General features: G+C 39.0%; 7 protein-coding genes and 3 long non-coding RNA genes across 16 annotated transcripts; 7 read left to right on the top strand and 3 right to left on the bottom strand.

Annotated features, from left to right (window-relative positions):
* The first annotated feature begins 9,534 nt into the window (after positions 1-9,534).
* LOC144630272 (uncharacterized) lies at positions 9,535-22,738 on the top strand. The gene is made up of 7 exons (XM_078488610.1): positions 9,535-9,603; positions 9,879-10,314; positions 11,755-11,892; positions 12,829-13,272; positions 13,945-13,947; positions 20,365-20,502; positions 21,951-22,738. Exons 2-7 carry the CDS (start codon positions 9,999-10,001, stop codon positions 22,412-22,414), a joined length of 1,503 nt encoding a protein of 500 aa, XP_078344736.1. The 5' UTR covers positions 9,535-9,603; positions 9,879-9,998; the 3' UTR covers positions 22,415-22,738.
* Positions 22,739-25,907: 3,169 nt separating this feature from the next.
* LOC144630244 (uncharacterized) lies at positions 25,908-47,286 on the top strand. Of its 5 annotated transcripts, XM_078488583.1 has the most exons (6): positions 25,908-26,213; positions 26,315-26,375; positions 27,624-27,675; positions 31,705-32,047; positions 32,929-33,066; positions 34,932-35,857. In XM_078488583.1, exons 4-6 carry the CDS (start codon positions 31,735-31,737, stop codon positions 35,393-35,395), a joined length of 915 nt encoding a protein of 304 aa, XP_078344709.1. In that variant the 5' UTR covers positions 25,908-26,213; positions 26,315-26,375; positions 27,624-27,675; positions 31,705-31,734; the 3' UTR covers positions 35,396-35,857. The 5 variants fall into 5 exon arrangements, with proteins under 5 accessions (XP_078344709.1, XP_078344708.1, XP_078344710.1 ...); XM_078488581.1 differs by lacking the exons at positions 25,908-26,213; positions 26,315-26,375; positions 27,624-27,675; ... (1 more) ...; positions 32,929-33,066; positions 34,932-35,857 and adding exons at positions 43,138-43,207; positions 44,500-44,837; positions 45,302-45,439; positions 46,017-47,286; XM_078488582.1 differs by lacking the exons at positions 25,908-26,213; positions 26,315-26,375; positions 27,624-27,675; positions 32,929-33,066; positions 34,932-35,857 and adding exons at positions 45,302-45,439; positions 46,017-47,286 and having other exon boundaries at positions 30,380-32,047.
* A 3,141-nt stretch (positions 47,287-50,427) lies between these two features.
* On the top strand, positions 50,428-54,264 carry LOC144630281 (uncharacterized). Its single transcript, XR_013566497.1, has 3 exons — positions 50,428-50,518; positions 50,626-50,686; positions 53,862-54,264. It is a non-coding gene; the product is annotated as an uncharacterized LOC144630281 (long non-coding RNA).
* A 1,099-nt stretch (positions 54,265-55,363) lies between these two features.
* On the top strand, positions 55,364-124,965 carry LOC144630230 (uncharacterized). 2 transcript variants are annotated; one of them, XM_078488560.1, is made up of 2 exons: positions 55,364-55,374; positions 123,365-124,965. In XM_078488560.1, exon 2 carries the CDS (start codon positions 123,642-123,644, stop codon positions 124,809-124,811), a length of 1,170 nt encoding a protein of 389 aa, XP_078344686.1. In that variant the 5' UTR covers positions 55,364-55,374; positions 123,365-123,641; the 3' UTR covers positions 124,812-124,965. The 2 variants fall into 2 exon arrangements, with proteins under 2 accessions (XP_078344686.1, XP_078344685.1); XM_078488559.1 differs by lacking the exon at positions 55,364-55,374 and adding an exon at positions 121,849-122,862.
* LOC144630828 (uncharacterized) lies at positions 57,633-83,149 on the top strand. Its single transcript, XM_078489190.1, has 4 exons — positions 57,633-57,801; positions 80,166-80,303; positions 81,713-81,760; positions 81,920-83,149. Exons 1-4 carry the CDS (start codon positions 57,633-57,635, stop codon positions 82,351-82,353), a joined length of 789 nt encoding a protein of 262 aa, XP_078345316.1. The 3' UTR covers positions 82,354-83,149.
* Positions 84,311-99,346, top strand: LOC144631145 (roquin-1-like). Its single transcript, XM_078489531.1, has 7 exons — positions 84,311-84,586; positions 86,629-87,470; positions 87,654-87,701; positions 88,216-88,368; positions 90,657-90,789; positions 91,492-91,581; positions 98,133-99,346. Exons 2-5 carry the CDS (start codon positions 86,682-86,684, stop codon positions 90,741-90,743), a joined length of 1,077 nt encoding a protein of 358 aa, XP_078345657.1. The 5' UTR covers positions 84,311-84,586; positions 86,629-86,681; the 3' UTR covers positions 90,744-90,789; positions 91,492-91,581; positions 98,133-99,346.
* Positions 87,340-91,245, bottom strand: LOC144631147 (uncharacterized). Its single transcript, XR_013566682.1, has 3 exons — positions 91,124-91,245; positions 90,633-90,743; positions 87,340-87,460 (listed from the first exon to the last, which is right to left on the bottom strand). It is a non-coding gene; the product is annotated as an uncharacterized LOC144631147 (long non-coding RNA).
* Positions 91,452-98,077, bottom strand: LOC144631146 (uncharacterized). Its single transcript, XR_013566681.1, has 3 exons — positions 97,559-98,077; positions 91,798-91,986; positions 91,452-91,649 (listed from the first exon to the last, which is right to left on the bottom strand). It is a non-coding gene; the product is annotated as an uncharacterized LOC144631146 (long non-coding RNA).
* Positions 101,902-111,536, bottom strand: LOC144630220 (arylsulfatase B-like). Of its 2 annotated transcripts, XM_078488551.1 has the most exons (8): positions 111,448-111,504; positions 111,240-111,340; positions 107,230-107,316; positions 106,541-106,752; positions 106,207-106,418; positions 105,690-105,910; positions 103,301-103,566; positions 101,902-102,807 (listed from the first exon to the last, which is right to left on the bottom strand). In XM_078488551.1, exons 2-8 carry the CDS (start codon positions 111,265-111,267, stop codon positions 102,583-102,585), a joined length of 1,251 nt encoding a protein of 416 aa, XP_078344677.1. In that variant the 5' UTR covers positions 111,268-111,340; positions 111,448-111,504; the 3' UTR covers positions 101,902-102,582. The 2 variants fall into 2 exon arrangements, with proteins under 2 accessions (XP_078344677.1, XP_078344676.1); XM_078488550.1 differs by having other exon boundaries at positions 111,240-111,536.
* On the top strand, positions 111,718-121,652 carry LOC144630217 (arylsulfatase B-like). The gene is made up of 7 exons (XM_078488548.1): positions 111,718-112,026; positions 113,455-113,541; positions 114,247-114,458; positions 116,033-116,244; positions 118,510-118,730; positions 119,364-119,626; positions 120,625-121,652. The coding sequence occupies exons 1-7, from the start codon at positions 111,762-111,764 to the stop codon at positions 120,847-120,849; spliced, it is 1,485 nt and encodes a 494-aa protein (XP_078344674.1). The 5' UTR covers positions 111,718-111,761; the 3' UTR covers positions 120,850-121,652.
* Positions 124,966-130,411: the final 5,446 nt, after the last annotated feature.

Genomic DNA, 130,411 nt, shown 5'->3' with positions numbered 1-130,411 from the left:
AGACCAGTTGGCTATATACAAAGCGTGGTCGAGGATTTGAACTCGGGACAACCGAGAAACAAATCCAGCTAGTGGCAAGGGCAGGCCTCGAACCGGTGACCTCCGGATTACAACACCAGCGCCCTAAACCACTCGGCCACGCTTGCCTCCTACAAAGGCATTTGATGCTGAGAAGGAGGAAGACGGTGATGGAAGCTAAGAAATACAATAAAAGTGGACAATCAGAATGCAAAGGCCGGTTTTTCTTCAAAATTGTCCGGATTCCATTACCCGGCGCGTGCAACCTCCGTACATTTATCCAACAGCGTTTTCACAAAGTTATTTTTAGCTTAGCATTTCCCCGCAAAAATTACTGCTTCCGAATACGTCAGCTACCGTAATGATTCGATTTAGCGCCCGGGGCGCTTATTTACTTTTGGCACCTCGAGGGAGGGCGCTTATTCGAGACAGGGCGCTTATTCGGGACAGGGCGCTTATTTAATTTTTTGAGAAACAACCAAATGCATATAACAATAACAGAAACTGTAACAGTTAGAAATTGTAAAAAGGGCAGTTACTTTTAAAATAATTGTTCATTTAAGCAGTAAATATATACATGAACTGTACGGTGAACGGTCAGGAGTTTATCTAGCTGACGTCAATGACTTCAGTAGGGCCAGTTATCCACAATAGGGGCACTTATTAGAATAGCGGTGCCTATAAGAATGGGAACGCTTATTAGAATGGGGGCGCTAATTAGAATGGGGGCGCTAATTAGAAATGGGGGCGCTTATTGGAATAGGGGCGCTTATTTACAAAAACACATTCGAAGGGGGCGCTTATTGGAAGGAGGGCGCTAAATCGAATCATTACGGTATTACATTGCGAGGAAATACTGAAATCAACGCTTGAAACGCTGTCAGAACACTCCGAAAAGGTTTCCTCCCATGTATTCGCTATGTTATAGCTTTCCAGGTGGACGAGGAACTGTAGTTACGTATCAACAGTCTATTTCAAAATCGCCTGTGATAGGCCATCCGAAATCAATAATTATTTTTTTCCAAGAGGGCACGGTAACGAATCCTGCAATCTGATTGGTTATTAGCGCGGGCAAGATTCTCCTATCTCTGCCCACGGGCCACGGTAACGCTTTCGTGAGTTTCATTTCGCGGCGAGACGAACGAACCCATGACAGTTTTGCTCTCCAAAATGATTTAAATCGATGTAGTTGCTCACCAACCGTTGTAAATTTGAAAGGGAAAATTAGCAGTGGAATTAAAGACCTTGAAGTTCTCCAAAAGGCGAGTATTTATTCTCTTTAGTGACAAAATGAAGTTATAGTTTTATGGCCCTGGTTTGCCGATCGTTGTTTGTGCATTCGCACTGATTTTCACGCCATTGCGGTTAACTGCAAGTCGCCGGTTTACAGACTCGATTTATCCTTTCAAACACCTTGCTTCTCTGCTACTTTTCTCCAAAACCGAATACTGCTAATCGCCATTCAAGAAAATGAGATGCTTTATTAAAAAAACAGTCAAATTAATTCTCGCAATATTGTGCCGTCACTGTGCAGGCGACCAAACTACACATTTCAGCTTCATTCAGTTTCACATTCGCAAACTTTTTGTCAAAACAGAATACTGTGGGAATCAACACAGAGGTTTTTGACTCGTTAAATACAAATGTAAATAGCTAAGTGCTTTCCAGTCCGAAAAGTAAGTTTAATTAACTAAAGAACTCACAAGCCGAAATGAAGTTAAAAGTGTTTCGCAACTCGCTGATTGCTCTGTTCTACATTGTGCTTTTCTATTATTTCAGATGCTTTTTTTCTTTTTTTTTTTTTCAGATGAAATTTTCCTTGAGTACTGTTCATTTTAGTGAATTTATTTTGTTTGGCAGTAAGCTCTTATAGCAAACAGATCATTATTTACTCTTGCCGTAGCTTATGGCGATCGACTCAACATTGGATGCGCGCGTATATAAATACAAACACATTTGGCAAGAAAGTCTTTGTAGGTTTTTTAGGTGTTTTTTAATCAAACACATTAAAGTAGGAAAAAAATAAATAAGTTATTTACCGGCTTAGGGTCGGTCCGTATAGTGAAAAACTGTGACCTCGGCCTTGAAAATGCTGCCCTCGGCCTGCGGCCTCGGGCAGCATTTTCAAGACCTCGGTCACAGTTTTTCACTATACGGACCTCCCAGCCGGCAAATAACATATATATCTTATCCAAAATAACTTTACTTGTGAGTTGCATTTTCTGGGAAATGGGCTCCTGAAATGGTATACCTTATTGTTACTTATTTTCGCGGGAACTTAATTTCGCGAAAATGGAACGGGCATATTTCGCGGGGCTTAATTTTTGCGATTTTGCCAAAAATACGTAATTAACATAAAAAATGCAATAGAAAACGTTTGAAATAAATTTTCGCGGGTCTTTAATTTCGAAAAAATCGAAAATCGCGGAAATTAAGTCCCAAGAAAATAAGTAACAATAAGGTATTAATTATACATTCATTATCTAATACATGATTGAACATGTAAACATTTCAAGCATTATGGCAATCTGTTTCTTTCTTAAAAATAGAGTAAATTTCACACGATTAGAATTATTGCGACTACTTGTGAAAACGCCGTTACAAAAATTAATGGAAATACGCGCTACGGGTAATGGGCTCCTGTTAACATCTCAAAAATTCAGAAACATGCTATCTAAGATGTAAAACGGCTTTTTAACTACAAAAAGAAACATTTTAAATGCAAAAAAAAAAAAAAACACGGGGCTCCAATATATCAGTACTGGGGAATACTTAAATGGTATGTTTTTGGTACCACTGAGCTAAAATTAGCCTGCGAACACGCACGAAACAAAAGCCAGAAATACCTCTGTGTTGCCAGGCTAACGACCATTTTACGGAATTGAAAAGGGTATTCGACGGTAAATTCCGGGATCTTTTAGCTAGTGGTTCCTTCTAAAGTTTCTGACAATCAATCCTATCACTTTTATTTGGGAGTACCCCAGGGATTACAATCAGGCGTCAGTCACTTACAATAAAATTCTCTACAATGAGCTTGTTTTAATTATCAACGTCAAAAACTTTTGTTGCTACAAATATATACCCTTTGGCCTTGTTGCCTTATTGTTGATGAACGCTGGAGTGTCGCGACGAAAAAAGCCGGGGCTTGCATCATCTCTAGAGAGGAATTCCTGCAAACGAAAAGTCGGAGATGCTTTATAGTACAAACAAAGGTAACATTTGAACGTAAACAATTTCCTTTTACCTCCATTTCAAATCGGGTCATTCGGAGTAATGATATAAGACTTATTTCCCCGAGACCCGACAAAATGGCACACTTAAGTTTTCCTACGGTTGCCTAAAATCTAAAACCGGCATGAATTTATTCTTTGAAATTTTTTAACACTGTTCGACGCTTTGAGCGTTTGAAATCTACCGTGAGATATCATATCCATTTTGCATTTCAAGTGTTGATTCCCTAAAGACGTACACAACAAAAAACAAAAACTCACGTCTTGATCACGTCCAAGTCCAAAGTTCAAGCAGTTGTTGCCCGTGGGAGACAAACAGTTTAGAGGCGCATCACGTGTCACTTTCTCGTCCAATAGAAAACTTCATTTCAGTGGAGGGAAATAACTTGCTCATATTTTAATATCCGTGGCCCAGACCCCTGACCCATCTTCTCCTTTGATTGGACTTTTGAAGCGTAGAAACGGAACGTAGCCGATCCATAACCTCGCGCTTTTTCCTTCAAATCGCGCTTCTCTTCTTGAAGGTCACATGGAGGGATCGAGGAATGAAATTGGACCACCTTGAAATCTATCTGTTATACATTTTGTTTTTTTGCCCCTGTGGACGTTTTCGCTTTTACAAACTCGTGTTTTTGTGCTCTAGAAATACTTATGACTATCCTCTAAACCAAAGTCCCTACTACCGCATACTACTACCACGTACGTCAATTCCTTCCACGCGAGAGCACTGCAACTTACACCTTAAATACTTCTTCTTGCTAAATCACATTCAAGCGAAAAATATTCAAACAAAAAAGATTACTTAAGCTTGCTACTTGAGACGAAACAGTCTAAAGGATATTTTTATACTATACTTTTACCTCGTATTTCGGTTCTAGACAAGCAGGCCTCCTTTCACGGTTTGCTGCTCTACGGTGCACAGTAAGTTTTGCAGGCTCAGTCTCTTCTGGCATCTCGTCTAAACCCTCGCTGATTGTGAGTTCAGCAAATGTGCTTCTTATGTATCCTGGAGATGGAAATATAATGAATCAATATCCTTTCTTACATGAATTTATTTACTTCATTTCGATAAATTTGAACCTTTGTAGCTTGATAGCCAGACACACCCCTCTGTAACCTGATGCGTGTTTTCCCCTTCCTAGTGAAATAGACTTTTTCTTCTCTGGTCGGTTACGCCGTCCACTTAAAATACCCTACCATTATTTTAAATTTATTTCACTATCACTGCAAATTAGCCTGATTTCAGAGGGATTTTTTTATTTGTTTCATTGGAAGACGTTATTTTTTTTGCTGCCAAATTTTTCAGGGTCTTGAAACAGCTGGGGTTTTCGCAACACCAATATTTCACTCGCAGTGATTTCAATTATTTATAAAGTTAAGTCCGATCCCTTCTAATTCTTCTTTGCTTTTTGACTTCCGGTGTACTGTTCCGCCTCGAAAATCCCGTCAAAAGCGGGAACGGACCCTGGGAACAAAGATGAAAGAGCCTCTCCATCATTCTCGTCTCTATAGTCCTTTCGTTTCTCTTAGCCGGCTGGGCCTTGGCACGAGAAGACGAAGGGCTCTGGGGACACAGGATTTTTGAATTAATTCGACTTTTTTGGTTGGCTGTTTGGAACAAAGAATTCCTAAACGGAAGTCAACAACGTAACGACTCTCTCATACATTGTTTTGAAACATCATGACTGCATACATGAAGACCGGAAGTCCTAGAATCTAGGACTGGAAATTCTGTGTCCCCAGAGCTCTTCGTTTTCTCGTGCCAAGGCTCAGCCGGCTACGAGAAACGAAAGGGCTTTGGTGACGAGAATGCCTGTCGATTTACCTGACCATTCTGAAGATGACGTCATAGGAACATGCCGCGGAGTGTCTCTTCGGTGATGGAAAGAACTCTCCATTGACAAACGATTATTTTGTGACGTTTGGTTACAGATAATTTAAATCTAGAAGGAAAAATAAAAATAAAGAAATTAATTGAATGAGAAATACGTCAGGGTCCCTTTACTTTATGTGTTCAAAAAGGCAACAACTTCAATCAGCTAGGCATATCTCGTGTTAACAGTAAATACAACATTATAATTCGTTATGGTAGTTTCCCATGCCTTTCGACAGTCTAATTGAAAAACCTCCCCGATTTCATGAGGGTAAATGCGCGTTTTCTGCACAAGCTTTTGTGGGCGCACAATCACGCACACAGCCCTATCGTTAAGCGAGAAGTAAGTGCAAGTAACTCAACCGAAAAAAGAATACTGTACAAACGCCTTACTCCCAAATAAGTAAAAAAAAAAACAATCCAAAGCACTTTAAAGTTCTTACGTAACGACTCTCATTACTTGCAAATTTAGCAGCTTTTCCTATCGCTGCTACTTCAGGAGGCTCGCAACGTTCGAGTGCTGACTACATTCGGGAGTAGGTAGTAATTAAAACTTGCCACATATTATTTCAATTTATAGAGGAGAGAAAAGGATAGATATCACCGGGAAAAGTAAATATTTCTTCAAGCAGAAAAGTTTATTGCTTTTGTAATAAGGGTAATCTAAAAAAATTTTCATATCATTTTGGTTTAGCTAATTGTATTTGTTTTTCCGCCGTTTCTAAAATCAAGTTGCGTTCGAGTAACCAATTATTTTCATGAATTGCTCACAACCACGAAACTTTAAGCAAAGGGCATCAGAGAAATTTTAACTTATAAATGTATCTTTTTCTACATCGTTTTAATTTACTTATTTTGTGCAGTACTGTCTCGAAAAAATATTAATAGCGAGTAGAACTCTTTGAAATCTGCTACGTAATAAAAATGGAAAATATTTTCTTCACTGGAGTGTTTAAATTCGCTAGCATACCAATAACATTAAACTCTACTGAGAAAATTAAAGTACACATTTACGCAGTTAGGAAAAATCTAGTTTACATTCTATTTTCTTTTGTAGTTTAAGCTTTGAAATGTTCAGGAATGTTTTTGGCCAAAACACTTAAAAAACCAGCGCGAATCTAGTACCTAAAAATATATTAACGGCAAAGCAGAGAAGTGTACACACCTTAAATATTGTTCAGTGCGAGGATTTCAGGGTCAAACAGGTACAGTTCACGGCAAAGAAAATCCGATCTGCACTCGAATAAAATTAGTTTTTCAAGTACGTAGTGAAGAAGTGTTGCGAAATATATCGTTTTCTTTAATAATAATAATTAATTGTCTTTACATGTTTGACGTCATTCGTTAAGTAACTTCTTTAATTTCAATCTGAAAACAATTAGTTAAATTAGCTTATTACTAACGAGAGTGGAAACCGGCCCGCTTGAAACAGGTTTTCAAGGCAAAACACGAGGAAAAGTACGACTTTTTTTCTGAATATACCTATAGCTCGAGCACAACGCAATTTTTCAGCGATCATCACGGTTGCTACGCAACGTGACGTCATTATGATGGTGACAAGCTGAAAAGGACTAGTCTGAAATGTCAGTGGTATTGTCATTTTTATCTTTAGTATGTTTAAAATGTAACCGTAAAGCGCCAACTGCCAGTGGTTCGATGATATACCTGTCAAGTTTTAGTAGAAAAGATTCCCTAAAAATGGAGATTAAAAGCAAATTGCGCTTGAATGTCGAAAGTAATTTGCATTTGGTTTTGTATTACTACGCTTAGCGATTGGTTTAAAAATTGCGCGCCACTATCTCGACCAATCAGAAGTACAGCCAAAACCAATTGTGACTCGCTCACACACGTTTTGCCGCCTCGAGTTTCGATTAGCTTACTGGATTGTCTGTCTGATAACCAATTAGAACATGTTTTTTCATGACATGTTCACGCTTGGATGCAACGGGCGATATGATTGACGGAAATCTTGGAAACGTTTCCGGTGGCCGTGTGATTGGATTTCTGAAGGTAACTCGGTAAGCCGGGGCACCCGCCTTCCATGTAAACAGGCCCTAACAAAGTTTCGAATGAAACAGACATCAAATTATAGGACGGACCATTATTTTTCTGAAGGCAGGGGGGGGGGGGGGGGTTAAAAATTTTCCTCTGCAAACTTCTTTTTAATTTATGCACTTCTACAAACAATTTTTGTTCGAACAACGCCTTCCTGGAAACGATTTTTTTCCGATCTTCTATAGCCACGTTCGTTATCCACCAATCACTGCCCACAAACGTTACCTTTTCGCCACACTTCTGACTCATCTTTTTTGTTTTCTGAGACTGGCGTACACTACTATGATTGACACCAGTGTAAAGCGGAACCGTTGCTTGAATTTTATATGTCCAGTCCTTGCAGGCTTGCAAATGAATGTTTACTTTTTTTCTGTATGTAAAGAATATACATTTACCTTGGGTTTATTTCTAAAACAGATAAACATACTTTACCTCCCACTTTCAAACTACAGACGCGAACGTCAGATCTGATTAAATTATATCTGTCTTGATTTAATAAAAGGTGTCTAAAGATTTTGACACAGCTCTAGTTCATATTTTATGACAGACATATTTTTGCAAGAAGCTTTGCATGAATCGACTAGTTGTAGCTCATGTTCAACGTAAATTACTCTAATAAATCTCTTTATGAACCAAAAAGACTGCATTTACGGCATTTTGTTCAAATCAGGAATTCTACCAATTTAATTAACTTGTTTACAACATGAAATAACATCAAATGAAAACAAATTTTTAAAGCGCCGGAGCGAGAGATAGACTAAAGCTTTCTAAATCCATGCATGGTCTAAAATGAATGATCAGAAAGTATTTTACATCGACGATCGCTTCATTTTCAACGAATTCGGGATTAAAATAACTAAATAATTCATGACTCAGCGAGACCATTCGGTCATAGTTCATGTCAATTCACGGCCGGAAACCCCGCATATCGAATTGCTGCTGACTATCGAATCACAGGCCGCTCTGATTGCTAGCTTAGCCAAACGGCAAAATAATCATCAAATGAAGAGAATTCTACTCACATAAGGGTTTGAAGTGATTTCCTTTCGACCATCAGCTGCGCTCTTTGCAACCTTTCCATCTTATTCACAATGTAATACCCCGGATGTGGAAAAAATCGTTATAAAGGGAACCAATACCCCCGGACATTACAACAGAATTTTTCTAAGTCTCCAGCCAAGGAAGAGTTCAAGCCCAATATCGCCATGACCGCCTTCAAATCAGCCCTAAAGTCTAGTTCCGAGTCCTAGTTGATGTGGCTGAAGACCTTTGCCGTCTAAAGCAAGCACAACGCTATTTGTACCTAGCAAAACTGTCCCGAGTCAAGAGTTCAACCCGTTAAAGCTTTGTTCTAAGGTACAATAACAGCCGACGCAAAACTTGCAAATCGTTAGACTTCCACCTTCATAGGACTTAATGATGTCCTCCGGCAAACTTCCTTTAGACAGCAAAATGAAAAACTAGATCACCTCTGTTCTACAAGTCAGCGCGCGCCATTAGAATTCAAAGTTCGGTAGATATGGCGAGTTGGAGCCTGGGTAAACTAACCATAAGTAAATGGAAGGGGGGAGGGGGGTAGGTAGGTAGGTAGAAGGGATAAAAGCCATGAGTATAAAATTGAAAGCACTTCATTTCCACTGAAAGTAAGCCAAATAATCTCCCATGTCCTTAAAAGAGAAAAAAAAAAAAAAAAATCTCAACCCCATTCAATTTTCTTGACAGCCAGACTGTAGCCACCTTTTATTAAATCAAGACAGATATACAAACTGAAAATTCGGTTCGTTATAAATTTAATCCAATCAACGTTTCTGTTTTGATTTCTTTTTTTTTCTCGAGAGTTAAATATTCGCGACATATGCTTGCAAGATGTTATAAATAATGATAATAGGACTCAGTGAGGTACTATTCGGTCTTTATGATACGATCGAGAGATTAACAAAATCGGACGACCGCTTGGCGTGAGTCCGATCTGTTTAATCACGAGTGACGTTAATTTCAGACCGTGAGAATTAGACGACGCAAAGTCCTAAGTAAATGTAAAAAAAAATTCAGACGAAGCGAAACCTGATAACAGTTTATTATCATTGTGCAAAAAGGCATTTTAAAATTGATTTTTTTTATCAATATCAAACAGTATGATGATTCAGTCACAATAGGGAACCAAATAAACATCTCTCGCCTGTTTGTCAAATAATGGCAGTATTGCTTACAAAAAGACCAAACCAACTCTTTGTCAACCTAATTAATACATTAATAACTTATGAGCTAACAGCAAGAAGAGATCGGGAAGTTAATTGGAAATTTCGTTTGTTAACTTAAATAAAATAATAAATCAATATTTCTATTGCGCCTATCCAGGCCTGCTCTAGGCGCAAAACACGGAGGACATCTGCATCGCGTTCTTCAAGTCCCTGTGTCGTTAATAAGGTACGAAATTGTAGAGTTAGTTAGAGTGCTACAAACGGTTGGCTTATTTTTAGTTAAGATTTATCTTCCTTCCTGTTTTGTTATTTATTTGTTATTATTTGTGGGCTTCCTGTAATGTAGTTTTTCTTAAGTGGAGTTCCACTAAAAAAAAAAACTAATATCGATCGATCTATTATAGCCAAGCATCTTTTACTAACTTATGCTAAGGAGACCAAGCTAAGAAAAATGGACCCCCCAAATGGATGTTATAACCATAGCTACTGTTTACGTCTTAGGGAGTTAGTTGATTTCGACAGAGGGAAGCAATGGCTGAGAGGCTTCAACATTAACATACCATTACAAACTCTGTTGTTATTAAGTCTTTTCATTTCGCGTGGATCGAGTCTTTATCCAATATGAATACAAAGTGTTGGCTTTCATTTGCGTTCCTGATGTCCCGGATTGGTATATTTCAAACCTCTGGCCAATGCGGTGATTCAGCGACATATTCCGTAAGAGGAATGTTCCTCAGAGGTCACACGTTTAAAACGTACAAAATTGGATGGCACGAAGGTTGCTATTTCAAGTGCGTTGAAGAAGTTACGTGTCAAAGCTACAACGTCGTCATTGGTCAAAACGTCTGCGAACTGAATAATCGAACTAAGGAAGCAAGACCAGAAGAATTTTTGCCGGATCGGACAAGGTACTACGTGAAACGGGCAAATGACAGAGGTAAAATTTTTACTTCTAGTTTGTTTCTCTTTACCAGCGCAACAACGCAGCATTTTGAAGGCCACAGCTTGGCTTCTTATGTAAGTTTATGTGTTTTATGATCTTTTATCAAATGTAGTTTCGAGTCTATGCTACAAATATTGCTGAATGTGCTAACAGTACTGACCACGGTGTATACAAACATTTGAATAAAATGCATGCATCCCACAAATAAGTAAATTATTCCAACAAGGTGGTAATATGTTGGGTAAACAATTATTTCCTTGTCATTAAAGATGTGAACATTATTCATCGTAGTGTAAGATAGGAATGAACGTTTATTCGTTTGTCTCACGATGGAATCGCTTTGAGTTGTTGATCGCGACGTTTCGACTACTGCTAATCTTCATCAGGCGATCAGGTCGATTGTTTGCGCGTCGCTATTTATGCACGTTGGTTCGCTGCCATTGGTGCATTTCGATCCTCATTATTATTCCGACTAACAGATGTTGTTCCCTCACAGGTCCGATTTGCAGTCAAATGGGTGTTGTATTTTCTGATCGTAGGTATCCATGCTTCAGGAATTTCAATTCCGCTGTGTCTATTGATGACATTGCAGTGGAAACATAGGCCGCCTCAAGATAACTTCTTTCTTTTCTCACCCTTACATTGGGTCAAGCACTTCAAATATAAACAGGCTTTTCCTATCACGGACAGTCGCATCACGGTGCATACTGCCGCAATAATTTTAGTGGAGTGTGTGTTGTTTTTCGGTGCAATCCGGGTCAAACACAATAGCCAATCAACAACGTATTGCTATCTGACATTACAGGGCGCACGGGAATGCGGATTGTCATAAATTGTCCTGCCTGGAGACAGGACAACGGCACCTTTGAAGTTTCGTTCGTTTCGAAAAAATTTGTCCCAGTCAAAACAAGTTGTCCGTTTTAAAAAAAAATTGTCCCAGTCCAAACAAGTTATAAGCACTTGTTATTGTGATTGTTTTCACTTAAAATGACAAAATGTATCGCGCGTACAACGTACAATGTATCGCGCGTACAATCATAAGACAACTGCTTCTTTCTTGTTATGTATTGTTGGACAAGTTTTGCGTCTCAAAAAAAAACGTATTCCCACTTGTTTCTGCAGCAATTGACACAAGACTGAAAAGTTTTGTTATCACGCTTGTTGAATTGCTTGAGGCAAAACGTAACGCGTCCTACTCTTATAAGATCGCGATTTACAACCTCGTACTCATGTCCATGTCTGCAGTAACAAAGTAACACGCGAGAATTGGAGCCCTGCAAAAACCTAAATTAACACGATTCTAAGGAAGTAGTAACTGTTCCCTGAACTACAAAGTATATCCGATATAAATTTTATCTCTACTTCTACTTTTAGCATTTCAATCCAGCATGATTCATTTTTTAATTTATCTATCTTTACTTTTTTATCACACAGTCCCTCTTGGTTCTATTCCGGAGCTTCCTGCCGAATCTTGCAGTGAGATCAAGGCCAGTGAAGGAAGTGAGATGGTTAACGGGGATTACTGGATATACTCTGATGGGAATGGTCAGACAATCCTGGCTCGCTGTGAGGGTGTGGCATCTTACTTAATTGAGAGAGAGCATATTTACATTTTTTTTATAAATTTCTACCGCCTATATAACTTATTTATAATTGAATTGCATCATTACTTAATTTCTCCTCGCCCGTGACTCGCCCGTGATTTCAAAGAGAGTATGCGTGACGTCAAAGAGCTCAGCCTGAAGTTTGGCGGGGAAATTTTATTAGTCGAAACTCCTTGTTTTTTGTATTTCTTGGAGCTCTGTTTGGGCAAAATGGAGATGAACAAACAGACATTTTGACAAACAAAAGCCACTACGAAGAAACAAGGAGTTTCGAGTATTTAAATTTTCCCGCCCAAAACATGCTCCAAGATGGCGGCATTCAGTGGTCGAGTTTTGGGAAAGATTTCGTAGGGTTATAGCGCACTTTGGAGGCTGAAATTGTGGTGAATAACATATCTTTGTATAAACTTTTTATTGGCGTAAAGAAAACAAATGGCCATTCTGGAGTGAACTTCTCCTTTAACTATCAAGATACAGTAGCACGGGTCATCGATTTTTGCATGTAACTGGCTTCCTTATCATGTGCTCTTAAACAATCAAATCATTTATTGTCTTTAACATCCCTCGAGTCATATTATAAGTCATTGACCAGGCTTATTCGGTCAAGATGGCGGGAAATTGGCATCATTTATGGACATCGACAACGTCTCGGTCCATTAACATGCAATGAAAGAACTTAGCTAACTCCCTCCATCTTGCCATCACGCTTGGTCAATAACCCATATGTAATATTGTGTAACCCAAGTTTCATTACTCTTTACTAAACATATAATTCTGTAGCCTTTAACCAGCTAGCTCTTTGTTTTCAATTGTTTCAAATAATACTGATTTGGACTGACCTTTAAACTAGTGATCACAAGTTTCTACTGAGGTAATGTAATGTTTTCGTTTGGATACATTTTAGGAAACTGGCAGAAGATAAACAAAGAACCTGTTTGCTTTGGAGCACGGGAAGACCAGTATGGTGCCTTCAACATCACAAAGAGTGGACGTCTTAAGACAATGAAGCTCATCCACAAGTCGGGGTCGATCAAATGCAACCCACTTTATCCTGCATCCTACTGGGGTTGCAGCAATCCCAATTATGGCAATGATTTCCTAATGACTATCATCGCAAATTCTAACAAAGAATCCATTCTGCCACCCACTGGAGACTTGAGAGAATTCGACGCACAAAGTAGTATTGAGTGTCAGAAGAAAAAGCACTTTTACAGTCTTGATGGAACTAGCCACACATCTCCTGAGCTCGTTTTCCGCGACCTGTCAAATCAATTGTCCGTTTCCCGCAACCAGGAATTGCAGATATGGTACGGACAGGATTGGATTGACTGTTGGGACGATGGCAACAGTGGAGCAGCATGTGTTGATGTGTATGCGTGGTATGCTTAAAGTCACACACAAGTCCCTGGCTTATCTGGAACTTTTTGGAGTTAATAATCAATTTACGTTCAATTTAAACAAAGACAGTGAAATCGATGTATACGTTCCTAAAATTAGTCTTATTCGGTAATTCAGTTGTGGGGTAACAGAAAATGCAAAAAGGAAGCAACTTACTGAAATGTTAAGAATAGTTTAAACAAGTTGCACCGAACGTTTATCAAGGCGAATAAACGTGTTATTTGCTGTCATTCGTCAGTTCATACATTTGCTTCAGTGGTATTAAAATACTTGTATCGCTTTTATCCTGTGTAACGTATTTTAATCCATTTTTAAAATGGCTAATGTATGCAATTTGCAGTTTCTGTGTTATGCTGCCCTGATCTGTAATTTACGGGTAAGGTTAATTGACATAAGTATGTATAAACATTATACGTGCACTTCTACTTTATAAAAGGTTAATCAAAAACACTCTTAGTTTCTTCAATACTGTCTTCACTCAACATGAATAGCCAAGGCAGAAAGTTCAATCCATCCAGGGTTTTACCATCTTCAGGTCTAACGGAAAGGAGTCGAGAGTACAGGGAGTTGTCTATTAATAAGAAGTGGTGAAGGTGCGCGCGGGAGACGGTGGTCTGGCTAGGTGGTGTGGGGGGGGGGGGTGGGGTGGGGGTTGGGGGTAGGGAAGTCCTAGATCACGTAGCGAGAACTTAAACGGATTAATTGGGTGATTTTACACTTCACGAAAAACGAGTCAAAAAAAGTGGGGCGATGAGACAAAAAGGAGAGGGGTGGGGGGTGGGATTTATGTTTCCACTTTCCTTACCTGTCCCTTCCAGATCTCGTCCTTTCTTCAGCAGCTCCCCTTTTTTGTGCATTTTCATTTATTTTTTTTACTTATTTCGCTCGGTTCCCGACTTCTTAAAACTCACGCTTCTCACTATCTTACCTCCCTGGTATCCCTTCCGCCCTACATTCGCCCACAGCCTTAAATCTTTTGTAAGTGCCTACAAATAATAATAAAAAAAACTTATTTGAAAGTCATTACAAGATATGTTCTCTCCTACCGTTCTACAGATATAAAAGTTTTGTACGACCGTGACACAAAATACAACGTTAAATTAAAAATGAACTTAACTCGTAGCGATTAACGATCTATTCAGTGCGTAGGCTTATTTCCCCTTTCTCTAAAGCTGACTGTATATAAATTAATTTTACTGCTACGCGGGGACGGGGGTGGAGAGGGGGGGGGGGGGTGGTAAATGTCTATATTGACACTGCACCCTTGAAGATCATGGAGGCAGCGTGGATGAATGTGTTGTAATTCTGAGGTCCTTGGTTCCAGCCCTCCCCACTGCCACTTCACTGGGATCGTCCCCATTTTCTAAATAGCCAACTAGTCTGCCCCTTGCCAGTTGTGATTTTTAACTGATTTTTGAACCATGTTATAGTCATTTAAAAGTCTTGTTTCTTGTTTCAGTGGCGTGCCTGGAAACTACAGTAGCTAACTCGACACTAAGTGCATAACCACTAGACACGACATTTACATTGACATGTTTTATATTTACTGCGTCTAAGTCCAGATGTATCTGTGTAAAAATATTAAAACCAAATTGCAGCAGCAAAGGTGACAAAAATACATGTAATGTTTTCCACTTCTTCTACTTCTTTCCTATAACACAAAAATCACTCAAACGTCAATTATCGAAAAAGCACAGTTATCTTGTACAGTACGCTAAGGGATTTCTACACAATGCAAAATAATTTCGCTGCGCCTAAATATAACCAAAATCCTGGGGAGGGGTTTCATACCCCCTGTACGACAGTGGGGGTTTGAGTTTGCTTGTACGTCCAAGGGTTAAGAAGTTGTGTTTCATGGCTTGTTTTTGCGACAATTTCGCCAGCAAACTGACAAAGACCGAACAAAGTCATCCCAACTTCGTTTAGTATCCAAAATCAGAGATTTCTGACATGAAGAGTTTGGAATCTGGTCCAAAATTCTCAGCTAGTCCGCTATCCGCTGTATTTTCGAAATTCGCGCATCCGCTAAATCGGCCAACTTAATCACCCCCTCCTTATATAGTTACCCTCTCTAATGTGAAAGGAAAAAACATGTTTTTATCTTCACTTTTAGCTATTATTTTCTAGTTGGCCCATGCACCAATTCAACAACGATCACTGCATATTCATATAAAAAAAATAGAAACTTAATTGAAACAGCTTGATTAAAAATAGAAGGCAGGTGTTAAGCATGTTATGCTTACTAGACAGCCAAAACAGCGAAACTCACGCAAACATCACTTCTTAATTAATATCAAAGTGAATAAATTGATCAAAACAAAATTAAATGACAAAAACGCCAATAAGAATTTGGGCAGCAGTACACTAATTTTAAGATCGCATTGTTAAGCATATTTTTCATATCGTCTCAACACATGAAGGACAACGGGTCATTCTGCCTCAGGAGTAAGGTAAGTTGAATGAAGCTTGTAAAGAAATTTATACATGCAGCTAGGCATTTTCACCTGCGTTTAAACTAATACGCGCTAGAAGGAAGTTGCGTACGGAATTCTTTATTTTGGACCACATTGCAGATTCTGTCTGCCAAGCTGACTTTTTTGGTGAGTGCGAGATCTCGAGAATGTTGAGATCCTTTTTAGACTTCAGTGAGTTGATTGATTGACAAAAAATTAAAAGTCACGTGAAAGGTAATAAGAATTATGCAGAAACAGTGGTGGGTAGCGGTCTGTTAATTTGGAGTTCCGTTTGTTAACAGTTATTCCTATCAAGACGTCAATAGAAAAAGGTATCGGGAGTCGGCCTACTTCAATTCCTGATTTGGAAATAGGTAAGGAATGATGGATTATTTTAGAGATTCGCATGCATTTATATTAAGTCATGTTATTTTTTTATAGGGCATCATGTAAAAGCGACCTTTAAAAGGTGTGCTTATATTTTCGAGAAAACATTTTAAACACTTTTACCCAAAATTCTGATTCTGGACCTATTTGTAACTCATAAGGCAGTCCAAATATTTAACAACAGGTTTTCTTACTTGACATGTGTTAATCCTTGAAAAGTTTTCGTTTTTGCAAGATAATAATTTTACTGTTCTTTCTCAGGTGCTTCCTTGCACTCGCATACCAAGGGTGAGACCTTTGTCGTCGTCGGGTAAAGTTAGAATTTCATTATTCCCATTCACGTTAATTTCTTTTATCAAGGTGATTAGTACTTTCTCTTTAATATTGAAAGGAGTTAAAAGGTAGAACACGAAAACTTATGCGTTTATAGAAGAAAATTGCGTCGGGAGTTTGATAAACTCGTTGTTTCGGGACGTATTGCAGCTAAACCAAAGCGAAAAAAATAGGTCACCAAGGGTGACATGAGTCTAATGCCGTATGGCACAGTGATACAGATTGCGCGGTTTTCGTAAGCCGGTTAAAATTGGTTAGAGGTTTGTGTTCGGGAGTTTAATTTAAAATGCTTATAGCAAGCTAGGGGCAGCGTGGATGATTATGGATGAAAACGAAACAGTCATAAATGTTATATGCTTCACAAAATTTAAAGTATGAACAGGAGTTGATGTTATTTCTTCCGTATTGTCCGTAAAAGCAGAAACGATTAAACATTTGGACAAGATTGCGTGACGATTTACAAAAAGCATGTTCATTACAACAAGGGTTGAAGAACTTCACATCGTTTTCTTTCAGATTTTTCACCATTTTGATGATGACTCTTGAAACAGATTTTGCAATAAAAGCACTTGAAATAGTGACTGTAACTCCATTGTACTGTAAGCACTTAGTGACAGATTTTCCTAAAAACGGGTGTAAATGCTCACGTCAATATAATGATGACCTTTGAACGCTGGAAACTAGGCAATTATTATCGAGCTACCATACACAGGAGCGAAGACTGTTTATCATGATGTACAAATTTCGCGAATCATCACTTCCATATCAATGTAACCATTTTATGATTTTTCTAGCTGTAAGAAAACTTAAGATCTCTGAGAGTCGTAAAAGCATGAAATTCGATTTCAGTGTATGGCAAAGGCCGGGACAGTGTAATACTGCAAAGCGGCCAAACAAACGCATTTTGATTTAGTCGCGTAACTTGATTTACATTTATCCATGTACATCTTTTATTTTTGAAGGTTTTTGTTTGCACTGTAAAGAAAAAATTGGTCAAAATTCGAATGACTTAAATACAAAAACCGAGGTAAAGTTTTCTATTTTTAAAAACAAAATAAATATTTGCTCGCATTGTGTAAATAAACGCGAGTCGCCGTCGAAATATTTTTTCTCAAAGACGTCTTGCTTTTTAAGCAAGACGAAAACACAAGTGCTTAACTGAACTGAAAACGAAGATTTATTTTCACAAAAAGCTTACAAATGTCTTAACTGGAAAATTATTTCGTCCTGTTCAAGTGTTGAATAATCGTGACTTGAGAAAGAACTTTTAATTATGCGTGGGAACACGTGTCGCTGATTGGCTGTTTTTAATTGAAACTAATCGTGCGTGTCCGTACGGAGTCCGTTCTTGCAGCTGATCATTGTTTTCTACATTACAGCGAACGATTATCGATCCCGAACCATTCCCTTGGGATTGCTAACAGCTTTTTTCATATAACAAAGAGTCTAATGCGCATGCGCAAAGCACACGGAAGCATTAGACTCAAAAACAGAGAAAACACCTGCATCACGCTGTCCCTGTGTCGTAAATAAGGTTGGAAACTTCCATGATGTTGTTTTTGTTTTCGAAGAATACTGCAAATAGTTGCCTTATTTTTGCCAAGCATGTAAAACTTAATTTGCCAAATTTCCTTCAAGTTCATGGGACTAAGCCTAGAAAAAACTGACCCTCAAATGGATACATAACCATAGCTGTGGTTTTGCGTACAAGAGAGGTCACCAATTTCTTCAACACACTCGCAAGGCGATTGTTGGGATGCCTCAACAATAACAATGCCATTTCAAACACTGTTGTCATTAAATCCCTTTCTTTCGCTTTGTAGTTTTCCTTTTATTTCAGCATGTAATACTCAATCCAATATAAATCCAAAGTTCTGGCTCTCAAATCTGTTTATTTCGTTTACTAAACAAATCCGTTTATTTCGCTTGTAGCACTGCAGACACTGACATAGTCATTCCAATATGAATCGAAAGTTCTGGCTCTCAGTTGCGTTTTTGATGTCCCGGATTGGTATATTTGAAGCTGCTGTCCAATGTCACCAAAAAGAAAACTCCATCGGGCAAATGTACCTCAGAGGTCACACGTTCAAAACGTACAAGGTTGGATGGCCTCACGAGTGCTTTTTATGGTGTGACGAAGAAGTGACGTGCCAAAGTTTTAACTTCCATATTGGTCAAAATGTCTGCGAACTCAACAATAGAACTAAGGAAGCAAGACCGGAAGATTTTATGCCGGATCAGACCAAGTACTACATGAAACGAGCAAACAACAGAGGTGATTTTTTTCTTGTTTGCTTCTTTCTTTTTCAACGCGGCAACGCGGCCATTTTGAAGCCCACAGCTTGTATGGCTTCATATATGCTAGTTTATGTGTTTTATCTAATTTCGCCTCGAGCCTAGTATGTTACAGACCTCTCTGGCACAGACATTCTAACGAAATCCATATATCTAAAAAATAGAAAAGAGTACCGTTCCAACATCGTCCTGGCAACATAAACAAGGTGGTAAATATTCTGGGTTAACAATTAATTCCTTGCCTTGCATTTTAGCTAGACTAAACAGAACTAGTAATACGTGACTCGCAGGGCCTCGCGAAGCTCTGGGTTGGGGAGGGAGGGAGGGGGGTGTTTTAACTAAGGAGTGATAACCGGTTTAACCGGTGATTTGTTATTGTTGCCTAGTAAGGGACATGGTCGCGACACCCTCGTTCCCAGGGTCTACTCCGCTTTGAAAATGGCGGCTCTTTCTGGTTCGTAAAGAGGTATAAAGCGTTGGGAAGCGCAGGCTATTTTCAAAATCATCGACAAATTATTGAATATTCGCATTTTGGACATTTATTTTAGGGCATTTAAAAAAAAAAAGAAGAACGAATGGCAAGAGCCGGATTCGAACCCTCCGCCCACGCGCCCCTGATGGCCATGAAAGGTTTTAGCCTGAATAGGCGTTGAGGGAGTATTATGTGGAAATCAGTGTTATTTTAATCCGAAAAGAAAAACGATAAAAATGAAAGGCTCAGGATTCGAATAATAATAATAAAAAGAAAAACCTTAGCCGGATTCGAACCCCCGCCCTCAGTCCCGAAGATCTGATTTGAAGTTCGACGCTCACACCATTGGGCCACCAGCGCGCGGCCGTGTGACGTCATTTCCGCCAGACACCAAGCTCACAAATATGACCGTAAACTCCACACGATATTTCATCCCGCCTGAGCCCTTTGAGGGACAAAATTATACACCCCGCTACGCTCGGCCTTCGGCCTCGCTTCGCGAGGAATAAATCTTCAGTTATGTTTTTGCTTGAGAAACAAATCCTCCGTTTCTATAACAATGACAGCGTAGACCTTTCGCTCCCGAGATGCAGTGTGTTGAGAGATCAAGCCGCAGTCAAGAGTTTTTAAACTTATTCGGCGAAGCAGTATGAAGACTCAGGAAGACCATTAACTTTATCACAACTTCAAAACAAACAACAAATGTTTATTTTTTTAGATAAAATTTTCGTGTTACGTCACTTGAATGCGAAGAAGCAAGATTGAGACTGAGAAGGTTTGTAATCACGCTTGCAGAATTGCTTGAGGCAATATTTAAAGCCACGAGCGTCCTAATTTTAAAACGGCGCATTGCCATCTTAAAAGATGCGGTTTGCAACGTCTTATTCATGCCCATGTCTGTAGTAACAAAGTTACGTGCGAGAATTGGCGCCTTGTTAAAATAAAAATTAACATGATTCTGAGGGAGTAGTAACTGTTCCCTGAACTGCAAAGTATATCTGATATAAGTTATATTCTTCTTGCTAGAATTTCCAGCACTATGATATTGCAAAAATCGCCTTCGATTTTCAAGGATTTTATTTTTTATATATTTATCACGCAGTCCCTCTCGGTTCTATTCCGGAGATTCCTGCCGAATCTTGCGGTGAGATCAAGGCCAATGAAGGAAATGAGATGGTTAACGGCGATTACTGGATATACTCTGATGGGAATGGTCAGACAATCCTGGCTCGCTGTGAAGGTACAGCCTTTAAGTTAACTGATAGCATAGTTTATAGCCTGTACCGCCTCCATAAAATAACAGTTAATCAATCAATAAATGAGCTTGAGTGCGTAGATCAATCAATCAATCAATCAGCCGATCAATTTTAGGCCAAGTAGTATCTTTTTTGTTTTTCTTAAATTTTTACTGAGTAAGAAGAGTCAAGTTCGAGTCACGAGTCAAGTTCGATTCAAATGTTTTTTCTCACCTTTATTCAGCAAGATCTTTTGACTAGAAGTAATAATGTCAAAAAATGTCGCAGAGGTAAATTAAGACCTCATCAGCGTTAGCAGTTAGGTTTTTCACACGACAAAGTTTTCCGATGCAGACGCGATCGCGAAGTCCTATTTGTATTTTGAAGCGATATAATTAAAACTTTAAACTACCGGTATTCCTTGCTCCGTCTTTCAATTCTATGTTTATAAAACAATTCCGGAATGAATTTCATCGCCTTTCCATATGCTTTTGCCAGTGGCTTCTTAGCGGCTTTTCTTGGGCGACGAAGAATATTTTCCCCATTAAATTCGCGAAATTAACATCGCGTTCTATTTCGAGAAGCGGCGACGGACTCGCCGTTTCAATCAGTGATATTTTGATGCACAGTTGGAATTCATATAATTTTTGTTTCAATTTTTGTTTTATTAGATTTAGAATAACTTTTTATCGGGCAGCTCCGAATTTGGCATCAGTCTTGCATTACTCGCAATTTGAGAGAAATGGAGCGCTTGCATTACCGTCGGTATGTCCCGGAGTCCCAGAAATGGGGGAAAAATTTTTTTACAGAGACCTTGTTTTGTCATGTCTCCTGATGTATTCATTTTGTGCTGAAAAAGTGAAAGAATCAACAAATATCCAGGCATTTTCGAGTAATGCCTTTTAACTGTATAGCTGGAATCAAGCAAGCTTTGAAAAAAAAGCGTGACCTTTGCACACTTTTGTCATATTTTGGACGTCACGTCACGATTGGTGTTACTAATATTTCGGCCGCCGCTTGTCCGTTCGCTCACGCAGGCAACATTCAAGTTCCCTTGATAAGTGCTTTTTAAATATAATTTTTGTGTCGTTGAAGTGGAACCTCTGCCTCAGTTGTGAGTAATTAATATAAATAGGAAACTGTTACGATCAAATTCACTGGGATGCCAAGGAATGTTTACTTCTTTGAAAAGCAGCTGCGAACCGATGAAGGAATCAGCTCTCGCAATCGGCATTAAGAGCCAAGTCTTGCTGTTCCTGCACTTCTGGTACAACATTTTGTATGTAATACAGCAATCAAAACCAACAGAACAAAAATAAATTTAAAAAAAACTTGACTCGAACTTGACTCGTGACTCGAACTTGACTCGGGCTCGAACTTGACTCGTGGTACGAACAAACTCGACAAACTCGAATGATATGAAATTGTAAGGTTTTTTTTTTTTTTAATTTAGAGAGCTGGCAGAAGATAAACGCAGAACCTGTTTGCTTTGGAGCGCGAGGTAACAAGTATGGTGCCTTCAACATCACAAAGAGTGGACGTCTAAGGACAATGAAGCTCATCCACAAATCGGGGTCGGTCAAATGCAACCCAAATTTCAGTGCGTCCTACTGGGGTTGCAGGAATTTGGCGGCGTATGGCAATAACGCTCTACTGACTATCATCACAAATGCCAACAAAGAAGCCGTCCTGCCACCTGCTGGAGACTTACAGAGTAGTTGCGGCAAAAACCACTTTTACCGTCTTGACGGAACTAGCCACACATCAACAGAGCTCGTCTTTCGCAACTTGTCCAATCAGCTGTCTGTGTCGCGCAATCAGGAACTTCAGATATGGTACGGACAGGATTGGATTGACTGTAGTGAAGATGACAACAGTGGCACAACATGTGTTGATGTGTATGCGTGGTTCGCTTAAAGCTAAGCACATCAGTTTGTGGCTTATCTGAAAGATTTTAGAGAATATAATTAAATCAAGTTCAGTTTAGACAAAGACACTGAAAACGTCAACGTAAACGCTCCTAATATAAATCTTGTTCAGTAACATAGTTGCAACGTAAAAGGAAATGTAAAAAGACAGTAAGCTACTGAAATGCTAGGAGTAGTTAAAACAAATTGTATTTTCGCAATATTGTAGTTGTTCTACATCAAGTGTGTCAGTATCTTTAAAGATATTAGCTTCGTTCTGGGCTATAGTATAGATACAAATGAAGGATAAATAACAGTAACTAAACACTTTATCTTTCGGATCTCGTCCTTTCTTCAGTGGCTCCCCTTTTTCGTGCTTTTTCATTTTTTTACCTATTTCCTTCGGTTTCCGACTTCTGAAAACTCCCGCTTCTCGATATCGTACCTCCCTTGTATCCCTTCCGCACTATATTAGCCTACAGCTGTCAAAAATCTTTTGTTAGTGCCTATAAAATGAACCAGAAACAAGCTAATTTCGAAAGTCCTTTCAAAATATGTTTTCTTCTAGTATTCTACAGATATAAAAGATTTTTTACGACGGCGACGCCAAATATAACGTAAAAACAAAAATGAAGTTAAACTCATAGTTTTTACCGATCTATTCAGTGTACAGGCTTATTTTCCCCTTTTCTGAGGATGGCTGTATTTCAACTGGTACCCACTCCCCCTTGCAAAATATTAATGCTTTGCGGAGGAGGAGGTGGAGAATGTCTACATTGATGCCCCTGAGGATAGCGTTGAGGGTCAATAACAAATTAGCCTAATAACTGCTATTATTATACGTTATAGTCACTAGCTGTGTTATCATTGGCTAAGAGCCCACAGATAATTCTGGGAATCCGCGCAACCTACAGATAAGTGAATAATCTGCTAGCAGATAATTCACTAATCTGTAGGTTGCGCGCGCAGTGCATGATTTCCAAGAGCAATGCGGCAGGCATCTGGCGGCGAAGGAAATTCGTAGTTTGTCTATTCCTTTCTTCAACCTCAAATGATTTGACCTGAGTTGAAAAATTGCTGGACGATAAATTCTCAGAAAACACAAAATGATTGACATCCGCAATTAGCACAACTTTTGAAACAGGTTGAAATTGTTTGTCATTATTTTCTTTACCAGAAAAACAATGTATAATAAAACAATTATTAGATTCGGATTTTGTGTTATTCGACATAATCAAGGTCTCGATAAGTGTTATCAGCCTCAGCCTTCGGCTTCGGATGATAACACTTACCTCGGCCTTTATTATTCCGGATATCACAAATGCCAAAGGCTCCAAAATACCTCACGGGTTGAAATTATAATAACGATATGTATTGAAACTCAAGCGAAAAGAAACAAAAACTTTGGGCTTGTTTTTCGTGCAATTTTCTATGCTGATTTTTATTTTAATTTCAACCCATGAGGTATTTTGGAGCCTTTGGCGTCATTTTCTCCCTATTTGCAACCAAGCCTTGGAACAAGGTTGTTTAATGGCGGCCGTAAATTATCGGAAATAAACGTTAAAATAAAACGACTTCTGACGTTGGTAATGGATTGAAAATTGGCAAGGTGAGTAAGAAAGTCTTATTGTACACGAAAATGTAAAAAATGGAAATCGAAAATTTGATCATAGTGGCACTTTAAGCCCCGGAAAACTAAGACCCGGAAAGCTAAGACCCCCGGAAAGCTAAGAACCGGAGAGCTAAGACCCCCGGAAAACTAAGACCCGGATAGCTAAGACCCCCGGAAAACTAAGACCCGGAAAGCTAAGACCCCCGGAAAACTAAGACCCGGAAAGCTAAGACCCCTATTTTTTAATTTAAGGGAAAGTCATTCCTCAAAGCTCACTATACCTTGATTAAAGCTGTCCGGAATACTTAAAGTGGTAAAATGAATTAATCGTCTCAATATACGTGTCTCCTTGCCTTCTACTTTCTTCTGAAGCCGCCATTTTGTTTTTGCGGAAGCTGGAAACTAGTTATTGCGGTAGACCGTATTGGCGGGTAAACTGGAGCGAGCGCAGTAATCTTAAGGGCAAACTGTACCCAAAAATTCCTTTACAATGGCCGCGGCCGCACTTAGAGAGTTGACTAGGATAATATTTTAGAAACCCGGTTAAAAGTTTCCCGCATCTCAATTCGAATTCGAACGTACGTTTCAGTCGATTTATCTTCACAGCAGCTGCATGAGAGTGGAAGAATTCTATCATAACAAAAGCGTTGAATGTACAAGCTTTAAAGTATAAGGAGAATTGAAAATCGTTTCCGTTTTTACCCCTTTTTTCAATCACACCGGACATATAAACAAAGCAATGCAGAGGTATCTTGTCGTTTAGTGCGCCGCACGATTTGCAAGGAAAATCATTTGATTTGCTTTCATCTTTCCAGTTGTCTATCCTTGAGCACACACCATAACACTGGCAGTTGAAAATGTACCAGATGCTGGCGTCATTTTCAACATGAGCTTTGAAATTGTGAAGAGAGTCGATTGAACGAGTCAGACGAGTCGATCGACCAGCTAGCGCCTACGCGAAAGTTCCGTGGCACGGGCAAATTACGCGTTGGATTTGCATATTGACATATCGCTTCGGATTGGTCAATAAACAATAGAAGTTACTTTGCTTGCGTCATAGCTTGTACATGCGCAGTACCGTGAAACGGTCCCTTTAAGTGCGCAATTTTCAGCTGTTCTGTTTCAAAACACTGAAATTAAACACCAACAAGATCGCGCCTTAATTGCGTTTCAGTTGGGCCCGCGGAAAACTGACCAGAAATGACTTCTTGCACTGACATACAAAATATCGCATTTCTATATAAAAATATTTCAAAGATATATACGTGTCAGTCCAAAGGCATTACGACCTTCGTGCTTACCTTATGAAATTAACGCGATTTCTCAAAATTCGCGTTAATTTAAGTCGCGTTTATTTCTGCGACATTAGTTAAGTGGAACGTTAATTTCCAAGACCTTATTAAATTTCATTCCAAATACTGGATACTGTCCGAACACATATAGAAACTTGGAAACAAAAAATCTTCCCTTTTCTGTGCACTATTTTTTACAATGGTAAAAAATTAAAGATATGTCATCTGCAATATTCTCAGTTTATTCAACTTTCAGAAGAGCAATACAACAGCCAAAATATCACTAAAACGTAGTTGAATCAGCTCAAACAAAAACAGCACGCAGATGTTTTGTTTACCAATCTCTCCATTTTTTTATTTATTAAAAGTTAGATAGCTAAAACAGAAGTCACGCAAACATAAATTTATTTATAAATTGATGGAAACACTGAAATTAAATGAATTTGAGTAGCAGTACACTAATTTTAAAATCGCTTTGTTTAGCATATTTTTCCTCGGGTTTTTCTGTCTTGGAAATGAGGTAAAATAAATGATGATTAACCAGAGAATTATACAATAGTCGCCTTTCTACAGCTGGGCATTTTCAATTTTATTAAAACTTGTGTGCTAGATGGAAAATGCGTGGGGAATTCTTTGTTTTGGACAACATTGCAGATTATTTCTGCTAAGCTGACTTTTTTAGCGAGTGGCAGATGAAGGGAAATTTGAGATCCTTTTTAGACTTCAGTCAGTTTGTTTGGTTGAGAGAATATTAAATGTCAAGAGAAAGCTAATTATAATCATGCAAAAACAGTGGCGGGCAGCACTGCATTAATTTCGAGTTCCGTTTGTAAACAATTATCCAAGCCGTCAAAAGAAAGAAGGTATCGGGAGTCATCCTAGTTTAATTCCTGATTCGGAAATAGGTAAGAAATTAAAGATTACTTTTGAAATTCGCCTGCATGTTATTTTTTCATAGAGCCTTGAATATTTTTTTTTTGATATTAATTTTGCTGTTCTTTCTCAGGAGCTTCCTTGCACTCGCATTACGAGAGTCATCAAGGAATCTTTGTCACCGTCGGTAAAAGGTTTATAGTTTTTCATTAATTCTATTCACGATAGTTTCTTTTATTAAGAAGTATAACCTCTTATTGAAAACAGTTAACAAGTAAGCTAATGCGCCAGAACAAATTTGCGTCGGGCGTTTGATAAACTCGTTGTTTCAGGCTTTATTGCAGCTTAACAAAACAGCTGCAAAATAAAAGTGAATACAGTTTTGCTAACTGAAAACTAAGTCACCTATAAAATGACTTTCTTCTTTTTTGATAATATTTATCCTGCCCGGGTCTTCATAATTTTTTTTTTACAAAACTTCTGCAATATCACAGGAAGTTTGTAATAATGACAAACGCCTTATTTTTTCTTTTTAAAGCGCATACTTTAACAAGTTCAAATCAACTTTTTTGGTGGTATCTTAAACGAAAAAAAAGTGCAATGAGATTGAAGTTTTCGCTTAACAATAATTTTTTCGTTGGTTTTGTTAAAAAAGGGAAAGCACATAAAAGACCTCGGGTCCTTCTGTCATAATAATAATAATAATAATAATAAAGATATTTTAGCAGGGAGCCCACGTCCCTGGAATAAGGTAAGATGAATGAAACTTTTTTGGAGAATTTTATAAATAATCGCCTTTCCACAGCTGAGCATTTTTACTTGCATTAAAACTAATGAGCAAGGTAAAAGGTGCGTAGGGAATTGTTCGTTTTGGACCACATTGCAGACTACTGATTCTTTCTGCTAAGTTGACTTTTTTGGCGGGTGGCATATTACAAGGATATTGAGATCCTTTCTAAACTTCATTCACTTGATTGATTGACTAAAAATTAAATGTCAAGAGAAACCTAATAAGAAGTGACGCAAAAACAGTGGTGGGAAGCAGTACGGTAGTTTCGTGTTCCGCTTTTTAACATTTATTTAAGACATAAAAGGAAGAAAATCTCAGGAATCGACCTCGTTTAATACCTGTTTTGGAAAAAGGTAGGAAATGATGGATTACTTAAGAAATTCGTGATAATTTAAGTCTTGTTATTACTAAATAGAGTGTAAGTGCTTAGAAGCAAACTTCATAAAGTTTGTTTTAATTTTCATCACACTGTTTTTTATTATTTTCAGCAGGGGAGGATGACGATTTTTTTTACTCAAAATTTTAAATCTTGCTAATAGTTATAAGGAAATTCAAAAAAAATCATCAGTAGCTTTCTCTGCTTGACATATTTTAATTCGCCTTGAATCGGTTTCTTTTTCAAGAAATTTATTTATTTTCTGTTGTTTCTCAGGAGCCCTCCTTGTATTCGCATATCAAGGCATCTTTGTCGTCACCGGTGAAAGGTAAGCTAATTTTATCATTCACGTTGAAAAATTTCTTTTGTCAAATAGTTTAACCCTCTCTCATTGACAGAAGGTAAGAAGAAGAACACGAAAACTAATGCACCACAGGAAAATTGTGTGCAGAGCTTAAAAAATTCGTTGTTTCAGCCCTATTACAGCTGAACAAACAGGAAAAAAGTGAATGCAGTTTCGCTAAGTAAAAATGATGTCACCTTATGATAAACCTAAAACAATATGCAACCTATTCGTGATAAAATATACTCACTTGGAAACTAAGGTTTGTTTCCTCCTGCATGTAAAGACTACATAGTTATGCCAGACCGGTGTCTTCAAATTATTTTCACATTTACAAAACATCTGTGATCGAAGGAACTTGCTACAGAAGCGCTTATTTTTAGTAGCGCTTACTTCAAGAATAAACTTTATTGCTCGAATCTTTAGCGAAGTAGCGCGACTAGACCACTGTAGACTGAAGTTGACGCTTGACAATGTTTTAATTTCTTCGCTTTATTTAAAAAACAGCGAAAAAACGTTTAACTTCCCTATTTCAAGGAACAGAGGTAAATACCAAAAGCTGATTAATCGACCTTTCTTTTCTGCTTTCTTTCTTTCGCGGCCCAAAAAGTTAAATATTTGCGACACATCCTTTGTGGCAGAAAACTCATCTCAAACAACACCTTTAAACTTATGATTTTTTAAAGCAATGGTCACCATACATCAAGCAAGGCTTCCCATCGGCAAATTATCGTATAACCGTTGGTTTACGTAAAAACAGAAAACTATGAGTGTGAACGGAGACTGAACAAACTATAATTCCTATGTTTCAGAAGCCTGTTTGTCAAAAAATGACTGGATTGCTTACAAAGAGGCGAAATCGACGCCTTGCAACCTAACTATAAGAACTTTTAGAAAACAAATCGAAAATATTTTTAGTATTTCTATCAAGTTATAGAAACACTCATGAAATCTGGTATAACTCAAAGAAAAGTCATAATACATTTTCTATTCTTAAATGGAAGTTGCTATTAGTACCACCTAACACGCTCTAGTAATTACAACAACGAATTAAACACAATGATCGATCACAAAGGAAGCCGAAGTCCGATTAAAAATTTACTAATAACCAATAATTGCAGTCGTGACAATCTTTGTATTAAAAAGACAATTTTCGTCGTGCCGCTGTCAGTAGAGAGAGACGATAATATATAAGGACAAGAAATTAGAAATACGATCCCCCCAAAAAACATGGAAATTAGTAACAATGATTCTTTCTTCAACTGCAAACAACTTTCATTTCAAATTTATAAATTGTCTCCTGTCCTAAATTTAATTTATTTTGCAAAATACTTCTAAACCCAAAACTACGCTCAAAAGGGATAAGCATACGTGTAAAATATAGATACAAATTTGCATTTCCAGTGTGAAAAAATACCGTCTGTAGATTAGAAACGATTTACAAAAAGACCTCATTCTCATGCAATTTCGCACCGAGAAGAAAAGAACTAAAAAAATAAAAAAAGTACAAATTAAAATGATGTATCAACAGCAGTTCTTGTACACTAATTTTGAGATCAGTTTGTTGAAGGAATTCAGGGAGACTTAAACTCTGAAAGAACCAAAGGTATCAAGACCTTCTCCTGTCTCGGAAATAATGCAGAAAAAGCAATATATTTGTTTTCAACAATTTTACTACAGTCGCTTTAACACATCTGTGCATTGTTTTACTTGCTTTATAAGCCATTTTCTTCGGTATTGCTGAAAAATAAAATAAATATGCGGGCGATAAAAATTGCGTCGAAGTTTGATAACCCTGTGTTTAACTGTTGGGGGTATTTTACCCTCCAAACTGGCATTTTATTCTACCAAATAAACTTAGACAATAATTATTACAGTTTAGCTTACTGATTACCGATTTTCTCTTTAGATTAGCATGAAGCCTAATGGTATGCGAAATATGGATTGGAGTGTAAATGGCTTGGTTAAAAGAAATTATAAATGACCAAAAAAAAGTAAATAAGAAAGTGAATCACAGTACACTAATTTTAAGATCGCGTTGTTAAGCATAATGAAGCTTATTTGGTGAATTATACCACCGCTGAACACTTTCACTTGTGCTTGATAAAAATTGCTTTTGGAAATCTTTGTTTTGAACCACAATGCCGATTCTGTTCCCGCGCTAAGCTGACTTTTTAGCGGGTGGCAGACGGCCGGAATACCGAGATCCTTTCTAGAATTCAGTCAGTTGATTGATTGACAGAATATAAAATGTCAAGAAAAGCTAATAGTAATGATGCATAAACAGTGGCGGATAGCATTACGTTAATCTCGAGTTCCGTTTTTAAACAATTATTCAAAACATCAACAACAAAAGAAAGACTTGGGAATCGGTCTAGTTTAATTCCTGATTCGGAAATAGGTAAGAAACGATAGCTTATTTTAGAACAGAATAAAGTGTTAGTTTTAAAAGCGAAGTTAAAAAAGTACGTTTAACTTTCGTGACAACTATTTTTATCATTTTTACTTTAAATTTTGAACCCGGGCCTTAGTTAGAACGAAATTAAAATATTTTTTATATACTACCTGCAGCTTTCGTTTCTTGATCAATTTATTCAATCGATCTTTCGAATCCTTTTTATTCTCTTTCTGTTGTTTCTCAGGAGTTACCTACACATATAGTTAATAGGCAAAAAATATTTATTAGAAAATTAATCCAACACTGTAATCTGTAATCGAACGAATTTTGTTAAATAAAACTGCCTCTGTATTGTTTACAAATAGTGCTTTTTAAGTGCATGTGGAAAGTGCCCCCAGCAAAACAATGACTTTTTGGGTGAATTAGGTAAAACGAGACAATTAAAACTCACTTCTAGCTATATAGCAAATATATAATTGCGGGACCAAGAGAGGCCCGCAACCCTAATCTTGACACTGACCAGCGGATTGCGTATTACGCGTGCGCGCCACGTTTATAAAGGCTATTTGCAAACCGGAAGTTGAAAATTTTGTTCTTCCACAATCACGACAGTTTGTCGTAACACCGGAAGAGAAAAATCTTGTCTCCGAGAGCGATAAGAATGCGAAAAATCAACAGTTTGTCGCATTAGATCGAGGCTTCTGTCTTGCAGACATTACGTTTTGCAGACGTTGTTTTATAGGTGTTGCTTTTGAGAAGATCTGCTGTGATTGTATCACAGATAAACTACGGCAAAGCGAATGATTCCAACAACGGTTATTCTCGAGAAATTCCTTATAACACTGACAACAAAGCGAGTTTGCCGACGGAGGAAAATCACATCTCAATTCACACCGCGTGCTCGACTACACTTCGCAAAACTGTCAATCAAAAAAATAACTCTGATTGGTTCGCGGCAATAGGAAACGATAAAAAAAATTCGTGATTTTAGCGTCACGCGTTACTCGACCTTCCAAACTAACAAAAAACACTTCCCTCCCAGTACCTTCTCTTAACTGCATCGAGGCCCGCACTCTCTAACCTGTGGTTACCACTAGTGTATGAGTAAACAGCGAGGAGGGAAGGGAAACTTATTTTTTTGTTACGTTCTTAACAACAACAAAAAAAGAAAAACAGAGAAAACACCTGCATCGCGCTGTCCCTGTGTCGTAAATAAGATTGGAAACTTGCATGATGTTGTTTTTGTTTTTGAAGAATACTGCAAATAATTGCTTTATTTTTACCAAACGTGTAAAACTTAATTTGCCAAATTTCCTTCAAGTTCATGGGACTAAGCCTAGAAAAAACCGACCCTCAAATGGATACATAACCATAGCTGTGGTTTTGCGTATAAGAGAGGTCACCAATTTCTTCAACAAACTCGTAAGGCGATTGTTGGGATGCCTCAATAATAACAATGCCATTTCAAACACTGTTGTCATAAATGCCTTTCTTTCGCTTTGTAGTTTTCCTTTTATTTCAGCATTTAATACTTAATCCAATATAAATCCAAAGTTCTGGCTCTCAACAATAAAAATAAATACTGTTGTTATTCAATCCGTTTATTTCCCTTGTAGCACTGCAGACACTTACGTAGTCATTCCAATATGAATCGAAAGTTCTGGCTCTCAGTTGCGTTTTTGATGTCCCGGATTGGTATATTTGAAGCTGCTGTCCAATGTCACCAGAAAGAAAACTCCATCGGGCAAATGTACCTCAGAGGTCACACGTTCAAAACGTACAAGGTTGGATGGCCTCACGAGTGCTTTTTATGGTGTGACGAAGAAGTGACTTGCCAAAGTTTTAACTTCCATATTGGTCAAAATGTCTGCGAACTCAACAATAGAACTAAGGAAGCAAGACCGGAAGATTTTATGCCGGATCAGACAAAGTACTACATGAAACGGGCAAACAACAGAGGTGATTCTTTTCTTGTTTGCTTCTTTTTTTTTTCAGCGCAGCAACGCATCCATTTTAAAGGCCACAGCTTGTATGGCTTCATATATGCTAGTTTATGTGTTTTATCTAATTTCGCCTCGAGCCTAGTATGTTCCAGACCTCGCTGGCACAGATATTCTAACGAAATCCATACATCTAAAAAATAGAAAAAAATACCGTTCCAACATCGTCCTGGCAACATACACAAGGTGGTAAATATTCTGGGTTAACAATTAATTCCTTGCCTTGCATTTTAGACTAAACAGAATAAATCATCAGTTGTGTTTTTGCTTGAGGAACAAATCCTCCGCTTCTATAACAATGACAACGTGGACCTTTCGCTCCCGAGATGCAGTGTGTTGAGAGATCAAGCCGCAGTCAAGAGTTCTCAAACTTATTCGGCGGAGCAGTATGAAGACTCAGGAAGACCATTAACTTTATCACAACTTAAAAACAAACAACTAATGTTTATTTTTTAGATAAAACTTTCGTGTTACGTCACGTGAATGCGAAGAAGCAAGATTGAGACTGAGAAGTTTTGTAATCACGCTTGCAGAATTGCTTGAGGCAATATTTAAAGCCACGAGCGTCCTAATTTTAAAACGGTGCATTTCCATCTTATAATATGCGGTTTGCAACCTCGTATTCATGCCCATGTCTGTAGTAACAAAGTTACGTGCGATAATTGGCGCCTTGTTAAAATAAAAATTAACATGATTCTGAGGGAGTAGTAACTGTTCCCTGGACTGCAAAGTATATCTGATGTAAGTTATATTCTTCTTGCTAGAATTTCCAGCACTATGATATTGCAAAAATCGCCTTCGATTTTCAAGGATTTTATTTTTTATATATTTATCACGCAGTCCCTCTCGGTTCTATTCCGGAGCTTCCTGCCGAATCTTGCGGTGAGATCAAGGCCAATGAAGGAAATGAGATGGTTAACGGCGATTACTGGATATACTCTGATGGGAATGGTCAGCCAATCCTGGCTCGCTGTGAAGGTACAACCTTTAAGTTAACTGATAGCATAGTTTATAGCCTGTACCGCCTCCATAAAATAACAGTTAATCAATCAATAAATGAGCCCGAGTGCGTAGATCAATCAATCAATCAGCCGATCAATTTTGGGCCAAGTAGTATCTTTTTTGTTTTTCTAAAATTTTTACTGGGCAAGAAGAATGTGAAGCGTGAAAAGCCACTGGAAAAAAATTGAGAGCAGCCAGTTATGATGAATTTAAAATGCGTCGGTGATTCATTTTATAATGTGTGCTTTTACCCCCCCCCACCTACATTATAGTCATATGGTTTGTACTGATAGTTACAATATGTAATGTTACTTTTTTATATAATAGAACTGGCATCAATCGTTATCGACAATTGTTCAATAGCAGTCAAACTCACAACCATTTTTTCGTCATCGCTTTTCATTGATTGCTACGTCGGCAATCAACATCAATCGAAGAGTGAATTCGATTGGTATCAATTATTGGTTGATCGATTGGCTACGCCTGTATTAAGATTTAGAGTTTAAACTTTAGCTTTTATGTTTCAACTGGGAATGATGTGGAGTTTGTTCGTACCACGAGTCAAGTTCTAGCCCGAGTCAAGTTCGAGTCACGAGTCAAGATCGATTCAAATGTTTTTTCTCACCTTTTTTTAGCAAGATCTTTTGACTAGAAGTAATAATGTCAAAAAATGTCGCAGAGGTAAATTAAGACCTCATCAGCGTTAGCAGTTAGGTTTTTCACACGACAAAGTTTTCCGATGCAGACGCGATCGCGAAGACCTATTTGTATTTTGAACGGCTATAATTAAAACTTTAAACTACCGGTATTCCTTGCTCCGTCTTTCAATTCTATGTTTATAAAACATTTCCGGAATGAATTTCATCGCTTTTCCATATGCTTTTGCCGGTGGCTTCTTAGCGGCTTTTCTTGGGCGACGAAGAATATTTTCCCCATTAAATACGCGAAATTAACATCGCGTTCTATTTCGAGAAGCGGCGACGGACTCGCCGTTTCAATCAGTGATATTTTGATGCACAGTTGGAATTCATATAATTTTTGTTTCAATTTTTGTTTCATTAGATTTAGAATAACTTTTTATCGAGCAGCTCCGAATTTGGCATCAGTCTTGCATTACTCGCAATTTGAAAGAAATGGATCGCTTGCATTACCGTCGGTATGTCCCGGAGTCCCAGAAATGGGGGAAAAATTTTTTTACAGAGACCTTGTTTTGTCATGTCTCCTGATGTATTCATTTTGTGCTGAAAAAGTGAAAGAATCAACAAATATCCAGACATTTTCGAGTAATGCCTTTTAACTGTATAGCTGGAATCAAGCAAGCTTTGAAAAAAAAGCGTGACCTTTGCCCACTTTTGTCATATTTTGGACGTCACGTCACGATTGGTGTTACTAATATTTCGGCCGCCGCTTGTCCGTTCGCTCACGCAGGCAACATTCAAGTTCCCTTGATAAGTGCTTTTTAAATATAATTTTTGTGTCGTTGAAGTGGAACCTCTGCCTCAGTTGTGAGTAATTAATATAAATAGGAAACTGTTACGATCAAATTCACTGGGATGCCAAGGAATGTTTACTTCTTTGAAAAGCAGCTGCGAACCGATGAAGGAATCAGCTCTCGCAATCGGCATTGAGAGCCAAGTCTTGCTGTTCCTGCACTTCTGGTACAACATTTTGTATGTAATACAGCAATTAAAACCAACAGACCAAAAATAAATTTAAAAAAAAACTTGACTCGAACTTGACTCGTGACTCGAACTTGACTCGGGCTCGAACTTGACTCGTGGTACGAACAAACTCGACAAACTGGAATGATATGAAATTGTAAGGTTTTTTTTTTAATTTAGAGAGCTGGCAGAAGATAAACGCAGAACCTGTTTGCTTTGGAGCGCGAGGTAACAAGTATGGTGCCTTCAACATCACAAAGAGTGGACTTCTTAAGACAATGAAGCTCATCCACAAATCGGGGTCGGTCAAATGCAACCCAAATTTCAGTGCGTCCTACTGGGGTTGCAGGAATTTGGCGGCGTATGGCAATAACGCTCTACTGACTATCATCACAAATGCCAACAAAGAAGCCGTCCTGCCACCTGCTGGAGACTTACAGAGTAGTTGCGGCAAAAACCACTTTTACCGTCTTGACGGAACTAGCCACACATCAACAGAGCTCGTCTTTCGCAACTTGTCCAATCAGCTGTCTGTGTCGCGCAACCAGGAACTGCAGATATGGTACGGACAGGATTGGACTGACTGTAGTGAAGATAACAACAGTGGCACAACATGTGTTGATGTGTATGCGTGGTTCGCTTAAAGCTAAGCACATCAGTTTGTGGCTTATCTGAAACATTTTAGAGAATATAATTAAATCAAGTTCAGTTTAGACAAAGACACTGAAAACGTCAACGTAAACGCTCCTAATATAAATCTTGTTCAGTAACATAGTTGTAAAGTAATAGGAAATGTAAAAAGACAGTAAGCTACTGAAATGCTAAGAGTAGTTGAAACAAATTGTATTTTCGCAATATTGTAGTTGTTCTACATCAAGTGTGTCAGTATCTTTAAAGGTATTAGCTTCGTTCTGGGCTATAGTATAGATACAAAAATTGGAAAATGAAGGATAAATAACAGTAACTAAACACTTTATCTTCCGGATCTCGTCCTTTCTTCAGTGGCTCCCTTTTTTGTGCTTTCTCATTTTTTTTTTACCTATTCTCTTAAGCTTCGGTTTCCGACTTCTGAAAACTCCCGCTTCTCGATATCGTACCTCCCTTGTATCCCTTCCGCACTATATTAGCCTACAGCTGTCAAAAATATTTTGTTAGTGCCTATAAAATGAACAAAAAAACAAGCTAATTTCGAAAGTCCTTTCAAAACATGTTTTCTCCTAGCATTCTACAGATATAAAAGATTTTTTACGACGGCGACGCCAAATATAACGTAAAAACAAAAATGAAGTTAAACTCATAGTTTTTACCAAACTAGTCAGTGTACATGCTTATTTTCCCCTTTTCTGAGGATGGCTGTATTTCAACTGGTACCCACTCCCCCTTGCAAAATATTAATGCTTTGCGGGGGAGGGGGTGGAGAATGTCTACATTGATGTCCCTGAAGATAGCGTTGAGGGTCAATAACAAATTAGCCTAATAACTCCTATTATTATACATTATAGTCACTAGCTGTGTTATCATTGGCTTAGAGCCTACAGCTAATTCTGGGAATCCGCGCAGCCTACAGATTAGTGAATAATCTGCTAGCAGATAATTCACCAATCTGTAGGTTGCGCGCACAATGCATGATTTCCAAGAGCAATGCGGCAGGCATCTGGCGGCGAAGGAAATTCATAGTTTGTCTATTCCTTTCTTCAACCTAGAAATGGTTTGACCTGAGTTGAAAAACTGCTGGACGATAAATTCTCAGAAAACACAAAATGACTGACATAAATTGGGAAGGAACTATTCCACGAGATACTTTGAGGAAAAAGCATTCAGACTTAAGCAGGACGACAAGCCGCAATTAGCACAACTTTTGAAACAGGTTAAAATTGTTTGTCATTATTTTCTTTACCAGAAAAACAACGTATAATAAAACAATTGTTAGATTCGAATTTTGTGATATTCGACATAATCAAGGTCTCGGTAAGTGTTATCAGCCTCAGCCTTCGGCTTCGGATGATAACACTTACCTCGTCCTTTATTATTCCGGATATCACAAAAACCTCATCTAGTAATTGTTTGTAAGCTGAGAGCTGATCTCTCCACCGCTGCGCTGACGAAAGAAAGATCAAGGAAGCAGCGTGGCCGAATGGCGTGATGTAATCATGATGTCGCTGGTTCCAGCTCTCCACACTGCCACTTGGTCGTTCCGAGTTCAAATCCACAATCACATTTTCCATAAAGCCAAGTGGTCTGATCTTTGCCAGTTGCGATTTTTAACAGATTTTTAACCATTTTATAGTCATTAAGATAGTCTGCCATAACAAAACTCACTCAAACGTCAATTATCGTTAAAGCACAATAAATCTTCCCGTCTCTTTTAATAAGCTTATACTTAAGGTCTGTAAAGACTTTCTTTTCCGCAAAACGTCAGTGATCAAACTCCTCAGTTTGGAAAATAAGTATTAACAGAAAAGAGCCCATTTTAAGTACCGGTAATATTGACATGTGATTTGTTAAGGTGTGCAACAATCAGCTGTTCAGTTTCGAAACATTGAAAATAATCACCAACGCAATCGCGCCTTAATTGCGTTTCAATAAGACAAATGAAAACCCATCAGAAATGACTAAAACCTTGAACTTATACTATGCAAAATATCGCCTCAACAATATACGTGTTAGTCCTATAGCAGTACAGTCTTTGTTGTTATGTTGAAAATAAATAAACAATTAAGAATTTGTTGTGGGGAAATTCCATGTGTATAATTTCAGGACAATTTCGCGCAAGATTATGCAGCTGATTGACGTGTTTTGCAGTGCCGCATAACTACCTTTAAATAGTTACCTTCACCATTGCGAACGGGAAAAAATGTAAACATATTAGGTACGCAAATCCCCAGATTCCTGATATTTGTTAAGACAAATCCGTCAATCCGCCACTATTTTCGTTCAAATCCAGATCAATATTACGTGAAACTTTTGTGTCGTATAGTTCACTGCGAGGGAGGGTGGATGCTGGTTTTTTATGGCATTTTTTTACGAAGTTGTATTTCATTCCTTGTTTTTAAGGTAAGAATTTGAGCAGCAGTACACTAATTTTAAGATCGCTTTGTTAAGCATATTTTTCATATCGTCTCAACACATTTTTTAGAAATTCGCATGCATTTATATTAAGTCATGGCATTATTTTATAGGGCACCATGTAAAAGCGACCCTTAAGGTGGCTCGACCCAGTTTTTTTCTAGCGATACCAATCAACTTTGAAACCCTGATACTTAAAGGGATTAATGTCAATGACAAAACTAAAATATCACATGCATTACGCATAGACTGAACTTCAATATGATATAAATTTTTGAGCGATCAGAATGAATATCACGTGACAACGACGTCACACAGGTTTTTGTTCTGAATCGAATTTTAGGCCGTAACCGCATTTTCTCTCGAGATCCTACATGCTACGCATACCTTGTGTGTTTGCCTTTATCTCAATGGAGTTTCATCGAAATCTACAAGAGGAATTTTGAAATATCTTGGAATTTATTTTTAGATGGTATAATTTATGCGTAAAATAAAGACGAGACTTCATATAACATAATTTGTTTCTTATTTGATGTTAAATGAGAATATTTAGCCCTCGTTCCTTTTTAGAAATGTCCCATATACTACATCCAAACCTTTAGATGAAAGTAGACTTGCGCGATTTCGAAAAATATGAAAATATCTTAATCGGAGTTGAGCTCAATGTTTAGCTCTATTTACCATTTTTACGGCTTCTTTTGCAAAAAAGCGATTATTTCAAAAACCCGTCGATGAATTTTTTCCAAAATTGTTCAGGGTGACAAATAATCAGTACACCACACAATCCCTAAATTTCATGCTCATTGAAAATTTCTAAGATTGTCTAAACTAAACGCAAAATTGAGTAAACAATGCTATAATTACCACCAAGCAAGCTTTAATAATTACCAAAACAAAACAATGATTGATCAGAAGGGAAGCAGAAGTCCGTGTAACCTGTAATTGTATTTGAAAGAAAATTCGCCTGGAGCAGAATTGCCTGTTTGGCCGGCGTCCCAAGGGGAGGGAGAAGATGGAAAAATCTAAAAATTATTATTCCTTCCACTGGAAACTACGAATAACTACATAAACAATTTTATTTCTATGTCATAAATGCCTCTGGTCCTAAATCCAGAGTACATCCGGAACCCACAACCACGCTTAAAAGAGATTTACACGCCTGTAAAATTGAGACAAATAAAAATACCATTTACAACGAATTTAACAAACAGGGCACTTTTCTCATACAATTTTGGACTGTTGGCTAATTTGGCTGAGAGATGTGCTTTCCATAGCCGCATCATTTTCTCCGGTGATTTCCAACAAACATTGATCCTATCAGTGTAACAGAAAAACAAAACTATTTTCAACTTCATCTATATTGTGCAGTCCGATCACTCTTAAATTAACTTGGAGTTGGCCCTGGCGCCTAACATCTAATGTATCACCAGAAAAAAAACAGTAGAAAAATAAACAAAGACACGTGTGCATTTTTTTTTTTCGAATCCTTTGAACGAAATTTATTATTGAAAGTAAAAAATAAAATATAAAAAATGAGCCCATAAAAATTATGCCATTACAGCAGCACCAGCACATTAATTCTAACATCAGTTTGTTTACGATATTCAGTCAGGCTTCAACCCTGAAATAACCATACGGCGTTTTCAAATTTCTCCGTTTTCAAACTTATCCGGATTAATGTGGACAGGGCCTATTAAAATGGTCTCAAAAACTGTGCAACCGGCAAACGCGTGAAGAAATATGCACACTTGGAATCGAAATGAAGGTATTTTCCTTCTGTATGTAAAGAATACATGTTAATGGTGGACAGATGTCTTCGAATTTAATACTTTATCTTTTATAAAACTTATCGCAGGAAGTTTGTTATCATGGCATACGTTCACTTCAACAAGTTCAAATGAACGTTATTGCTCGTGCCTTAAATGAAAAAGCGCAACAAGACTGGAACAGTACTGGAGTTTTCGTGCGACAAAAAATTGATTCGTTGGCCCTATTCCAAAAACAGTGGAAAAAAACAACTTACTTCTCTCCTTCAAGGAACAGACGTGAATAGGAAAAACTGCATTATATTACACAAACTGAAAATTCGTTTTGGGATAAGCAAATACAATCGACCTATCTTTTTTCTTTTTTTTTCTTTCGCGGCCCATGCAAGAATTTAAAAATATTTTAACACACTCTTTCAGGACATTATAGATGTCATACTTTTACTGTTTTCGAACGGTTTTAGCCGGAGTAAAAAACGGTGTTAGAATGTTCAAAATAGTATTCAAATAATATCTTCCTACCTGTTGAAAAAACGTCACATAGTAAGAGACAGATGTCTGATTGTTTCTAAAACAGGTTAGGCATAAAAGAGATGAAAGGAACTCCCTTTAAATTACACAATAATTTAATAACTAACTCAGGTCACGTAGGCTTTGAACCAGCAAAAAGATTTGAGGCGATCTTCCCGGATTGCCGGTTCAAAGCCTATGTGACCTGACGCCAGGCGTTTTCTTTCACAACTGCGTTCGTATAATTTGTGTCTGTAGTCAGTTCTATAGATTATTGCTGGAAATGTTCGGACTTTCTCGATGAGAAGTGCTTCTACATCTGAATGTTTTCCCATGTAAATCGACGGCGATTTAAAACAAAATGATTTTCCACATGGTAAGTGGTGTCATGTGACAAAATCCAAAAGTATGATTGGGTAGATCGCTGCTTAACCGCAGACAGCCGCGATAAAAGTTGAACTCAGTTCAACTTTTTTGAAAACACTCGCGATTGCTACGTGCGTATACGTACGTATAACGTACGTAAATACCAAGAAAAAAACGTGGCATTGGAAATTGGACACCGTAAATTCGACGCACGTAATCGCGCGCGTAAAATTTCATTTTTACGTACGTTTACAATTTTTACGTACGATAACGTGCGTCACCAAAAACGCGACAGTGTAAATCCACCTTTAGACACGATTTGCGTGCTTGAATAGCGTGTTATCAGACTCGCTGGCGTGTTATTTCACTCGGCGCCGAGCTCGACACACTTCACTGTTTGATGCAACACGCCTCTTTCTTGTTATCGTGCGATGCAAGCAAAAACAAAATCTAGTTAGGTGCGCGTTCTGGCACGCCGCTTGTAAGCCAAATGTCATTTTACTCACTGTCTATTGTTTAGCGCGTCATTTTGGCGTGCCCATGTAGGTACCATATTCCTTGTTTTTTTAAAGAGGGTCACAAATTGTCGCCTTTTGACAGCTGAGCATTTTCACTCACAGCAAAACTAACGCACCGAATAGATAATTAGAATCAGGGATTCTATCAACTTTGTGTTTTGGACGACATTGTACCAGATGAAAATTGCGTCGGAAATTTGAGAAACTCGTTGTTTGAATTCGGTCCGTATTGTATATTGCACCTGCTGACAAACTGAAAACAAAAATATATACAGTTTCGCTAACTGGAACGAAGTCACCTTTAAATTGCCCTCAAAACGTAGGCAGCAAACAAGTAAAAAAAACAATATTTACACACTTGGAAATGAAGGTATGAAAATAAAATATATTTACGTTGGCATTATTTCAAAAACAGAGAAAAATAATTTACCTCCTCCTTTCAAGGAACAGACGTGAACAGCAAAGCCTGATTATAATTTTGTAGAAACCGAAAATTCTTTCCGGGATAAGCAAATACTATCGACCTTTCTTTTTCTCTTTAGTTATATTTCGCGTGTCTCGAAAGTTAAATATTTGCGACACATTGTTGGAAGACATCATGTTAAACGGTATTAACGATCTCGCCGTTAACGGTTGAAAATATATAAGCCTTGTAACATTTCTACCTGTTTTCAAAGAATTATTAACTATGAAAGTACCACATAACACAAGTTATTTTAATTAAGGCCAAGGTTGCCCTTTAAAAAATTTAGGTGAAAGGAAGATGAAAGGAACTCCATTTATGGAAACAATATCACTAATAACTAAATAGAGTTCAGGGCTAAAGTAAGAATCACGCAAGGTTTCTTATTCAGCAAATTATCGTTTCTTGACAATAAAATATAGCTAACTATGAGTATACACTGCATAACATCGAGACGGTACAAATAATAATTCCTCTGTTTTAGAAGCCTGCTTGGCAAAGAGACGGGACAACGCCTTGTAACATAATTTACAATTTATGGGAGTTGTTTTTAGTACCACCAAGCAAGTTTCAGTAATTACCAATTCAAAACAGTTATCGATACTAAAAGGGAAGCCCGAGTTCCATAATAAAAATAACTAATAACGGGTAATTGCAATCGTGTGGTATTTGCATATGCATTTAAAAGAAATTTGCCTGGGGCAGTTGTCAGTTGGGAAAACATAATGATGGCAACATGTTGTAAATTCTACTGCAAAAAAATGGAAATAACATAAAAACGATTCTTTGTTTAACTGTAGACTACGGATAACTACATACATTAGCAATTTTATTTCTATTTCATTAATTTCCCTGGTCTTAAAGTTGATTTCTCTTGCGGAGTACCTCCGATTCCATGACCACGCTTAAAAGGTGATTATTCGGATGAGTTTAGAATATCACACGATCTGAAAGAGGCAAGGGTATCAGGACCTTTTTCCCCTTTCTCAGAAATATTGAAGAAAAGGCATGTGTTTTACTAGCCGTCTCAACACAGCTGAGCATTACGGCTAAAAAAATAAAGTTAATATGCGGGCGACAATATTGCGTTGAAGTTTAATTACCTGGTTTAACTGTTAGGGTGGATTTTACCTTCCAAACTGGCATTTTACTCTACTAAATAAACAAAAACGAACACTAATTTAAACGGTTCGCTTACTGAAAACGTTTTTACTCTTTAAGTTAACAAGAATAAGAGTGTAAATGTATTGATTGAAACAAAATTATAAATGACCAAACAAAGCTAAAAAGAATGTGGTTAGCAATACACTAATTTTAAGATCGCTTAGCTGAGCTTTTTTTTTTCATATCTCAACACATAAAGGACCTCAAATCCTTTTGTCTCGGGAGTAAGGTAAGATGAATCAGTGGAGCTCATTGGAGCTTATTTATTTCGCCTTTCCACAGCCAAGCATTTCACTTGCAACTAATGTGCTAGATGAAAATTGCAAAGGGAATTATTTGTGTTAGATTAAAAAATGCATGAGAATGAATTTTTTTCTGCTAAGCTGGTGGCAGATTGAGGGAATATTGACATCCTTTCTATAATTGGTTGGCAAAAGTTAAAATTTTTGCCAACCAATCAATTTAAAGATGTCAAGAAAAAAATATAATTAAACTGGCAGATACCACTACTTTAATTTCGAGTTCCGTTTTGTTAGAGTTAAGACTTCAAAAAAGGAAAAGTGTCCTTTATCGGACTAGTTTTTATTCTGGATTTGGAAACAGGTAAGGAAAGATGAATTATTTTAGAAAAAATCGATATTTTTAAGAAGATATTAATTTACTATTATTTCTTAAACTTGTCGTATAGCAGGCAAAAATGTCTTAGTTATTTTTGCCATTCATGTTAATTTCTTTTATCAAGAAGTATATCCTTCTCTTTCTTGTTAATTCCCTTTGTCTTCGGGTCCAATAAAGGATCCATGAAGACAGGCAAGAAATAAAACGTGCCAGTTAATGCGTCAGATGAAAATTGCGTCAGAAATGTAAAAACTCGATTGTTGTTTCAGATTAAGCGGTATTGCAGATTACCTCAGATTGTACCTGCTGACAAACCGAAAAAAAAAACGAATACAGTTTCGCTAATTCAGTTGGAGCGAAGTCACCTTTAGATTGACCTCAAGAAGTAAGCAACATCCTTCGGTTTTGGCCTCTGGCCAAAACCATGCGGGGAAAATAACTTATGAGCTATCAGCAGTCAGTGGCGTAGCTAGAATTTTTCAAAGGGGGAGGGGGTCATACTCACTATGTTACACCACGGATACGTAACAGATTGTCACGTCGACATTCACGTTGTGTGTTTGCTAGAAGTGATTTTTTGTTGTATGAGCAGTCAGAGTCAGGGTTTCGATAACATTTCTAAGAACATGTCTAACAGCCTGACCACGGCAAGCGTGAAAGAAACCACTGAATAGTGAGCATGGGGGAGGGACAAGCATGCAAAAATGGCTGCATAAATTGAGTATCTAGATCTGGTAAAGAAAGTCTTAATACATATATTTGATCTTAAGATTTGCGCGTATTCGCCGATGTTTGTATACTTTTTCCAAACAAATATCCCACAAAAGGGGGGAGGGGTCACAGGCACCCCAGGACCCCCCTTTCGCAAAGAGGAAAGGGGGAACTAAGTTCAAGTTCCGTTTCTTAACAAATATTCTTTATGATCGTAAAACAGAGAAAACATCTGCATCACGCTCTTTAACTTCCTGTGCCGTAAATAGGAATGAAATTATACATATATTTTTTTAAAAATACCACAAATTGTTACCTTAATAATTATCATAACCAAGCACCTTTCAGCACGGAGGAAGAAATTGGCCAAAGTTTATTGAGGAGACCAAGTTAAGAAAGATAGACCCTCAAATTGATGTCATCACCATAGCTATTGTTGTATGTTTTATGTCTACATGGAGGTCACTGATTTTGACTACAAAGGAAGAACGCAATGGTTGGGAGATTTCGAAAATAACAAACCTTTTCAAACTCTGTTCTTACTAAGTCCAGTTTTTCCCTTGTAGCAGACACTGACGTACTCAACCCAATATGAATCGAAAGTTCTGGCTCTCAGTTACATTTCTGATATCCCGGATTGGTATATTTGAAGCTGCTTTCCAATGTCACCAGAAGGAAAACTCCATCGGGCAAATGTACCTCAGAGGTCACACTTTCAAAACGTACAAGGTTGGATGGCCTCACGAGTGCTTTTTGGGATGCGAAGAAGAAGTCACGTGCCAAAGTTATAACTTCCATATTGGTCAAAACGTCTGCGAACTTAACCATAGAACCAAAGAAGCAAGACCGGAAGACTTTATGTCGGATCCGACAAGGTACTACGTGAAACGGGCAAACAACAGAGGTGACTTTTTTTTTTGTTTTTTCCAACCTTTCGTTTCTGAGATGCAGTGTGAAGAGAGATCAAGCCGCATTCGAGAGTTTTCACAGTCATTCGACAGAATAATATAAAGACCATTAACTTTATCAGAGCTTAAAAACAACGAAACTGAAGTTTATTCCTTTGATAAAATTTTATTGTTACGTCACGTGAATTCGAAGAGGCGAGATTTAGACTGGCACCTTTGTAATCATGCTTGTAGAACTGCTTGTGGTAAAATTTAGCGCGTCCCACTGCTATATACGGTGACATATCATTTCAGATCGCGGTTTGCTACCTCGCACTCATGTCCAAAACTACATAACAAGTAACGGTCGAGAATTGGAGCCCTGTTAAAATATAAATAACCACAACATTTTAATCCCAATTTTCCCATCATGATCTTGCAAAACATTCAATTTTTAAGGATGTTCTTTTTTATCACGCAGTCCCTCTTGGTTCTATTCCGGAGCTTCCTGCCGAATCTTGCGGTGAGATCAAGGCCAGTGAAGGAAATGAGATGGTTAACGGGGATTATTGGATATACTCTGATGGGAATGGTCAGACAACCCTGGCGCGCTGTGAAGGTAGAGCTTTTAAGTTAACTGATAGTATAGTTTATAGCCATGTACCGCTTCCATAAAATAACAGTTAGTCAAAACATAAATGAGTGAGTAGATCAGTCAATCAATCAATCAATCAATCGATCAGCCAATCAATTTTGGGCCAAGTTGTATCATTCTGAATTGTTTTTCTAAAATTTTTAATTGGCAAGAAAAATGTCAAGGGTGGAAAGCCACTGGAAAAAAATTGGGAGTTGACCAAGCAGTGCTTGCTCTACTAAGCAGCCAATTATGATGAATTTAAAATGCGTCGGTGATTCACTTTATAATGTTTGCTTTTAATGCATGGTTTGTACTGATAGTTACAGTATGCAATGTAACTTTTTTTTATAATAGAGCAAGAAGCAATCGTTATCGACAATTGTTCAATAGCAGTCAAACTCACAACCATTTTTTCGTCATCGCTTTTCATTGATTGCTATATCGGCAATCAATATCATTCGAAGAGTGAAATCGATTGGTATCGATTATTGGTTTATCGATTGGCTACGCCTTTTAAGCTTCTACTGGGAATGATATGTATGTTTTTTTTAAATTTTAGAGCTCGAGAGCTGGCAGAAGATAAACACGAAACCTGTTTGCTTTGGAGCACGAGATGACAACTATGGTGCCTTCAACATCACAAAGAGTGGACGTATTAAGACAATGAAGCTCATCCACAAATCGGGGTCGATCAAATGCAACCCAGTTGATAGGGCATCCTACTGGGGTTGCAGATACTCAGGAAGCTATGGCAAGAACGGTTTATTGACAATCATCACAAATGCCAATAAAGAAGCCGTTCTGCCGCCTGCTGGAGACTTGAAAGCAGACGTCGGTGCGGTTTGCTACAAGAAACACTTTTATCGTCTTGATGGAACTCACCACACATCTCCGGAGCTCGTTTTCCGCCACCTGTCCAATCAGTTGACTGTGTCACGCAACCAGGAATTGCAGATATGGTACGGACAGGATTGGATTGACTGTAGTGAAGATGGCAACAGTGGAACAACATGTGTTGATGTGTATGCGTGGTATGCTTAAAGCAAGTCACGCGTGCCTCTGGCTTATCTGGAACATTTTGGAGTATACAATCAAATCAAGTTTCATTTAAACAAAAACACTGAAAACGTCAAACTAAACGCTCTTAATATTAATCCTGTTTGGTAACATAGTTGTAACGTAACAGAAAAATATATAATTTAATGTAAAAAGAAAGTATCTTACTGAAATGTCAAGAATAGTTTAACAAGTTGCGCCAAACATTTACCAAGGTGACAAAACGTATTATGTGTCAGTTGTCATTTTTCTGATATTTTCTACCGTCTTTAAAAAGTTAACGACTAGGGTTAAATCGTACCAGTATTGTAGTAATTCTACATCCACATCAGTGTGTTAACCGGAAAGGTATTAGCTTCGTTCCAAACTACAGCATCGATGCAGTATGAAAAATCTTGGAATTATAAAGGATTTTAAAATATTAAAATAACAGTAAATAAATAATGAATTGCAGATAATTTTATTGGAAACAGATGATGTAAATTAACTGTAGTTTAAACTTTTGCTTGTTTGTATTAAAAATGTTAGTCTTGCTTTTATCCTGTGTATCGTATTACAGTCCTTTTATGGAATGTTTTTTTTTTTTTTTGCAATTTGCATATTTATATGCTTTCCTACACCGACCTGTAATTTATGTGCAAAGTTTGTTTACATAAATTAAGAAACCGACTTCGTTACTCCAATACTGGCTTCACTCACCATGCACAAATTCTGGTGAAGTGCTCTATCCAGCCCGGAACGTGAAGAGATCAGGGAGTTGAAGTTGGCTCTCAATAAAGAAAACAAAGTGAATATTAAAAATTAAAAGAAAATAGAAAGAAAATAGAAACAAAGACAAAGACAAAGATGGGGTTAGGTACTGCTACATTTAGGCAGCGCTCCTGATTTAGGCAGGAGCCCTTCACTTGATCATCACTTCATCAGGTGATGGCCTCGGGGAGATCAGGAGCCCATGAGATCAATTCTAAAAATAAATCAATACGGGAAAGGGTTGACTCAAGGATACAGTACGTATGGAGGCTCCAGGTGATGGGCCCCTGATTTAGGCTATCTTGTGGGCCCTGGAAATGATCCTCAGGAGCAAGGGATTGTCCGCATAGAACTCGTGAGACACCATTCTCGACTCCAGAGCACTTCTCTTTTGTGCATGGCTGACTGCGCCGTCACCTTGATGTCAGAGGCCTAAACACAGGATTCAAGAATGAGGAGAGACGGGTAGGAAGGGAACTGCGCCACTGTCTCGTCCCCAAAACCTGCGCGTTTTCGGCGTATCGGTCAGCGATTCTTTGTGCTGACCAAAAAGGATCGTGGGCCTCTTGAAACGAATACCTGACGACAATTCTTCGAATCGTACTTCCTGTAGCCTGTCAGGTTTTAGTTTCGTCTGCGGCGCAGGCTAGACTTCCTGTGGCTGTGGAAGAGTTCAAGGAGTTCACAACGACATCTTTTGTATATTCATACACTGAAAATTCCTCTTTTGTGAACTTCCTTGTGAGGAAAACCGTACAACGATTTGCTGTGATAGATCGTTAAGTTGTTTTGTTAAAAAGACTTCAGGCTTTTCAAAATATAGCTACTATTGTCATCATTATAAAGTGTAGAAAGGGACAAGAAGTAAGCTTATTTCCAGTAAGCTGGATAGTGGTTTTGTGTATGCTAAGGTGCGTCCGCCCCCGACCGGAGAGCGTGTTGGCTTTGTAATGACATCTGCAAATGGTTAGACGTTCTAGTCTTCTCGGATAAGGACGATAGACCGTAGGCCCCGTCTCCTGCATCTTCAGTGTTATGATCAGCAGGGGACGTTAAAATAAAAAACCCACACACTAATCGTAAAGAGTAGGGCACGAAGTTCCCGGTATTTTGGTCTGTTCTATTAACATGATTGTATCTATGGGTTGGGTGGTGCGGTGAGATCATACACATGGACGGATGGCGGCTGCCTGAGGCGCCTGATATGCTGAAGTCCGTTCTTAACCTATAATTCTAATTGTGAAGCGCATTGAGCTTTGTAAATGTGCTGTATAAGAACCAATATCATTCATCATTCATCAAAACAAAACATTTGCAATTTGTTTTACGTTCGTGCAGGGTATAATGATCTACCTCACAGACTTGTAGAGGTTCTAAGGGACCGTTCATTATTTATGTAGAGGGGGGAGGGGAAAATATTTTGGAAAGATCAAAATTTCTGTAAGGACCCCGCTCCAGGCCATGTAAGTAGCAAGTGACCCCCCTTCTTTATTCAATATTTATGTGATGACCCCCCCCCCCCCTCACCTCATATCTGATTTCATGCATGTAACATGCAGTCATAAGCTTGCACACTAGTTCTGATGCAGAAAGGCTGGAACACTTAAGGCCTGTTTACATGATTCCGGAATGACTTTCATTCCGGAACGAAACGCGTTCCAGAATGAAGTTCGTTCTCCATTCACATGACAGAGTCGACCTGCTCAACTTAAGGCATTTTCACGTGCGCGGTTTTCGCGCAAGATCAAAACAAGGTGGCGCATGTTTCGCGCGAGATGAAAACAAGATGGCGCGTGTTTCGCGCAATCATGTTATTGTGCTTATTAATAGCCATATATGCAATTTTAACGAGCGATTCGACCATAGAGCCGCTTCTTTGGGCTAAACAATAAATGCTGTTACGTTTTTTCGCTCAAAATTCAAACAGTGGCTTGTAACGTCACAATAAACGGTCATCTCTCAGTAAAATAACAATCAGGATGTTACTCCATCACCTCTTAATATCCTTGATAAGTTGTAGAGGAATCGATGTTTAAAATTTAGCGAATTAAAGCTTTACAAGATAACACCCAAAAACGTTGGCTAATGAATTTATTAATGAGCAAGGGTCCTGTGCGACCTTAACAAAGGTCTTATCTAGAATAGCCTTTTAATGTTTATCCAAGGTAATATGCTAGAACGTTAATTAACGACTGACACTGAAATAAAGTTTACTACTACTACTACTACTACTACTACTACTACTACTACTACTACTACTACTACTACTACTACTACTACTACTACTACTACTACTACTACTACTACTACTACTACTACTACTGCTACTGCTACTGCTACTGCTACTGCTACTGCTACTGCTACTGCTACTGCTACTGCTACTGCTACTGCTACTGCTACTGCTACTGCTACTGCTACTGCTACTGCTACTGCTACTACTACTACTACTACTACTGCTGCTGCTACTGCTACTGCTACTACTTCTGCTACTGCTGAACACATATAGGAACTTGGAAACAAAAATATTCTATTTTCTGTACACTATTTTTTACAATGTTAAAGAATTTTAAAAAGATATGTCATCTGCAATATTATCAGTTTATTCCACTTTCAGAAGAGCAATACAACAGCCAAAATATCACTAAAACGTAATTGAATCAGCTCGAACAAAAACAGAACGCAGATGTTTTGTTTACCAATTCTCCTTTTTTTCTTTATTCAAAGGTAGACAGCTAAAACAGAAGTCACGCAAACATAAATTGATCGAAACAAAATTAAATGAATTTAAGTAGCAGTACACTAATTTTAAAATCGCTTTGTTCAGCATATTTTTCCTCGGGTTTTTCTGTCTCGGAAATGAGGTAAAATGAATGAAGATTAACCAGAGAATTATACAATAGTCGCCTTTCTACAGCTGAGCATTTTCAATTGTAGTAAAACTTGTGTGCTAGATGGAAACTGCGTGGGGAATTCTTTGTTCTGGAGCACATTGCAGATTATTTCTGCTAAGCTGACTTTTTAGCGAGTGGCAGTCTGGCAGATGGCGGGAAATTTGAGATCCTTTTTAGACTTTAGTCAGTTGATTAATTGACAGAAAATTAAATGTCAGGAGAAACTGCTAATAATAATGATGCAGGAAACAGTGGCGGGTAGCAGTACGTTAATTTCGAGTTCCGTTTGTAAACAATTATTCAATCCGTCAAAAGAAAGAAGGTATCGGGAGTCGGGCTAGTTTAATTCCTGATTCGGAAATAGGTAAGAAATGAAAGATTACTTTAGAAATTCGCCTGCATGTTTTTTATTTCATAGAGCCTTGAATCATTATTTTTTTCAAGATATTAATTTTTACTGTTCTTTCTCAGGAGCCTCCTTGCACTCACATTACGAGAGTCATCAAGGAATCTTTGTCACCGTCGGTAAAAGGTTTATAGTTTTTCTTTAATTCTATTCACGATAGTTTCTTTTATTAAGAAGTCTAACCTCTTATCGAAAACAGTTAACAAGTAAGCTAATGCGCCAGAACAAATTTGCGTCGGGAGTTTAATAAACTCGTTGTTTCAGGCTTTATTGCAGCTTAACAAAACGGCTGTAAAAAAAAAGGGAATACAGTTTTGCTAACTGAAAACGGAGTCACCTATAAAATGACCTTAAAGGAGCTCAGTCACGGACAACTCATTTTGAAAAAAACTGGCAGGTTTTTTCAAGTTTGCAAGTCGTAATCCGTCTTAATCTTCGTCAGACGAAATCATCCATGGTTATTTTCGGGTTTTGATTACTTCTTTGTTGTTTTCCTACATTACACAACTATTATTTTGAGGTTTCCTTCAATTTGGACGTAATCGGAAAAATGACTTAAAATATCGTGACAAATCTGACCAGGTCCCTTTAAAAAAACTATGCAACATACGCGTGAACTATTAGTCTCCCTCGCAGCCGTTCTTAGTGTCGTCACGCAAAATTCCTCCCCACTAACGGCTGCTCACATTCGAACAACATTCCTTTCCCTTTGTTTCTTATGTGACCAATCACAGCACGGGAGATCGTAATCAACACGTTTTTTCCCGCGAATTCGGTTGTTGCAGAGAAGAACATTTCGATGTGTTTTGAAAACGCAAGCAATGTTTTTCAACGGAATCAAAAAGCGTTGCAATTCCATTTATAAATAATTTTTCAAAACATTGTCAACACGTTTTGAAACATTCGATAAAATTAACAATCACGGCATTCGATATTCAACGAAATCACCGAGCATTTAGAATCATTCACGGGACTGTTGAGCCAGCTTTTAAAATTCTCTACAGCGTATTTTGAATCCACTTACATCATTACACATTTCGGTTTGAATTTGGAGCAGAAACTGAACAAATACACGGAGTACTCCTGTAATTTTGCGACGTTATGTCTGCGTTTCAAAGGACATTCGATCCCATGTATTTTGCACGCACGCAACAAGTTCTAATGATAAATAAATTTTACTAGTTTGTTTTATTCTGCGGCGTCAACTCTCTATAACTGGTGCCGATTAAACCCTTATGCGGGAAATTTATCAAAAAGGGCTTCGCTTCGCTGACCGTTGCAATAAAACAGCATGAAAATAAAAGGCGCAAACTTTTATCTTTTAGCTTATTTTATAGCAACCGTTCAACAATGCGGCGCTACATTGTCTGCCGTAGGCCTTTCTCGATTATGCTAGCATTTTTTTCGGCATTTTTTGGGAAAACGAGCATTTTTTTCGTTTTTTCTTCAAAAAAGAATTGCTAGCATTTTCTGTCATTTTTCATGACTGTGATCCAGATTTTCAGCACTCAGAACTCAAAAGGATAAATAATCCTAAAGTTTCACAATTTTGATTACACAATTTGATTGTTTTCTGTCTGTTTCGACTGTTTGTGCGTTGTGTTACTTGTGTGTGTGTTTTTTTTATATTTTTTTATTTAAAAAAAAAAAATAAGAATTTTTTTATATATTTTTTTATATTTTTTTTTATAAACAAACAATTATTAGGTATCACCTGTTGTTGATATGAGCATATAATGTGAGAGTTTTTACGTTTTGTTTGAAAAAAAACAAGGCATTTTTGGAATTCAAGTGGAATTTTTAAAGGAAATCAGGCATTATTTTAGCATTTTTTTGGCTTTTTGCGAGAATTTCTAGTAGCATTAAATGCCAGTTTTACTAGCATAATCGAGAAAGGCCTAGTCTGCCGTGTCTGCTTTCGAAAAATTATTTTTCTGAAAAGATCTGTAAACCGTTCAGTTTCAACCGGTTTACAAACGCAGAAGACTAAAAACCGAAGACCATACGTCTCATAAAAAGTTTTAAATTCCTCTGCTGTGTAAAAAAAGTTAAATTTGACTAAATTTAATTTTTGTTGGGATAAACTTTACCGTTTCGCCAGTTCATGTCGGGACGGTTCATGTCATCCAACAATTGCAAGTTATGCACGGCGAAGTATGCGTTCGGGAGCGACAAATATAATTATTGTTTTCGTATTCTTGTCTCTTCTTTCTCAAAGATTGCGGTTCTGGACGTCTTTATTGAAACAGAGCGAAATATTTTCCAGTATTTTAACGTTTTGCGGAACATTCGGATCAAACATTCGAACTGAAGCAAACAACGTGTAAATTAAGAAACATATTTTATTCATTTCTAAAAGTTTTCACAACGGACGAAATAACATTGCGAATTCACAGCAAAAAACAATGTTTAGAAATGTAGTCGAGAAAAAAGAAGGATATTTTTGTCAACCTACCTATGAGTTTCGGAAAGTCTCTCCTGTATCAAGTTGTATTGATCGGATATTGTAAACATTTCGAGGCTTTCCCACGGCATGAAGCTGTCGCAGTTTCTCCATCGTCTTTCACGACTCTTAACAAGCGTTTTGTTCTTGGAATTGTTTGATCCTTGAAGATTCCCTTCAATTCAGTTTTAAGCTCTTGAAGATGATCAGATGCCTTTTTAAACGTTATAAGCCTTTGATAGCACGCTTTGCAAGCTAACAACTCGCTGGTCACTGAATAGCAGATCACATTCACATCCAGTCATGAACAAATCAGAATAATCGCCGGAAAATCGAAACGATTCTCAACGCATTTGTATTTAAGCTCGAAATTCGAAATGTATTGCTATTAAACAACATCAAAAGCTTCTTCAAGGCCAAGGGTCGCTATTTTGAAAGCTGAGAACTCCAAAATAAAACACGCAATGCGATTGGTTAGATTACTTTGGCGGGTACGGTTCCTGAGATATATGAACCGAATGGTGATTGGCTGAAATGGAGGAAAGGAATGTTGTTCGAATGTGAGCAGCCGTTAGTGGGGAGGAATTTTGCGTGACGACACTAAGAACGGCTGCGAGGGAGACTAGTGAACTATATGCAAACTTCAAAATGAAGATTTTTCCTTCTGTATGTAAGGAATAAATATTAATGCCTGACCGGTGTCTTCAAATTAATTTTGACAAATGCCTTATTTCTTTTAAAAGCGCACACTTTAACAAGTTCAAATCAACTTTTTTTGGTCGTATCTTAAACGAAAACGTGCAATGAGATTGAAGTTTTCGCTTAAGAATAATTTTTTCGTTGGCTTTGTTAAAAAAGGGAAAGCACATAAAAGACCTCGGGTCCTTCTGTCCCTGGAATAAGGTAAGATGAATGAAACCTTTTTGGAGAATTTTATAAATAATCGCCTTTCCGCAGCTGAGCATTTTTACTTGCATTAAAACTAATGAGCAAGGTAAAAGGTGCGTAGGGAATTGTTCGTTTTGGACCACATTGCAGACTGATTCTTTCTGCTAAGTTGACTTTTTTGGCGGGCGGCATATTACAAGGATATTGAGATCCTTTCTAAACTTCATTCACTTGATTGATTGACTAAAAATTAAATGTCAAGAGAAACCTAATAAGAATGACGCAGAACAGTGGTGGGCAGCAGTACGGTAGTTTCGTGTTCCGCTTTTTAACATTTATTTAAGACATAAAAGAAAGAAAGTCTCAGGAATCGACCTCGTTTAATACCTGTTTTGGAAAAAGGTAGGAAATGATGGACTACTTAAGAAATTCGTGATAATTTAAGTCTTGTTATTACTAAATAGAGTGTAAGTGTTTAGAAGCAAACTTCATAAAGTTTGTTTTAATTTTCAGCACACTGTTTTTATTATTTCAGCAGGGGAGGATGACGAATGTTTTTTTTACTCAAAATTTTGAATCTTGCTTATAGTTATAAGGAAATTCAAAAAGAAGCTTTCTCTGCTTGACATACTTTAATTCCCCTTGAATCGTTCTCTTTTTCAAGATATTTATTTATTTTCTGTTGTTTCTCAGGAGCCCTCCTTGTATTCGCATATCAAGGGATCTTTGTCGTCACCGGCGAAAGGTTAGCTAATTTTACCATTCACGTTTTAAAATGTCTTTTGTCGAATAGTTTAACCTTCTCTCATTGAAAGAAGTTAAGAACTAGAACAGAAAGCTAATGCGCCAGAGCTTAAAAAATTCGTTGTTTCAGCCCTATTACAGCTGAACAAACAGAAAAAAACAATAATGAATAGAGTTTCGCTAAGTAAAAATGATGTCACCTTTAGATAGACCAAAAACAATATGCAACATATTCGTGATTAAATATATTCACTTGGAAACTAAGGTTTGTTTCCTCCTGCTTGTAAAGACTACATAGTTATGCCAGTCGACCGGTGTCTTCAAATTATTTTCACTTTTACAAAACGTCTGCGATCGAAGGAACTTGTTACAGAAACGCTTATTTTTAGTAGCGCTTACTTCAAGAATAAACTTTATTTCTCGAATCTTAAGCGAAGTAGCGCGACTAGACCACTGTAAACTGTAGTTGACGCTTGACAATGTTTTAATTTCTTCGCTTTATTTAAAAAAACAGCGAAAAAACGTTTCACTTCCCTATTTCAAGAAACAGAGGTAAATACCAAAAGCTGATTAATCGACCTTTCTTTTTCGCTTTCTTTCTTTCGCGGCCCAAAAAGTTAAATATTTGCGACACATCCTTTGAGGCAGGAAACTCCTTACAAACAACACCTTTAAACTTATGACATTTTAAAGCAATGGTTACCATACATCAAGCAAGGCTTCCTATCGGCAAATTATCGTATAACCGTTGGTTTACGTAAAAACAGAAAACTATGAGTGTAAACTGAGACCGAACAAACTATAATTCCTATGTTTCAGAAGCCTCCTTGTCAAAAAATGACTGGATTGCTTACAATGAGGCGAAATCGACGCCTTGCAATCTTACTATAAGAAAATATTTTTAGTATTTCTATCAAATTTGGTATAACTCGAAGAAGAGTCAGAATACATTTTCTATTCCTAAATGGAAGTTGCTATTAGTACCACCTAACACGCTTTAGTAATTACAACAACAAATTAAACACAATGATCGATCACAAAAGAAGCCGAAGTCCGATTAAAAATGTACTAATAAGCAATAATTGCAGTCGTGACATTTTTGTATTAAAAAGAAAATTTTCGTCGTGCCCCTGTCAGTAGAGAGAGACGATAATATATAAGGACAAAAAATCAGAAATACGATCCAAAAAAACATGGAAATTACTTACAATGGTTCTTTCTTCAACTGCAAACAACTTTCATTTCAATTTTATAAATTGTCTCCGGTCCTATATTTAATTTATTTTGCAGAATACCAATAAACCCAAAACTACGCTCAAAAGGGATAAGCATACGTGTAAAATATAGATACAAATTTGCATTTCCAGTGTGAAAAAACACCGTCTGTAGATTAGAAACGATTTACAAAAAGGCCTCATTCTCATACAATTTCGCACCGAGAAGAAAAGAACTAAAAATTAAAAAAAAGTAAAAAATGATGTATCAACAGCAGTTCCTGTACACTAATTTTGAAATCAGTTTGTTGTAGGAATTCAGAAAGACTTAAACTCTGAAAGAACCAAATGTTTCAAGACCTTCTCCTGTCTCGGAAATAATGCAGAAAAAGCAATATATTTGTCCTCAACAATTTTACTACAGTTGCTTTAACACATCGGTGCATTGTTTTACTTGCTTTATTAGACAATTTTCTTCGGTATTGCTGAAAAAAAAAATATGCGGGCGATAAAAATTGTGTCGAAGTTTGATGACCTGGTGTTTAACTGTTGCGGGTATTTTACCTTCCAAATTAGCAATTTATTCTACCAAATAAACTTAACCACTACTTATTACAGTTTCGCTTACTGATTACCGATTTTCTCTTTAGATTAGCATGAAGCCTAATGGTATGCGAAAATTGGATTTGAGTGTAAATGGCCTGGCCTGTGAATCACAGTACACTAATTTTAAGATCGCGTTGTTAAGCATAATGAAGCTTATTTGGAGAATTATACCACCGCTGAACATTTTCACTTGTACTTGATAAAAATTGCTTATGAAAATCTTTGTTTTGGACCACAATGCCGATTCTGTTGCGGGTGGCAGACGGCCGGAATACTGAGATCCTTTCTAGAATTCAGTCAGTTGATTGATTGGCAGAATATAAAATGTCAAGAGAAAGCTAATAATAATGATGCATAAAGAGTAGCGGGTAGCATTACGTTAATATCGAGTTCCGTTTTTTAACAGTTATTCAAGACATCAAAAAAAAGAAAGACTTGGGAATCGTCTAGTTTAATTCCTGATTCGGAAATAGGTAAGAAACGATAGCTTATTTTAGAACAGAATAGAGTGTTAGTATTAAAAGCGAACCTCAAAAGAACGTTTAACTTTCGTGACAACTATTTTTATCATTTTTACTTTAAATTTTGAATCCGGGCCTTAGTTAGAACGAAATTAAAATATTTTTTATATACTAACTGCAGCTTTCGTTTCTTGACAATTTATTCAATCGATCTTTCGAATTCTTTTTTCTTCTTTTCCCGTTGTTTCTCAGGAGTTTCCTACACATATAGCTAATAGGCAAAAAATATTTATTAGAAAATTAATCCAACACTGCAATCTGTAATCGAACGAATTTTGTTAAATAAAACTGCCCCTGTATTGTTTACAAATAGTGCTTTTTAAGTGCATGTGGAAAGTGCCTCAGCAAAACAATGACTTTTTGGGTGAATTAAGTAAAACGAGACAATTAAAACTCACTTCTAGCTACATAGCAAATATACAATAATAATTTATGAGTTAACATCGAGGAGGGTAGGGAAACTTATTTTTTTGTTACGTTGTTAACAACAACAAAAAAAGAAAAACAGAGAAAACACCTGCATCACGCTGTCCCTGTGTCGCAAAAAAGGTTGGAAACTTGCATGATGTTGTTTTTGTTTTCGAAGAATACTGCAAATAGTTGCCTTATTTTTGCCAAGCATGTAAAACTTAATTTGCCAAATTTCCTTCAAGCTAATGGGACTAAGCCTAGAAAAATCTGACCAGAAAAAAGTGACGTGCCAAAGTTTTAACTTCCATATTGGTCAAGATGTCTGCGAACTCAACAATAGAACTAAGGAAGCAAGACCGGAAGATTTTATGCCGGATCAGACCAAATACTACATGAAACGAGCAAACAACAGAGGTGATTTTTTTCTTGTTTGCTTCTTTCTTTTTCAACGCGGCAACGCGGCCATTTTGAAGCCCACAGCTTGTATGGCTTCATATATGCTAGTTTATGTGTTTTATCTAATTTCGCCTCGAGCCTAGTATGTTACAGACCTCGCTGGCACAAACATTCTAACGAAATCCATACATCTTAAAAAAGAAAAGAATACCGTTCCAACATCGTCCCAGCAACATACACAAGGTGGTAAATATGTTGGGTTAACAATTACTTCCTTACGGTGCATTTTAGACTAAACAGAATAGATCATCAGTTGTTTTTTGCTTGAGTAACAAAGCTTCTGTTTCTATAAGAATGATAACGTAGACCGATGCAGTGTGGAGAGAGATCAAGCTGCAGTCGAGAGTTCTCACAGCCATTCGACGGAGCAGTATGAAGACTATTAACTTTATCAAAGCTTAAAAACAGAGAAACTGAAGTTTTTTCCTCAGATAAAATTTTAGTGTTAGGTTACATGAATGCGAAGAAGCGAGATTAAGACTGGCAAGTTTTGTAATCATTTTTTTGTTTTTTTTTTTGTTTTTTTTTTTGTTTTTGAAAATCATTTTTTTAATTTAATTTTTTTTTTTTATTTGCAGAAACTCACGTTACAAACAGTAAAAGAACAAAAAAACAAACAAACAAACAAATAACACTAACAATACCTACACTACATACAAAATCTATACTGTGTGTATATATATATATATATAAAAAAAACTTAACAATACTACTAGTCCTATCATATTGAGTCCATGAGGATTATATTGGCTATATGAATTCGTTTACGTTCGTTTACTAACAGTCCTTACTAATAGACCTAAAGGTGTTGTCGAATTGCGCCATAGATTTATAAAGTCTATTATACGTATATATATATATATATATATATATATATATATCTACCTTGATTTGATAAAAGGTGGCTATCGGGCTGTTAAGGAATGTATGGGGTTTCATATTTTGTTTTTTTTGAGGATACGGAGAATTGTTCGGCTTTCTTCCAATGAAATGTCGCCCTGTCTAATGTAGTGAATGAAATCTTACTTTTTTTTTCTCCCTCCCTGTCTCCCCCCCCCCCCCCGTCTCCCTCCCCCTAGAATTACTTGTGGTTAGTCTAGCCCAGTCTCTAACTCCAACCCCTCTCTTTCATTTGAATTCTAGTTGCGCGCGCTAACTAGTAGAACAGTTGTGATCTATAGCTTTCCATTCTGCTGTCTAAAGGAAGTTTGCCGGAGGACATCATTAAGTCCCGTGAAGGTGAAAGTCTTACGATTTGCAAGTTGTGCGTCGGCTGTTATCGTACCTCAAACCGAGCTTTAGGCGGTTAAACACAGATAACCGGTCGGCTCGTTTTGCCAGGTACAGATAATGTTGAGCTTGCTTTAGACAGCAAAGGTCTTTAGCCACATCAATTAGGACTCGGAACTAGACTATACGGGCTGATTTGAAGGCGGTCATAACGATATTTGGCTTGAACTTTACCGTGGCTAAAGACTTAGTTTTTTACTGTTGAAGTTTGTGGAGGGGGCGTTACGCGCTCGACGAGATTCAAATACATCCGGGACATTGTCGGTTATTTCTAAAAGAAACATGTCGAAGTGGATAGCCAAGGAATCGCTTCAAGCGCTGATGTGAGTACATAGTTTTCTTTTTCCCTCAATTTTAGGCGTTCTCCGCCTAGCTAACACTCATAGTTCATAGTTCTCTGTGATTCGCTAGTGGGAGGCGATGCGATCGTGTGCATTTCCGGCCGCGACAATGGAGTTGACAATTGAGATAACACATGCCCGCTTCCTCAGATATTTCGCCTGATTTGCTTAAAGTTGAATCGAATGTCGATGTAGAATGCTTTAGTTCAGTTTATTTGAGACGTGCATGCTGTAAGAAAGCTACAGTTCAGCTCTCCGCCGAGTGTTTTCTTATGTCTATCTTGGTATTAATTTTGACTCACATTTCAAGTTGTAAACACTCTTAATTAAATTGATAGAATTCTTGATTTAAACAAAATGCCGTATATGCAGTCTTTTTGGTTAAAAAACACATAAACTAGAGTACCTTACGTTAAACTTGAGCTAAAATTAGCCCTCATTCAGCGTTCGTTACAGAAATAGGGCTTCAGATCTACGGTGTCATGTCAAATTTCGGGAGACACCTTTTATCAAATCAAGTTAGATTGTTCAATGGATTGTCGAGTTAAGACAAATTTTAGCTGAATTATTGAACCAAAGTCGTGTTTTCACTCTCGTTTACCCATTTCTTGTCAAATAAGCGGGCAGACTCGATTACTGTTAGGTTTAAAGGTCTTTAAAAGGTCATACTGCGTGTGTGTGTGCTACTGCTTGGTGACATCTAAGATTAAAGCTTTGATTTACTGAAACTCCAAGTCAGCTAATTCATTACTCCTCAACTTTGGCTCATTAAATCGGTTCTTTTTTCAATTTGATGGATTTTACATTCACTTTGTGGTCTATTATCGCTTGAAATGAGCTACAGAGCTGCGTTAGGACAGAAATAACTTATTCTTGTGCACAATCTACCTTGATTTGATAAAAGGTGGCTATCGGGCTGTTAAGGAATGTATGGGGTTTCATATTTTGTTTTTTTTGAGGATACGGAGAATTGTTCGGCTTTCTTCCAATGAAATGTCGCCCTGTCTAATGTAGTGAATGAAATCTTACTTTTTTTTCTCCCTCCCTGTCTCCCCCCCCCCCCCCGTCTCCCTCCCCCTAGAATTACTTGTGGTTAGTCTAGCCCAGTCTCTAACTCCAACCCCTCTCTTTCATTTGAATTCTAGTTGCGCGCGCTAACTAGTAGAACAGTTGTGATCTATAGCTTTCCATTCTGCTGTCTAAAGGAAGTTTGCCGGAGGACATCATTAAGTCCCGTGAAGGTGAAAGTCTTACGATTTGCAAGTTGTGCGTCGGCTGTTATCGTACCTCAAACCGAGCTTTAGGCGGTTAAACACAGATAACCGGTCGGCTCGTTTTGCCAGGTACAGATAATGTTGAGCTTGCTTTAGACAGCAAAGGTCTTTAGCCACATCAATTAGGACTCGGAACTAGACTATACGGGCTGATTTGAAGGCGGTCATAACGATATTTGGCTTGAACTTTACCGTGGCTAAAGACTTAGTTTTTTACTGTTGAAGTTTGTGGAGGGGGCGTTACGCGCTCGACGAGATTCAAATACATCCGGGACATTGTCGGTTATTTCTAAAAGAAACATGTCGAAGTGGATAGCCAAGGAATCGCTTCAAGCGCTGATGTGAGTACATAGTTTTCTTTTTCCCTCAATTTTAGGCGTTCTCCGCCTAGCTAACACTCATAGTTCATAGTTCTCTGTGATTCGCTAGTGGGAGGCGATGCGATCGTGTGCATTTCCGGCCGCGACAATGGAGTTGACAATTGAGATAACACATGCCCGCTTCCTCAGATATTTCGCCTGATTTGCTTAAAGTTGAATCGAATGTCGATGTAGAATGCTTTAGTTCAGTTTATTTGAGACGTGCATGCTGTAAGAAAGCTACAGTTCAGCTCTCCGCCGAGTGTTTTCTTATGTCTATCTTGGTATTAATTTTGACTCACATTTCAAGTTGTAAACACTCTTAATTAAATTGATAGAATTCTTGATTTAAACAAAATGCCGTATATGCAGTCTTTTTGGTTAAAAAACACATAAACTAGAGTACCTTACGTTAAACTTGAGCTAAAATTAGCCCTCATTCAGCGTTCGTTACAGAAATAGGGCTTCAGATCTACGGTGTCATGTCAAATTTCGGGAGACACCTTTTATCAAATCAAGTTAGATTGTTCAATGGATTGTCGAGTTAAGACAAATTTTAGCTGAATTATTGAACCAAAGTCGTGTTTTCACTCTCGTTTACCCATTTCTTGTCAAATAAGCGGGCAGACTCGATTACTGTTAGGTTTAAAGGTCTTTAAAAGGTCATACTGCGTGTGTGTGTGCTACTGCTTGGTGACATCTAAGATTAAAGCTTTGATTTACTGAAACTCCAAGTCAGCTAATTCATTACTCCTCAACTTTGGCTCATTAAATCGGTTCTTTTTTCAATTTGATGGATTTTACATTCACTTTGTGGTCTATTATCGCTTGAAATGAGCTACAGAGCTGCGTTAGGACAGAAATAACTTATTCTTGTGCACAATCTACCTTGATTTGATAAAAGGTGGCTATCGGGCTGTTAAGGAATGTATGGGGTTTCATATTTTGTTTTTTTTTTTTTGAGGATACGGAGAATTGTTCGGCTTTCTTCCAATGAAATGTCGCCCTGTCTAATGTAGTGAATGAAATCTTACTTTTTTTTCTCCCTCCCTGTCTCCCCCCCCCCCCCCCGTCTCCCTCCCCCTAGAATTACTTGTGGTTAGTCTAGCCCAGTCTCTAACTCCAACCCCTCTCTTTCATTTGAATTCTAGTTGCGCGCGCTAACTAGTAGAACAGTTGTGATCTATAGCTTTCCATTCTGCTGTCTAAAGGAAGTTTGCCGGAGGACATCATTAAGTCCCGTGAAGGTGAAAGTCTTACGATTTGCAAGTTGTGCGTCGGCTGTTATCGTACCTCAAACCGAGCTTTAGGCGGTTAAACACAGATAACCGGTCGGCTCGTTTTGCCAGGTACAGATAATGTTGAGCTTGCTTTAGACAGCAAAGGTCTTTAGCCACATCAATTAGGACTCGGAACTAGACTATACGGGCTGATTTGAAGGCGGTCATAACGATATTTGGCTTGAACTTTACCGTGGCTAAAGACTTAGTTTTTTACTGTTGAAGTTTGTGGAGGGGGCGTTACGCGCTCGACGAGATTCAAATACATCCGGGACATTGTCGGTTATTTCTAAAAGAAACATGTCGAAGTGGATAGCCAAGGAATCGCTTCAAGCGCTGATGTGAGTACATAGTTTTCTTTTTCCCTCAATTTTAGGCGTTCTCCGCCTAGCTAACACTCATAGTTCATAGTTCTCTGTGATTCGCTAGTGGGAGGCGATGCGATCGTGTGCATTTCCGGCCGCGACAATGGAGTTGACAATTGAGATAACACATGCCCGCTTCCTCAGATATTTCGCCTGATTTGCTTAAAGTTGAATCGAATGTCGATGTAGAATGCTTTAGTTCAGTTTATTTGAGACGTGCATGCTGTAAGAAAGCTACAGTTCAGCTCTCCGCCGAGTGTTTTCTTATGTCTATCTTGGTATTAATTTTGACTCACATTTCAAGTTGTAAACACTCTTAATTAAATTGATAGAATTCTTGATTTAAACAAAATGCCGTATATGCAGTCTTTTTGGTTAAAAAACACATAAACTAGAGTACCTTACGTTAAACTTGAGCTAAAATTAGCCCTCATTCAGCGTTCGTTACAGAAATAGGGCTTCAGATCTACGGTGTCATGTCAAATTTCGGGAGACACCTTTTATCAAATCAAGTTAGATTGTTCAATGGATTGTCGAGTTAAGACAAATTTTAGCTGAATTATTGAACCAAAGTCGTGTTTTCACTCTCGTTTACCCATTTCTTGTCAAATAAGCGGGCAGACTCGATTACTGTTAGGTTTAAAGGTCTTTAAAAGGTCATACTGCGTGTGTGTGTGCTACTGCTTGGTGACATCTAAGATTAAAGCTTTGATTTACTGAAACTCCAAGTCAGCTAATTCATTACTCCTCAACTTTGGCTCATTAAATCGGTTCTTTTTTCAATTTGATGGATTTTACATTCACTTTGTGGTCTATTATCGCTTGAAATGAGCTACAGAGCTGCGTTAGGACAGAAATAACTTATTCTTGTGCACAATCTACCTTGATTTGATAAAAGGTGGCTATCGGGCTGTTAAGGAATGTATGGGGTTTCATATTTTGTTTTTTTTTTTTGTGTGTGTGAGGATACGGAGAATTGTTCGGCTTTCTTCCAATGAAATGTCGCCCTGTCTAATGTAGTGAATGAAATCTTACTTTTTTTTCTCCCTCCCTGTCTCCCCCCCCCCCCCCGTCTCCCTCCCCCTAGAATTACTTGTGGTTAGTCTAGCCCAGTCTCTAACTCCAACCCCTCTCTTTCATTTGAATTCTAGTTGCGCGCGCTAACTAGTAGAACAGTTGTGATCTATAGCTTTCCATTCTGCTGTCTAAAGGAAGTTTGCCGGAGGACATCATTAAGTCCCGTGAAGGTGAAAGTCTTACGATTTGCAAGTTGTGCGTCGGCTGTTATCGTACCTCAAACCGAGCTTTAGGCGGTTAAACACAGATAACCGGTCGGCTCGTTTTGCCAGGTACAGATAATGTTGAGCTTGCTTTAGACAGCAAAGGTCTTTAGCCACATCAATTAGGACTCGGAACTAGACTATACGGGCTGATTTGAAGGCGGTCATAACGATATTTGGCTTGAACTTTACCGTGGCTAAAGACTTAGTTTTTTACTGTTGAAGTTTGTGGAGGGGGCGTTACGCGCTCGACGAGATTCAAATACATCCGGGACATTGTCGGTTATTTCTAAAAGAAACATGTCGGATTGGATAGCCAAGGAATCGCTTCAAGCGCTGATGTGAGTACATAGTTTTCTTTTTCCCTCAATTTTAGGCGTTCTCCGCCTAGCTAACACTCATAGTTCATAGTTCTCTGTGATTCGCTAGTGGGAGGCGATGCGATCGTGTGCATTTCCGGCCGCGACAATGGAGTTGACAATTGAGATAACACATGCCCGCTTCCTCAGATATTTCGCCTGATTTGCTTAAAGTTGAATCGAATGTCGATGTAGAATGCTTTAGTTCAGTTTATTTGAGACGTGCATGCTGTAAGAAAGCTACAGTTCAGCTCTCCGCCGAGTGTTTTCTTATGTCTATCTTGGTATTAATTTTGACTCACATTTCAAGTTGTAAACACTCTTAATTAAATTGATAGAATTCTTGATTTAAACAAAATGCCGTATATGCAGTCTTTTTGGTTAAAAAACACATAAACTAGAGTGCCTTACGTTAAACTTGAGCTAAAATTAGCCCTCATTCAGCGTTCGTTACAGAAATAGGGCTTCAGATCTACGGTGTCATGTCAAATTTCGGGAGACACCTTTTATCAAATCAAGTTAGATTGTTCAATGGATTGTCGAGTTAAGACAAATTTTAGCTGAATTATTGAACCAAAGTCGTGTTTTCACTCTCGTTTACCCATTTCTTGTCAAATAAGCGGGCAGACTCGATTACTGTTAGGTTTAAAGGTCTTTAAAAGGTCATACTGCGTGTGTGTGTCTACTGCTTAGTGACATCTAAGATTAAAGCTTTGATTTACTGAAACTCCAAGTCAGCTAATTCATTACTCCTCAACTTTGGCTCATTAAATCGGTTCTTTTTTCAATTTGATGGATTTTACATTCACTTTGTGGTCTATTATCGCTTGAAATGAGCTACAGAGCTGCGTTAGGACAGAAATAACTTATTCTTGTGCACAATCTACCTTGATTTGATAAAAGGTGGCTATCGGGCTGTTAAGGAATGTATGGGGTTTCATTTTTTGTTTTTTTTTTTGTGTGTGTGAGGATACGGAGAATTGTTCGGCTTTCTTCCAATGAAATGTCGCCCTGTCTAATGTAGTGAATGCAATCTTACTTTTTTTTCTCCCTCCCTGTCTCCCCCCCCCCCCCCCCCGTCTCCCTCCCCCTAGAATTACTTGTGGTTAGTCTAGCCCAGTCTCTAACTCCAACCCCTCTCTTTCATTTGAATTCTAGTTGCGCGCGCTAACTAGTAGAACAGTTGTGATCTATAGCTTTCCATTCTGCTGTCTAAAGGAAGTTTGCCGGAGGACATCATTAAGTCCCGTGAAGGTGAAAGTCTTACGATTTGCAAGTTGTGCGTCGGCTGTTATCGTACCTCAAACCGAGCTTTAGGCGGTTAAACACAGATAACCGGTCGGCTCGTTTTGCCAGGTACAGATAATGTTGAGCTTGCTTTAGACAGCAAAGGTCTTTAGCCACATCAATTAGGACTCGGAACTAGACTATACGGGCTGATTTGAAGGCGGTCATAACGATATTTGGCTTGAACTTTACCGTGGCTAAAGACTTAGTTTTTTACTGTTGAAGTTTGTGGAGCGGGCGTTACGCGCTCGACGAGATTCAAATACATCCGGGACATTGTCGGTTATTTCTAAAAGAAACATGTCGGAGTGGATAGCCAAGGAATCGCTTCAAGCGCTGATGTGAGTACATAGTTTTCTTTTTCCCTCAATTTTAGGCGTTCTCCGCCTAGCTAACACTCATAGTTCATAGTTCTCTGTGATTCGCTAGTGGGAGGCGATGCGATCGTGTGCATTTCCGGCCGCGACAATGGAGTTGACAATTGAGATAACACATGCCCGCTTCCTCAGATATTTCGCCTGATTTGCTTAAAGTTGAATCGAATGTCGATGTAGAATGCTTTAGTTCAGTTTATTTGAGACGTGCATGCTGTAAGAAAGCTACAGTTCAGCTCTCCGCCGAGTGTTTTCTTATGTCTATCTTGGTATTAATTTTGACTCACATTTCAAGTTGTAAACACTCTTAATTAAATTGATAGAATTCTTGATTTAAACAAAATGCCGTATATGCAGTCTTTTTGGTTAAAAAACACATAAACTAGAGTGCCTTACGTTAAACTTGAGCTAAAATTAGCCCTCATTCAGCGTTCGTTACAGAAATAGGGCTTCAGATCTACGGTGTCATGTCAAATTTCGGGAGACACCTTTTATCAAATCAAGTTAGATTGTTCAATGGATTGTCGAGTTAAGACAAATTTTAGCTGAATTATTGAACCAAAGTCGTGTTTTCACTCTCGTTTACCCATTTCTTGTCAAATAAGCGGGCAGACTCGATTACTGTTAGGTTTAAAGGTCTTTAAAAGGTCATACTGCGTGTGTGTGTCTACTGCTTAGTGACATCTAAGTTTAAAGCTTTGATTTACTGAAACTCCAAGTCAGCTAATTCATTACTCCTCAACTTTGGCTCATTAAATCGGTTCTTTTTTCAATTTGATGGATTTTACATTCACTTTGTGGTCTATTATCGCTTGAAATGAGCTACAGAGCTGCGTTAGGACAGAAATAACTTATTCTTGTGCACAATCTACCTTGATTTGATAAAAGGTGGCTATCGGGCTGTTAAGGAATGTATGGGGTTTCATTTTTTGTTTTTTTTTTGTGTGTGTGTGAGGATACGGAGAATTGTTCGGCTTTCTTCCAATGAAATGTCGCCCTGTCTAATGTAGTGAATGCAATCTTAATTTTTTTTCTCCCTCCCTGTCTCCCCCCCCCCCCCCCGTCTCCCTCCCCCTAGAATTACTTGTGGTTAGTCTAGCCCAGTCTCTAACTCCAACCCCTCTCTTTCATTTGAATTCTAGTTGCGCGCGCTAACTAGTTGAACAGTTGTGATCTATAGCTTTCCATTCTGCTGTCTAAAGGAAGTTTGCCGGAGGACATCATTAAGTCCCGTGAAGGTGAAAGTCTTACGATTTGCAAGTTGTGCGTCGGCTGTTATCGTACCTCAAACCGAGCTTTAGGCGGTTAAACACAGATAACCGGTCGGCTCGTTTTGCCAGGTACAGATAATGTTGAGCTTGCTTTAGACAGCAAAGGTCTTTAGCCACATCAATTAGGACTCGGAACTAGACTATACGGGCTGATTTGAAGGCGGTCATAACGATATTTGGCTTGAACTTTACCGTGGCTAAAGACTTAGTTTTTTACTGTTGAAGTTTGTGGAGCGGGCGTTACGCGCTCGACGAGATTCAAATACATCCGGGACATTGTCGGTTATTTCTAAAAGAAACATGTCGGATTGGATAGCCAAGGAATCGCTTCAAGCGCTGATGTGAGTACATAGTTTTCTTTTTCCCTCAATTTTAGGCGTTCTCCGCCTAGCTAACACTCATAGTTCATAGTTCTCTGTGATTCGCTAGTGGGAGGCGATGCGATCGTGTGCATTTCCGGCCGCGACAATGGAGTTGACAATTGAGATAACACATGCCCGCTTCCTCAGATATTTCGCCTGATTTGCTTAAAGTTGAATCGAATGTCGATGTAGAATGCTTTAGTTCAGTTTATTTGAGACGTGCATGCTGTAAGAAAGCTACAGTTCAGCTCTCCGCCGAGTGTTTTCTTATGTCTATCTTGGTATTAATTTTGACTCACATTTCAAGTTGTAAACACTCTTAATTAAATTGATAGAATTCTTGATTTAAACAAAATGCCGTATATGCAGTCTTTTTGGTTAAAAAACACATAAACTAGAGTGCCTTACGTTAAACTTGAGCTAAAATTAGCCCTCATTCAGCGTTCGTTACAGAAATAGGGCTTCAGATCTACGGTGTCATGTCAAATTTCGGGAGACACCTTTTATCAAATCAAGTTAGATTGTTCAATGGATTGTCGAGTTAAGACAAATTTTAGCTGAATTATTGAACCAAAGTCGTGTTTTCACTCTCGTTTACCCATTTCTTGTCAAATAAGCGGGCAGACTCGATTACTGTTAGGTTTAAAGGTCTTTAAAAGGTCATACTGCGTGTGTGTGTCTACTGCTTAGTGACATCTAAGATTAAAGCTTTGATTTACTGAAACTCCAAGTCAGCTAATTCATTACTCCTCAACTTTGGCTCATTAAATCGGTTCTTTTTTCAATTTGATGGATTTTACATTCACTTTGTGGTCTATTATCGCTTGAAATGAGCTACAGAGCTGCGTTAGGACAGAAATAACTTATTCTTGTGCACAATCTACCTTGATTTGATAAAAGGTGGCTATCGGGCTGTTAAGGAATGTATGGGGTTTCATTTTTTGTTTTTTTTTTTTTTGAGGATACGGAGAATTGTTCGGCTTTCTTCCAATGAAATGTCGCCCTGTCTAATGTAGTGAATGCAATCTTACTTTTTTTCTCCCTCCCTGTCTCCCCCCCCCCCCCCCCGTCTCCCTCCCCCTAGAATTACTTGTGGTTAGTCTAGCCCAGTCTCTAACTCCAACCCCTCTCTTTCATTTGAATTCTAGTTGCGCGCGCTAACTAGTTGAACAGTTGTGATCTATAGCTTTCCATTCTGCTGTCTAAAGGAAGTTTGCCGGAGGACATCATTAAGTCCCGTGAAGGTGAAAGTCTTACGATTTGCAAGTTGTGCGTCGGCTGTTATCGTACCTCAAACCGAGCTTTAGGCGGTTAAACACAGATAACCGGTCGGCTCGTTTTGCCAGGTACAGATAATGTTGAGCTTGCTTTAGACAGCAAAGGTCTTTAGCCACATCAATTAGGACTCGGAACTAGACTATACGGGCTGATTTGAAGGCGGTCATAACGATATTTGGCTTGAACTTTACCGTGGCTAAAGACTTAGTTTTTTACTGTTGAAGTTTGTGGAGGGGGCGTTACGCGCTCGACGAGATTCAAATACATCCGGGACATTGTCGGTTATTTCTAAAAGAAACATGTCGGATTGGATAGCCAAGGAATCGCTTCAAGCGCTGATGTGAGTACATAGTTTTCTTTTTCCCTCAATTTTAGGCGTTCTCCGCCTAGCTAACACTCATAGTTCATAGTTCTCTGTGATTCGCTAGTGGGAGGCGATGCGATCGTGTGCATTTCCGGCCGCGACAATGGAGTTGACAATTGAGATAACACATGCCCGCTTCCTCAGATATTTCGCCTGATTTGCTTAAAGTTGAATCGAATGTCGATGTAGAATGCTTTAGTTCAGTTTATTTGAGACGTGCATGCTGTAAGAAAGCTACAGTTCAGCTCTCCGCCGAGTGTTTTCTTATGTCTATCTTGGTATTAATTTTGACTCACATTTCAAGTTGTAAACACTCTTAATTAAATTGATAGAATTCTTGATTTAAACAAAATGCCGTATATGCAGTCTTTTTGGTTAAAAAACACATAAACTAGAGTGCCTTACGTTAAACTTGAGCTAAAATTAGCCCTCATTCAGCGTTCGTTACAGAAATAGGGCTTCAGATCTACGGTGTCATGTCAAATTTCGGGAGACACCTTTTATCAAATCAAGTTAGATTGTTCAATGGATTGTCGAGTTAAGACAAATTTTAGCTGAATTATTGAACCAAAGTCGTGTTTTCACTCTCGTTTACCCATTTCTTGTCAAATAAGCGGGCAGACTCGATTACTGTTAGGTTTAAAGGTCTTTAAAAGGTCATACTGCGTGTGTGTGTCTACTGCTTAGTGACATCTAAGATTAAAGCTTTGATTTACTGAAACTCCAAGTCAGCTAATTCATTACTCCTCAACTTTGGCTCATTAAATCGGTTCTTTTTTCAATTTGATGGATTTTACATTCACTTTGTGGTCTATTATCGCTTGAAATGAGCTACAGAGCTGCGTTAGGACAGAAATAACTTATTCTTGTGCACAATCTACCTTGATTTGATAAAAGGTGGCTATCGGGCTGTTAAGGAATGTATGGGGTTTCATTTTTTGTTTTTTTTTGTTTGTGTGTAGGATACGGAGAATTGTTCGGCTTTCTTCCAATGAAATGTCGCCCTGTCTAATGTAGTGAATGCAATCTTACTTTTTTTCTCCCTCCCTGTCTCCCCCCCCCCCCCCGTCTCCCTCCCCCTAGAATTACTTGTGGTTAGTCTAGCCCAGTCTCTAACTCCAACCCCTCTCTTTCATTTGAATTCTAGTTGCGCGCGCTAACTAGTAGAACAGTTGTGATCTATAGCTTTCCATTCTGCTGTCTAAAGGAAGTTTGCCGGAGGACATCATTAAGTCCCGTGAAGGTGAAAGTCTTACGATTTGCAAGTTGTGCGTCGGCTGTTATCGTACCTCAAACCGAGCTTTAGGCGGTTAAACACAGATAACCGGTCGGCTCGTTTTGCCAGGTACAGATAATGTTGAGCTTGCTTTAGACAGCAAAGGTCTTTAGCCACATCAATTAGGACTCGGAACTAGACTATACGGGCTGATTTGAAGGCGGTCATAACGATATTTGGCTTGAACTTTACCGTGGCTAAAGACTTAGTTTTTTACTGTTGAAGTTTGTGGAGGGGGCGTTACGCGCTCGACGAGATTCAAATACATCCGGGACATTGTCGGTTATTTCTAAAAGAAACATGTCGGATTGGATAGCCAAGGAATCGCTTCAAGCGCTGATGTGAGTACATAGTTTTCTTTTTCCCTCAATTTTAGGCGTTCTCCGCCTAGCTAACACTCATAGTTCATAGTTCTCTGTGATTCGCTAGTGGGAGGCGATGCGATCGTGTGCATTTCCGGCCGCGACAATGGAGTTGACAATTGAGATAACACATGCCCGCTTCCTCAGATATTTCGCCTGATTTGCTTAAAGTTGAATCGAATGTCGATGTAGAATGCTTTAGTTCAGTTTATTTGAGACGTGCATGCTGTAAGAAAGCTACAGTTCAGCTCTCCGCCGAGTGTTTTCTTATGTCTATCTTGGTATTAATTTTGACTCACATTTCAAGTTGTAAACACTCTTAATTAAATTGATAGAATTCTTGATTTAAACAAAATGCCGTATATGCAGTCTTTTTGGTTAAAAAACACATAAACTAGAGTGCCTTACGTTAAACTTGAGCTAAAATTAGCCCTCATTCAGCGTTCGTTACAGAAATAGGGCTTCAGATCTACGGTGTCATGTCAAATTTCGGGAGACACCTTTTATCAAATCAAGTTAGATTGTTCAATGGATTGTCGAGTTAAGACAAATTTTAGCTGAATTATTGAACCAAAGTCGTGTTTTCACTCTCGTTTACCCATTTCTTGTCAAATAAGCGGGCAGACTCGATTACTGTTAGGTTTAAAGGTCTTTAAAAGGTCATACTGCGTGTGTGTGTCTACTGCTTAGTGACATCTAAGATTAAAGCTTTGATTTACTGAAACTCCAAGTCAGCTAATTCATTACTCCTCAACTTTGGCTCATTAAATCGGTTCTTTTTTCAATTTGATGGATTTTACATTCACTTTGTGGTCTATTATCGCTTGAAATGAGCTACAGAGCTGCGTTAGGACAGAAATAACTTATTCTTGTGCACAATCTACCTTGATTTGATAAAAGGTGGCTATCGGGCTGTTAAGGAATGTATGGGGTTTCATATTTTGTTTTTTTTTGAGGATACGGAGAATTGTTCGGCTTTCTTCCAATGAAATGTCGCCCTGTCTAATGTAGTGAATGCAATCTTACTTTTTTTTCTCCCTCCCTGTCTCCCCCCCCCCCCCGTCTCCCTCCCCCTAGAATTACTTGTGGTTAGTCTAGCCCAGTCTCTAACTCCAACCCCTCTCTTTCATTTGAATTCTAGTTGCGCGCGCTAACTAGTAGAACAGTTGTGATCTATAGCTTTCCATTCTGCTGTCTAAAGGAAGTTTGCCGGAGGACATCATTAAGTCCCGTGAAGGTGAAAGTCTTACGATTTGCAAGTTGTGCGTCGGCTGTTATCGTACCTCAAACCGAGCTTTAGGCGGTTAAACACAGATAACCGGTCGGCTCGTTTTGCCAGGTACAGATAATGTTGAGCTTGCTTTAGACAGCAAAGGTCTTTAGCCACATCAATTAGGACTCGGAACTAGACTATACGGGCTGATTTGAAGGCGGTCATAACGATATTTGGCTTGAACTTTACCGTGGCTAAAGACTTAGTTTTTTACTGTTGAAGTTTGTGGAGGGGGCGTTACGCGCTCGACGAGATTCAAATACATCCGGGACATTGTCGGTTATTTCTAAAAGAAACATGTCGAATTGGATAGCCAAGGAATCGCTTCAAGCGCTGATGTGAGTACATAGTTTTCTTTTTCCCTCAATTTTAGGCGTTCTCCGCCTAGCTAACACTCATAGTTCATAGTTCTCTGTGATTCGCTAGTGGGAGGCGATGCGATCGTGTGCATTTCCGGCCGCGACAATGGAGTTGACAATTGAGATAACACATGCCCGCTTCCTCAGATATTTCGCCTGATTTGCTTAAAGTTGAATCGAATGTCGATGTAGAATGCTTTAGTTCAGTTTATTTGAGACGTGCATGCTGTAAGAAAGCTACAGTTCAGCTCTCCGCCGAGTGTTTTCTTATGTCTATCTTGGTATTAATTTTGACTCACATTTCAAGTTGTAAACACTCTTAATTAAATTGATAGAATTCTTGATTTAAACAAAATGCCGTATATGCAGTCTTTTTGGTTAAAAAACACATAAACTAGAGTGCCTTACGTTAAACTTGAGCTAAAATTAGCCCTCATTCAGCGTTCGTTACAGAAATAGGGCTTCAGATCTACGGTGTCATGTCAAATTTCGGGAGACACCTTTTATCAAATCAAGTTAGATTGTTCAATGGATTGTCGAGTTAAGACAAATTTTAGCTGAATTATTGAACCAAAGTCGTGTTTTCACTCTCGTTTACCCATTTCTTGTCAAATAAGCGGGCAGACTCGATTACTGTTAGGTTTAAAGGTCTTTAAAAGGTCATACTGCGTGTGTGTGTGCTACTGCTTGGTGACATCTAAGATTAAAGCTTTGATTTACTGAAACTCCAAGTCAGCTAATTCATTACTCCTCAACTTTGGCTCATTAAATCGGTTCTTTTTTCAATTTGATGGATTTTACATTCACTTTGTGGTCTATTATCGCTTGAAATGAGCTACAGAGCTGCGTTAGGACAGAAATAACTTATTCTTGTGCACAATCTACCTTGATTTGATAAAAGGTGGCTATCGGGCTGTTAAGGAATGTATGGGGTTTCATATTTTGTTTTTTTTTGTGTGTGTGTGAGGATACGGAGAATTGTTCGGCTTTCTTCCAATGAAATGTCGCCCTGTCTAATGTAGTGAATGAAATCTTACTTTTTTTTCTCCCTCCCTGTCTCCCCCCCCCCCCCGTCTCCCTCCCCCTAGAATTACTTGTGGTTAGTCTAGCCCAGTCTCTAACTCCAACCCCTCTCTTTCATTTGAATTCTAGTTGCGCGCGCTAACTAGTAGAACAGTTGTGATCTATAGCTTTCCATTCTGCTGTCTAAAGGAAGTTTGCCGGAGGACATCATTAAGTCCCGTGAAGGTGAAAGTCTTACGATTTGCAAGTTGTGCGTCGGCTGTTATCGTACCTCAAACCGAGCTTTAGGCGGTTAAACACAGATAACCGGTCGGCTCGTTTTGCCAGGTACAGATAATGTTGAGCTTGCTTTAGACAGCAAAGGTCTTTAGCCACATCAATTAGGACTCGGAACTAGACTATACGGGCTGATTTGAAGGCGGTCATAACGATATTTGGCTTGAACTTTACCGTGGCTAAAGACTTAGTTTTTTACTGTTGAAGTTTGTGGAGGGGGCGTTACGCGCTCGACGAGATTCAAATACATCCGGGACATTGTCGGTTATTTCTAAAAGAAACATGTCGAAGTGGATAGCCAAGGAATCGCTTCAAGCGCTGATGTGAGTACATAGTTTTCTTTTTCCCTCAATTTTAGGCGTTCTCCGCCTAGCTAACACTCATAGTTCATAGTTCTCTGTGATTCGCTAGTGGGAGGCGATGCGATCGTGTGCATTTCCGGCCGCGACAATGGAGTTGACAATTGAGATAACACATGCCCGCTTCCTCAGATATTTCGCCTGATTTGCTTAAAGTTGAATCGAATGTCGATGTAGAATGCTTTAGTTCAGTTTATTTGAGACGTGCATGCTGTAAGAAAGCTACAGTTCAGCTCTCCGCCGAGTGTTTTCTTATGTCTATCTTGGTATTAATTTTGACTCACATTTCAAGTTGTAAACACTCTTAATTAAATTGATAGAATTCTTGATTTAAACAAAATGCCGTATATGCAGTCTTTTTGGTTAAAAAACACATAAACTAGAGTACCTTACGTTAAACTTGAGCTAAAATTAGCCCTCATTCAGCGTTCGTTACAGAAATAGGGCTTCAGATCTACGGTGTCATGTCAAATTTCGGGAGACACCTTTTATCAAATCAAGTTAGATTGTTCAATGGATTGTCGAGTTAAGACAAATTTTAGCTGAATTATTGAACCAAAGTCGTGTTTTCACTCTCGTTTACCCATTTCTTGTCAAATAAGCGGGCAGACTCGATTACTGTTAGGTTTAAAGGTCTTTAAAAGGTCATACTGCGTGTGTGTGTGCTACTGCTTGGTGACATCTAAGATTAAAGCTTTGATTTACTGAAACTCCAAGTCAGCTAATTCATTACTCCTCAACTTTGGCTCATTAAATCGGTTCTTTTTTCAATTTGATGGATTTTACATTCACTTTGTGGTCTATTATCGCTTGAAATGAGCTACAGAGCTGCGTTAGGACAGAAATAACTTATTCTTGTGCACAATCTACCTTGATTTGATAAAAGGTGGCTATCGGGCTGTTAAGGAATGTATGGGGTTTCATATTTTGTTTTTTTTTTGTGTGTGTGAGGATACGGAGAATTGTTCGGCTTTCTTCCAATGAAATGTCGCCCTGTCTAATGTAGTGAATGAAATCTTACTTTTTTTTCTCCCTCCCTGTCTCCCCCCCCCCCCCCCGTCTCCCTCCCCCTAGAATTACTTGTGGTTAGTCTAGCCCAGTCTCTAACTCCAACCCCTCTCTTTCATTTGAATTCTAGTTGCGCGCGCTAACTAGTAGAACAGTTGTGATCTATAGCTTTCCATTCTGCTGTCTAAAGGAAGTTTGCCGGAGGACATCATTAAGTCCCGTGAAGGTGAAAGTCTTACGATTTGCAAGTTGTGCGTCGGCTGTTATCGTACCTCAAACCGAGCTTTAGGCGGTTAAACACAGATAACCGGTCGGCTCGTTTTGCCAGGTACAGATAATGTTGAGCTTGCTTTAGACAGCAAAGGTCTTTAGCCACATCAATTAGGACTCGGAACTAGACTATACGGGCTGATTTGAAGGCGGTCATAACGATATTTGGCTTGAACTTTACCGTGGCTAAAGACTTAGTTTTTTACTGTTGAAGTTTGTGGAGGGGGCGTTACGCGCTCGACGAGATTCAAATACATCCGGGACATTGTCGGTTATTTCTAAAAGAAACATGTCGAAGTGGATAGCCAAGGAATCGCTTCAAGCGCTGATGTGAGTACATAGTTTTCTTTTTCCCTCAATTTTAGGCGTTCTCCGCCTAGCTAACACTCATAGTTCATAGTTCTCTGTGATTCGCTAGTGGGAGGCGATGCGATCGTGTGCATTTCCGGCCGCGACAATGGAGTTGACAATTGAGATAACACATGCCCGCTTCCTCAGATATTTCGCCTGATTTGCTTAAAGTTGAATCGAATGTCGATGTAGAATGCTTTAGTTCAGTTTATTTGAGACGTGCATGCTGTAAGAAAGCTACAGTTCAGCTCTCCGCCGAGTGTTTTCTTATGTCTATCTTGGTATTAATTTTGACTCACATTTCAAGTTGTAAACACTCTTAATTAAATTGATAGAATTCTTGATTTAAACAAAATGCCGTATATGCAGTCTTTTTGGTTAAAAAACACATAAACTAGAGTACCTTACGTTAAACTTGAGCTAAAATTAGCCCTCATTCAGCGTTCGTTACAGAAATAGGGCTTCAGATCTACGGTGTCATGTCAAATTTCGGGAGACACCTTTTATCAAATCAAGTTAGATTGTTCAATGGATTGTCGAGTTAAGACAAATTTTAGCTGAATTATTGAACCAAAGTCGTGTTTTCACTCTCGTTTACCCATTTCTTGTCAAATAAGCGGGCAGACTCGATTACTGTTAGGTTTAAAGGTCTTTAAAAGGTCATACTGCGTGTGTGTGTGCTACTGCTTGGTGACATCTAAGATTAAAGCTTTGATTTACTGAAACTCCAAGTCAGCTAATTCATTACTCCTCAACTTTGGCTCATTAAATCGGTTCTTTTTTCAATTTGATGGATTTTACATTCACTTTGTGGTCTATTATCGCTTGAAATGAGCTACAGAGCTGCGTTAGGACAGAAATAACTTATTCTTGTGCACAATCTACCTTGATTTGATAAAAGGTGGCTATCGGGCTGTTAAGGAATGTATGGGGTTTCATATTTTGTTTTTTTTTGTGTTTGTGTGAGGATACGGAGAATTGTTCGGCTTTCTTCCAATGAAATGTCGCCCTGTCTAATGTAGTGAATGAAATCTTACTTTTTTTTCTCCCTCCCTGTCTCCCCCCCCCCCCCCGTCTCCCTCCCCCTAGAATTACTTGTGGTTAGTCTAGCCCAGTCTCTAACTCCAACCCCTCTCTTTCATTTGAATTCTAGTTGCGCGCGCTAACTAGTAGAACAGTTGTGATCTATAGCTTTCCATTCTGCTGTCTAAAGGAAGTTTGCCGGAGGACATCATTAAGTCCCGTGAAGGTGAAAGTCTTACGATTTGCAAGTTGTGCGTCGGCTGTTATCGTACCTCAAACCGAGCTTTAGGCGGTTAAACACAGATAACCGGTCGGCTCGTTTTGCCAGGTACAGATAATGTTGAGCTTGCTTTAGACAGCAAAGGTCTTTAGCCACATCAATTAGGACTCGGAACTAGACTATACGGGCTGATTTGAAGGCGGTCATAACGATATTTGGCTTGAACTTTACCGTGGCTAAAGACTTAGTTTTTTACTGTTGAAGTTTGTGGAGGGGGCGTTACGCGCTCGACGAGATTCAAATACATCCGGGACATTGTCGGTTATTTCTAAAAGAAACATGTCGAAGTGGATAGCCAAGGAATCGCTTCAAGCGCTGATGTGAGTACATAGTTTTCTTTTTCCCTCAATTTTAGGCGTTCTCCGCCTAGCTAACACTCATAGTTCATAGTTCTCTGTGATTCGCTAGTGGGAGGCGATGCGATCGTGTGCATTTCCGGCCGCGACAATGGAGTTGACAATTGAGATAACACATGCCCGCTTCCTCAGATATTTCGCCTGATTTGCTTAAAGTTGAATCGAATGTCGATGTAGAATGCTTTAGTTCAGTTTATTTGAGACGTGCATGCTGTAAGAAAGCTACAGTTCAGCTCTCCGCCGAGTGTTTTCTTATGTCTATCTTGGTATTAATTTTGACTCACATTTCAAGTTGTAAACACTCTTAATTAAATTGATAGAATTCTTGATTTAAACAAAATGCCGTATATGCAGTCTTTTTGGTTAAAAAACACATAAACTAGAGTACCTTACGTTAAACTTGAGCTAAAATTAGCCCTCATTCAGCGTTCGTTACAGAAATAGGGCTTCAGATCTACGGTGTCATGTCAAATTTCGGGAGACACCTTTTATCAAATCAAGTTAGATTGTTCAATGGATTGTCGAGTTAAGACAAATTTTAGCTGAATTATTGAACCAAAGTCGTGTTTTCACTCTCGTTTACCCATTTCTTGTCAAATAAGCGGGCAGACTCGATTACTGTTAGGTTTAAAGGTCTTTAAAAGGTCATACTGCGTGTGTGTGTGCTACTGCTTGGTGACATCTAAGATTAAAGCTTTGATTTACTGAAACTCCAAGTCAGCTAATTCATTACTCCTCAACTTTGGCTCATTAAATCGGTTCTTTTTTCAATTTGATGGATTTTACATTCACTTTGTGGTCTATTATCGCTTGAAATGAGCTACAGAGCTGCGTTAGGACAGAAATAACTTATTCTTGTGCACAATCTACCTTGATTTGATAAAAGGTGGCTATCGGGCTGTTAAGGAATGTATGGGGTTTCATATTTTGTTTTTTTTGAGGATACGGAGAATTGTTCGGCTTTCTTCCAATGAAATGTCGCCCTGTCTAATGTAGTGAATGAAATCTTACTTTTTTTTCTCCCTCCCTGTCTCCCCCCCCCCCCCGTCTCCCTCCCCCTAGAATTACTTGTGGTTAGTCTAGCCCAGTCTCTAACTCCAACCCCTCTCTTTCATTTGAATTCTAGTTGCGCGCGCTAACTAGTAGAACAGTTGTGATCTATAGCTTTCCATTCTGCTGTCTAAAGGAAGTTTGCCGGAGGACATCATTAAGTCCCGTGAAGGTGAAAGTCTTACGATTTGCAAGTTGTGCGTCGGCTGTTATCGTACCTCAAACCGAGCTTTAGGCGGTTAAACACAGATAACCGGTCGGCTCGTTTTGCCAGGTACAGATAATGTTGAGCTTGCTTTAGACAGCAAAGGTCTTTAGCCACATCAATTAGGACTCGGAACTAGACTATACGGGCTGATTTGAAGGCGGTCATAACGATATTTGGCTTGAACTTTACCGTGGCTAAAGACTTAGTTTTTTACTGTTGAAGTTTGTGGAGGGGGCGTTACGCGCTCGACGAGATTCAAATACATCCGGGACATTGTCGGTTATTTCTAAAAGAAACATGTCGAAGTGGATAGCCAAGGAATCGCTTCAAGCGCTGATGTGAGTACATAGTTTTCTTTTTCCCTCAATTTTAGGCGTTCTCCGCCTAGCTAACACTCATAGTTCATAGTTCTCTGTGATTCGCTAGTGGGAGGCGATGCGATCGTGTGCATTTCCGGCCGCGACAATGGAGTTGACAATTGAGATAACACATGCCCGCTTCCTCAGATATTTCGCCTGATTTGCTTAAAGTTGAATCGAATGTCGATGTAGAATGCTTTAGTTCAGTTTATTTGAGACGTGCATGCTGTAAGAAAGCTACAGTTCAGCTCTCCGCCGAGTGTTTTCTTATGTCTATCTTGGTATTAATTTTGACTCACATTTCAAGTTGTAAACACTCTTAATTAAATTGATAGAATTCTTGATTTAAACAAAATGCCGTATATGCAGTCTTTTTGGTTAAAAAACACATAAACTAGAGTACCTTACGTTAAACTTGAGCTAAAATTAGCCCTCATTCAGCGTTCGTTACAGAAATAGGGCTTCAGATCTACGGTGTCATGTCAAATTTCGGGAGACACCTTTTATCAAATCAAGTTAGATATATATATATATATAACAGTGATTTTCTACTCAGTATCGTTTCATAAAGCCCATATGAAACGATACTGAGTAGAAAATCACTGTTATTACCGCTCCTTCATTGTTTAGCACTATTCTGGATTTATCAGTGTGAAACCCACCTGAAGTCATATATATATATATATATATATATATATATATATATATAAAAAAAACATTCATTGAGTTCATTCATTGGATTCGTTTACTAAACAGACTTTGCTAACAGACTTTACTGACAGACCTAAAGGAGCATAAAACTGCAATGCGATATAGGACAAAAGTTATAAACGGTGAGATCATTTAAGATCGCGATAGATTTGCTAGAACAAAGTAACGGTCAAGAATTTTAGCCCGGTGTAAGTATAAATAATCACAGCATTTTAATCGCAATTATTCCACCGGTTATGATCTTTCAAAACAATCGATTTTTACGGAGTTTCATTCTTTTATCACGCACTCCAGTTCCTCTTGGTTCTATCCCGGAGCTTCCTGCCCAATCTTGCAGTGAAATCAAGGCCAGTGAAGGAAATGAGATGGTTAACGGGGATTACTGGATATACTCTGATGAGAATGGTCAGACAATCCTTGCTCGCTGTGAAGGTATGGCTTTAGTATCTAGCTAACTGATAGAGTATTTTATATCCCTATACCGCGTCCATTCTTAATAAAAAATTGAATTGCAACATTACTAAATTTCTGCCAAAAAAAGAGCCTGACAGCGACTACTCGTAGTCACTGCACTATGTCGCGTATTGTCGCTACCGTCCCGGGTATCGTGCATGTGTGTTTTTTTAAAAAGTTTCAAATAATTATATAAAGGTAACCTTAAGGTTACTTCTCATATAACCGCCCCATCGTTACTTTTGCCTCGATCGTTTGCAACCGCCGAGACGATCGGAGGTGATACAAGCGATTGGGAGCGATAAGGGGGTTCTTATATAATCGCCCCGATCATCTAGAGGTATGAGCAAAGTGCGCGGTCAAGCTCTAGACTCAATAACAATCATTTTGGCGCCGTTTTTAACACAATGGTTGCTTTCGATGCAAGAGCAAACCTCTTGGCCTCCTATCTTCTTACTATTGCCGTTTTCTACATCTACATCTACATATAATTAGGTCGGTAAAAATCTTAAGATATCACAACAACCGTTAAAAACTAAAATGAATGTTAAAAATGTTAAAAACTAAATAATAGGGCGAGGAAGAGAAGCTAGACGGAAAAGTAGATTTTGGATTCGCGAAATATTTAAAGAACGAGAAGTGTTTGGAAAGTACCATTTCTCCTAAAGCTTTCCAATTGTTTTTAATGTATTTATTTTTATAGTCTTCAAGAAGTTGTTGTAGATAAACACTCGTATTTTTGGATTTTTTCCATGAACAAGACCTGGTTAAACTTTACTGTTTTGACGGCTATGTTGGTTGCGATGCCGTGTTGAGTTCTGCGTAATATCGGTGCACCGTGGGACAGTTTGGATCGCTTTGATCGTCTCCTTTCGTGAAAGTAGTTCTCCGTAAAATCGTTCACGATCGTCCCAGCACGCCCCATCGGCTCAGGATAATGATCGTCTGTGTAATGTTCTCATATAATCGCCCCGATGGTAAAACCACTTTTTGAAGTGACAGCGGCGATCGAAACGATTCGAAAATGACGTGGCGATAATGTAAGAACCAACCTTTCCTACAAAGAAAGTATTTTTTTATCTCTAGTACTTACTCTCGAAGCTTTTCCCTAGATAAGAAAAGAAAAAACTCAAAGTGGCAGATGACCGGCGCATTAAGCACGATAAACGTATTATACCAAGTATAACATTGCCTACTGATGGATACTCCTAATTCTTTGTAATTTTGTAACCCAGCGGTGCTTACTCTTCACTGGGTATCTAATTGTGTATCCTCTGCCCGGCTATTAAACCTGCGCTCTTTGTCTCAAATAGCACTAATTTAGACCTTACAATTGAGCTTTTTTATAGTTTCTACTTGGGTGATTTATTTTTCTGATAAACTTTTAGAGAGCTGGCAGAAGATAAACACAGAACCTGTTTGCTTTGGAGCGCGAGAAAAATATATTTTATATTTTTTTTATAAAAAAAAAAAAAAAAAAAAAAAAAAAAAAAAAAAAAAAAAAAAAAAAAAAAAAAAAAAAAAAAAAAAAAACAGGAAAAAAAAAAAAAAAAAAAAAAAAAACAATTTAAACTGGAGAACAGGTGAATGAGTAAGTAACCAGTATGGTGCCTTCAACATCACAAAGAGTGGACGTCTTAGGACAATGAAGCTCATTCACATATCGGGGTCGATCAAATGCAACCCAGATGATAGTGCATCCTACTGGGGCTGCAGATATTCAAAATTTTATAGCAATAATGGCCCACTGACTATCATCACGAACGCCAATAAAGAATCTGTTCTGCCTCCTGTTGAAGATTTGAAAGCAATCAGCGGCAGTGGTGATTGTGGCAACAGAAAACACTGTTACAGTCTTGATGGAATTCATCACACATCTCCAGAGCTCGTTTTCCACCACCTGTCCAATCAGTTGACTGTGTCACGCAACCAGGAATTTCAGATATGGTACGGACAGGATTGGATTGACTGTAGTGAAGATGGCAACAGTGGCACAACATGTGTTGATGTGTATGCGTGGTATGCTTAAAGCAAGTCACGCGAGCCTCTGGCTTATCTGGAACATTTTGGAGTATACAATCAAATTAAGTTTCATTTAAACAAAAACACTGAAAACGTCAAGCTAAACGCTAGTAATAGTAATCCTGTTTGGTAACATAGTTGTAACGTAACAGAAAAATATATAATTTAATGTAAAAAGAAAGTATCTTACTGAAATGTCAAGAATAGTTTAACAAGTTGCGCCAAACATTTACCAAGGTGACAAAACGTATTATGTGTCAGTTGTCATTTTTCTGATATTTTCTGCCGTCTTTAAAAAGTTAACGACTAAGGTTAAATCGGACCAGTATTGTAGTAATTCTACATCCACATCAGTGTGTTAACCGTAAAGGTGTTAGCTTCGTTCCAAACTACAGCATCGATACAGTATGAAAAATCTTGGAAACATAAAGGATTTTAAAATATTAAAATAACAGTAAATAAATAATGAATTGCAGATATCGGAAACAGATGATGTAAATTAACTGTAGTTTAAACTTTTGCTTTTTTGTATTAAAAATGTTAGTCTTACTTTTATCCTGTGTATCGTATTACAGTCCCTTTATGGAATGTTTTTTTTTTTTTTGCAATTTACATGTTAATATGCTTTGCTACTCCGACCTGTAATTTATGTGCAAAGTCAGTTTACATAAATTAAGAAACCGACTTCGTTACTGCAATACTGGCTTCACTCACCATGCACAAATTCTGGCGGAGTGTTCTATCCAGCCCGGAAGGTGAAGAGATCAGGGAGTTAAAGTTGGCTATAGGTGGTTTTCACTGTCACGTTACTGTCACGCCGCGAAAAAAATAAATCCAAAACCATTGAGTCAAAAAAAAAAAATCAAGAATATTACAGGTTGTAGAAAATTACTGTATAAACTCCTTATCCAAGTCTCAGGTCTGTGCGTTATTCTGTACTCGAGTTATCCGTCAAAATGTTTCACGCAAATTTAGAGAGCACAGTATGGAAACGCCATGTTGGAGTCCAACTGCTTGGACTCCAACATGGCCGCCGGAAATCAATGAAAACATCTGGCATTAAATTCTGCAACAAAAAGCGGTCAGATCACCCTCATGAGCTAGTAAACATTCACATAAACACTTCCTGCAAAACCACAACTGTCCAGATTGTTAAAAATCGCAGGATGAGGCATTGAAAGAAAACGTGACAGCCTTCTGGCGAACATCTTTGATCTCGTGTGACGTTTAAATCTAAAATTCAAAATGCTCTATCTTAAAGACGGCAAATGCTATCGAGCTAAAAACCTCCAACAAGATATATATTAAGGACGTCTAAAATAGCCAGTGGAGGATAAAAACTCAGGGGTCTTGCGATTCTGGGTTTTAGATTTTTGATGACGTCATGTGAAAACCAAGAATTAATAAAGAACAAAGTAAAAATTAAAGAAGTCACTGAGATATTGCGGGGGGGGGGGGGGGGGGAGGGGGGAGAGAGCACTCTCGTCATATTAGAATAGGTGTGTGCCACATAAGTTCTTGAACCCTGACCCTATTTATTAAAGAAAACAGAAAATAGATACTGTTTTTTAAGGCCAAAGACAAATATGGGGTTTGGTACTGCTACATTTAGGCTATCTTGTGGGTCCTGGAAATGATCCTCAGGAGCAAGGGGGTGGTCCACAAAGAACACATGAGACACCATTCTCGACTCCAGAGCACTTCTCTTTTGCGCATGACTGACTACGCCGGCGCGCCGTCACGTTGATGTCAGAAGCCTAAACACTGGGGTCGAGATTGAGGAGAGACGGGTTGGAAAGGAACTGCGCCACTGTCTCCATTCTCGTACCTCGAGACTTCGTCCCTTCTGCGCAGGTCAAAGGGAACGAAGACCCTGGGTACGAGGATGCACTGTCTCTCGTTCCCAGAGCCTGTGCGTTTTCAGCGCTGACCAAAAGGATCGCGGCCTCTGGAAACTCCATCGAATCTGTCGAATGGAATCGTACTTCCTGTGGGAGAGTTCAAAGAGTTCACAACGACATCTTTTGTGTGTCGATAGACTAAAAATTCCTCTTTTGTGAACTTTTCATGAGAAGAGAACCGTACAACGATTTGTTGTGAAAGATCGTAAAGCTGTTTTGTTGAAGAGACTGCAGGCTTTTCAATTATAAAGTCCGGGTAAAGTGGAGGGACAAGTATAGCTTAGAACAGCTGTATTTCCCAGTGAGCTGGATACCAGTAGTGGTTTTGTGTATGCTAAGGTGAGTTTATGAAGCGTTAAACGCCGACATATCATAATTGTTGTTGCAGTATTGGGGTTGTGGCTAAACCAAAGAACTTTGCATGTCTTACTTAGTGGATGCAGGGGTAATACAGGTAATATGATCTACCTCGACACAGACTTGTGGAGGTTCTGAGAACATCACTTTGCGATGGAGCCCCGAGGCTGAAATAAATCACCGAATTTTGAATGCAGTGAAGTAGTTTTAAATCTTTCGCTTGTCGTAATGTTGTGCTCCTTTGTTTAGGGTTGTCAACTGTTCAGAAATTGCAATAGAAAATATTATGTAACATTATATTGCTACTGTAGCAGCAATTATGCACCAGTCATTTGAAACCCCCTCCCCCCTCCTCCTCGGGCATGAGCGGGGCATTCACTTTTTTGGCAAGTGAAAGCAAGTGAAGCCCCCGGCCCCCAGGAGAAAAGTGAATGGTGAACTCCCCCACCCCTTTATATGAAAACTTGTTATAGCCAAGCACAACAAGGGATGACAGTAAGGGATGATAAAAACGTTGGTAGCCGTGAAATGAACACATTGATTTCAGAGCAGCTAGGAATACATTTGCAAAGGCTCCCCGATGGACAAGGAAGAAGACGACTATTTGAAATTTCCAACTCAACTTTATATGGAAATGCAGGATGATATTACAATATGCTCTGTGTTGTTTGAACAGCCGGCTCTCTGTTTGTTGATCTCTAAAACTAGAAACTTCCTATTACATTGTACATTTTAACTCAACTTAAATTATCATAAATGAATGTCTCCAGCGTCTTCAACGCGCTATTATTGTCAAACTAACATTTAACGTAAAAGTAATTTCTCTTAAATCTTGCGGACAGTTTTCAGTTGTATTTCACTCAGTACTAGTAATTTATTCATCTTGATTGTTGTTAATACAAAGTAAGCACATTCACAAGTAACACTATTATTTACCTACATTTCGATCAATATCCTGGAACACAACCTGACCATGGAGTGAGTGCCCCACTTATTCCCCCGGTCCGAGATGCGAAGACCGTGATTTCTGGCGCATCCCCCGCATAACAGGGGACCAAAATGGGGTGAATCTGAACTGAAAGCCCCGCTTTTGCCCTGCTCATGCCCGAGGAGGGGGGGAGGGGGATTCAAATGACTGGTGTATTAGTTGGTCATTTATTACGTAATGCTGTTTCGATAGACTTCAATTTACCGACGTGTATGATTTGTTATTTTGAAATAATCTGAAATTCTGAGTATAAACGATCATGTTTATACTCAGAATTTCAATTATGTCTTCCAGAAATATACATGTAATAATATCCATACCCCTCTCAAGGAGGTTTGTTTGGTTTGATCCCCCCTCCCTCTGGAAATTACAGTCTAGCTTCATACTTTCCTAAACCTGCCCCCCTTGATCAGAATTTTCAATGAATGCACATTTGTCAAATTCAAGTGGCCCTCTGGCCTCAAGGTGGTGGTCTGATCTTTCACAAATGAGGCCCTGTTTGGGAAGGGGGAGAGGGGGTAGTGGTCAAAAATCAAAATCAAATCAAATTTTGTTTAAACATGTAACACCTAGGAGTAAATAAAGTTCTCGTTTGAACGTGTATGTATCTAAAAGTAAAAAATCTATTAAAAAAGAAAAAAAAGGAAATTATATTTCAAAATCTAAATTTATAATATATAATAATATAAATGTTGCAAAGAACAGGTGCTAAGCTTTAAGCCATATATAATATCTTGTGATTTTCTTACTACCAGAGGCAACGCATTCCATAGTTTGCAGGCCATAATCCAAGAATAATTAATTACTTATTTCTTGTTGTAAGAGCGTAAGAAAAGATAAAAAATCGTGAGACTCATGGCAGAATCGTGAGAGTTGGCAGGTCTGCAGACTATATTACACCATAATAACATTTCTCAGAAATTAAAACATGTTTAACATCATTTTACAATATAATTATTATAATGGTCCGTTTTGTACTCAAACGCTGCATTGACTTCACTTCTGATTGTGTTGTTGTTGTTTTTTTAAATTACAGATTTCCCTGCAGTATCCAGCGTCAATTATCATCTGCAATAGCTGATATCAATCATGCCGATTCAAACACCACAGTGGACGGAATTTCTCCAGTGTCCAATATGTTCCAAGCAATTTGACGAACACAACAAGCAACCAGTCAGCCTGGGATGTGGACACACATTGTGTGTTTCCTGCTTGTCAAAGCTGCCTAAAACACAATGTCCATTTGATCAGGCTTGTGTTGACACAGACATCTCCAAGCTTCCTTTCAACTATGCTTTGCTTCAGTTAGTTGGAGTGGAAGTACCAGACGATGAGCTTCCTCCTATAGAAAGTGTGCTGAACAATTCAGTTCAGTACAGAGAGTCCAAACGTTGTATTGAAAGACTTGCATTGTTGTTAAGGCCTGCCACTGGTGTTGTTAATGGAACAGCCAGTGGAACTAATGCCACTGTAAACAGAAATGGAGATAATCTACTTACAAGACCTATGCTGCGGAAGCTTGTATCACTTGTAAACTGCCAGATTGCTGAGGCTAGTGGTCGAACAAGGGCCATGCGTGCTGCTAGAAGCCTTGGAGAAAGGACCATTACAGAGCTCATATTATTACATCAAAATCAGCAACAGTTGCCTACAAATTTATGGGCTGCTATGCGGCAGCTTGGTTGTCAGTTTTTGGGACCAGCAATACAGGATGAGGCTTTAAAACTAATTTTGTTGGCTCTCGAGGGAGGGGAGGCCTTGTCCAGGAAAGTTTTAGTTCTGTTTGTGGTTCAGAAGCTGAAATCTCAGTTCCCGCAGGCTTCCAAAGCAAGCATTGGTCATGTAGTCCAGCTGCTTTACAGAGCATCCTGTTTTAAGGTAAACATGAAAAAAGTAAATTATTAATAATACGGAAGTAAAATATTATAATAATGTGTATTATTAATATTTGAAATACATGTACAATGTATTTATATAAATAATAGTGCAGTCTTATCTGCAAGTTTATTATTTTTAACTGAATGTACATGTATGATCAGTGTTAAATAATGTTTATTTCAGGTTGAGCAAAAGGATAATGAGTCATCTCTGTTTCAGCTAAAAGAACAGGTACAGTTTCTACTCCAATGAGCAGAGGGGGGTTATAGAAATGGAGGGGGGACTTATCAGAGAGGGGGTGTACCTCAATTCATATTGATATATCAATAAGGGGTGTGTACCTCAATTCATATTGATATATCAATAAGGGGTGTGTACCTCAAATCATATTGATATGTCAATAAGGGTACAAAATATGAAATAAAGTAGACTTTTTGATATTATACATGTAGGGCTGTTTAAAGTAACACATTTTCACAAAAATTATAGTGGATTATAATTAACTTTAATACATGTATGTCACCTTGTGTTCTTAAATTCTTTTAAACTGCCATGCCCATCTACTACCATGTACAGAGGGAAGAACTTGATGGAGAAGGGAGGGGGAAGGGCTTATTGAAAAAAAAAAACAACTGCCAGGGGAGGGCTTAAAATAGAGGGGTGTGGCTTAATAAAGCTTTACAGTAATTATTATCATTTATTAAGAAACATCATACTTATCAGATATTTATTTTTAATTTATTAGTTTCGTACTTATGACGCTTTGCGGAAGGAGCATGATGCGCAAATAGTGCAAATTGCTATGAAGGCAGGACTGTGTATTCTACCAGATCAGTGGTCCACACTGCTGTATGGGGACCGAGATCACAAATCTCACATGCAGTCAATCATTGACAAGGTGCGTTAAGAACTTAGTTGGTTTAGGTAACAGATAACAGCTGTTCTCAATTTGACTGTCAAAAGTAGTGCAGAATTGCTTTCAGTAGGAATGTAGGTCAAAACGCCCCCAAGACAAAATGCCCTGGGATTTTTACATGGAATAAGTGCTACCTGAATTCTAAAACCTTCTGCATGGCATGTTTAAAGAACGAGAAATATGCAGGCAGTTTTTTTCCTTGAGAGAAGTTGTTTTCTTCCGTGAATTAATTATTTGCTGTATGCTGTCAAGGGGATGTTTTATGGTGGGGGCGGGGGGTGGGGGGAGGGGGGTTACCGATTACTTTCAATGGTTCTGCTTTACTATGCTCCATCTGTGATTGTTTTAAAAAAAGGAAGATAATCAATTAATTAATGTAATTTTTTCCCCTTCAATATTCCATTCTTGAGGTGAATATTTCAATGTTCAAATGGCAACTCCTTTCAAAACTCAAATGTTGATTTCACATGTCTGGCTTCACACAACAGGCATGTTAGAATTGAAAAATAACCCTAGTGAAAATGAAAACAGAGTCAACAACATTTTTTCCGAGTTTCTCTTTTACCAGTAGCACTTTGGAGCCTTTCAGTACACCAAAATGTTTTACCTCTCTTCTGGTGTTATGAGAGGGTTGAAAATACGAATGACACACAGAATGATGAGAAAAAATCATGTGTGACATTCGTTAGTTGACTATTTGCAATATGTACAGTATTACACTGTATCTAAATGACAAGTGCACTTGACTCCAGATCAAGCAGCCAGGTTCAAGCCCTGACCATGCAATCACTAGTCACTCTGACTGGGAAAGAACACACTCGCAGAGTGCCCTCTTTTTACCCAGGTGTATAAATGGGTACCAGCAAATTAATGCTGGGGGTACCATAATTTCCGGCTTTTTTACCCACACGGCAGATTACCCGCACCGGTCGATTTTTTCCAAATTGAGAAAAAAGATTCAGCAGATTACCCTCACTGGCGGATAACCTGCACCCAAAAACAAAAGAAAGTTATGCTAAATAGTTAGAGAACTCACACATTTGAAGTGATAGAGCGATTTCTAAGCCTTCCATACTCCCGTGTCCATGTGGAATAAGATAAAAATTTTTGCTACTTGGTCACCAATCGACTAGCATCCCATCCAGGTTGGGGGGGGGGGGGGTGGGTGGGGGTGGGGGATAGAAGTAGAATTACTCCTACATGTTAGATCAGATGACTTTATTTAAACACAGTTAAAAATCCTTCAGCATACAGTATAAAAAATATAGATAAAATGATGATCTAGCTGCTATCTAACTAAACTAAGTAATTACTACAAAATTATAACTGATTACACATTAACCCTCGGACGTACAAGGGGGGGGGGGTGGATGCCACCCCCCCCCCCCCATAAGGTTTTTTCCAAATTTTGAAAAGAGGATTTAATCTACCGTGAATCCTGAAACTTTCAGTAGCTGTTCATTCATCCTTTCCGGAAATTTTGATATGTCAACCATGTGTCCACGATATTTGACGTTGCCATGGCAACGTCATAAATACAGGCAGGTCTTGCCAAAAATCGTCACTTTTTAACATTTTTCTTTATTTTTTCCAGTTTTTTTAAACAGAAGTGCAAGATTTGTTTATTTTTACATTCCATAAGCATTCTGGCTTCATTTTGCATCAATTTCCGTTATTTTGTGACTTTCTAAGAAAATGTTGAAATCCAAGATGGCGGATCCAAGATGGCGGCTCAAATGACGTCACGTGACGTCATATGACGTCACATCCAATTAAAATTCTGTCATCTTGTAGAGTAAGCTAAGGGCTTTCTTATCAGTGTAAAATAATCTCGCTACGCCTTAATATAACGAAAACTCCGGGGAGGGGTTCCATCCACCCCCCCCCCCCCCTTGTACGATGGCGGGGGTGTGAGTTTGCTTGTACGTCCGAGGGTTAAGCTGCTTTTCAAGGATTCTGTGTGGAGTGTACAGAACTTATTCAAAGCTGTGATGATGCAGCTTACATTTAAAATCTTTTAAAGACACCTGCAGATCGTAGATCTTGGGATAGGCTGTTGCACAACTCAGCTCCTCTACATGTAGTCGCATCATGCTACAGAAACCAGCCATTTGGGCCACAAGATGCTCAAATGCAAACATAACCTTGTCTATCTATGGCAGTCTAAACTGCATTGGACTTTGTTAACAAAGTTATACTTCAGCAAAAACTTTCACCAGGCCCTCTATTGTAGCCCATACACTTACGTTACGATACATTTTCTATTTCAGCTCCAATCTCCTGCCTCTTTTTCTCAGAGCATTCAGCAGTTGATTATTGCTCTTCAGAGATCGGGTGATCCGGGCAATCTTTGCTAGCTGCAAAAAAAGTTTGATTTACTGTCCCAGATTGACGCCTCCCCAGGTTTGTGTCCAATACTTTAGTTTAAGGAGAAGTTCGGGGTACAAATGGGGCCTCGGCTAGCCATTATCACAGACACACCCACCGAAGCGTGAATAGCTGACAAAATTAATAACCTGTGTATTTTCTACAGCTCCTGGTAAATGTGTTTTATTTCTGCTATAGTATCATATTTTTGTCAAGGGTATACTTTGGTTTCATGCAATTTTATGGCATATGTTCATCAGTTTACAAATTGACTCCACCAATTGCCATGACCGCAAACAGTACAAATTGTTTGACATTTTACGACTGAAGGGTGTGAAATTTAAGAGGTATCATCCCCTTTATAACTTACAGAACTTCTTGTTAAACTTTAATTTGCTCCGTTTTAAAGCCCTAGCTAAACGATCAAACTTTTGTATCCAATATCACGTCTGATGAATCAGCTAAGCTCTTTAACGATCTGGAGTCAATTCCTGTATAGCATGATGCCTTCTCTACGCAAAGTCGTATGCTGTTGAGGCAAAATGTAATACTGACGTCAGCAAGAATTCCCCTATAAAACACAACATGTCACCATAAGAGGGTAGAAGTTAATTGCGGCAAACCAATTTCAGCGGTGTTTACTAAGTACAAGTTTCGACTATCCCCCCTCCCCAATCAAAAATTCCTTATCTGTCTCTGTAATATTATGTTTGTTTGATTGGTTTTATTTATATACAGAAGCAGCATGCCCGGAGTGGAATGACTTAGAACAAGCTATGACTTCGGCGTATTCTGTGGTCCAGGGACTTGTTGATTTCTTAAAAGAAGGTGCAATTATTGTTAAAGTGCATATGAAGCGAAATTTGTTATATATACCTCAATTATTGTGATAAAAACTAAGTATGGCTGCCCAATCTTGTTAGCCAATCGTGGTTATTCTGGGCAGCCATGCACTTAACTCTATTTATTTTATTTATTGTTTTGCTAATAATTGAATGAATAGGTGCAAATAAAGTTGTTGTTGTTGTTGTTGTTGTCTTTGACTTTGCTTTCATCACCAGAATAGCATTCAAAGGGGCTAGACCAAGATATTTTAGGTACTGTTTATTTTCGCGGGAACTAAATTTGTTACATCTGATTGGTTAATTCTGATGCGCATTAACAAAAGGGGTAGTATCAGCATCGGTGCTACAGATTTTAAAATCACATTTTACAAGGATAGAGCGGTTTTCACTTGAGTGTCGAAAGTAATTTGCGTTTGCATTGGTTTAGCGTTTACTACGCTTAGTGATTGGTTTAAAAATTTCGCGCCACTTTCTCAGCCAATCAGAAGTAAAACCAAAACCTTTTTTTTTTTTTTTTTTTTTTAATGCGCTTTTATTTCAAACAACACTCACAAGCTATTTACATGGTACTAGAAACAATACAATACATACTTATCTAAATTACAGCACACTACATATTTAACACTACATTACAATAAGTTAAACAATACATTAATTACAGTCGCTGGTACGTTAAATTTAAATGTATAAATTAATTGCATTGCTTACATTACTAAAATACACACTCTAACTAGCTGAGAAGGAATTTCCATTTCTGTTTAAATTTCTTCTCATCATTTGACGTGACAGCGATATATTTTTCAGTCTCGATTTTTTCGTGCACTAATGAGGTAAAGTCATTAAAAACGCCTTTGACATTGTTAAGTGCGTTGACATAAAGAAAATATTTGCCCAGCAGTATGAGATGATTGAGGGCTAAACGGTGCGTACAAGGACGGGTAATTCCAAATAACACATCTAGCTCGGAAAGAAGTAAATTCGCTTTGCTTTCGAACAGAAACCAATTTTGGAAGTTATCCCAAAAAGAAGACGCCTGCACGCAGCTAATAAACAAATGCTGTATAGTTTGACTATCAGAGGGACAGAATGGACAGAAAGGGGAAGCAACCTTTTTCATTTTGTATAATAAACTGTTCGTGGCTAAAATGTTGTGAATAATTTTATATTGGAACATTGCTAATTTAACTTCCTTTGTAGCCTTAAATGACAGAAGATAAATTTTACTTAGATTCTCTTTTGAGATACCGTATGATTGAAGTTTTTTCTCTGAGGTAGGAGGGGGAAGATCTTCACAAAGTAACAACCTTTCATACAACATTTTGCACGTTAGAGTACAAAATGGCGGCATGGATGAAGTAGCACTAGTGTCGCCGGAATGTACATGAAGTAGCTTTTTCCATCTTTGGGGAATCGCGGATATAAGGCTATAATATTGTAAAAAATTGCAATCTAATGCAAATTTGTTGGAAAAAGTGAGGAAAGGCAGAAATCGACTTTCATTTTCATCAAAAAGGTCTGAAATTTGTTGTATTCCTGCTTCGCGCCAACGAGGTAGATATACCATTTTATTGTTAATCAAAATGAATCTGTTGTTCCAGATTATTTGGGAGAGTACCTCGTTCTTGCTGTGAGGTGCTGTCGACGCGATTTCCTGCCAATAATGTATAATCTGTCTGTAAAATTCAGGAAGATGACAGTTAAGGTCAAGAACGTTATAGTCATAATTACATTTAAAAAGCTCCGTGCCGCCAACACTAGACAGAAACGATTTCGGAATATACTTCCACGGTGCATCCACTTCAGAACACAAGCGCTTAACCCAGGTCAATTTTAAAGCTTTGTCGAAAAGAACAAAATCTTTCATATCTAGACCACCATCTAATTTCTTTTTGATAAGGGTGGTCTTTTTTATTTTTGGAGGTTTTTGCTTCCAAATAAAGTCGAATACTATATTATTGACTTCTTTGGCAAAGTTCTTTGGAGTCTCCATAACACTGCAGATGAACACAAGTTTGGAGAGTGCTAATGTTTTGACAATGTTTATTCTACCGTAAATGGATATGTCTCTTCTGGACCAGATACTTAAAGTTTTCTTCAAAGGTCCTAACTTTTCCAAAAAATTTTTCTTCTGAGACGCTTCATTATTGTAAGTGAAGTGTACCCCAAGAGCATAAACTGGTTCGTCACTTATTTGGAGGTTAAAAATTGCATCTTTTCTATAACGCAAGGAGCCGAGCCAAAGCATTTCTGATTTTGTTTGGTTAATTTTTAAACCAGAGCATTTTTCAAACAGCAAAAGTAAGTCAAATAAATTCGAAACCGACTGGACATCGGCGAGAAGGGCGGTAGTGTCATCGGCATATTGTGAGAGCTTGACTTCTTCAGCTCCTTGTATATTAATGCCTTTGATATCTTTGGAGCGTCTAATACTTTGGGCAAAGAGCTCCATAGCAATAACAAAGAGTATGCCTGAGAGAGGGCAACCTTGACGGACACCGCGTTCTAAAAGGAAGTGTTTGGAGGCTACACCATTGTTAATAACGCAACTGGAGATGTCTTTATAGAATACGTTGATCCACTGCCGAAGATTTGGGCCAAATTTGAAAGATTCGAGGCATTTTTGGATAAAGTCCCATTCAATTGAATCAAAAGCTTTTTCAAAATCCAAGAAAACAGCTATGCCTGGTATATCGTTTATTTTAGTGAAGTCCATTGTGTCTGCTATCAGTCTAATACTTTCACCGATGAATCTTCCTTTTACATAGCCAGACTGACAAGGATGGATTATGCTTGGCAGGATCCTTTCCATGCGAAGGGCAATAGTTTTGGTTGCAACTTTGTAGTCAACATTAAGTAGCGATACAGGTCTCCAATTCTTTAAATACTCCGCATTCTTATTCTTTTTGGGGATTAAAGAGATAATTCCTTGTCGTTGAGAGATGGAAAGGGACCCGTGTTCCAGGGCGTAATTAAAACTTTCAACCATGAATTTGCCAACAGCATTCCAAAAGTAGCGGTAGAATTCCGCGGTAAGACCATCTGTTCCTGGTGTTTTATTGCCTTTCATCAACAGCAGCGCTCGCTCGCATTCATCGATGGACATAAGACCTTCGCAGCTTGTTGCATTTTCTTCTGATAACGCGTAATCCGTTTTAAAGAATTCGTCGAAAGCAGAGTCGTTCGGATTCATATTTTGTGATGTATATATCCGTTTGAAAAAACGCTCCTCCTCTTCAAGAATCTTCTTTGGGTCAGTAATTTTTTCTTGATCGTTAATAACTAAGGACGTTATATGTTTTTTCCTGTGGTTTGTTTTTTCTAAACTGTAAAAATACTTACTATTTCTCTCGCCGTGTTCATACCAGCGCGCTCTGCTCCGTATAATCGTGCCTCGCGTTTTGACGCTTGCTATTCTGGCAAGCTTGGATTTTATTCTTTCTAAATCACTTTTGAGAGAATCGCTGTACTCTGTCTGGAGCTTACACTGTAATTTAGTCATTTCCAACAAAAGAGCAGATTCTTCGTCACGTTTAGATTTAGCTTTCTTCTTCGAGAATTGTATTGTGAAGGCTCTAATTTCCATTTTAATCATTTCCCAGAACAGCCCTTTGTCTTCAATTTCTTGATGCTTTTTGGCAAACACTGGAATTAAAAAGTTTAACAAATTTACGTAATTGGTGTCAGACAACAAAGAGTTGTTGAATTTCCAGAAGCCAGGCCCACGAGGGGGTTCGCACTCAGAGAAAGAAAAAGATAGAGCGACTGCGGAATGGTCAGAATAAATGTTTGGGATTATTTTACATTCGCTAATTCGACTACTAGATTGTTCCGAAATGAAGAGGTAATCTAGTCTACACTGAATTTTCATTGAGGGGTTCGCCCATGTAAAGCCAAGCGAGTCTGGATTTTTGTAGCGCCAGGAGTCGAGCAAATTATGCATTTTAATTAAAGTCGTGAATTCGATGGTTGATGCTTTTTTCAGGTCTACCGGTTTACCGCCTCTTTTGTCCAAAGTGTTGATTAGGCAGTTGAAATCACCCCCTAAAACAAGGTTTTCGTTACCGTCATAGTTACTGAGAATATTATTCGAAAGCTCTCTAAGGAATACAACCTGCTGGTTTGGATCGTTTGGTGCATAAACATTAACCAATATGACTTTTGTGTTATCAATAACAATCTCTGCCACAATGTACCTCCCGTATTTATCTTCGGTAATTTTTTCAATATTAACGTCAAGCCGCGGTTTAAAGAGAATCATAACTCCTCTGCTGTGAGACGAGCCATGGCTAGATACGATTTTGCCTCCCCATTCTGCCTCCCATCTTCCGATAGCGTCTAGTGAGGAATAAGTTTCTTGCAAGAAAATTATGTCAGATTTTTGCTGATGCAGCCAGCGAAATACCTGTCTTCGTTTTCTCGAACCGTTTAACCCTCTTACATTAAAAGATATAATTTTGTACATTTAGATTCTCTGCAGAAGGCAAAGTCACAATATTCCAGAAATATATATAGCATTTGTTTATCTTATAACGCTCATTATGCAGCGAGATTTCACAACATGGTATTAATTTCCTTTTGTTGATCGAGTTAGAGTTATGTAGACATATGTAATAGAACATGCCTACAACAGAAACACAACAGAAACAATATAAACTACTAACAACCTCGGACTTACCTATGCATTTGTGCGGCATTATTGACTGGGACAAAAAAAAACCGATACAGCAGCCGTCAAGCAATGGTTGAGCTGAACGACGAAGCAGGAGAGTTAACTAGTCATATTACATTTAAGTGTCCATTAAACGTCCGTAAATGGGGAAATTAGCTGTTTCGGGTCCTCTGTAAAGTGAGCCATCAATGATAAGCTTTTCAACTTTGAAATAAGCTTCTTTCTTATCACGTTTCGATGCTTTGAGAATGGGGTATAAGCTCTTCCTTATCTCGTCTACTTCCTTGGGAAAATCGTCGGATATTCCAATGTTGGTGCCTTTGGGCAGGTTCTTTATAAACGACTTGATGAAGTTCTTGTCTTGATAAACGGAGAGTTTGACTATTATTGGACGTGGTCCAGAGCTTCGGCCATCGCGTTTACGAGAAGAAATCCTATGAACTCGATCGAATTGTATCTGCTCTTCGTCGCTGGGTGGAATTTTCAGCTTTGTGCGCATAAATTCTCTCAGAACCGTCTCGGTGTCATTGCTCGATTCGTTAACTCGCTCTTTAACGCCATAGAATTTTAGGTTGCCCCTGCGGCTATGGCATTCCAGTTTGACGTGCCGGCGACGTAATTCATTAATATCTTTCTCCATTTGCTCTTTGGCAGTGTTCATGTTTCGTTGTTGAGACTTCACAGTGCTTGTCAGCGTTTTTAAATCTTCGATCTCTGCTTGCGCATTTTGCAGGCTTGTTTGAAGGGATTTATTTTCTTCTTCTAGCTGGGTGATTCTACTTTTATGATTTGCCAATTCAGGAAGCACATCTAACAGCATGTTAAGCTTCTCTTCGATACTGCCTAGTCTTGCGTTCATTGTATCCTTGCATAGTTCACAAGACTGCCTGCAACTGTGATGTTCGGTCGCGTCTTCATCGTCCGTTTGTGAACTTCCTTCTCGTGTTCTTTTTCTCCCTCTTTCTTTCGTGTCGTGATAATTAGCTTGTTCGTCGGTCATTTTATCATTATTAAGAGAAAACAACCATGACCGCGGCTGCAAGGTTGAATAGCATCAGGAGCTCGTTCGCTTCGTGTCCGCCATGTTTCGCGGCTCGAGCCCAGTCCGTAAAACCAAAACCAATCATGACGCGCTCGCGCACGTTTTCCCGCGCTTCGTGCCGGCTTCATGTATTTTCTTCGAGTTTTGATTGGTTTACTGGATTGTCTGTGTTCTTTGTGATTGGCTAGAGTAATTACTTTGGTTTTGGTTTTACGACACTCAATTGAAAACTGCTCTATTGAACAGAACCATAATAAGACAAACTAAACAGCTTAATGAGGCTACGTCACGAAGACTTCGCTGATTTTTGGTCTTAGCTCTTTTAGTGCCGGGTAGCCAATGAAACCCATGAAAAACATTGTCTTTCAACATCTAAAGAAAGATATAACCTTAATTTGCAAAAAAGAAATCAAGCCATGGCTGTAAATATCCATTTTTTTAGACACGCGGAAACAACTTGAAAAGTTTAGCCTCAATTTTTTAAGTTGCAATCCATTTCAATCATAGCCATCCGCAGCCGAAGACGTTTGTTAGCACGTGTAATAAAAATGGACCATTATGTTTAGTTTTCTTACGACACAAATATAAGTTTTGGCTTTTTAAAAATTATACTTTACAAGTTAGCATTTACATTTATACGATCGTAACGATGTGACTCTTCTGTGTTGTCTGATTCGGAGAAAGAGAGCATGAACACGGATGAGTATGTAAACTGACGTTAAGGAAATCCGCTAGTCCTGGGCTATCAATTGGGCTTGAAACTTGACAAAATGTCCAGTACATGTTCAGTGTCTTAAATTATCTTTTTCCTGTTCATTCTCAGAACAACAGAAAGTTTAAAACTAGATTGTGTCGGGATCACGCCAGAGGAGCATGTCCCAGAGGAGATCACTGCACATTTGCACATTCAGAGAAGGAGCAGGAGTAATGGGTGTCATCGTAACACTTTTCACGGAAGACTGCAGCACCAATTTGTTTTTTGTCTTGTACACGCAAAAGCATTACCACACACGAGGGGACGTGTTGCTGCAACATGGCGCTGCTCTGTTAATTGGTTAAGTACCTGTTGGAAATTTGCCCCTGCTGCGTGTGCCACATGTCGTTGCAACTTGTCCCTTCTTGTGTCAAGACCATGTGCTTATCTGCTAACATGCCAACACGACATGCTTTAAAGTTATTGTGCGTTCGTAGGTCCGTAAAGAGAACAGTTTTCGGATCAGTCAGTCCAGAAATGTTCTAGGTTTTGCAGCATACAAAACTAGTTTCGTTTTAAATAATTTTCGATCGTTAATTACGATTTACACATCGAGGAATCTCAGTGATTTGCCCGAGAAATGAACAATGCAGTTTCATTTCGGATCAACTGAAACGGGGCCGGATTGTTCAAAGCGCGATTAAGCCAATCCATATGAGCGTGAATTTTGAGTTCAGTTTTGTTACTTTTCAGTGAGGTTTTAATTTCTCTCCTCCAGTTTTGACGTCCATTAATCTCAAACTCCACAAAACATAAGCAATTTAAACACTTCTATACAAGAGAAATTTAACCCTCGATCGACTTTTAATCCTGGGTTAGTGTTAATCGGCTTTCGAACAACCCTGCCCCCAGTCAATAAGATGGAAAACCACCTCAAAAAAAATTAGACTTAATATTTAATTTTTAAGTAAGATATAATAAATTTTGGTCCTATTTCAAAACAAACATGGCACCTCATATATATTTATATAATTTATAGTAGATCAGGCCAACAGCATAGTTATAATCTGAACTAACCAAACAGTGCTTTTCGGAGTGGCTTTCCTTTTGTATTCTTATTCTAGTAGCAAGACTTAATTTAAGTGCCAACGGTGTTTAGCTTTTACAAACTAATTGGAGACACTAATTAAGATGAAAAAAGTGAAATAGAATAAAGTAGAGTAAAATTACAGTAATTTATCTATGAAAGAGGGTGGAGAGTAGTACACAAAGATCATATATGGAGCTTCACTAATTTGGAGAAATTTATATATGTAATAATAAATTAAGAACTTTATAACTAATTAATTGAGAATTTTTTTTATAATTTTGAAGTTTCACTTATTTAGAACTATGTAGAGCCTTGCAAGCCGTTCGTTCTTCCCTTGTTAAGTTTTGTTGTCTCGGGGGGTGTGCTTGTTTTAGAGTGCTACAGATTTCACTTCGGATGATATTCTGACGTTGTTTCGGCAGACCATCGATAGCTGATTCGACCGAAGCGAGAATTTCTTTTGTTGGCACGCTGCACGGTGTAATGGCGAAATTAAGTCATTTTCGAAGGAGTGATATTTCATTATTGTCCAGTTCTCTGTTGGAAATGTTTACAACCCACTTTTTCTTATAATTTCCTCTTCCCTTCGGTTTGATGGGTTTGATGCGATCGAGAGAGTGATAAGTATGTGTCGTTAAAGACAAGTGCGTTTATATATTTAGCAGCCAATGAGTGAAAGTCGCTTTATCGGTAGGAAACCCCCGAGCCCCGCATAGCCCCCCCCCCCCCCCCCCCGCCTAGAAGTGGCCAGGCCTACAACTCTTTTGAAAGCTGGCTACGCCCCTAACCGCAATGATTGGATATCTGTTAAGCTTAATTAACGACGGTCACATGAAAAGACCGTGACCTTTATTTTGTCTGCCATCTTTTTTTGCACAGAACGAATCTTGTGAAGTGTCAAGGATGCGATTCCAACATTTGTCCATTTTCGTGACACTGTTTTTGTGTACATTTGTATTCCAAGCTGGTGGTCGTCGTTTGCTTATTCTGTTAGTGGTTGTGGATTAATTTGGCTGGAGCCAAAAGGCACTTCTCGTCCATGCCGCCTTTTTGCGCTTGCATTCCCGATATTTGCATTTGTCGGGTCGGACCCTAAGAAAAAAGACCGATTTCAAGTAGTCTGCCATAAATAGTCAATCCAACAGTGGCTGAAATTCGGAACAGGAACAGTCGAATCAAATTGACAGCATCTGAAGTGGTATATGAACTTTTATGTCTATTATGATGGCCGTCAGGGGAAAGTCTAACCTATTGGCTCCTAGGTCTGGGCCTACAAATTTTTCTGCCCACTCGTAATTTAAAAATGTTCAGTAGAAGAAAGTCGGGATAGAGCACTTTTAACACGAAGTAGTAAGCAATTTTAAACCGTTCTTCTTTGGATTAGAAATCGCGCATCTAGCAAGTGCAAACTCGGGAGCTTTTCTCTTAAAGGAGAAGTTCACTCCAGAATGGCCATATATTTTCTTTACGCCAATAAAAAATTTACACAAAGATATGTTATTCAACAAAATTTCAGCCTCAAACATTCGCTATAACCCTACGTAATCTTTCCCACAACTCGACAACTGGACGCCGCCATCTTGAAGCTGGTAATGTATGCGCGACGTCAAAGAGTTCGGCCTGAAGTTTGGCAGGAAATTTTAATAGTCGAAACTCCTTGTTTTTTGTATTTCTTGGAGCTCTGTTTGAGAAAAATGGAGATGCACAAACAGGCATTTTGACAAACAAAAGCCAATACGAAGAAACAAGGAGTTTCGAGTATTTAAATTTCCCCGACAAAATTCAGGCTGAGCTCTTTGACGTCACGCATACATTACCAGCTCCAAGATGGCGGCGTTCAGTGGTCGAGTTTTGGGAAAGATTTCGTAGGTTTATAGCGCACGTTGGAGGCTGAAATTTTGGTGAATAACATATCTTTGTATGAACTTTTTATTGGCGTAAAGAAAATAAATGGCCATTCTGGAGTGAACTTCTCCTTTAAGTTTAGCAAAACGCACAATGGTATGTGCCTTTAAAACAATTGAGTTTAAGAGATGAGTGACAATTGGCGCAGTTCTTTGTTACGAAATATAAGAATTTAGATGCTATCGAGAACGTGCAGTAGAAAGCATTTTCGAGGGTCTTTATCTGAAAACCTTCTTAGGGGTAGCATATGCATATATTCGGACTTCCCAAGAACCGGCGTCCGCCAGGCCTTCAAACTCTTCAAAAGGGAAAGCATTACCAAGCATTGCTTCTGACCATGTGAGATCTCTTGTTTTTTCATACATGAAGTAAACATCACACATAACCTTTTTTTTTAAGTTAAAAAAAAGTTGACACCAAGAATCGAACCCGGGTCGTCGGTTTACCAAGCGGGATTCATCCCCACTATGCCACCGACGACCAGCTGCCAGGACCGTGATTTTTTTGGATAGAAATCCCAACCCCATTATAAGAGCTAACCGCAAGCAATCTAACGTGGTGTAATATGTCATCAGCTGTCTCCACATGGTCTGAAGCAATGCTTCGAAGTGATTTCCCTTCAAAAGGCTGGCTACGCCCCTGGTTGACAATGCTAGCGACAAAGCTAACTACAATTGCTTGTAATTAAGCGATGACGTCAACGCTTTATGTCATAAGGCAGTGGACAGGATCTGTTGTCTGTTGCACTCGGTCGACGGCAAGGTAAGTGGACAGAAATCACTCAACAAGAAATCGCCGCGTAGAACACAAAAGCAAAATACTCCCGTGCAGTTTAACGAACAATACAAAATTTAAACAAAAGAGCTAATAATATTCAATGAGTTATATTAGATTTAGCAGACAGAAATTTCTCAATTCTTTTAATACACATGCAGGGCCGCTCTGAGCAAGACACCGTTTGACCTTAAGCTTGCTCGCGTGTATCGTATGTCGTTAATCGGATGTCACACTACAATATAACGCATATATTAAATAAAATAAATAAAATATAATATTACTTAACTGTTGTTCAATTGAGCAAATTTACAAAGAAAATGTTTTATTTGCGTCTTTGTGACTCCTTAACTACCGTGTGACATTAATTCCAACAGATCCTCACAATGCTAATTTATGCAATCAGGCCTGTAAACTGCAGTTGGATAACAGTCATTTCACGCACAAGTTGTCAGCTACTTTAATTTGCGTTAGTTTTTTGACAAATTTCCTGAAAATTATTTAAGACCCCTTGTAAAACGTCATAGCTTCTGCATGCATTGCCTGCCATTTATTTTTCTAATGTTACGCCAATATTGTAACGAAAATAACCTAGTTCTCATATCAACATCCCTCGTAACTTGTTCCCTAAATATCAACAATATAAAACATTGAAAGCGATGTTCAACCCTTCGTCATTTGAGGGAGTTATACACAAAAGGACATATTAAACTTTGTGCGCTAAACGTGCCCCAGTCTCCTTGAGGTTCCTTCGATACTGGACCATTTATTCAGCAAACGGAAGGTAATTAAGTCAGCTATTTCCTCTCTCTAGCTTCTCCAAGGCGTCCAACAACCGTTTTTCTTTGCAACAAGCCAAGCTTGCGGATCTACCGGCTTGTTTAAAGGTGGTACAGCGGTCTTCTTGTAAAACTCCAGTCTGTCTTGCAATTTGCTGACCACATCTGGGTACTGCTGGCTGAGGTCTGTGCGTTCTGTAGGGTCAGCGGTAATGTTATAAAGAGCAAGTTTGATCATTCCTTCTTCGTGGAAGTTCTAGAAAGAAGAAAGAGACATACCACACAATTACAATGAAAATGTTGAGGCATGCTGTACTAGTACTAGCTAGACAATCATCATCATCATTTCATTATCATCATCATCATCATCGTCATCATTTGCTTCGAGCAACTTTTTGCATTTTGAACAACTGATCTCTAGACCGAAGGTTTTCGAGTGTTGTTGGAAGACCATACAAATGTTTCCGAAAAATTTTCACACCTTTCCGAAGATTAACGACGTTTGCCGAAGATTTCCGAGAAAGATCCAAAGATGTCTCAACTTTCAGCTAATTTCAATAAACATTACAAACTCGTCAGCAAACATGGCGTCATCGATATCTTCACGATTCTCACACATGGAGTCCCCTCACTGGTCTTTATATATTAACTATTTAATGCCGGGTCAGGAGAATTTGACGAAAAGAATCATACTGTTCACTAAAGGGTGGCTACAATATCTGGGTTGACACTGGAACTATTTTACTGACCGTATCGGTAGTACTTATTTTTCCCAGTTCAGGCGGTTTGAACCATGTCGAATTTGGACAGGACATCAGTAACTTCATGTCACCCACACGAATTGCCGCACCCTGATATGACGTAAGGTCTGATTCCATTTCAGTGTAAAGTCTCTCCTCCGGCGCCAAGTCAATGTTCAGAAGAATTTCAGTTCTTGGAGATGGTTTACCATTCGAAATTGTATCCCACACATCAAAACCATCCACGGGTACCGGAGAATTATCAAGTTTACCTCCTGAAATAGAAAAGATCAGTCAGTAATTTCAGGCCAAACAGTAGAAGTAATATATTTTATACATTCGGGGAAATAAACTGTAAGTGGCAGTGACAGAGAATGTAAATAGTTTCTTGTTGGTATGAACGCACGTGAGCCGTTATGCCGTGAATTGACTCTATTCTTGTAACGTATATAAGGATTCAGTTATGTTCTTAATGTATTCATTTTAGTTCTCGAACTTTTAAAATTTTTATTTCATACACTTTGTTTTTTACTATAACCCCTAAAGGTTCGTGCGCCTGCATTTGGTTGGGGAGTACGTTCCCATTTTTCCCACTGGGTTCTGGGTTTAGTACTAGACGGCGCGTAGGCTTGAAGTCCACTTCGAGAAATGTTTCAGTTTAATGTTATATGTTTGAACATTGTACTTGAGTCGATGACGAGGACGGCAGTAAATACTCGGGCTCATAGTTCGAGCTGCACACCCATCTCAGCTGTTTGTTAGTCGTGAATAAAAATAGGAATTGTAATCTATCAAACACGAGAAAGTGTTTCATCACATTTACAAAGACAAATTTCGAGGCGTTTGAAAATACGACACGCACGCAGCGGAGTATTTTTTATGAACTTCAAGGTGTTTAAAAATGTGACGAAACACTGTTCTCGGGTATTTAAGATATCTTCTCAGTCGAAACTAAAAGAAATTAGGTCAAAATCGAAAAATAAAGTTGTTAGAATTTTTGCTGACCAAGCCAAACAGCGTCGAGGTTATGATTTCTTTCGTTTTAACTTGATGCCGAATTATTATAAAACAGTTTGAGAACGCCATGTCATAGCAAGGTTTAGCTTCCGTGTATGCTGAAAGCACGTGTTAATATCCCGCATTTTGTCTCGTATAAAAAAGCAAAATCTGCAAAATCTGTAATTTTTGTGTTTGGATAAAAAAAGGAACAGGCTAATGGTTTGGTTCAAAAACTCTTCTTAATCCTGGTTAACACAAGCAATTTTTATGTGGCAATATTTATTATTTGCTCGTGTACATAAGAAAAATTGGCCAATTTTACTTTCTTGTGACAAATATGTTTGTTGACAAGCTGGCGTGTTAGCTTTTATTTGACAAATAGAAGTCGACACATACAAAAATTACTCGTGTAGACGACTCGTCACATAAAATGTGGCAAATATTGCGTCAGCATATGTGGTCCGCAATCTCCCCCAACTCTCACTGGGCAATGTGCACGCGTATCTCTGTGCCTATCTGTGCTGTTCAAGGTCATCACTGGCGCACTAAACTTTGACTGCTGACAAAAAAAATTGTGTCATCTGCCTGATCAAATACATTTGACACATAAAATTTCTCACATAAAAATTGCCCGTGTAAACCCGGCTTTAGTTACGAATAAGAACAGAACTTACAACCATATGCTGTCTTAGAGCAGTTTTCAATTGAGTGTCGTAAAACCAAAACCAAAGTAATAACTCTGGCCAATCACAAAGGACACAGACAATCCAGTGAACCAATCAAAACTCGAAGCAAATACATGTAGCTGGCACGAAGCGCGGGAAAACGTGCGCGAGCTAGTCACGATTGGTTTTGGTTTTACTTCTGATTGGCTAAGAAAGTGGTGCAAGATTTTTAAGCCAATCACTAAGCGTAGTAAAAATATTCAAAACCAAAGCAAACGCAATTTACTTTCGACACTCAAGTGAAACCCGCTCTAAGTTCACTGCGTTACAATTCGTCCAAAACCCAATAGAGATAAGCTAGATAAAGAAACATATTCCGCAAAATGTGTAAAACAAAAGTGTATGATAGAAGGTTACTTGTCAGAAATTTCTGTCGGTTGTCCCCAAGAGATGTCACGACCTAATCTGTTGTCGTTGATACGTTCTTGTTGATGCGCGTTCGCTTATCGTCCACACTAGTAGCAACTGAGCCGAAAACTCAGCGTTTCCCTGGAAGCCTCCGTTTTTGCCGTTTACACTGATATGATAGGGCTCGGTTTTCAAGTGTCTCCACTCCCAACAGCGTTTCCAAATGTATGCGTGTACGATGAAAAACGACGATCTTTTTCGATTGTATCCGTGTCGACGAGACGCAAAAACGCATCAACGAATGTGGACGGGGCAAAGTTTCTTACCTGTGAGTTTGACCAGTGTAGGATACCAGTCTGTGGAATGAAGCAGTTCTTTGCTTTTAACACCTTTCTGTTGTAACATCTTTCCATGGACAAAGGCCACCCCTCTTACCCCTCCCTCCCAGAGAGTTTTCTTCTGACCGCGCAGTGGCCAATTGTACCCACCAGACCCCGGAAGTCCTCCATTATCGGTCGTGAAGATCAGTAACGTGTCTTCCCAAAGACTGCAAAAATAACAGATAGTACATATTATTATCCAACACGATACCCATATATGGTCAGGAAGTCCTTGTTTTATGTAATTCGTGTACGACAGATATCCTGCGTATGGAAGTGCGCTCAAAAAAGGCTCATCCGACATCGTGCAAAAGCCCTCTTCGGGGCGAGGGAGCGGAAAAGAGAGAGAGAGAGGCCCTGGGAAAAAGGTTGGCTCAAAAAATCGAGATTCCATTGCACATATTATTAAATGTCATGAAGTCAGTGCGATGATAGGAATTTCAATAAAATCCAAATAACTTACCCTGCTTTTTCTAAACTCTTTGTCACGTTCCCAATAGCCTCGTCTACAATGTCCAACATGGCGGCATATACCCTCCTTACTTTGTTGTTTATGAAGCTGTACTTGTCAATATATCTTTGAGGCGCTTGGACTGGGAAATGAACATTTTGAAATGGCAGGTAAAGAAACAGAGGTGTGGAGGAGTTGTGCTGCTCGATAACCTTCTGTGCTTGCTGTGTAAAAGAATTTTAAAAATCTACGTGACTCACCCAAAGTAATCCTTGATTTATGCACCAATCATACAAAAATATCAACCTTTTTATCTTCAGAAGTCTAGAATAACCTTTCTTCTTACCTTGGTGAAAAGGTTCGCCGAGTACGTCCCGTTCATATCCCGCACAGGGGAGGTATTATCCCGAAGATCCAGAATTCCGAGGCGTTCGTGTTTAAAATGATCCCCACATCCCGTGTAGAACCCGTAATGCGAGTCAAACCCTCTGTAAGTAGGTGTGTATTTCCACTCAAAGAAACCAAGATGCCATTTGCCAACCATATGAGTTGCGTAACCTGAGGAAACGGAGAGTGTGGAGATAAATCAATAAAATAACTACTTTCACCACTTGCAAAGGGCTTTTTAGTTTCCAACCCCACCCACCTCCCGCCGTCGACCCCCCCCCCACGCCCCCCCCCCCCCGCTCCAACAACAACAGAAAATAATGAACTGAACGCGCAGTAGCCTAGTGATTACCGCACTAGTTTCCAGATCGTAAAGAACCGTTCTTTGGCAAGGTATTTGTATAAATGGGTATCGGGGGTTAATGCGGCGGGGAGGGGAGGGGGCTGCCATAGACTGGCATCCCATCCAGGGGGCGGGTGAAGTAAAAATCAGTCGCAAGATCGGACACTTTGGCTCACTCCAATCTTTTTTTCCTTTCTCCCTTCTACCCCAACAGAATGTATATCAACCACATTATCACTCCAAACCCGTACACCAAGGCTTTACGCAGACTTCACGCGGGTACGGATACAGCTACGCAATCTTACCCGCCTCTTTTAACTTCTGTGGCAAGGTTGTGAAGTTCAGCGGCATTCCATATGGCTGTGGGGGCTCAATCACAAAGTGCTGTAGACCTGCGCACAAATAACAAATCACTCTACTGTCATTGGCCGTTCCGAGGTTGCGCAGGGAACTGGGGCGAGTTTCAACTTTTAACCAACCGATAAACTGACACCTGGACCTTGAAACAAGGTTCAAAATCCATACAAACGTCTCTAATTTTGAGACAGCGCCTCACCCCCCCCCCCCCCCCCACCGTTTTAAATCCTCCTATGGACGTACTGTATAGAAGAAGCCGAAATAAAAATCACCATGACTGCTCTTTTTTAAGTGTATCATAGAAATCATTAAAAAAATTGAAAAGTTTGTATAGTTTTGGGGGACGCAGTATCAAAATAGGAGACGTTTGTATGGACATTGAACCATGTACAAAAACAGTTTGGATACAGGGGACCACGCAACGAAGAATAAAATTGCCTGTCTTGTCTGCTGCCGGTGTCACAGACCGGACAATATCCGCTAGCCGATATTGACCCCCCCCCCCTTCGCCGAATTTGTCCCCCCCCTCAACAATTGTTATTTAAGCTTTGTTTCCCTCTTACTCAGTAAACTTTCCATTTGCAAACTTTTTTTCAACGTTCCCTCGAATGACAACACAAAACTTGTTATAATTCTGCCATATTTATTATAGTAAATAAAGTAGCGAAGTATGATCACTTTTGACGGGGGGTCAAAATTCGCGAAGGGGGGACAAAATCCGCTAGCAAATATTGACTGCCGGGGGGTCCATATCTGCTAGCGGATTTTGACCGGGGGGTCATTATCCGCTAGCGGATTTTTACCGGGGGGACAAAATCCAGGGGGGACAAAATTGGCTAGGACACCGGATCTCTTGTTTAAGAAATGTTCGTACCAGACGTCACTCTAAAGGCTGGTTCTCATATGATCGCCTCGATCGTCTCTGTCGCTTCAAAAAGTTTGCTTGCGATCGGGGCGATCATATGAGAACATTACAGAGATGTCTGCGACGATCGCAATCGCTTCGATCGCCCGTGTTCTATCCGGGCGATCGGTCGCAGACCGCGGCGATCGCGAACGATTATATGAGAACTACTGCCACAGAGGGAGACGATCGAAGCGATCCAAACTGTCCCATGGTGCATCAGTATTACCCAGAACTACGTTTCCGTTTGGCCTCCCTTTTGCTTCTTCGCCGTAAAACGCAATAATGAGCAGATAGGAAGCCACAAATTTTGCCTTTGCATCGAAGGCTGCCATAAGCGATATCGGAGTTTTGAAAAAACGCACTTGCGTCGATTGGAATAAAATCGAATATTCATATGCGAGAACAATGAAAAGATCATGAATTATTATCTTGGTTGATTAATCCCATTTTGCATATACCAGACGATCGGGGCGATCATATGAGAACCCCCTGATCGCTTCCAATAGCTTCGATCGCCTACGATCGCCTCAGAATTTGCAAACGACAGAAGCGACAGAGACGATCGGGGCGATCATATGAGAACCAGCCTTAAGGTGGCTCCGTAGTTATTCCAGGCGCACTCGTCGATCGATGTCAAACTTTGAGTCATAACTTTTTCGGCTTTGACGTGATGGCTATTAAACTTTGGAAAAAATTTCGCCTATCATTCAATAATGACATGATTTAATTTGATTTCACTGGTGAAAAATATTGTCCATGTTACTGCCGTTAAACTGGACCCCACTGTTTGGGCAATATCGCGTCCAGTAAAAAATTTTGCTGATATATTTTTGCTAAATTTCTAGAACCATCTTATATTCACTTATAAGTTTCAGTTTCAGGAAAATCGTTGGAGCAGAAGTCCGAGAATACTAAGGTCATTCTAAAAATCAATCGAACCCAATCGAACACCAGTCGTTCGATTGGGTTCGGTAATCGAACAAAATCGAACATCTATTTTGCTGTGAGTTCGATTCTTGAACCAATCGAACCAATCGAACTTAATCGAACATAATCGAACACAATCGAGCTCAATCGGGTTCGATTTTGTTCGGAATCTTTCTCTTGATAAGTAAATCACGCAGGACTAATCAAAATCAACTTTTATTGAATGGAATAAAAACGTCCAAATATCGAACTGAATGTCAATGTTTAGTAAAATATATTTGGTAGAAGAGAACAAAACGACGGTAAAATAACTGAAATGCGCTATTGTTTACACTTCTATATTAGAAGGAAGGTTATGGTTTCTGCCCCGCTTTTCACCGTTCATCGCTAGAAATCGCGGACATTGAAGTCGGCGAATTTTGATGCATCTTACATTAACCGCTCGCGAAACTTGGTAATAGCCGCTGATTCGAAAGCCTGACTTTGGGCTCATATACATCTACGATGGTACACAAAAATGCAACCAACACAGAGTAATATTTTGTGAAGTAGGAAAACCACTGGTCATAAATATTGCCTGATAATAAAAATGGAGCAAAAGATCTTTCAAACGATGGCTTTTGCGGCAAAATTGGAGCAAAGACGGCTGAAATATCGTAGCTCAAAGACAGCGGATTTTGGGATTTCAATGTGAACTGCCGCCGTGTGTTTACAGTATGCGAGTTTTTGTGGTTTTCTAACGGCAAAGATACAAATGAAATCTAATCGGAAGGAGATGTAAATCATTTGGTGAGTTAGATTCATGTATAGTTTTATCAAATCTGCTTTCACATTTTTTCGATCACATTCAGTTTGCCGATAATCCCCGTTTATAAACTTTAAGTTTTCGGTTTTCGCCATACATTTCTCCTCTACGCCTTATAATTTTGGTCTCAAAAACTGTTCGCAGAAAACGTTCATGAATACAAATGAAATTCGAAGTCTGCACTTCAATTCTTGTACAATGTGGTTCTTAATACATCAATCTATTGTGTTCCGCTTTCACATTTTTACATTTGTTAATTTGTCAAGAAATATTTAATAAAACATTTCATTCTCCATACATTTTCTTTGTAATTCTTGCGTTCGCTTCTACGGTCAATGTACCGCAGGACATACTATTCGCGGACTCGGAGGTCCGCGATTTCTAGAGATGTACACTCAAACAGAAGTTGCACCATTTCATTCACTGCAACACAGGCAGTTGGGTTCAATATGTGAAGAACACACATTTGGCAAAATTTCTCCCAACCACGTGGCCGACTGGTGTGACCGTGGCTATTGTGCAGACAATCGTCCTATCCCGGGACATGGTGAATCGCCAAAAAAGGATTAGGGGAACGGTGCACCGTACAATATGCACGCAGTTTAAGGGGACGGACCATTATTTTCTTGGAGGGGGGGGGGGGGATGAAAAATTTTCCTCTGCAAGCTTTTTTTTTTGGTTTATGCATCTCTGCAAACATTTTTTTCGAAATTCTTACTATTTTTTGTTATACATATCGTTTTTGCAAACAATTTATTTTGTACTAAACAAACAGGAGTTCGGTAAGCGAACGTTCGATTGAGTTCGATTGTTCACTGTTCGGTAATCGAACGTTCGATTGAGTTCGATTGACCAAATTTTATTGTGAGTTCGATTATGTTCGATTACTGATCCCAATCGAACGATTGAGGTTCGATTGAGTTCGATTACCGAACGTTCGATTGGATACCCCGGGTCTATTGAAAGTTTCCATACTTGACGCTCGTCGACGAAACAAGCTACGACCCCAAGTTTTCGTGAAAAGCCTCTCCAATGCTTGCTATATCGGAGTGCCTAGCCGATTGTTAATCGTACAAACCGTTATGAAGTATTCGCTAGTTCTGTAAACATTATAAAATGCATGAAAACGTTCTCCACCCTCCAAAGTTGCGTTAATGGGCAATCTCGAAACGGCCAATTGCGTGACCCAGGAAGAACCGGTGTCAGACAGAACTGTTCTCTTCTCTCTTCGGTGAATCTTCGTGAGCGTTGTTCGTGCTTATGTTTAAAATTTAAAGCTTAAACTCGTAGGAAAGGAACATTTACCAATTTATCTATACCTGTATGTATGGGATACCTTCCCGTCATGAGGGTACTTCGTGTTGGCGTACACAACGGTTGCACATAGTAATTCTCCAGAATCACTCCTTCGGCCGCGAGGCTGTTGATGTTCGGAGTGTGAATAACAGAGCCTTGGAATCCCACATCACTCCAACCTAAATCATCGATTACAACCAGCACTATATGTGGGGATTTGGAGCAACTTACCAGCTGCAAAGCGACCGGGAGAAAACAGAAAGCAAAAGCGAAGAAACGCATGACTGCCCGCTTTGATTCTTCAGCGGTGAATATGAAATGAAGCTTATGTCATGTGATTTTGTTTTGAAAATAATTTGAATACTCCTTGTCCCGTGACCTAACCATGTGTTTTGTTATTGTTATTCGGCATATTTATTGTGACATTTCTGATTGGATAAGCTTATTACCGAGAGTCACATGAAAAGATTGTGACCTTTATTTTGCCTGCTGTCTTTTAATACTATACCGTGTTTGTACAAAACGAATCTTGAGAAGTGTGAAAGATGCGATTCCAACGTTCGTCCATTTTCTTGACACTGTTTGTGTGTACATTTGTATTCCAAGTTTGTGGTCGCCCTTTGCATATTCTGTTAGTAGTTGTGGATGATTTTGGCTGGAGCGATGTGGGATTTCATGGCTCAAAAATTAACACACCAAACATGGACAAGCTAGCGGCAGAAGGAGTCATTCTAGATAATTATTATGTACAACCGATTTGTACACCGACCAGAAGTGCTCTTCTGTCCGGCAGATATCCAATACACACAGGTATGATTCCAGGTTATTTTACACTAGCTTTTTGATAAAGGTGTGATTTGGTAGCTTTGCAGCCGTTTTTAAGACTAATGAATTGGTAGACTTTTAAGTCAGTCTTGGACAGGGGCGGGGGGTGGAGGGCGGGGGGGGGGGTTGGGTATAGATGGGATTGGGGTTCGGGGACAGAGAGCCTCCCCACCCTGTAAAAACTTAAATGACATAATGTTTTGTGTGTGATGAGCCAAACAATGGCTGCGAAACGGACTAGTGAATTGGTAGACTTTTAAGCAGTCAGTCTTGGTCAGGGGGGAGGGGTATAGATAGGTTTGGGGGTCTGGGACAGGGAGCCTCCTCACTCTGTAAAGATGACATGATGTTTTGTCTTAGCTCAGCACCAGAACATTGCAATGAGCCTTGGAACAAGAACAATAGCTGATGTTAAGACAAAAAATGGAGGTGGGGACCCCAGGTAGGTGAGGTAACCCCCCCCCCTAGATGGGGTAACCTGCCTGTCCATATACAGTCAACTCTCGTTATAGCGGACACGCTCGGGGCGTCGTTTAGTGTCCGTTATAGTGAGAGTCCGTAATAGCGGGAGTCATTTCCAGTCAAACCTTATTCCCCGGGGATCAGGATTTTGTCCGTAATAGCGAATGTCCGCAATAGCGGGGTGTCCGCAAGGCGAGAGTTGACTGTAATCTCACATTTTATCTTGATCACATTTGAACAAGGAAAAAAATATAGGGTATTATCAGTCAAAAAAGATTTGAGCTCCAGGGATTTTTGGGAGGATGTATTTTTCAGAATGAGGAGAGGAGCTTATTAACAAAATCCAGGGGTTTTTCGGGAGGATCGATTTTTCAGAATGAGGAGGGCCCGGGGGGGGGGGGGGCACCAGGTACCTTGTTGGGTGGGGGTGTGCTGCTGGGAATTTGAAGCCCTTGCCCTATACCAGACCATGTTCAGCTGATTTTTGCAACCCTATACTAGACTAGACACTGAAAATCCCTACCCTATCCCAGACTTGCATTTTGTTAGAACTGTATCATTATCAGTGTTTTAATGGAAAACCACCTGTGAACAACGATGCCGCGATGATTTTATTTACGTTTAGGAAAGCCTCTTTCTCTTCCAAATTTCTGGACTATATTCGTCATACCGTCCATCGGTTTCCCGGCAAATGCTTCCCTTTTCTAGACCAAAACTCTCTGATTTCTATACCCTATCCCAGACTAAACTGCTTGAAAACCATACCCTTCACAGCGGCACATACCTATATAGCTCATGTATGGGAGTGCCCCCCCCCCCCCGGGGAGGAGGGGAGCCTATTAACAAAATTATTTGTTTATTCAGTAATCTTTTCGGGGATGAATGCAGCATGACTACAGGTATATATTGGTCTTTTCTGTAATAAATTAATGGTTTATTGTTGACTATTAGGCTTACAGCGTGGAGTGATACACCCTGATGCACCTTATGGACTGCCACTTAACTTCACAACCTTAGCACAGGCACTCAAGAAGGCTGGTAATACCTCAATGCTTTATTGCAACTTTGGTAGATTAGTTCTGAGAGTTGGGGAAGAAATACCACAAAGAAATATCACAAAGAGGCAGGAAGCACTAAGGGTTGCAATCCATTTCAGTTAGCCAAACTAACACTTAAATAGCCTACCCCGTAAATGGCACGCGAGTTCCAGTTAGTCTAAATAGCACTCCGATTAGCTTAGGTAGCTTGCGGCTAGCCTTTTTATTTAAAGTAGGGATTTATGCCTCGCATGCCTTACTGCCTTGCATCGCACGCCTAGCTGCCTTGCACATTTGTAAGGCTCAACCACTAACAGTAAGGAAAGGGTGGGAACCTGGAATAAAAGGTATGAGAAGTGGGAAGCACAGACTGACCCCCTGTTTTCCCCCATTTTATTATATGTAGATTCATCTAGGTAATGAGTCCCCGTCTCTGTACACCTTCAAGTGTGTCATTAGACAAAAATATGCAGCTTTCCAGATTCCATAAATTAAAGATTACCTTCATGATACCATCAATAAATTTATTAGTTGTAAATTTGGGACCAATTAAACATTTTGATAAATCATATCTATGAATTTTCCATGACAGCTCTGCACCTAAAGTCTGAGTGATGTATCCATCTGATGTGCTAACCGAAAGAGATTTTTATTTTGGTCATCTGATCATAATATACCAATCAGTTTTTTTATGATTTCTTGGCAGGGTATGCAACACATATGGTTGGAAAGTGGCATCTTGGTTTTTATGAATGGGCTTACACCCCAACATACCGTGGCTTTGATTCATTTTATGGCTTTTATGCTGGGTGTGGTGACCACTTTACACATGAGAGATTGGGCATACTTGATCTACATGATAACAAAGAACCAGTCAGAGATAAGGAAGGGGTTTATTCAGCCAGGCTCTACGCTAAGGTTACTATTAAACTCTTTTTTAAGAGGGGCCTGAAAGGGTAAAATAGAAACTGGGATTTGGGTAAACTTTTAGTGGAAAAATTGGAATTTGGTTCACTGGGACTGGGACTGGAAATCACAAACAAATAAATGATAGGCTGGGAAATGGGATTTGGACAAAATTTAGGTTGGGAAATGGGATTTAATACCCCCCCCCCCTCCTCCCTTTAATTCTTAGGGTTTTAGGTAAGCAGGGGATAGAGAACGAAACTTGTGTAAAAGAAATAATATAGAAGCTGGTTTCTTCCAATACAGTCCTTCTTTTCAGTAGAATTGTACAAGGGCTCTGAAGGGGCAAAATAGGAACTGCGATTTGGGAAACTTTTCTCTGGGAAATGGGATTTGGGTCACTGGAAATGCGAATCTCAAACAAATAAACAATAGAACTGAGACTGCGATTTAGAAAATCAGGAAAACAGTAGGCTGGGAAATGGGATTTCGGAAAAGCTGGGAAACAGGATTTTATACCCGGACCCCACCCTTTAGGACCCACTTGTACAATATTTAGGTGCAGCCGAGACAGAGAAAGGAATACTAAATGCTGACCTTCAGTGGTTGGTCTGCTTTGTCCTGTTTCCTGTTCAAATATGAAGTACCCAGTATCACGCCATTACCTTCAAGCAGACAAAATGAGAACTCACTTGGTTTGAGGTCTGTGAATCATTATAGAGGACCAGTGACTGTAGTTGTGTGATTGTGTTGTTCCAGAAAATATCCATACCTCCCCCACTGCATGTTGTTTGGTTGACCACCCCCCACCCCCCCCAACCCCTTCTTCCATAAATTCCAGCTTTATAGCTTCATACCTCCCTTTAACAATTCTGGCTTTTGACACCCCCAGCCTCTTGGAATTTCTAGTGACCTTCTGTGGGTTTGGCATGGACATTTCCTGGAACAGCACATTATGTTTGAGCACCCTGTAGTTGTAATTTGAACTGAATTGGGGTTCCGGTTCTATGGCATTGCTCTGACAGTAATTTTGGTTCTTTTGTTTCGGTGTCCTAGCTGTGCCAGTAATTTCTGTTAATTGTGGTCGAAAAATCTTATGTGGTTGCAAAGTTTTGGATGGCTTGAAATTTTCTGTGATTACATTTTATTTGTTTTATGATACGGTTGAGGCCTTGTTGCCGAGCCGAGAGTGTAATTTCGTGGATGGTAGGTACCATAAATTTCGGTTTTAACCCCCCCCCCCCCCCCCCCCCCCCCCCCACTACCCTTGTTATAGGCCCATTTACATGGAAACAAAAAATAATACATTCGGTTATAAGCCCCCTTCTGCTGGATAACAGTACTGAACAGGGCTAAATAATGTTGCTTTATTATGACTTTTTATTAACTTAAACACATATTTCGATCAACACTGCCGTGGCTCGTTTTGAAACGTTTTTTTTCTGCTTTTAAGCACCGCCGATATAAGACCCTCCATTTATAAACCCACCCAAAACCCCTAACGAATTTGTACAAGCCCAGGGCTTATAACCAGAATTTTACGGTACTTAAATTACATATGACACTTTGTTTTCTCTCTTTATCAGCAAGCACAGAATGTCATCTTATCCCACAATACCTCCTCGCCCTTGTTTCTCTATCTACCATTTCAAAATGTACATTCACCAACTCAAGCCCCTGAGGAATATGTGAACAAATACCATTTCATTAAAGATGTGAGGAGACGACAGTATGCAGCAATGGTCGACATAGTAGATGAAGCAATAGGGAATGTAACCCAAGCTATGCAGCAAGCTGGGTGAGTAACTGGAGAGACATTAAATGCGATTTCAGAAAATATATCAACATTCACCCCACAGAAGGACATGTTGAGATATAACTTTTGGCAAAGTTTAAAAAAGGCTGTGTTGTGGGTTCAGAGCCACCTTAAATTTTCGAAAATTTAAGGTGGCTCTGAACCCACAATACAGAATTGTTTTAAACTTTGCCAAAGTTATATCTTAACATTGTGATCATTATTCCATCATAAAAATGGGGGTCAAAGAGCTTGTTTTTTCGACTTTTTTTGCTTGTTTACAAGCAAAAGTAGGAGAATAGCAGTTATGTGGGGCAAAATTTGGAACCACATTCTTGTCTACTCTCAAGGGACTTTTTTAATTTCTCAAGGGACTGTTTTAATTTCTCAAGGGATTTCTCGCTCTTTTCAAAGATGTTATTGAAGTTAAAACAAATGCAAGAGTTGGGGGCTTCTTTTAGCTTAGGAGCGGTTAAAAATTAGGCCAAATTTGGTCGCTATAAGCGCCATTCTATTTCGTCATCAGCCCAGGTCGTTAGGGACGTGACCTCGCGTTGACAGCAATGTTACATGAATCGGCTTTACAACATGCGATCGTATCTACGCAGTTCGAGTGGAATTTCAGTCAAAGACAGCAAAATTCTTTCGTATTTCATCTTCAAATATAATTCGAAAGCATCCTTTTGTTTAATCCTTTTGTTTAATTCCACGAAGAAGCTGTCTTGATATCCGACCCTTGCAGAGCCCAGACAAAACACAGCTTGAGTGTATCGATTTGTTTCGCAATGTTTTCTCCGACAGATGTCGGAAATATCCGTATTTTTTTCGTGCTTTTTCGTGGAGCAATCGTAACGATACGGCCTTGAACACATTGAACAGCGGTCTACCTATAGCACTTCAAATATGGCGTCGCAAAAACAAAGCGTCGAACGCATATTTTGCTGTTTCATTTGCTAATTTTGCTGCCGTAATCGACTGCCTCGAAAGGTCCCTACAATTTTAAAGTATAGAATTGTCAGATCTCTGTGAAATTTGCACTGTTTATTTGTGTAATGTTGAGGAATATGTGTATAAATACGCGGCGCGGACGAGCCATTTTTGACAAAATTATATGGCTGCATTTCCTCTGCGAAGATAGGAAATTGTTCAACTAAACTGCAAAGCAACTGTAATGATAAGTTTGAAGAACAATGCACAGGATAAACCTTGGACTCATACTTCATGCAAAAAAGTCGGTATCTCGAAGAGACTTTGATTGAGTTTTAAGCACTTACAGCGAAAAATTAACGATGATTGTAACAGATTATACTGTTGCTATGGTAACTTGTAATGTCAAGAAAATAATCATAGCTTGTTCACCAGTGATTGGGCATCTGTTTAATACCAAAACTGTTGTATCAACTGAGAAAGCCGGTAAACTACAATGTATAACTGTTGATAAAGCAACGCACGGACAGCGTGACGCATGACACGCGAGAGGAATAGCTAAAAAATTTTGGGTGGTGGGGGAGAGGGGGGAAGCTTAAACTAAAAAACCTTCCGTGGCGGAGATATGGATATTTTTTGGTACAAAACAGTTAAGACTCGCACAGCTGGTGAATCACTGAGCTGGCCGGGGTTTTGTTGGCGGTTGCAGTTTGGTAAAATTCTGTAATACTCAACTCCGGCACCAGCGTGGCTCAGAGTTTACTACAGGTATCTATGTGGTTGATTTGGACTAGTGTTTACTGTGAGACCTAGCTGTTTCAAGAAAAGGTTCTCCTACAGATAATCGGTATGTGCCGAAATAAGAGTTTTGGTAGTAGCAGTTAACCCTTTGTAACCCATTTCGTCACGTTGGAAAGAGAAATTATCCTTCTTTAGCACTGAAATACTATCGACTTGGTTCTCGCGAGACAGCTATTCTCCAAACACGTGTATTGCTATATGAATTGGACAGTAGCCCTTCCTCCCAGATTCAGACTAAATCTCCCTGCCTCATGGATCTCCTAGACATGAAGGAAACACTGTCTTTTGGTCGCTTATGTTTTTTTTTTTTTGGAGAAGTATTTTTGATTGTTCTCAAGTTGATGGTTGAATTGGCAGACCTTGGATGTTTTTAGCCTTTTTTGGGAGGGGGATCTGGGGAAGTTTTTTTCTGGGGTTGGTGATTCTGCTGAGAGTTTTCTTCAGGTTGGCATATCTAGCAATATAAACCACTGATTTACTACCATTGTAGCTGTAGCTGTTTCGCTGAACGTATTTGTTGTACTTGAACTTTTCTTTCAGTTTATGGGAAGACACCTTGATGATTGTTAGTACTGATAACGGTGGTAAACCTGAAATGGGTGGATATAACTGGCCCCTCCGTGGTCACAAAAACAGCCTCTGGGAGGGAGGGGTCAGAGGGGTTGGCTTTGTTCACGGCAAAATGCTGCAGAAGACTGGAGTCAAGTGCACAGAACTACTTCATGTAACAGACTGGTACCCAACTCTCCTACACTTAGCAGGTAAATGGGCCTTTTGCAACAAATGGTCATGTAGTACAAAATCCGCCATGTTCGATGGCAAAAGAATTTGACAGCCCCACAAAACAAAGCAAGTTTATAAACAAGTCAAGCTTGACTTTTTCTTTGTATTTGATGCAGTGCCAGTGCGTAGCTTACCCTCCAATGTCCCCTCCAGAACAGCATAAGAAGTCTGTTTGTCCCTCTAATGTGCTCATGATAACGATTGTCAGCTTATGCCCAGTGGAAACTAGTCTTTATAAAATGAATGTCCTTGCTCACCTTTAGGCTAGTGTCGTTTTTTTACGATGATAGCTGTTATCGTGGTCAGTTTTTCGGCCTTCCTGACCACAGTGATACGTTTCCTCTCCTCAGTTTCGTTGTTTTTCTGTCTTTTATTCCCATTTTTATATTTCTTCTTCATTTCGTTTCTCATGTCGTATACTTATTTATTGTAGTTTTGATTTTAGCAATTCGCCAGACACGATTTAGTGGAAAGTGATCGGCGTTAACGTTGTGTATTTAAATTTGTGTTGTTTTGAGTCAGCTCATGTACCCGTGATGTGAATTGTGATATTGGTATTGTCTTCCTTGGGAGTGAAATGTTTAACATAAGAACTTTTTCTCAATTTAAAGGGATTACAGAGCAAGATTCTTCTGTTCCCCCATTGGATGGTTTCAACATCTGGCACACCATATCTGAAGGCGCCCCATCACCCAGAACAGAGATTCTGCACAACATTGACAGTCTAACAGGAATTGCAATTCGTGTTGATGACATGAAGCTGCTCATGAATGTACCAAATCTAACGTGGTATAAGCCACCGGAATTATCTCCTGAGTACCAGCCTGAGAACGTGGTTGAGGAAATAGGTGGCTGCGCAAAACAAAGCGATCAGGTACACACTATGTTCCCGTTCTATTCTGACTACACTAACACGAGACATTCAATGTGAAATGTTATTGAGGTTGCGTCAGTCAGTCATCTGATTGCAAGACATACTCTGATTCCAATGTTTAGCTATGCATAGAACATGTATTAGTTCTTCGACTTTCAAAAGGTTTACTACGCCAGATACGAAAAATCACTAAAAACCACCCTTTATAAGTGGCCAAAAATATGTGGAAACGTATTCCTCGTCTAATGCAGCAGCAGCAGCAACGAGGTCCTGAGGAAAAGGCATAGCTAAATATCCTAAACCATTTTACAACTATTTGAGCTGTCCAAAAAATACCTAAAAGAAAAAAGCAAGGCAAAGAAGACGAGGACTGACCGACCTAGAATGACCGAAATCTCCCGCCAAAACTTTATAAATTCCATGAATATCCCATATCAACCCGCGAACCTCTCAATCGTGCAGTCAGAATATTTAATAATTTCTGACTAATTCATTTCCCTCAAACGTCAGAAATAATATTTTTTATACTTGAACTCTAATCAGTACTATTCTATAAACTTTCTTATATATTCACTTATTACTTACTCCCACTTAACCCCAGCCTCCAATCAGAAATGGAGAGCCTGATGGGGTTAAATGGGAACTGGGATTTGATTAAATTTTCCACTGGGAAAATCGGATTTGAGTCACTGGGGCTGGGAATCACAAACAAAATAAAAGGGAATGGAACTGGGATTTGGGCAAAATTCGGCCAACAGTAGGTTGGGAAATGGGATTTCCCGGGGCAAAATTTCAGGACCCTTAAAAATGGAAGAGCTGGATGTAAAATTAGAATAAAGCTATGCATCTGTGTACTGTTTTGGCCAATTTGGACTATTATTGCTCTATAATGCATTCCCAGCATAACATTTTTAGCTTGTTTATGGTTCAAGAACCTTCATAATAACGCTAGCAGTACGTCAGGTTAACCGCTTTTTGTCGTAAAATTCTATTCACAGAATTTGAGCGATGACACCAGAATAAAAGTTACACTTTACAACCTAACCGCTGACCCAACTGAGCACATAGACCTCAGTACGAAGCTCCCGGATGTGGTGAAGAAATTGCAAGATAGAGTGCAGTTTTACATGAAGGGGATGGTGCCTCCTTTGAACAAACCCTCAGATCCGAAGGCAATGGAAGTCGCGAAAGAGAAAGGCTACTGGTGTCCGTGGAGAAGCTAAACAACTGGAGCAGTTGCGAGTTTAAAGCCGGTTTTACACGGGAAATGTTTATGTTTCAGTTTTTATGTGACAAATATACATGATCGTTTAGATGACACGGCAATCATTTGTCGGCAGTCCAAAGTTTAGTGCGCCATTTTAAAATGACCTTAAACAGCAGAGATACGCGTGCACTGTGCCAAGTTGGGTGGGGGAGGACTGGGGACCGCAGATGCTGACGCAATATTTCATGTTGCCACATTTTATGTGACTAGTCGTCTACGCGAGCAGTCTTGCTATGTAACAACTTTTATTTGTTACTTCAAACCTAACACGCCAGCTTGTCATCAAATATATTTGTCACATAAAAATTGACCAATTTTTCTCATCTACACGAGCAAATAAAAGTTGTCACATAAAAATAGCCACAAAAAAAATTGCTCGTGTAAACTCCCCTTCACATTATACCGTTTTGTGTTCTCAAATCATCATAATGTAACGCAAGAATTTTACCATCAGTAAAGTACGGTCTGTGGGTACTGTGGGGAAATGCTTTTTGATGAACTCGAAACAATACATGTACGCACTGTAAATATTATCTAAGTTTCTTTAACCCCCAGCAAAGTAGTCGTTGCTGTACTAAGAAGAGCACTCCAAATCCTTGAAAAAGCAAAACGTTACTCTCTGCAACTCATCTTTGCTTCCATAGCCCCTCTGCTGTTTTCAGCACGCAACGGGTTACGTTCTCAGTAGTAACCCCGAATTTGTTCAGAAAGTAGTCACTTTGTTGAACTCTGTTTTCGATGAAACAAGAGCAATGTCTAATGCTTATTTATAGTAAAAACGTTAACATACATAAAATTAACGCGAATTTTTGAAATAGCATGTAACGTTTATTTCCTATAATAAGGTTTCTCTGGTAGGATGGTTACCCTCTCCCCCGAGCCATCTTTTGCCGAGCATTTATATGAGAAGGTTTTCCCTGCTGGCCGTGCCAAAACTTGGCCCTCTCGGTTAGAAGAATGTCGCGGGGTTGTTTCAAAACATCTACATATAGCGTCCGTTACTAAAATCAGGAACGGTGAAACATCGACCAAGTCCAATTTTTGGACGAATTACCCTTGACTTCGATTTCAATGAGACGGAACGATGTCATTAATATACATGTTGGCAGCACACTTAAACAAAATTTTCAAGCTTTCAAATATCCGTTAAGGCAACACTCATCGGTTAGCATCAGGCGACAAACGAAGATCTCTATCTCCATTTGGACGTCATCTGGGAAAATTAAGGTAACGGAACATTTCCGCTTCATAAAAAAGCATAGATACATTATGTCTATCTATTAAAAGTATAAGGATCTTAAACAAAAACGTAAATGTTCTCAAAACGTAAATATTCACAATGGACTTCACAATGATTGATATTGTTTTGACAATTTCTGCGGATTGATAGAAAATGCTGTATACGTAAGTGACTTAAAACTAGGTTCGCATGTTACGAAGGCAGGGTTTAAATGCAAATACTCGAAACATTGGGTCTATTCAAGACGAAAAATATACATATCAAAGATGTTTATTAGTGTTCAAGTGGCAGCAGATTTGCAATATGTATCGGCAGGCGATATGCTCGTGATATCGGCTGATTGGAGATTAAATCAAACAAGGGTGATGTTTTATCATTGATTTTTGACAACCTTATTCTCTGCAAAATTTGGCTAAAACGTCATCAAAACAGAAAACTAACGTCACCGAGTTTGCCTCTAGTAAATATTCGTTTACACAACCTCAACTCCACGGAAGGCGCCGCGAGGTTTAACAAGTCATAGAGTACGGTAGGCTGACTTTCTTAAAGTTGCTTGCGCATCACATTGGACCCCCATCGTTAGATGATTAGCACAGCCGTTTGAATTATTTGGATCCAGAACTATCATGATGTTGTTTAGATTCAGTGCCGATTATGTTGTGAAACTGCTCTCCTTGAAAACGGATGGAGAAGACACGGTCAAGTGATTTAAATTTACATTCTATACGTGTAAGCAAGTCATATTCCTAATTCCTAATCTTTTTAATCCAGCGTTGTAGAAATTGTGAAAAACAGCGAGTTTAGGATAGTTCTGCAATCACCTTTGCTATTTAACACTTAATTTTTGAGCTCGAACTATCACCGCATAGAAACTGAAGGCGAATAATCAGTAGAATTCTTAGTAAGGTACTCTCAATTCAACAATTTTTAATTATTCAAACATTTTAAAGTATAATTAATTGTCAAACATTCCGAGCTCGCGCGCACTCCATTCTCGTCCCCAGAGGCCGCGATCCTTCTGGTCAGCACCCGGGATCCCGGGTGCTGACCAGAAGGATTGCGGCATCTGGGGACGAGAATGGCGCGCACTCGTATACACATTTGTATTACTGTACTTGTAGAATTCACGAATACGAAATAGTGTTCTTTCTGGCGTTTAAATGACTGATACATACTGTTGCGGCGGGAACATGGAAGGCGTATCAAATTTTTGTTCTTGCTTTATTTTCAGGTCACATAGCAGTAAAGGGTGACTAGGCACTTCAGATTTTTCAATTGTTTTGGAATTTTCAAATTTAATGAAAATTTGTGCGACAAACAAACCGTTAGGTGCAACAAGGAAATATCCTTTTTTTGGTCTCACAGAATATCTGGACAAAGCCGACTGAAAGTAATGATGAACAATAACCGAATATCTTGAGCATCACACCAACAAACTGTTGTGTCGTGTTTTTTTTTTTAATTTTTTTCCACCGCCGTAAAAGCCACAACCCGCGCCACTTGAACTGATGTCTTCCAAGAACGCTGTCACCATTGGAAGTCTCATAGAAAAGGACGTGAAAGAGGCCTATTTTTTTCCACAGTATCCGACCTCGTATGGCAAAGGATGGACATTCTTGAACGATGAAAAATACCGACTATTCGATTATCCACCGTGTTCACCGAGGGTTAGTCAAACTCTGTCGGCATTTAAACATTTGCCTGCAGTCGGGAATGAAATTCCCATTATCATGGAGTACAAACCAGAATCGTACTTGCAACAGCACTGGAACCAATGGCTTCCCGCTTTTCCTCCCATAGTTATCAAGCCACTGGACGAAGGACTGCAGGATGATATTCCTTTTGTGACACAGGCGGCATTCCAAGGCATCCCGAAGCACAAGCACAGCGTAGATCCCGATGTTTTGTTTGAAGTACAACTCAAGAGTTCCATACTTGACATTAAAGCGCCAACGCCAAGACACATGGAAGAAAATGCCAAAACACCCATTTCTTATCCCTGCATGGTTAAAGTCGACATGAGCTTTGGTGGACATGGAAACAGTCTTGCTAAGAATGAGGGCGAGTTGTTTGCCACTTTGCGACAAATCAGAGACGTGCGCGGCTGGAAGGAAGGGATTGTGATACAAGAATTTATTCCTGGAGTCAAAGAAGTGCCAAGCTGTCATTTTTATCTGCACAACTCGGGGGAGATCTTCTGGATAGGTACTGGGATTAATAGGTTTAATTTGTATCGCGTTAGCGCCGTAGACGTGGACTGGGACAAGCATGGAGAGTATGAATCCCTTCTGTATGAGCAGTTTACTGTACCAATTAAAAACTATCTTCAAGAGCGAGGCTACTTTGGTTTGGTCAATTTTGAGGTCCTGATCACAGATCACGGAAATTACCTGGTCGATGTAAACCCGCGACTTGCTGGTGAAACCACACACATGTTTCTGGTTCGTTACATGGCTTTAGATTTTGGCTTGAAGCATTCAACTTTTTTTTGCTCCAACAAGCACAAAATAACAGCTAAGATGTTGGTTGAAAAGGCAAATAGCATCAACAACAATGGAGAAGGAAAAGTCATTGTACTATCTGCCACTGACGAGGACGAAGGATGTGAATCTTTCTTGTCTATTTTTGCCAAGACATTAGAAATGGTGCAAACTCTCTTGCACAGCATAAACAACTGATATCAGAATCCATATGAATGGATTTGTTTTAAAAGTAGTGAAATTACCTAGTAGTGATAATACCACGGAAATCTGAGTCTTTTAGAAAATTAGGTAAATACATGAGTAAATATTCAATTTATCATTTTGGTAGGATGGACAACTTATTGATGTGTTACGGAGGATTTGCCGTATTTCAGTGATTTCTGTCATTTCTATGTTGAACCTTTTTTAGTATTTAAAAAACACTTTTAAAAAGCCAACAGCAGCTTATTAGCTGAATACAATCAGTTTACTTAAGTACTGTTATCCCACTTCACAAAGACGCGTGGTGGAAATAATGGCCCGATTTATACTAGAGACAGATGATCCGTCTAGACGAACTTGCATTTTAATTAGGCGAGCATTTTTTAGTTTGTCTGATAATTCGTCTGTGTATAAATACGGGCAAACAGACGAATCATCCGTCCAGACGAACTATCTGGCAAGTTCGTCTTGGCAAACGAATTACGCAGATAGTTCGTCTGGACGGAAGATCCGTCTGTTTGCGCGTATTTATACACAGACGAATTATCAGACGAACTAAAAAATGCTCGCCTAATTAAAATGCAAGTTCGTCTAGACGGATCATCCGTCTCTAGTAAAAATCGGGCCAATGAAAGGTTCCTTTATAGTTCGTGAGCTTTTGTATTAGACCAAAGAAGTTGATTTTTAACGTTAGCTGAATACTTTGCGTTTTAATGTCAGGTTGAAAGAAAGGAAACTCGCCTTACAGGGCTTGCTCTTGGGAGATGTAAGCGAGTGGGAAAAGCAACTGTTTACATGAGAGAAACAACTACCGTACTGACGTCTATGCCTATATTTTGCTATTCTGGGACCCAAAGTCGCCGTAACTTTGGGCGACTTAAGGCGACTTAAGGCAATTTTAGCTTATTGTGTCCAAAATTACGGGCAATTTGGGGCGATTTAAGGCGATTTTGGGCGACTTTAGGCGACTTTGGGCGATTTTGAACGACTTTAGGCAATTGTGACCGACCCCTAAGTACAGTTGTGGTATACATGTACATGGGAATCATCATGCTGAAAATATCTATACTAATTAAAGCGACTTAGAGCGATTTTAGGCGATTTGGGGCGACTTTGGGCGATTTTGGGTCCCAGAGTAGGCCTGACGCGATTAGTGGAAAACACGGGGCCGGGGTCCCGGGGTCCCGGGGTGTGGAAAACACGGGGTGTGGAAAACACGGGGTGTGGAAAACGCGGGGTGTGGAAAACGCGGGGTGTGGAAAACGCGGGGTGTGGAAAACACGGGGTGTGGAAAACACGGGGTCCCGGGGTCTGTAGAAAACGCGGGGTCCCAGGGTCTGAAAATAATTTTCTGGCTAAAAAGACAAGTTTAATAATTTATCACCAAACTTAGGATCTTCGTGAAACGTCTTTCCTTGCGTTGAAAAGCCTAATATACATGTCATAAAAAAGCCATTCAAGTTTGTGAATCAAATACTTGTCCTTGTGATCTTTTGGGATATATCCGTTTTTTCCATTTTATAAAATTAACAATTTATCAGGAATCCGAAAATAAATATTCAGACAAACTACGCGCCAACTTCGCCCATATAGTTTTTGTTATCAAAAGACCAGTACAAAAAGCAAACCTGGTGTTCTGCCGAATTATTGGAGGACCGTAGTATAGCTGCCTGCCTCTAATTAATTTCATTACGAAAAATATTTTTTTAATACTAGTCTATTCCACTCTTTTTCTTCTATACCAATCACCTTTGCGGCATCTGCGTACAGGTTGCAAACATTGTCCGCCGAATAAAGTCAAAATATAATTCTTTTATCAACTACCACCCGATCGTGTATAAAGTCTGTCGCTCTCATTTCGGACTCCAGCAAAGACTCAACATTGATTTGCCATATTCATGTAGCTCCAAGCTGCAGCTAAAAGTAAACATTGGCATTTGCGTGGAATAACTTTGACATGCTACCGGTCATAAATCAATACACAGAAAACGGAGATTAGATATAACAACCATAATCAGTAGGGTACGGTGGATGAGTTAACTTCAAGGGTGGATCCAAATGAGACCCTCCTGATTTCTTCTTTCTCGCTTATTTCTTTCTACTGAAACTACGCAATTCCGTCCACACTTAACTTTTTTGGCCGTGTTTTCACGGTCGGCAGCTTAATAAAACACACCATTTCTTTTTAGTGCTGAAACCACGGCACCGCACGACGATTCATGAATGAAACTAGGTGAATGAAGTCAGCACCTGTGCCAGATATGGGCGAAGTTGGCGTGTAGTTTGTCTTAATTTTCGGATTCCTGATAATTTGTTAATGTTATAAAATGGAAAAACGGATATTCCCAAAAGATCACAAGATCACAAACTTGGATTGCTTTTTTACGACATGTATATTAAGCTTTTCAACGCAAGGAAAGACGTTTCACGAAGATCCTAAGTTTGGTGGTGATAAATTATTAAACTTGTCTTTTTAGCCAGCATTATTTTTTTACCTTCGTCTTATTTTTAGACCCCCGGGACCCCGTTTTTTCCACACCCCGTGTTTTCCACACCCCGCGTTTTCCACACCCCGTGTTTTCCACACCCCGCGTTTTCCACACCCCGCGTTTTCCACACCCCGTGTTTTCCACAGACCCCGGGACCCCGGCCCCGTGTTTTCCACTAATCTTTTAACAATGCGTAACGTAATGACTTCATAATCGTCATCTTCTCGTTAGAACATTGCAGTTCGGAACATGTGATGATATTCCCACTGCTTGTTTCTTGCTGTTTGGTAAAAGTAATTAGCTTTCAAAATGTTTACCTGGCTTAATAAGTTACTTGCCGACCTCACGTTCTCCGTTCAGTTCAACAGGAATCTTTTTGCTGAATCATCGCGTTCACTACTCAAGCTAATTCAATAGTGTTAATTATAAGCTGTTTAGACAGTTGTTAGGTTTTTTATCCATCGACTTTCGCCAAACTGACGTTCGCCGCTAAGTTCAATAGTTTTGGCCTTCGCGTGTTCTTTCATACGTGTTTTAAGCGCGCGTGATGTCTGACCACGCGCGCGTGATGTCTTCACAGTCTGCGCCGACCGAGTAAGGAGTAGACAACAAGAAACAAATGATATCGACCATCGTGGTTTTGTTATCCTCCCTTACGCCAAAGGTTTTTCTGAAAGAATTGCAAACGTTCTTCGTGGCTTCAACATCAAGATCGCCCATCAACCTATACGTACCATCTCGAACATACTGAAAAAAACAAAAGACAGGATCGAGAAAGAGGATACCAGAGGAATTGTATATAAGATCAAGTGTAACGATTGCGACTGTGTTTATGTTGGTCAGACATCACGCGCGCTTAAAACACGTATGAAAGAACACGCGAAGGCCATCGCAACATTGGATAAAAACTCTTTGTTGGCAAAACACCATATGCTTAACGACCATCAAATAGATTTGGAGAGCGTCGAAATTGTTGACAGGTCAACGGTGTGGAAACAACGACTAATTCTTGAAGCTTGGCATTCTGTGCGAGATAGGAACTATAAACGAACACATAGCGCTACCAAACGTTTACAATAGCATTAAGAATTTATAGACTCATTAAGAATGCTCTAGAGACTTTTGTTGCACTCGGAAAGTTCATTTAGTTTTTATCACACATTCGTTACATATTTTAACAGGACGCCGTTGAACATTTGCATTTTTATCTTGCTAAAGACAAAAAGAAGGCAACAGTAGTGGCCGAAACGTCCAAAAACAATATGTTTAGCCAGTGTCAACTTATTAATTCGAATTTTTTAATTCTTATCTTTATTAATTCATGTTTTCGGGGTTTTTTTAATTGTTTTGTAGTGGAGTCCATATTTTTTTTAGTCCAGACTTTTTGAGTTCTTTTTTTTTAGTCCAGAGTCCAGTCCATATTTTTTTCATATTTTAAACTACGCCGATTTATTGTGACATTTCTGCGATAATTTGGTACGCTCATTAACGACGGTCACATGAAGAGACTGTGACCTTTAATATAAGACTATTCTCACCGGGGCCCGCGCGAACAAATACCCTTATTTCCCATTCCACGTGCCCAGTTACTTTGGCAACTGCAAGCCATGCCGCTGACTATGTACACGTATATATATAGCTTCTCAGTACACGTGTATTCTGTCTTTTCGTGAAGTGCTAGCGTACTTTTGCATCGGCTCCTCGTTTACTCTAGCGTCATCGCTGCGCCCTCCGTCTGCCCATTACACAAGTCCTGGTGCTCTTATCCTGGAGTTTTGGCTACTACTCGTCTGACTCGTTTATACGTTCAACATGTTTATCCTCACTTCGCCGCTGCTTCTCTATTTCAAGCGTGCCAACTGCAAATACACCACCCGCTAGCGCTCTAGCAATTCATACAGGGAAGAGTCCGAGGTCTGTTATCTGGGTCTTCGCTCGCATGTTAGTCTTCCGTTCCTCAACCAGGTTTAGTTTGTTATACGGTTTTAGCCTATTCTACTTATTTTGCATTGTGTTGTTTGCGGTGTTTGTGAAGCTACCTTCGCGTCCCGAGTTATGGTGTATTTGTCTCATTCGCGGCCCTTCCCTCGCTTTTTCGTTTCTTCCCTTTACCTGTTTTCTGTATTTTTAGTTGGGTTCTACTTATCCTATCTGGTTTTATTGTCTGTTTGTTTGTTTTTAAGGTTTTATTCATAACTCGGTTTTTTGTCCCTATATTTCGTTTCATGGCCTTTAGTTTTCGTCGCGTTGTCTCACGCCACGTGTTTTCATTCATCCCCCCTTAGTGTTTTCTTTGGTATTTGTTCTACATTTTTTTTTATTATTATTATTTATCGGTATTTTTGCATGGTATTTCAGTATTTAGTCTATTTCTGGCGTGGTTTCTCGTATTTTATATTTCATTGCTTGTTGTTTACCTCTTCAACTAGTTTGTCACACCTTTTTGGTTGCGTTGCGATCTCACCTTTTGTTCTACTTTCCTATTGTCCCTTCGTTAGCTGTCGGTATTTTTTGTCTTTTCTTGTGTTATTGTTTAATTACATTATTTAGGGAACAGACAAAATAAAAAGCGTAAAACGGGAAGAGGAGGAAGGAGGAGAAGCTTAAACATGGGAGAAAAGTACAAAAAAGAAAAAAAAAATGGAAATTAAGAGATGGAAAAGAAGAAGTTAAAAAAAAAAAGAAAAGAGATTAAGAGTTAAAAAAATGAGAAAAAGAAGAAGTCAGAAAAAGAAAAGGAGAGAAGAAAAAGAAAAGAAAAGAGAAAAGAGATGAAAAGATAAAAAAGATACGAGAAAGAAGAAGTAAGAAAAAGAAAAGAGGAAAAGAAAAAAAATTAGAAAAAAAGAAAAGAGATGAAGAGATAAAAATAAGAGAAAGAAGAAGTAAGAAAAAGAAATGAGAAGGTAAAAAAAAAAAGAAAAAAGTAGAAAAGAAATGAAGAGATCAACAAAAGAATCAAGTTCTCAACTCAAGATGAGTTACAAGAAAAGAGAACTAAAATGAAATGGAAAAATACAAAAAGGTCACTTCTTATCGTTGTATCTGGAGGCGAGATTAACCGCCGCGTCGGCTTGTCCCGAAAGGGGTTATCTAAAACCTTGC

This window comes from Oculina patagonica, chromosome 11, assembly GCF_052425735.1.
Source record: "Oculina patagonica isolate OP01 chromosome 11, crgOcupat, whole genome shotgun sequence".
In the NCBI taxonomy this organism is placed as follows: Eukaryota; Metazoa; Cnidaria; class Anthozoa; order Scleractinia; family Oculinidae; genus Oculina; species Oculina patagonica.
This window is presented reverse-complemented; position numbering and strand designations above follow the sequence as displayed.

Excerpts from the sequence above, each read along its gene's own strand:
- LOC144630272 (XM_078488610.1), top strand. The coding sequence starts at position 9,999 with ATGAATACAAAGTGTTGGCTTTCATTTGCGTTCCTGATGTCCCGGATT. Across the intron at positions 10,315-11,754 it reads GAAACGGGCAAATGACAGAG|TCCCTCTTGGTTCTATTCCG; the intron begins GTAAAATTTTTA and ends TTTATCACACAG. Across the intron at positions 20,503-21,950 it reads AATCCTGGCTCGCTGTGAAG|AGAGCTGGCAGAAGATAAAC; the intron begins GTACAGCCTTTA and ends TTTTTAATTTAG.
- LOC144630244 (XM_078488582.1), top strand. The coding sequence starts at position 31,735 with ATGAATCGAAAGTTCTGGCTCTCAGTTGCGTTTTTGATGTCCCGGATT. Across the intron at positions 32,048-45,301 it reads GAAACGGGCAAACAACAGAG|TCCCTCTTGGTTCTATTCCG; the intron begins GTGATTCTTTTC and ends TTTATCACGCAG. Across the intron at positions 45,440-46,016 it reads AACCCTGGCGCGCTGTGAAG|AGCTCGAGAGCTGGCAGAAG; the intron begins GTAGAGCTTTTA and ends TTTAAATTTTAG.
- LOC144630828 (XM_078489190.1), top strand. The coding sequence starts at position 57,633 with ATGGGACTAAGCCTAGAAAAATCTGACCAGAAAAAAGTGACGTGCCAA. Across the intron at positions 57,802-80,165 it reads GAAACGAGCAAACAACAGAG|TTCCTCTTGGTTCTATCCCG; the intron begins GTGATTTTTTTC and ends CACGCACTCCAG. Across the intron at positions 80,304-81,712 it reads AATCCTTGCTCGCTGTGAAG|AGAGCTGGCAGAAGATAAAC; the intron begins GTATGGCTTTAG and ends ATAAACTTTTAG.
- LOC144631145 (XM_078489531.1), top strand. The coding sequence starts at position 86,682 with ATGCCGATTCAAACACCACAGTGGACGGAATTTCTCCAGTGTCCAATA. Across the intron at positions 87,471-87,653 it reads ACAGAGCATCCTGTTTTAAG|GTTGAGCAAAAGGATAATGA; the intron begins GTAAACATGAAA and ends TGTTTATTTCAG. Across the intron at positions 88,369-90,656 it reads TGCAGTCAATCATTGACAAG|CTCCAATCTCCTGCCTCTTT; the intron begins GTGCGTTAAGAA and ends TTTCTATTTCAG.
- LOC144630220 (XM_078488550.1), bottom strand. The coding sequence starts at position 111,498 with ATGCGTTTCTTCGCTTTTGCTTTCTGTTTTCTCCCGGTCGCTTTGCAG. Across the intron at positions 103,567-105,689 it reads TACACTGGTCAAACTCACAG|GAGGTAAACTTGATAATTCT; the intron begins GTAAGAAACTTT and ends TTTCTATTTCAG. Across the intron at positions 102,808-103,300 it reads AAATAAGTACTACCGATACG|AACTTCCACGAAGAAGGAAT; the intron begins GTCAGTAAAATA and ends TCTTCTTTCTAG.
- LOC144630217 (XM_078488548.1), top strand. The coding sequence starts at position 111,762 with ATGCGATTCCAACGTTCGTCCATTTTCTTGACACTGTTTGTGTGTACA. Across the intron at positions 118,731-119,363 it reads AACTCTCCTACACTTAGCAG|GGATTACAGAGCAAGATTCT; the intron begins GTAAATGGGCCT and ends CTCAATTTAAAG. Across the intron at positions 119,627-120,624 it reads GCGCAAAACAAAGCGATCAG|AATTTGAGCGATGACACCAG; the intron begins GTACACACTATG and ends TTCTATTCACAG.
- LOC144630230 (XM_078488560.1), top strand. The coding sequence starts at position 123,642 with ATGTCTTCCAAGAACGCTGTCACCATTGGAAGTCTCATAGAAAAGGAC.